Source organism: Lithobates pipiens, unplaced genomic scaffold (genome assembly GCF_037356315.1).
Source record: "Lithobates pipiens isolate NorthernLeopardFrog02 unplaced genomic scaffold, aLitPip1_a1.2 Scaffold_16, whole genome shotgun sequence".
Lineage (NCBI taxonomy): Eukaryota > Metazoa > Chordata > Amphibia > Anura > Ranidae > Lithobates > Lithobates pipiens.
The window spans coordinates 392972410-393081836 of record NW_027507748.1 but is presented as its reverse complement, the minus strand read 5'-3'; the positions used below and the strand labels follow the sequence as shown (position 1 = coordinate 393081836).

Below are 109427 nucleotides of genomic sequence, written 5' to 3'. Positions count from 1 at the left end.
CATTTAGATATAACCAGCGAAACCCCATGACGTCAATAGACGTAGTGCGGGTCTCAAGTGGTTAAAATGTAAAAATAGAAAAATCAACCCCTTTCCCCTATACATTTTTTACACTTTTTATACATATTTTCTATATTGATATCTCATTTGCGGTTTTTAATTTCCATATCATTCAGGGTTTATGTCATCTGCATGTGTCTGTTTTGACACACACATATACATCAAATTAGCGATTATGCTATCTGATGCCGCGTACACACATATCAGACTATCCGGTGGACTTAGTCTGGCGGACAAACCTGGCCAGCCGGGTAGCGTGCTCGGATAAGGGTCTGATATGGACTTTCGGAGTAGGGATTCCCCTTCAAGTCCATACCAGGTGACGGGACCAGCGACGCCTTCTTCACTGGTCATGGCTACCTGGAGCCGCACACAAAATGAGTGGACTTTTCTCTGGGCGGGAAAAGTCTGTTCATTTCAAAAGTATGGTGGACTAGCACACACGGCCGGATTGTCCGCCGAAATGCGAGTCCGGCGGACAGATTGATGTGCAAAACTACAATCTTAGCCCGCCAGACTTTTGGGTAAAAAAAAGTCCACCGGAGCCCACACACGGGCGGATTTTCCACCGGAATGTTTGATCGTGTGTACGCGGCTTTAGTTGCAGTTTTTGATATAATATACAGCACTATATCTATTGAACATATTTAATGTTGTTTATGGTTATAGTGCTCTATACACTTTGCACCACAAAATTTATTTTTATAGTTCACTATTTGCCTATTATTTGTTTTGTTCCCTTTCTTGTATGTAATGGTAGCTATATGTCCCATTATATAACACTCTATGATATCCTTTTGTAGTGTTTTTGCCATTATGGCATCCTGTTTGTGTCCACACACTGATGGATTTGGTTCCGCTGGCTTGTAAGTGGTGCATGGAGACACCGGCAGTGACCATGCCCACATCATTGCAGCGGTCTGTGCACGCTGAACGCTGTCTGTCATCACGTGGACTGATGACGTCAGGAGTCACGTGATCTACATCGAGGAAGTCAGGTCAGAGAGCAACCAATAGGTTTATTGAAAAAGTCATAAAAAATGACATAAAAAACAGCAAGTGATCACAAGGTAAAAACAGACATAAAATATGATACCATGGTTACAGGGATTAACACATGCCGCTGACCCCAAATGATCTATACAGCGGCATGTGTTTGTATTGATAACAATGCCGCCGATCAAGTAACGGCAGTTTATGGTGATTTGAGTGATGAGTATCCAGTCCCCAAATGAGAGGAGCTAGGAGTGTCATCACTTATTACTGGCATTTAACATTATATCTCTGGACCAGCTGAAGGATGGATGATCTATCCCATCACTCTCCCCGGATGATCCTCACTCTGATGGATGATGCATAGTCCAGTTCTCAGGTACTATATGAGAACTGGACATTAGGTTTTTGAGTACATTTATTTTGTCCATTATAAATTAATTATTATATATATTCTTGTATTTTGATAATACTTGGTACATATCCCTACTAATGTCTTACGTTGTAATATATTTTGAGATAATAAGCTATAGGGGATGATTATAAACACCTTAGTGTGTGTTCAATATATGTTGACACCACACATACCTTGACCTTAGTTCTGGCCCTGCCCTTTATAGGTGGACCTGATATTTATTAGTTTATATATTGAGCAGCAATTTGGAGGGTCATTTTTATGATTTACCATATCCTGGATATCTTTTAAATGTGAGTGCTTGACCTCTTAGACTTTGGAGACACACTTTCCATATCAGGAGTTCCAGCTGACCGCGGAGACTTGAGATGATACAGTGATGACCCACCACCAGGACCTAAATGCACAACATCTGATTGAGACCAGTCAGGATTCCAACCGTTTATGACACACTGTCATATGACAGGTGTGTCCAACCTTTCTGGTAAGAGTATACAACCTTTTTAGGAATTGTTGTAACTACAGACAAGCTGTTACTCCTGGTTTGATTTATGTGGTCATCCATATTGTTGCTGGGAAGATCTTCATTGAAACTTTACCATCTAACATATGTGGATTATACATTGGGACACTTCTTTTGTTTTCCCCAGTATATATCAGGATTTATGTATCTTCGTCATTTAAAATACTCAGTGTGATGTTGAATCCAAATTGTAATTTTATTTACATTTGTTCATCTTTCACATGGGCACATTTTATATGTGTGCTTGATCCAATTCAAAATCCTACACAGGATCTACAACCTGCCCCAGTGCCTCCACCACATATACCCAGCCTTGTCGGCCAGCTGCAGGAGATGCTCTAGTACACCTGCAGGCTTCACATGTATATTCTGGGATTGCCCATGGATTCAGGACTATTGGTGGGAGGTAACTCAATTTATTCAAAGTTTAACCACTATTCCCATTCCCCTGACAATTATGGTCTGCCTCCTTGGCCTAGTGGAACAACTGTCATTTGCCAAAGCAACACGCACCCCCATAGGTATCCTTTTTTACGTGAGAAAACCATAGTACTAAAGTGGAAGTCAAGCACTCTCTCCACCCTGTCCTCATGGAAGCAATTATTTAACACGATGATACCCCTCTATAATGCAAAGTACCTGTCTCGAGGATGCCCCAAAAAAATATGACAAAGTTTGGCATTTGGGGACAGACTCGGAAACCACAACAGATGATCAGCCCTCTGGGAATCAACCCAGATAGATTTCCTCCGTCTCTACCTGGCTCTGCTAAGAGCTGAGGTCCAGACCCCAGATAGTCAGAGGCGTTAGCCTAGAAATCAAAACAACCACACTTATTCTCAAATGTCCCTATAGCGTCAAGGGCCAATAACTAAAAGCGAGAGAAGGTCCCCCAAGAAACAGTATCTCATATCAAGATCCTAACATGTTACCTGAGCAGTGAATGTGTAGTTTTTTTAGAAACTGTTAGTCGTGCTATGTTATGCACATGGCTATGTGTACCGTTTGGCCATGGTATACCCCAATGGCCCTGTTTTGTACTGCAAAGAAAAAAAATTCAATAAAGAGAAGTTAAAAAAAAAAAGCGATAACACGGTGGGGAACCTGATGCTTGTGGTCAGCAGGCACGATCGCTGCCGGCCAATGCGCTCGTGTGCAAGAGAGCAGGAACAGGGATTTGTGTGTATAAGCACACAAATGCCTGTTCTGACAACAGATGTCCAGTTCAATTTTCAGCTTTCAGTGCTGATGCACTTTGAATGACAATTGCACGGTCATAAAACACTGTACCCTAATGAAAATTTTATTATTTTTTTTCCCACAAATAGAGCTTTCTTTTGGTGGTATTTGATCACCTGTGCGGTTTTTATTTTTTGTTAAAAAAAAATGTAAAAAGAACGAATTAAACAAAAAAAATAAAAAATTTTTATATTTTGTTATAAAATTTATCAAACAGGCAATTTTTCTCCTTCATTGATGTACGCTGATGGGTGGCAATAATGAACACTGATAGGTTACATTGATAGGTGGCACTGATTGGCACCACTGGTGGGCATTGATAGGTGGCACTGGTAAGCACTGTCAGGGGGTACTGGTGGGCACAGATGAGGAAGAATTGCCTCTTCCTCTTCGGAACCAATTTCCCTTGCACATAAGCAGGTGATCAGCTTTTTTTTCTCCTCACACTGTCAGCGTGAAGAGAAGAAGAAGAAGAAAAAAAAAAAAAAAAAAAAAAAAGATTACTGAGCTTTTGTTTACATCATGTGATCAGCTGTTCAAGTGGTAAGGGGCCGGGAATGGCCCCTTACTCGGATCTGTGATCACCCAAGTCTCAGTGACTCGTGATCACAGGGGGTTCGCGGGAGCATGCAAAGGGGAGGCCATCCTATTCAGGTCCCCGCTGTGGCCGTCGTTTGGCTATAGTATGGACACCAAATGGTTAAGCTGCAATTTTGGCCACTAGCGGGGCGCTTTTAACCTCAAAGGAGGAGTTAAAAGCTCCCATGGTACGGTGCTTTCGAATCACTTTACAGGTGCTGCTCATTCATTTCAATGGCAGGGCATTTTGGGAGTGCTAAATACAGAGCTCCCCAACCGCCCCAAAGATGCTGCTTGCAGGACTTTTCCTAACATCCTGCAAGTGCACCGCCGAGTGTGAAAAGTCACACTGAAATGAATGGGAGGCAGTTTTCAGATGCTATTTCTAGCGCTAAAACGCCTGAAAACTGCCTCAGTGTGAAAGCTCAGAGCGAACCTGAGAACTGGACAATCAGCTGTCTTTTATCACACAGTTCAGTGTAGAGTTGGCTGGGGACAGCTGCAGTTCAGATAGGTGCTGCAACCACCTAGCTATGTGCATTAGTTTTTTTTAGCATCCTGCACTTTTCTTTCAAAATGGATTGTTTACCTGAAAAATGGATTGGATGCAGCTGCTTTTATTTTACCTCTGCTGTGGTAATAGATTACAAAACATACCTGGTGGTTGCACCATTAATACAGAATGTAGTGTAATTCTATTACCCAGTTACAATATTAGGGTTTAACCCTCTAACCAAAATTAAAAACACCTTTTGGACCTTCCTTTTTTTCCTGGTGATCCCTCCAGTAATAGAATACAGTGTAGACTGCACAGGACATCATCAGTGTGAATTCCTGGCAGAAGCAACAGGGTATGCTTTTTAATATTAGTAGTGGGCTGTAGGGTGAAAGATTTGTCATCTAACAGATGATGGAAATTTCTAATTGGAGGATAGTAGTAAAGCCCCACCTATTCTTGTATCTAATGTTTTAATGAGCTGAAATGAATGTAAAATTTAATATTGTAATGAATGTAATATTGTGAAATAATTTAATTCATGAGCAAACACCAGTACAAAACTGAAATGCATAAAACACAATGAACTATTCATTTACAGACAATAGTTTATATTTTACCACACCCTTTTAAACACCTGATTTTTTTTCCCCCCCTGTATCTCCAATAGGCAGGTTTTAAAAAAAAAAAAAATCTGACTCCATGGAAAATGTCTATTTCGATGCACAGTAGTCATATGCAGCTTTTAATATACATTATACAGTTGCATCACAGAGCTCCTGACATCCATGCTAGCAAAGTAGGCTGTGTTTGAGACTGCAACAATGCAGAATAGGGAAGTCACTTTTTTCATTTTTTTTTTTAAATATATATATAAAAAAAAAAAAGTGAAGTACTAGTCCACTTTTATGTTTTGCTGTATGGTGTAGCAAGAGCTAAAATATTGTTTGATATGTGTAATGAAAAGCAAGCTAGGAACTTTCCAGCTGCAGTTGTCTTCTTCCTTCAAATAAAAGAATACTAACTGCCATAGCAGAATTTAAACTTTCTATGCCAGGTACAACTGGAATATACAGCCTCCTTCCTCCCGAATTCTTAGCCAATAGCAGTGACTCTATGCTAAGTCCATGTGTCTCCCCTCCAATCACAAGTGCACTTGGGCCCCTAGCCCACGGTTCATGGTATTGTTGTATAGGTACTCTGGGAATATCTTGCATTTCTTCATCCTCCTCATCACTGGAGGAGTAATAATCCTCTCCTTCAACGTAACCGATTCTTCTAGGATCATTGGAGATCCAACCGTAGTCAATGGCTTTCCCAGATGTAAACTCAGCCTCATGAGGAACAGCCTTCCAATAGTTATCACCAACAAACACTTTGGTATTCTCAGAGAGGTAGTTACTAACGGTGTCCCACTCTAAGTTGTTTATAATTGGCAAGCGAAAGTGAGCTCCCATACCTGCTCGGATTACTTTAGGTTCCCACGCATCCACACAACCTACAAAATGGAATAGGAGATAATTTCAGATACACTTATGTCATTACATACCAAGAAAAATAGGTTCACTTACTGAAGGTGCCTGTCTGTTCTGGACTCAATACTTTGGAGTTAGGCAAGTGACACCTTTGTATTGTCATAACAGCTTAGCAACTAACCTTTTGCAAAAAGAGTTCAACCATGGCAGCCACCTATGAATGTTCTCAGTAAAAGTTCCCTTTATGCATTTAAGGCAACATCTTGTAATGGGTGAGGCATATGTACTGGTAGTACACTATATGCAGACATGGACACATTTATTGGTACCCCAAAAAAAAAAAAAAAAAAAAAAAAAAAAAGACACAAATTTTCCCCTAAATAACTTAAAATCTGTACAAAGTAGTAAGTATCCATTATTGTTTAATCTATATTTAACAGATATCACTATTTTCTTTTGATTTAAACTAATATTTTAATCCCTTCTCGTCTAAGGGTAAAACAAATGTTAAGGCCTAGGCACAATTTTGCAACTTTGACATGTCTTTAGTAAATATGTACATATCACACCTATTTTGTGTATCCAGGTGGCTTATACCTTATTTTTCCAGGACAAAATGGGCTTTCTTTTGGTGGTAAATGGTAATGGATAGCTCCTGATTTCTTTTTCTTTTTATCAAAAGGAAAACTGGCCCAGAAAAAAAAAAAAAAAGAATAAAAAAAAAAAGAAGAATTATAATTATATATATATATATATATATATATATATATATATATATATATATATATATATATATATATATATATATATATATATTTTTTTTTTTTTTGGATGATCACAAGCGATAATCACATACATGTATGTATGCATGTAAGAGGGAGTAAACAAAGGGACGGGCTTAGTGTGACTGATCACTGTTATAGTCAATCTGAGGCTATCACAGCGATCAGGGGACCAGAACTGGGCTTCCTGGGTCCCGATCATTAGTACGAAACCCGGGGCTTTCGGCGAGAGCCCGGTCTCTGTATTGGGAGCGCGGTGTGCAGTGCGCTCCCAGCACAAAGAGATACTCATATATACGGCCCCACGGAAAAAGACCCACATCTGCGAGGCTGCATATATGTGTACAGTAGTAATGAAGCATCATTTCAATGAGATGTAAAAAGGTACCAACAAATGCATCCATATTTGTAGCCATTTGTTTCACCTGGCCTGTAAAGACCTCATTCTGAACAGCAACAGAACCACAGGTGGTATTGTGGCATTCTGGGAAACTCTAGAACAGGTGAATTATTGTATCACTTAATGACTAATCAGCCACCCTACTGTATATTATCACAATGACCATGCCAAAGCCTAAATCTGTTTGCCAAGGAGAGTGAGCACAGCAAGCAATTGCAAATTAAATGGCATGCATACACAACCAGGAGCAAAGAAAAATCACTGCGTAATTAGAAAGTCTGTATATGTTTAACTGCATTGACAGTTTTAAAAATTAACCTATTACATTCACCTCTCTAGTATGATTCAATTTAAACACAGGTTAAAAAAAACTTTATTTAAAAAAAAACAGAAAGAGGTGTACATTGCTCTATATTATGATAACCATATATAGTGGCTATAAAAAGTCTACACACCCCTGTTAAAACGTCAGGTTTCTGTGATGCAAAGAAATGAGAGATAAATAATTTCAGACCTTTTCCCACCTTTAATGTGATCTATAAACTGTACAAATCTGTTGAAAAACAAACTGTGGGGAACATGACTGGATGTGAACGAGGCAGGTCGCGTTTCCCCCGGCGCTCCACATCTCACTTGCTAATCCATCCATCCATTTTAGGAGCTATCCTGTCCGCTTTCCGGTACCAGCGGTACCAGATCATAATGCCACACTCCTGGAAATGAGAAAGGAGACATCCAAGTCTGGGCACCAGGCGCAGAGGTGTCGGTGCCAGACCTGCTCCACACATGGCCTGGAATTAGGCTACACCCCCGCCATCTTGTCTTCTCACCCAGAAAAGAGCGACAAGAAGCAGGCCAGGAGGATGGCACACGCAGCTGCAGCACAGGACCCTAGCTATGGTGATTCCCCGACTGCCTCTCTTGAGCAGGAAAATGCTCAAGATCACCAGAGCCATCCTGGAGGCGATCAATGCAAGCAAGGCAGCAGTGATGGTGAGCATCGACGGATTAGACGCCGAGTGCATATTGATCTGGCATGATCTGGATAAAATCCAGGGCAGGCTCACAGTAGCTGAGGACAGGATTTCAGAGGTGGAAGATGCCTCCCATTCCCAAAGCAATAAACTATCCGAGCTACATGATATGAAGAAAATGCTGATGATGCAGAGGACAGGCAGAGAAGGAATAATGTGGTTTAGTGGTTGAACTTCACTATGAGAAGTGCCTTTTTGTGCTTTCCCCTTTATGGTCAGCCTTTTTGGAGCCATTCCAGATTAAGCTCTGTGGAGGTCTGTACCCCGGATAGCCAATTCACCGTTCCCAAATTGGAGATCGAGGAGAGTGATGATTAACCCTGAGGAGACACATCATCTGGCCGGGAATTCGTCTTTTTGGGCCATTAGAGCCCTTCTGAGCCTTTATGACACATTGCTATATGGTATGTGTGTCCATCCTTTCCGGTAAGAGTACCTACGTCTTTCAGTGAACATCCTGTAGACGATTATAAGATCTGCTGCAGTCTGGACTGCCGGAATATCTGAACCACATGAGTTCAACTGATATCAGTGGACATTTTATATAATCAGTACTATTGGGACTCTGGTCACTGTTATTTATTGATTTCACCCATTTGTCGTTTGTTATTTTACATAAGTATACCCGAGCACTGATGTCACAGGACCCGCTGAGCTCTGGGTTGCAAAATTCACAACACAAGATTTTGGCGGTCATTAGTGGATATTTCTATGATTAATTCTATAGAAATCTATGTTACTGAATTTTTTTTAAATATTTTTAAATTTTTTTGGTTTCACATACACTAATTGCTACATATAGGTGTATTTAGCGCTGTACTTTGTTATATTTAACCTCTACTCTGCCAGTGACATTTATACAGTAATCAGTGCATTTTTATTGTACTGATCCCTGTATAATTGTCAATGGTCCCAAAAATTAGTCAAAAGTGTCCAATTTGTCTGCCGCAATATTGCAGTGCCAATAAAAGTTGCAGATTGCTGCCATTACTAGTAAAAAAAAAATAATAATAATAATAATAATAATAATAATAATAATAATAATAAAAATGCCAAAAATCTATCCCCTATTTTGTAGACCCTATAACTTTTGTGCAAACCAAAAATATGTAGAAGAATACATATCGGCCTTAACTTTTTTAATTAAAAAATGTGGGATATTTATTATCGCAAAAAGTGTTTTTTTTTTATAAAATTGTCGCTCTTCTTTTTGTTTATATAGTGGAAAAAATAAAACCCACAGAGGCGATCAAATACCACAAAAATAAATCTCTATTTGTGGGAAGAAAAGGACGTCAATTTTGTCTGGGTACAGCGTTGCACGGCCGCGCAATTGTCAGAACTACACAATGGCGTATCGCAAAAAAAGGCCTGTTCATTGAGCAGCCAAATCTTGCAGGGGGGGTTGGCACATGATTGGACAGGACATGTCATATCTATACGTCATATGGTTCTTGATTATAGGTTATTGGCGCTACCTCCAACCAATTAGTTTCATTAACACTCTTTGCTTCCTCAAACCTTTTACGTCTATCACCTTAACGTGTCCCCAGGGGCTGCGTGAATTAAACCCGTGTTCCGTATTTTGTCTCAGCAACACCCCATTTATCCAACACCTCAAACTCAAGCCAAAAAGTGATTACACACCACTTTGTATCCCCTCTACTAAGTGAGCTAATGCCACTTATTTTGCATATAGTTTCATTAATATTTAAGAAATTCGGATCAAAAGATATAGATATAAATACGAGAATAAAAAATGATTAATAAAACCTCTACCGTAAAAAAACCTAACCACAAGCAGAAACAAAAAAACAGAAAAAAACCCAGAAAAAAAAAACTTAGTGTTACACAGTGCAAAAACCCTTTCTAATTGGGAAAAAAACTGCCTCCAATTTTCATACAAATTATTTGTGCTAATTATTAGATACACCAGATCTCCCTACATTGGTAAATGTGAAAGGAGGAAGCGAGAGATTTCCTCATACATTGGTATCCAAAATAAAAACAATAAACAAAATTCAAAGAGACAAAAAATGTGAAAAGTCCAATTACATCCAGTGATATATACACCAATCCAAAGGCATGTGAAAATGTGAAAGGGTCATTTGAGACCAGTATATATAAGAAATAAACAGTATATATATCATAAAAATATTTCAGTCCACGGTGAGTCTTCTATAACAGTATCAATGTGCAATTGCGCCTCTTCAGAATACAGGAAAGGTGACTTTCGTGAGAGTGCCTGCGCTTTATTAGTGACTTTCGTGCTTGTTCCCCCTCAAGGATCCCCACTCACCAGATCCATTCACCCCCTAGGGGGTTACACGCCTATAATCTGTATCCTATTTATCCGAAGATTCCACCATCCAGTTGTGTCTTCAACGGGTCCTTCTCAAGGTCTTTTAAAGAGATGCAGATAAGTCCTTATATCCACTAGTGATTCCTCAAATAAAAGAAAATTCCCTCATGGTGTAGTATTTTTGATTATAATTGGGGAAGAGGGGAGAACAGTCTGATATTCTTCTTTAAAGCAGGTATTTTTAGTTATGTAGAAATAGTAGGAGGCTAGTATCCACTTAAAAATACTTTATTACAAAAAAACTTTATACAACACTCTATGCAAGAAAAGGGTTTTTTTATGCAAGATGCAGTCTAACAAACCATGCATCAGCATACACCGTGTATAAATTATGTTATACGGCTCACAAAAATGTAACAACCCTTTTCAGCAAAAAAAGAAGAAACAATATATCTTTAAAATATAAAAAGTAAAAAGAAAAAATGCAAGCCAAAAAATAAATATAAAGCACTGATTCAGGAGTGCAAAAAATATTTATGTACCAAAAATCCACAAGTTATAAAAATAAAAAATAAAGGTAAAAGTCAGAATCACCTACAGCCCTTTCCATATGTTTGCAGAGTAACTGCACTTAGTCCCAAAAAAGCCCTATTTCCCCAGTGTTACAGTCCCCTTGCTAAAGTGGGGTTAAATGGTGGTCTCCTCAGGGGGCCGTTTGCCAGGCTTAATTAGGTTAAGAATGGGGCTACGTAGGTGAAAAAACCAACATAAAAAGAAAAGACCATTAATGTTTAAAAGAATTGAAAAGTTATTGGGCTTGTTTCCACTATCTTCAGCCCAAGTACTCAACTAGCCGGTCCGCCGCAGAACAATTCCCCTGAACGCGCGGCGTGCGTTCCAGCGGGTCTGGCGCACCGGAAGTGACGTGTGTGCGTAATGACGCTGTACGCGTTTCGTCAGAGACGTCCTCGGCAGCGAAGGACGTCTCTGACGAAACGCGTACAGCGTCATTACGCACACACGTCACTTGTTCTGCGGCGGACCGGCTAGTTGAGTACTTGGGCTGAAGATAGTGGAAACAAGCCCAATAACTTTTCAATTCTTTTAAACATTAATGGTCTTTTCTTTTTATGTTGGTTTTTTCACCTACGTAGCCCCATTCTTAACCTAATTAAGCCTGGCAAACGGCCCCCTGAGGAGACCACCATTTAACCCCACTTTAGCAAGGGGACTGTAACACTGGGGGAATAGGGCTTTTTTGGGACTAAGTGCAGTTACTCTGCAAACATATGGAAAGGGCTGTAGGTGATTCTGACTTTTACCTTTATTTTTTATTTTTATAACTTGTGGATTTTTGGTACATAAATATTTTTTGCACTCCTGAATCAGTGCTTTATATTTATTTTTTGGCTTGCATTTTTTCTTTTTACTTTTTATATTTTAAAGATATATTGTTTCTTCTTTTTTTGCTGAAAAGGGTTGTTACATTTTTGTGAGCCGTATAACATAATTTATACACGGTGTATGCTGATGCATGGTTTGTTAGACTGCATCTTGCATAAAAAAACCCTTTTCTTGCATAGAGTGTTGTATAAAGTTTTTTTGTAATAAAGTATTTTTAAGTGGATACTAGCCTCCTACTATTTCTACATAACTAAAAATACCTGCTTTAAAGAAGAATATCAGACTGTTCTCCCCTCTTCCCCAATTATAATCAAAAATACTACACCATGAGGGAATTTTCTTTTATTTGAGGAATCACTAGTGGATATAAGGACTTATCTGCATCTCTTTAAAAGACCTTGAGAAGGACCCGTTGAAGACACAACTGGATGGTGGAATCTTCGGATAAATAGGATACAGATTATAGGCGTGTAACCCCCTAGGGGGTGAATGGATCTGGTGAGTGGGGATCCTTGAGGGGGAACAAGCACGAAAGTCACTAATAAAGCGCAGGCACTCTCACGAAAGTCACCTTTCCTGTATTCTGAAGAGGCGCAATTGCACATTGATACTGTTATAGAAGACTCACTGTGGACTGAAATATTTTTATGATATATATACTGTTTATTTCTTATATATACTGGTCTCATTTGACCCTTTCACATTTTCACATGCCTTTGGATTGGTGTATATATCACTGGATGTAATTGGACTTTTCACATTTTTTGTCTCTTTGAATTTTGTTTATTGTTTTTATTTTGGATACCAATGTATGAGGAAATCTCTCGCTTCCTCCTTTCACATTTACCAATGTAGGGAGATCTGGTGTATCTAATAATTAGCACAAATAATTTGTATGAAAATTGGAGGCAGTTTTTTTCCCAATTAGAAAGGGTTTTTGCACTGTGTAACACTAAGTTTTTTTCTGGGTTTTTTTCTGTTTTTTTGTTTCTGCTTGTGGTTAGGTTTTTTTACGGTAGAGGTTTTATTAATCATTTTTTATTTTCGTATTTATATCTATATCTTTTGATCCGAATTTCTTAAATATTAATGAAACTATATGCAAAATAAGTGGCATTAGCTCACTTAGTAGAGGTGATACAAAGTGGTGTGTAATCACTTTTTGGCTTGAGTTTGAGGTGTTGGATAAATGGGGTGTTGCTGAGACAAAATACGGAACACGGGTTTAATTCACGCAGCCCCTGGGGACACGTTAAGGTGATAGACGTAAAAGGTTTGAGGAAGCAAAGAGTGTTAATGAAACTAATTGGTTGGAGGTAGCGCCAATAATCTATAATCAAGAACCATTCCATTAATGCAGGTTGTTTAGTGCAGCCTTTGCATATTAGGGTGGCAGCAACCTCATAAAACGAAGAGAACTTCTATTAAACCTTTTAAACTAATAGAATAAAAATTAGACAGAAGAATTGTAACCAATAAAAAATCATAAAATACAAGGTTACAGGTATAAATTAACACCTATACATACTCCTGCTGATCAAGACCCATCCCATAAGCGCGGCTTCACTTGTATAATTATATCTATACGTCATATGCCAGATATCCAGTCTCATGCCCCTTTTTCTATAACATTCAGTATTTGCTCTGTAATGCTCCTTACCCTCTTAAGTGGAGCTTTCTGGAACTCACAAGAACATTTAATTGATCTGTCGAGCACCTTCGGCTGAACTTCCAAGCACTTTTTTTTTGTTGTTCATGTTTGGGACTAAAGCTGCATACGGACCTTGTTTTTGATTTCTTCTTTTTTCCCCTTTTTGGTTCTGGTATAATGGCGGGGAGGGGGTATGGGGGTTGCTTCAGTTCCCAGCTCTCACAGGTATTTTGGCACCAATTAAGCGTGGCGGTGCCCACTTGATTCAGTTCACACTGTTGCATTGTCTTTGCTTGGGCTTTCAGGCCCAGCTATACAGTATTTAAGATCTATTGTCATGGCTAACCCAATTAAAATAGTATCTTGGATTGTATGGGGGCAAAATAGCAAATTCAAACAGGCCACAATGTTCCAATATCTTAAGCAATCTAGGTCGCATATCTTCCTACAGGAGACATACCTGGATGGTAACAGGATACTTGCGTTGCGTAGGCCCTGGATACAAAGGGCTTTTCATGCTACATTTTCCACTATTGCTAAAGGAAGTATCTATTCTTATCAGCAAGGCTGTTCCCTGCACTATCCACCAAGTGTTCTCTGATCGGGGGGGGGGGGGAGATTTGTGGCCGTGGTCTTGTTTTTTTGCCATTATAAGCTGTTACTGGTGAAGATTTACTTACCACCCCTATTTAATGTTCAACTACTGTATGACCCATTTGTTAAGTTGGCTCCTCATGCCCATCTCCCATTGCTGCTGATGGGGGACTTCAATGCTACTCTGGATGCATTGGACTCCTCCAATCCGGGTAGGATAGGGTCTGTGGAGCTCCTATCCTGGGCCTTGGTCACTGGGCTGAACTTTGGCGTTATAAAAACCACACGAATAGATGCTTCTCGCATCCGTCACAGTCACATCGCTCCTCGGCCAGGATAGACTTGGCTTTTGGCATCCCAGCTCTGCTGCCATTTATGCAAGGGATTTAATACTTGGCTGGGGGCAAATTTTATCATAATCCACTTTCTCTCTCCTTGACCTTCCCCACAGGGAAAGGCTCAAGAGGCTGGAAACGTTCTCCTGGTTGGTTGCAGAATGATCAGGTATTTTAGATTCAATTACCGCATACTGGATAGCTAATGATGAGTCGGTGGACCCTCTGATAGTGTAGGATGCAATAAAGATGGTGCGGGTGGAGCAGAATGCTGAGATTCTTTCACTACAAGAAAGGGAAAAGGAATGTGTGGAGGGCAACGCGGATAACCCTTCAGACTCCTCCTATTCCGCCTTGTTAAGAGGCAAGGCATCTGCTCTCCTTACATTTCAATAACTTGGCACACACGGAGGCTAGTCATAGAGCCAAGTCTCTATTTTCGGAGGATGATCAAAATGGTACACGGTTATCTATGCTGGTAGTTGACTATAGCAAGATTGTAAATATTCCTGTCACCAAATGTAGGAATGGAGACCTAGCTAATGATCCTTCTGTTATTATGGCTGACATTAGGGATTTCTTTATCCGCTTTATACGCACCCATCCCAAACTATGATCAAACAGCCCTGGATACGCTCTTGGAGGGTCTTGTTCTCCCCAGTTTGTCAGATTCAGATCGACTGGCTCTGGACACCAAGATTATAACCAAGGAGGTAGGTTCAGCAATTTTTGCCTTTCCACCTTACAAGACCCCCGGGCCCAACGGGTTTCCTGCTGATTTTTACAAATCTTATGTGGATCAGTTAGCCCCTAGACTTACTAAATTTTTGGAGTACTGCTTGCAACAGCAAAGGCTGCCTGAATCGATGCTTGATGCCTATATGATTCTATTATTGAAACCAGGTAAGGACCCCCTTGAATGAAAAATCTTGTCTTCTGTAAGTAGATCTCGCTTCTCTATGGTAGTCCTAGGATGGCGATTCAGTTGCACATCAACACTTCACCTTTCTTTTCAGTGGGTAGGGTCACTAGGCAGGGTTGCCCTCTATCACCCTTCCTATTTGCTCTTATGATGGAACCACTGGCGGTCGCCTTGAAATCATCAGGGGAGGTTAAGGTAATCTGAGCGTGAACCATTGATAAGGGCCTGGCACTTTATGCAGATGACTTGTTGCCGTTTCTAAAAGACCCAGGAGACTAGCTGACAGCGGCACTGCTTATTATGAATAACTGTTTGAAGGTTAACTGGAATAAGTCATCCATCGTGCCACTAGACGCAGGTGCTAGAGAGGTAGCGGATGCAGACTTGCCATTGCGGTGGGTTTCGGCAATCACATATTTAGGATTCAAAGTCATGGCAAACGTCGCTGATTAAATGCCCCTTAACCTGACATCCTTACTGACCTCCTTTAAACAGAAAGTTCAGGCGTGGCAAAAACTTCCCTTATTATTAATAGGGAGGATTAATCTACTAGAGATAAAAAATATAAAATAATCAGGAGAATTTTTAAGAAACGCATTCATATGGACTCCTAAATCATTCTTTATAAAGTTGAATGGCATCACCAGCTCATTTTTATGGTCCCCTAAGCCATCCAGGATAGGACTGAAGGTACTACAGGAGCCCTGTAGTCAGGGAGGGTCGGCATTGCCGGATTGGAGGAAATAATATATAGCAAGCCAAATGGTGTTTGCTCACCGCTGGCTGGTTTCCAATGATGGGGATTCGGCCCAAAATGCCATCATTTAAAGTGCCTCAGATTAACCCCAAATAAAGTTCAGCTGTTCTAGTAGGTCTTTCCTGACATTTTCATAGTTGCACCCTACAGCAAACCCCATGGGCCTCAGAGAGCTTCCAAAAGCATCAGAGGAATCTCATTGTTAAAAGTTATCAGTCAAGAGAAGGGTACATAAGTGTTTCCAAGACATTAGATATACCATGGAACACAGTGAAGACAGTCATCATCAAGTAAAGAAAATATGGCACAATAGTGACATTACCAAAAACTGAACATCCCTTCAAAATTGATGAAAAGACGAGAAGAAAACAGGTCAGGGAGGCTGCCAAGATGCCTACAGCAACATTAAAGGAGCTGCAGGAATATCTGGCCAGTACTGGCTATGTAGTACATGGGACGACATTCTCCCGTATTCTTCATATGTCTGGGCTATGGGGTAGAGTGGCAAGACAGAAGCCTTTTCTTACCAAGAAAAACATTCAAGCTCGGCTAAATTTTGCAAAAACACATCTGAAGTCTCCCAAAAGAATGTGGGAAAATGTGTTATGGTGTGATGAAACCAAGGCTGAACTTTTCAAAAGATATGTTTGGCTCAAAAACAACACTGCGCATCACCAAAAGAACACCATACCCACAGTGAAGCATGGTGGTGGCAACATCATGCTTTGAGGCAGTTTTTCTTCAGCTGGAACAGAGGCCTTAGTCAAGGTAGAGGGAATTATGAACAGTTCCAAATACCAGTCAATATTAGCACAAAACCTTCAGGCTTCTGCTAGAAAGCCGAGCATGAAGAGGAACTTCATCTTTCAGCATGACAGCGACCCAAAGTATACATCCAAATCAACAAAGGAATTGCTTCACTAGAAGATTAAAGTTTTGGAAAGGCCCAGCCAGAGCCCGACCTGAATTCGATTGAAAACCTGTGGGGTGATCCGAGGGGGCTATGCACAAGAGATGGCCTCACAATCTGACAAATTTGGAGTGTTTTTTGCAAAGAAGAGTGGGCAAATATTGCCAAGTCAAGATGTGCCATGCTGATAGATTACCCAAAAAGACTGAGTGCTGTAATAAAATCAAAATGGTGCTTCAACAAAGTATTTGTTTAAGGGTGTGTGCACACTTATGCAACCATATTTTATTTACTTCCCTGCACCTAAAAGATTTCAGTTTGTTGTTCAACTGAGTTCTACTGTTTACAGGTCACATTAAAAAGGTGGAAAAAGTTCTGAAATTATTTATCTCCGTCTCATTCTTTTTCATCACAGAAACCTGACATTTTTACAGGGGTGCGTAGACTTTTTATATCCATTGTAGCTTTTATTGCGGAGTACTCTAAATTTTTAAAAAGCTTAAATAGAATGGGAGGAAGCTCTGAAATGCTGTAAGACAGTTTCCCCAAAACTGTCGGACAGGCTGACTCAAATTTACATACTCCATCAAGCGTACCTTACCCCCCTCAGGGTTGCCAGGTACAGAGGCTCCCAGTCCTCCTTGTGCCAAATGTGCGGAAGGGAGACAGGAACATTCATTCACTTACTGTGGTCATGCCCCAAAGTACAGGGACTATGGACACAGATTGTAAGATTCCTCCATGACGAAATGGGCTCTCCAGCCACGCTGGACCCAAAAATGTGCCTTTTAGGACTCTTGCCAGACTCGACCGACAGGTACATGAAGACATTTCTGCACGAGACGTTATTCACAGCGCGAAAGACAATAGCTCGGAAATGGATGAGGACTTGTCCCCCGAGCATTGCAGAATGGAAAGCAGAAATAAACAACACCCTCCCCTACAAAAAATTTATATACACCAATAGGGGTTGTCCTGAGAAATACTACAAAATTTGGGACAGGTGGCTGCAGGAGTCTAGCACTTGTTCATAGCCGGTCTATGCACAATACATAGTAATGTAAAATGACAAGTAGATCCTCCGGCCTCTGGGTAGTGAAGTAGCCCAAACCACTGACACAAGGTACCTTTTGGCTTTAGTTATTTCATGCATAAAACGTGATGTGACATTGACGATTTGAGATGGTTATACAATTGTTATCTGAGGAGCTGTATGATCTGTAGCATTTTTGTAACTGTAATCTGTAACATGTATGCACTGTGAATCGAAATAAACCTGGTTGATTTAACAAAAAAAAAGCTTAAATAAATATAGTACAGTTTAATCACTTGCCCTCCCGAAGGTTTACCCCCCTCCCCCCCTTCATGACCAGCCATTTTTTGTGATACGGCACTGCGTTATTTTGACAGACAATTGCACGGTCGGGCGACGCTGTACCCAAATAAAAAGTCTCCCCCCCCCCACACACACACATAGAGCTTTCTTTTGGTTGTATTTGATCACCTCTGCGGTTTTTATTTTTTGCGCTATAGACAAAAAAAAAGGAGACAATTTTGAAAAAAAAAAAAAAAAAAGCACAACTATTTTTCACTTTTTGTTATAAAACATATCCAATAAAATACAATTAAAAAAAAAATTTTTCTCATCAACTTAGGCCAGTATATATTTTACTACGTTTTTCGTAAAAAGAAATCCCAATAAGTGTATATTGATTGGCTTGTTCAAAAGTTATAGTGTCTACAAAACTATGGGATATTTTTATTACTTAATAGTAATGGTCAGCGACTTAGGGTCTGCGACATTACAGAGGACACATAGGATAACAAGTGACACCAATACAGTGATAAAAATATGCACAGTCACTGTACTGACACTGGCAGGGAAGGGGTTAACATTAGGGGCGATCAAAGAGTTAAATGTGTTCCTAGGGAGTGCTTTCTAACTGTGTAGGGAATACTTTAACAGTGGGAAGATACAGGATCTCTGTCTTCCCTACTAACAGAACGGTGATCTGTCTTGTTTACATGGGCAGACTGCCGTTCTGCCACTGTCAGGAATGAACGGCGGGTCCCGGCGGACATCGGGTCCATTGGCTTCTGCTGTGCTTAATTGCAGGTCAACTGTGGTGTACGTGCGCACCGCAGACCTAGAAGTGCAAAATCACGTACCTGTTTGTTCAGGAGTAACTTGTATGCCTCAGTGACCATTTTCTCAAAAATGTACTTGGATTTCCATTTACTCCTACATTGCGAATTGATTGAGCTGTTGCACAAAACATGTTGCCCATTTCTTTACCACTCTTAAGCCTATGTAGGCTATACTATACATTAAAGTGGTTGTAAACCCTTTACAACCACTTTTTACGACAGCTAAGCCTATAATAAGGCTTACCTGTAGATATCTCCTAAACCTAGGTTTAGGAGATGACCTCTGTATCAGCATGTGGCGACATCATGGACACATGCGCACTGAAGCAACGGCTCCTTCATGCCATTGCTTCAGCTGAAGCGCCATTACCGACGGCTCCCGTGGGCGTGCCAGGAAGTGATGTCATCGTGGCTCCGGACAATCACATCGCCTGAGCTTGCGATACCCAGAAGTAACTCTGGGAGTAATTTCGCCAGGCAGAACAGTGTGTCGGGACCGTAGCGGGGGCTTCGATCTAAGGCGAGTATTTCATAATGAGCTAGTATGCTATGTATACTAGCTCATTATGTCTTTGTCTTACAGTTTGTTTTTTTTTGGGGGGGGGGGGGGGGTGGTTTGGGTTTACAACCACTTTAAAATGTGTGCAGATCAGCACATTGAAACAGGGTGTTCCCATCAGATTCCATCTTGGTACACCCCGCGCTCGGCCACACAGTATGAAGTCGCCAAGCAGACATCTTTTTACACCCACTGAAGTCTTGCATTTCACACTTATTTTTACCAGTAAACTGAGCTTATATTGTGAAATACAGTATTTAGAACTCTGTGACACTGTTTTGATGTTGAATTTTAAAAGCAGTGGCAAGCCTGCTGATCTCACACATTTGCTAATCTGACAAGACCGCTGCTTTTAAAATTCAACATCAAAACAGTGTCCCGGACTTCTAAATAATGCATTTCACGATATAAGCTCAGTTTACTGGTAAAAATAAGTGTGAAATGCAAGACTTTGGTGGGTGTAAAAAAGATGTCCACTTGGCGACTTCAGACTGAAGCCTTACTGCAGCTGAGTGCAGGGTGTACCAAGATGGCTGTGACAGAACGTCACTTCCGTTACAAGATTTGACGGGTCGCCTAATCTGATCCAACTGGGGCAAAAAATGCAAAGCAGCTAACGAAAATCCCTGTACTACACAGGAAGTCATGTGAATTCATTAATTGTCATATCTTCTGCTTTACCTTTTGTGAGCAAAACTTTATTACAGCCAGCCCCTGCTGCAGATCTCAGTATAGTACCCAGGTTTCCAGGGTCGCGGATATTGTCACATATGAGTGAAAGCGGTAATGTGTTCTTCAGCTGTGTTTCAGGAAATTTCATCTTTACGTGATCAGGTTTTCTAAAAATGCCTAGGGATAACAAAATTCCATATGTTAACTGTAATCCTACAGAAATCTTGTGAATATTAGGGGCTTTAACAGTTTTCTACAATATTAAAATGGAAGTGGAAACCTCATTAAATTAGTGCCCAATGCCTATATATATATTTTTTTAATGGAGAGTTGAAAACTTTGTTTCTTTATCATTCATTGCAGGAGAGAGGAATTCTTAGGTTATTCAGTTATACTGCCTCCTACAGGTGGTTTTGGACATTGGCAAACAGAAAAAAAGTTTCAGCCTGGTATAACCCCTTTTGTAACATCCAGCATGTTTTTGTTTTTTTACTAGTGTGTAAAGAAAATGACACATTTTCTTTGCTCTGAGAAAAGTTAAATCTTTTGTTTGTCTTCCTTCAGCCCAGAGTCCTCTACAAGCTGCTAGCTAGTCTCCACATGCAACTGGATCGGCTGTACCTAAACCCCACTGGACTGGACAATTACAAGGCTAGTCTGGAATGTGAGCTTCAGGCACTACCCTCTGTATTGTGGTGCTTTCCAGACCTGGGAGTACTGCATTAGTTGCAGAGCGCTTTCCAGGTCCACAGCCATGGTACAACCCTAAGTGTAACTCTGTCACTTAAGACTTTTTTTGTGAGTAGGTCGAGCACTGGCAGCTACTTTTTTACCAAGGTTATCGAGAGCCATTTGAAACCCCCCATTTCCATCAGTTTACTGTGAAAGAGGTGTGGAGTCACATGCCTGTTCTTTTATCCACCATTTAAACGTTAGCATCTTCCCGCAGATACTCCTCAATGGAAGGGTCATATGGTTTTATCAACTCATCCCTGATACCCACCTACAATGGCCTGGTCAGCTCGGGCCATCTGAAACTAGCCTGCACCAGCATCTGGTTTGTATTTAGCACCTAGCTATGCACCCTGAGCTACACTGTCCCTGCCTTGCAGTGCAACATATCAGATCGTAAACACATGGGAAACAGTCCTGCTTCCCCGTTTCCAGCTCATGATCTACTATTGAGTACAATGCTAGCTGAAAGTGCATGCACTGAAGGGCCCAACACTGACAAACTGGATATGTGCCATCTGCTTGAAGCTATGCCATCTTTGGGTGTGGCCCCTCCTCAACTCTACTCCAAGAATATCTCCCCACACTTATGCAGGATGTTATGGGCCAAATTGCAACTATGATTGCAAACTGACTGCAGATTACCTCAGCCAGCAGAACATGGACCTGGGAAAATGGTTCCAACACCTGGAGGCATTTCAACACCTGTGTCACAGGTGGGTGGAGGAAACACTGGATGTGTACCTCCTGGCCTCGAGGTTCAACAACTGGCCAGGTTTGTCTCCAGGTACAGGGATTCCTTTACAGAAGCAGTGAATGCTCTGGCGCCTCCATGGGATGTGTATAGCTCGATTATGCCTTTCCTCTACTGAAACCTCTTCATGTGCTGTGTAGGATTGAGAAGGAGAGCATTCTGGCTATTGTTAGAAATCTGTACTAGTCCAGATGGATGTGGTAATCGAACCTTGTCAGACTCCTGGCAGATGCTCTGTGGACTGTTCCAAATCATCCAGACCTACAGGGGCTGGTTTATTGCCCTGCTTTCATTCCAGGAAATACTAACCTGTGGAATGGATCTTGGCCTTTCTGCAAATGGGCTTGGATAAACATCTGGCTTTTTCCAATATCAGCACTTGAGAGCTGGTTTCAAAGACTGCTAGTTTCCTATTCTTTGATTAAGACTTTTGTACAGGGTGTCTCTCATGTGGTTCCTTCTTTACGTTCCCTGGTGATTTGAATCTGGTTCTTTTGGCTCATCAAAAACCACCTATTAGGGACATCAGCTAGGAGAGTATCTGAGCTGGTGGCCTTATCCTGTAACAATGCCTTTTTGGTCCCTTACACAAAGACAAGGTGTTGAGGCCCAGACCTTATTTCTTAAAGTATTTTCAGCTTTTCGCCTCAACGAGGACATCATTCCTCCATCCAGGCTACACCCAGAAGGATTCTTGCCTTACTGTATTAAGGTAAAAAGCCTTTAGAACCACTAACACCACACATCTGGCCTACAAAGGCTGATCCCACGCTATAAAGTGGTTCACCAGTGCTCCTCCCTCCCATTCCAGCTCCCACCTTTACCCAAAAATGCACCTTCGCCCAAGTAGAAAAAAATTCTTGCACTGACCCCGCTTCCATCCATAAGTCTGGATCCAATTCATAAGAATGATATCTCCTTCCACTGTATGGATGAAGTTTGTGCTGTTTGTATCTACCTCACAGCTGCTGTCTCCATTACAAAGACTGGCTTTCCCTTTGTCATTTTCCTGATAGTCTCCATGAAGGAGAATGAATATCCCAAGCCGCACATCAAAGCAAGCCAGTTCGTAATGGTTCATGGCAACCTCAGCCTGGGCTCCTGCCAGGCCACGGCTGCCACACACCATTACGAGCGGGTTTGCTACTTTGATATGCGGTTTAGGATAACCATATTCCTACACATTGACATTTCTAGCCGAAACGCTCACCATTTCTAGCCAGCGCTCACAATAATGTATCAAGACCATGGGTGAGCTCAGGCGTGTTCACAGCCTGCATGTGCAGAGCCCACCAGGAAGTCAGCACTGCACAGTGCCAATTACAGGCAGTGAGACATTTCTCGATCTCTGCAGCCGCTGAGGGGGAAAAAAAACAAAACAGAATCTTTGTCTTACCATAAAATCCATTAATTGTAGTTCATGGAGGAAACGTCCCACCCCTCTGCATTAATGAACATGCTCTTGGTACTGCATTTCCACAGAACCAAGTCACGCTGGGAGCAGGCTAAGGATAAAGCAGGCTGACACAGTTTTTTTTTTGTTTGCCAGTGCCCAAATCCCCCTGTAGGCAGCAGTATAACCCAACAGTGTATTTATTCCTGTGTCTCCTAATAAACTACAAGAAATGGATTGGATGTCAAGTACATAAATATAATTTTGATTATTATTTCTGTGTGGGACTCCTTTGGGAAAAACACTTTGAGGTTCTTACCCATATCCACTCTATTGAAAATGTGAAGGGAAATCTGCCGATAAAAGCACACAGATGGCAACCTGACAGTAGTTCCAGACCTTCTCTGCTCTTTTCAAAACATTTTGACTGTAGCTGAGCTTTAAAAGTACAACTAAAGGCAAAACTTTTTTTAATTTTGGATAGAGTGGAGAGGAACCCCTGTCGGGTAGCACTGCTGTCTGTGCCCCCATTAGGGAGGTTCAGCATCTCTACGTGTCCTGATTACCATTGTCATTGAGAGTAAAAGTTAAAAAAAAATTCCAAATTTTGGGCTGTCGCCAGAAAAATAATAGAGGGGAAATCTTCCGATAGGGACATAGCCTTTCCCTTAATAAGGTTTCACTTAATTTACAGGGATTTCTTCTCACTTCCTGTTTTGGCATTGGGACAGGAAGTGAAGGGAAGTCTCCAGATCGCAAAAAAAATAAAAATAAAATTGACAGGATTTATAAATCTCCCTTACCCTTTCCAATATGGGAAAAAATGTTTTGCCTACAGTTCCAATTCAACTTACCACTTATGTATCTGCATAGTCACAATTCTGTATGTCCACCTTGAATGATCTGGTACTGCATCCTTCAACACAACTATTTCCTTCTAATTGGGGACCAGACAATGAGTGGTGTTGGTTTTGGCTCTTGTTCCAGACCATACCACTTGAATAAGATCTGGTCATACAGTACACATTTTAAAAGAACTGCTTTCTGTTGAGACCTTGGCCAGTACCAAATAGTGACTGCTGTGCTGCAACCGTGAGAATGTAGATTATATATATATATATATATATATATATATATATATATATATATATATATATATATATATATATATATATATAATTTCAGATGATCTTTGACACATAGCTATTCCACAGGCCTCAGTGATGCTCTAAGCTGCTCAGACAGTATGTAAAAGTAGATATGACATTAGTTTTTACCACAGACATACAGATATAACATGGGACTTTGAGATTAACTGTCCATCTTCACTTACCCATGATTCCTTGGGGAGTAACAACATCAGACCACAAACTGATGTCTTCAAATTTCACTTTGACAAGGTTTGCTTTCTGGAGTTCATGGGAAGGGAACATTTTTAACTGATCAACTCTGCTAAAGAATAATGTATGTAGAATGGCTCCAGACTCCAAAGCATCCAGCAACAGCCTCTGGCCTTCCAGTAACACCTGTCCATGACGATCCCGAAAAGATTTGGATTTTGCAATTGAAACGACTTTGCTATATATTAAAAATGAAAAATGCCCAAATTAGATAAATAGAAAAAGATCTGGTAATTACATGTGCCATTTCTAAAATAAATTATCTACATTAGTATACCAAAAGACAGCATGTGTCCGTTCTAAATCAAATGTTTTACCTGCATTGGTGGCTCATATGACTCATATGACACATGCACCAGTTCTAAAACAGTTCTAAAATCAGCTACACTAGTAGATTGCAGTGCACATGCACTGATTCGAAGGCCACTTTCACACTGGGGCGGTGGGTGCGTTAGCGGAAAGCGCTGCTATTTTTAGTGGCCCTTTACACTAAATTTTGCGGCGCTATTCGGCCGCTAGTGGGGCTTATACCCCCGCTAGCGGCCGAAAAAGGGTTAACACCACACGCAGCCACACAGGCTTTGATACGATACAGCATTGGTACGTATATGACTTCATGGCTGTTGTAATGTATATGTGTTCGCATTTTATGTCCTGGTATATATTCTTAAATTGTTTTTTGTTCTGTTTTAGAGTGTCTCCAAACTTATGGTCTTCTCTACGGCCCTGAAGAAGGTATACATTTCGAGATTCCCGAAACGCGTTGGTCTTTATCAGAAACAACCTCCATGACTTTTATTAGCTCTTTATGAGCTTGGTATAATGACCTGTATCATGTATTATGTATTTCTATGGTGATGTTTGCACCAATATGTTTTTAATACTTTAATAAACTTATTTCAATGTTTTAAATACTACATACTTATTATAGTTTGCCCATAAATTCCCAAAGCACTGGAGGGTACTTCTTGCTCTATACATTAATCAAGGGATGTTGGCAACATACTCTGGAGACCCAGTTTTCTTTTCCAGGGCACCGACGATCACATATCACATATATTTATTACATATCTAGATGTCTCTGTCAGTGTGAGGCAGGGAGCACCGATTACCGTAATCTCTAAGTTTACATGCGACCGGCTGTGATTGGACACAGCCAATCACTTGGTTATAAAGCCACGATCGTGGCTCTTTACAGAGATCGGGGTCGTGAGAGCAGAAGTGCTGGGATGCCATCACCTGCCATCATTTGACATTAACCACTTCAGGACCGCCGTATTGCCAATGTACGTCAACACAATGGCACAGGCAGGCACAATCACGTACATCTACGTGATTGCCTTCCAGCGGGTGGGGGGTCCGATCGGACCCCCTCCCGCTGGTTACGGCGGTCCGGTTCGCTCCAGGAGCGCTCCGTGATGAGGGGATGGCCGTTGGTTTTCGGCCACCCCCTCTGGATCGCTTCTGGCCAATGAGAAGCTTCCTCCCCTGTGTATTGTTTACACAGGAAGGAGGAAGTGATGTCATTCTCCTCGGGGCGGTCTTTTTGACCGGACTACGAGGAGAAGACTAATAGTAAGTGTGCACCAACACTACACTGACATGTAGGTACACACAGGCACACAAACCCCCCCCCCCCCGCCCCCCCTCCCCCCCCAGTCACAGTGTCACTGATTGCATTGATCATTTCTTTACTGATCAATGCATTCAGTGTCAGTTGTGACAGTAAAAACTGTCAGGACAGTTAGTGTTAGGTCCAGGGTAGCCCCCTATCACCCCCCAATAAAGATTTAACCCCCTGATTGCCCCTAGAGTTAACCCTTTCACCCCCTTTTGCCAGTGTCACTAAGCGATCATTTTTCTGATCGCTGCATGTGTCGCTAGGTAGCTAGTTATTTTTTTAGGTTCACCGCCAGGTTTTTATATCGCTAGGTACCCCCATATACTACCCAATAATGGTTTTAACCCCCTGATTGCCGCTAGTTAACCCTTTCACCCCCTTTTGCCAGTGTCACTAAGCGATCGTTTTTCTGATCGCTGCATTAGTGTCGCTACAGTCGCTAGGTAGCTAGTTATTTTTTTAGGTTCACCGCCAGGTTTTTATAGCGCTAGGTACCCCGATATACTACCCAATAATGGTTTTAACCCCCTGATTTCCGCTAGTTAACCCTTTCACCCCCTTTTGCCAGTGTCACTAAGCGATAATTTTTCTGAACGCTGCATCAGTGTCGCTAGGTAGCTAGTTATTTTTTTAGGTTCACCGCCAGGTTTTTATAGCGCTAGGTACCCCGATATACTACCCAATAATGGTTTTAACCCCCTGATTGCTGCTAGTTAACCCTTTCACCCCCTTTCACCAGCGATCACAGTATAAGTGTCACTGGTGACGCTGGTTAGCCAGTTAGTTATTTAGGTTCCCCGTCAGGTTTTTATATAGCGCCAGGGACCCCCATATACTACCTAATAAAAATTTGAACCCCCTGATTGCCCCTAGTTAACCCTTTCACCACTGATCACCGTATAAGTGTTACGGGTGACTCTGGTTAGTTTGTTTTTTATAGCATCAGGGCACCCACCATTTATTACCCAATAAAGGTTTAACCCCCTGATCACCCGGCGGGTGATATCAATTAGGTTTTAGGGTCAGGGTCTGCGTCGCCCCAGGCAGCGCTAGGTTAGTGCCAGTACCGCTAACACCCACACGCAAAGCATACACCTCCCGTAGTGGTATAGAATCTGAACAGATCAATATCTGATCTGATCAGATCTATACTAGCGTCCCCAGCAGTTTAGGGTTCCAAAAAAACGCATTGTTAGCGGGATCAGCCCAAATACCTGCTAGCACCTGCGTTTTGCCCCTCTGCCCAGCCCACCCAAGTGCAGTATCGATCGATCACTGTCACTTACAAAACACTAAACACATAACTGCAGCGATCGCAGAGCCAGGCCTGATCCCTGCCATCGCTAACAGGTTTTTTGGTAGCATTTTATATTCAAATCCGGAAGGCAGTGCTTGGTTTTCGGGGTCCCGTACGTGGCTAGGCTCCCAAAAAGTCCCCCACATGTGGTATCCCCGTACTCGGGAGAAGCAGCAGAATTTATTTTGGGGTGTAATTTGACTTCTGCCCATAGCATGTGTGAGCAATATATCATTTAGTGACAACTTTGTGCAAAATAAAAAAAAAGTTTGTAATATTCCCGCAACTTGTGGCAAAATATAAAATATTCCATGGACTCAACATGCCTCTCAGTAAATAGCTTGGGGTGTCTACTTTCCAAAATGGGGTCATTTGGGGGGGTTTTGTGCTATTTTGGCATTTTATGGCCTTCGAAACTGTGATAGGTAGTGAGGAGTTAAATCAAAAATTTGCACCCTTAGAAATCCTGAAGGTGGTGATTGGTTTTCGGGGTGCCGTGCGCGACTAGACTCCCAAAAAGTCCCACACATGTGGTATCCCCATACTCAGGAGAAGTAGCGGAATATATTTTGGGGTGCAATTCCACATATAACCATGGCATGTGTGAGCAATATATCATTTAGTGACAACTTTTTGTAAAAATTTTTTTTTTTTTTTTTTTTTGTCATTATTCAATCCCTTAGGACAAAAAAAATAAATATTCAATGGGCTCAACATACCCATCAGCAATTTCCTTGGGGTGTCTACTTTCCAAAATGGGGTCATTTGGGGGGGATTTGTACTGCCCTGCCATTTTAGCACCTCAAGAAATGAGATCGGCAGTCATAAATTAAAAGCTGTGTAAATTCCAGAAAATGTACTCTAGTTTGTAGACGCTATAACTTTTGCGCAAACCAAAAAATATACGCTTATTGACATTTTTTTTACTAAAGACATGTGGCTGAATAAATTTTGCCCTCAATGTATGACTAAAATTTAGTTTATTCGATTTTTCTTATAACAAAAAGAAGAAAATATCTTTTTTTTTCAAAATTTTCGCTCTTTTTCCATTTATATCGCAAAAAAAAAAAAAAAAAAAATCGCAGAGGCAATCAAATACCATCAAAAGAAAGCTCTATTTGTGGGAAGAAAAGGACGCAAATTTCATTTGGGTGCAATATTGCATGACCGCGCAATTACCAGTTAAAACAGCGCAGTGCGAAATTGCAAAAAGACCTCTGGTCCTTAAGGTGTTTATTGGTCCGGAGCTGAAGTGGTTAATTCGTTAAAAAGTGTCAGTTAGAGGGATGAGACAAATTTCTGATGGGTTCTTACAGCGATCAGCTTTTATTCATGTCCGTAAAACTTAATCCTAAAAAGGAAATAACTGTTGCTGTAATTGCTTATAAAGTATTAGCTGACGCAAATTAGAGTTACACTTACTGGTAACGTCTTTTCCAGTAGTCTTTCAGGACAGCCACTATGAGATATAGTCTCCTCCTCTTCCTCTGGAAACACTGCGCCAGCCCATAAATTCTCACTTCCCCTGCCGGACCTCAGTTTATATCGAGATTACCTCCGGCCAGCTGGGGAGACACAAGAACACATTAATAACACATTGTCAAATACCATTATCCTGCTGCGTTCTGGTCTTTTATAAGACTCCCCCCAATTTTCGGGTGGGTAACTAGGGCTGTCCTGAAAGACTACTGGAAAAGACGTTACCGGTAAGCGTAACTCTAATTTTCCCTAATCGTCTTTCAGGACAGCCACTATCAGAGGATAAACGAGCACTTACCAGTTAGGGTGGGACTACAGCTTGCAAAATCTTTCGCCCAAAGGCCTGCTCACCTGCCGACACCAGGTCCACTCTGTAGTGTTTTACGAAAGTGGAATAGCTGGACCATGTTGCTGCCCTGCAAATCTGTTCTGGCGTTGCTCCCGCTCTTTCTGCCTGGGAGGCTGCCATAGCTCTTGTAGAGCGTGCTTTAATACCCACTGGGATTTCTTGCCCTGCAACTGAATAAGCCTACTCAATGGCTACTCTGAGCCATCTAGCGATAGTGCATCGGGACGCCTTACATCCTTTTCTGGCCCCGGAAAACAAAACAAATAAGGAGTCTGACCTTCTAAATGCCTTGGTCAGCTCTAAATAGTGTAGGATACATCTCCTAACATCCAAATAATGAAATTTCAATTCCTTCTCACCTGAGGGATTGGGACAAAATGAGGGTAAAACGATTTCCTGGCTTCTATGAAAGCCGGATGCCACTTTCAGCAAAAAGGCCGGATCGGTCCTTAAAACTATCCGGTCCGGGAAAATAACGCAAAAGGGAGACCTGACTGATAAGGCCTCAATCACACTGACCCTCCTGGCAGTTGTTACCGCTACCAGAAAAATGGTCTTCAAAGTAATCTCTCTTAGTAAACACTCTAAAGGCTCAAAGGGGGGTCCCGTTAAGCTTTGTAAAACTAAGGATAAATCCCATCTGGGAAAGGGCAGACCCTGGACCGGTCTCTGTCTAGTCAGGGCCCTAAAGAATCTGACTACCCACGGGTTGGCAGCCAGATGCTGTTCTAAATAAACACTGAGGGCTGGCATTTGACCCCTAAGAGTACTAATGGATAAGCCTTTATCTGCCCCACACTGCAAAAATTCCAACACTGCAGAGGAGCTCCGTACTGGGAAAGAGCTTCCTACGCACCATTTATTGAAACGTAACCAGACCTTTTCATAGATCTGGCGTGTTTCCTTTTTCCTACTGTCAAGGAGGGTAGAAACTAGCCTCTCTGAAAACCCCTTAGCTTTTAATATACCCTCCTCAGTAGCCAGGCCGCTAACTTCCACTGGCGTACTCGTGGACAGAGGACTGGCCCGAGAGAGGAGATCGTCCCAAGGGGGCAAGAATAAGGGAGGTTCCACAGCCAACTGTTTCAGTATTGAGAACTCTCTTGGGCCAATGCCGTGTCACCAGAATCAGAGATGTGCTTTCCATTTGAAACTCAGAACTGCTGGCAACAATGCTGGAGGGGGGGAAGGCATAGCATGTTCTGAAGTGCCAATCCTGGTCGCCCTCCCTCAGCCTCTTTCGGCTGAGAAAGTCTGCTATCATGTTTTTTTCTCCTCTCAGGAAAACTGCTGAGAGTGAAAGAGATAGGTCTTGGCCCAGCTCAGGATCTCTGTTGCTAAAGACAACAGGGCTCCGCTTCTTGTGCCACCCTGCCTGTTTAAGTAGGCCACTGCGGAGTTGTCCGACCGCACCCGAATGTGGTGGCCCAGGAGCTCTTTTTTGAAAAACCTGAGGGCTAGTCCCACAGCCCTTAGTTCTTTCCAGTTGGACGACCGAGACAGCTCGTCGTCTTCCCAAGTGCCCTGAGGTAGAAAGGAACCCAAAGGTGCCCCCCCCAACCTTTGCCACTTGCATCTGTGGTAGCTACCCGAGAAACTGGGATGAGCCACAGACGTCCTTGCAACAGGTGTGTCACTTTTCTCCACCACCAGAGGGATCTCTTTACTTGGAGTGGAACATGTACTAGGGTGTCTAGAGCCTCTTGACTGTGGTCCCACACCCCTAGGACGAAAGTTTGTAGGGGACGAAAGTGTAGTCCCGCCCACTGCACTGCTGGGAGGGTAGATGAAAGTAGACCCAATACTGACATCAGAAACCTTATGGAAAACAGCTGGTTGCTCTGAAGAGAGGCCACCGCTCTGTACAGCTTTTGCACCTTCGCTCTTGACAGAAAAACTCTCAACAGTGTTGAGTCCAACAGGAATCCTAAATAGGAGATTTGTTGCGAGGAGGATCAGGCTGGACTTCTCCAAGTTTAGTAGCCAGCCCAGGTCTGTAAGGACCCTTTTGGTTAGGTCGAGATCCTTGACTAACTGTATTGGGGACGCTGAAAATAAGAGCAGGTCATCCAGGTAGGCTATTATGGATATCCCCTGGAGCCGAAGAAAGGCCGTGGCTTCTGCCAGGACCTTGGTAAAAATGTGGGGTGAAGAGGATAGCCCGAATGGCAGGGCCTGAAACTGAAGGTGTACTGTTTCTCCCCCTAGATCTATGGCAAGGCGTAGAAACTTCTGCGAGGCCTCTGCTATAGGGATGTGTAAATACGCATCCCTTATGTCCAAAGATACCATGAAACAGTTGCGGGGTAGTAGAGCCCTTACTGAAAAGATTGACTCCATGCGGAATCTTTTGTATGCCACTGACCTGTTCAGGGGCTTTAAAATCAGAATTAATCTGAATTTTCCTGAAGGTTTTTTTACTACAAAGACATGAGAATAAAACCCCCTTCCCTCTTCCTCTTTTGGGACTCTGAGAATAACGTCCCGATTCTCTAATTCCCTCAGTGCTTCCAGCAAGGCCTCGGCTGCCATGCACCTGGGTAGATGCGTGACAAGGAATCTTTGTGGGGGCGGTCTTGAGAATTCCAGGAGGTACCCCCTTCTTATCACCCCTAAAATAATTTGATTGGGGGATATTGCCTCCCACTGTGGGAGAAAGGCCCCCAGTCTTCCTCCCACTGTAACTGGAATGTCACTGAGTTTTACGGGGCTGGTCCGGAGGGCAAAAAATCGCCCCTCCTCTGCCCCTGCCTTTTTGGGGCCAGGATTTCTCTTTTTCCCCTCTGGTTTTGGGGTTTCCCTGCGCCCTTGCGGACGAAACCCCTTTTTTGTTTTTACGGGGGTTTTCCGCTTAAGAGGAAAGGATTTTTTCCTGTCCGCTGTGCAGTCTCGAACAGTTTCTAGCCCTGGGCCAAAAAGGAGGTCCCCGTCAAAGATATCCCACACAGTTTTACCTTGGAGGCACTATCCCCTGGCCAAGTCTTTAGCCAGAGGGCCCTCCTGGCCGAATTGGCTAGAGCCACTGTTCTGCCCGACATGCGGACAGACTCATCAGAGGCGTCTGCTATGTAAGCGACAACTCGCAGCATAGTAGGGAAGGAAGACAGAATGGTTTCCTTATCTGTGCCTGCCTCAATAGGTTGTTGGATCTGTGAGAGCCTTTGCTCTAAATTGCGAGCCACTACTGTAACTGCCATTTCAGACTTTAAATTGCCAATAGCGGAGTCCCCCGTTTTTTTAAGCAGAGTCAATCCTTTTGTCCATGACATCTGCCAAGGCCCCCATGTCTTCAAAACGCCAGATCCACGTGTCTGGAGACCTGGGAGAAGGCAGCATCTAATTTGAGACTTTAATTCCAAATGCATGCCGGGTCCTCTGAAAATGGGAATCTTCTTTTAAGGGATCTAGAAAAGAAGGGCTCTCTCTCATCCTGCCACTCCTTTTTAACTGTTTCCATCAGTACCTCGTGTACTGGAAACACCCTTCTCTTTTGTTCCCCTATACCCAAGTACATTTGGTCATGAAGGGTCAGGGGTTTCTTATCCGCATGGATACCAAGGGTTGTATAAATAGCTTTTAAGAGGTCGTCTACCTCCTCAAGGGAGAATTTATATCTGGAGGTTTTCCTGGACCCCCCTGTCCTGGTCCTCCCCCTCTGAACCCTCCTGGGAATCGGAAGAGGAACTGTCTGGAAGTCCCTTTCCTGTCCCTGAAGGGCCTGCAACCTGTCGTAGCATGTTGAACCGGAGCAGAACTTTGTGCTAGAGGTGGGGTTGTATCCTGGGGAGCTGGACCCGTGGGATGCTGAAACTTTTCAAACAGGGATCTAAATGAAGAGAAGGTGGACGAGAGCTCTTTGACTGAAGCTGCTAGTCCTGACTCCTGTTCAGATTCCCTTTCCTTAACAAGGGAGTCTATACAGTCTCTGCACAACACCTTTGTCCAAGATTCCCCTAAAATGTCCCTACAGGAGGCACACTTCTTTTTAGAGCTATGCGTGGACTTATTTTTTTCTGTAGCTTTCTGAAATATAAGTAAAAAAGGAAAAAACAGAAAGAGAAAAAAGTAATTACAAAGATCAGGATACAACCCTGGGAGTGCACTAGACCCCACTTTAAATGCAGGGATCTGAGCCTCCCCCCCCCCGGCCACCCTGAGGGTCTGCCCCCCCCCTAGATAGAGAGTACCCCTCCCCAGGGTGCTCTTACCTTAGGAATGCTGGAGGTAGTGTCTGTTGGTTGAGCATCAGCTTCCGACATGACTGCAGGTGGCTGCTTACTACCGAGTCTCACGCTGCCTGTGCGTGTTCCCGACTCGTCTCCAGCTTGTGCCCGGCCCTCCTATCAGCTCCAGGACCCGGAACTGGAAGTCGATCGTATTCGAGGTCAAGCCTTCGTTTCCGCCAGATACGACGTCACTCGTCGTTCGGCCTGCTCGGTACCAAGAAAAAAAAAAAAAAAAAGGAGGTCTGTACAGGGAAATCCGAACGGCTTGCCAGCTGCGTCCCTGTAGACGCGATAGGAGTCCCCCACGCCCTGAAGCCGCGCTCGACTAGGAAGGGGTGGCAATACCTGGTGAGGTAAGTAAGCCGAACGTCAATTCGAATGGCTCGAACCCACTTTCTCCTCATGAAGCCCCTGCTTACTCTAATAGGGTTCTTGACGAAAAAATGGCCACAGCCTCCCTGACTGACCGGCCTGGTCCCTGCACAGTGTCTTCCCGCCGGAGGAAACACTAATAACTGAGGTCCGGCAGGGGAAGTGAGAATTTATGGGCTGGCGCAGTGTTTCCAGAGGAAGAGGAGGAGACTATCTCTCATAGTGGCTGTCCTGAAAGACGATTAGGGAAATTTCATTTGGGTACAGTGTTGCATGACTGAGTAATTGTCATTCAAATTGTGAGAGCACAGAAAGCTGAAAAATGCTGTGGTCAAGTGGTTAATACTGCTTTAAGTTTAAACCATTTATGTTTAACCACTTAACCGGGCCATAGCCGAATGACGGCTACAGGGCGGTTGTTTAACTCTGAGAGGCCGTCATATGACGTCCTCCCAGAATTCCGCTCTTGCGCGCCCCCTGGGGCGTGCACTCGAGAGCATCCGTGACCGCCGGCATCACGGATCACGATCGCTCCGTCAAATCGATCACTTGTAAACAAACCGGCCTCATGTTATGACGGTTCTCCTTCCACTCTCTGTACCGATCGGTACAGCAGAGGGGGAAGAGATCAGTGTCAGCAGCGCTGTGGGCTGGATCTGCAGTGCCTACAGTGCTGCTCACTGAAAATTAACCCCTCAATACCCTGCCAATACTCTGCAATAGACTGCCAATACCCTGCCAATACTCTGCAATACCCTGCCAATACTCTGCAATACCCTGCCAATACTCTGCAATACCCTGCCAATACTCTGCAATACCCTGCCAATACTCTGCAATACCCTGCCATTTTTAAAAAAAAAATTATTTCAGGCTTTCCAGCCTAGAGGTGAGATGTGGGGTCTTATTGACCCCATATCTCACTGTAAAGAGGACCTTTCATGCCATATTCCTATTACAAGGGATGTTTACATTCCTTGTAATAGGAATAAAAGTGATCAAAAAATTTATTTTTGGGGAAAAAAAAATATGTCAAACTCAAATAAAGTAAAATGAACAATAAAAAAAAAAATAAAAATGTAAAGCGCCCCGGTCCCCATGTGCTCGCATGCAGAAGCAAACACATACGTAAGTCCCGCCCACATATGAAAATGGTGTTCAAACCACACATGTGAGGTATCGCTGCGAGAGCAATCATTTTGGCCCTAGACCTCCTCTGTAATTCAAAACATGTAATCGGGAAAAAAAAAAATTAAAGCGTCGTCTATGGGGATTTTTAAGTAGCGACGTTTGGCGCCATTCCACGAGCATGTGCAATTTTGAAGAGCGACATGTTGTTAGGTATCTATTTACTCGGCGTAACTTCATCTTTCACATTATGCAAAAGCATTGGGCTAACTTTACAGTTTTTTTTTTAAGCACAAAACTTTTCTTTCCAAAAAAAAAAAAAAATTGCTGCGCAAATACCGTGCGTGATAAAAAGTTGCAACGACCACCATTGTATTCTCTAGGTTCTTTGCTAAAAAAACATATATAATGTTTTGGGATTCGATGTAATTTTCTAGCAAATAAACAATGATTTTTACATGTAGGAGAGAAATGTCAGAATTGGCCTGGGCGCTCCAGAACGCCTGATGGTGCTCCCTGCATGTTGGGCCTCTGTATGTGGCCACGCTGTGTAAAAGTCTCACACATGTGGTATCGCCATACTCGGGAGTAATAGCAGAATGTGTTTTGGGGTGTAATTTGTGGTATGCATACGCTGTGTGTGAGAAATAACCTGATAATATGACAATTTTGTGAAAAAAAATAAAAAATCTTGATTTCGCTAAAAATTGTAGGAAAAAATAACTTAAAAAAACTCATCATGCCTCTTACTAAATACCTGGAATGTCTTCTTTCCAAAAAGGGGTCATTTGGGGGGTATTTGTACTTTTCTGGCATGTTAGTGTCTCAAGAAATGAGATAGGCCGTCAGTACTTCAGGTGTGATCAATTTTCAGATATTGGCACCATAGCTTGTGGACTCTATAACTTTCACAAAGACCAAATAATATCCACCAATTTGTACTTATTTTTACCAAAGATATGTAGTAGTATAAATTTTGGCCAAAAATAAACGGTGATTAAATACCACCAAAAGAAAGCTCTATTTGTGTGAAAAAAAGGACAAAAATTTCACATGGGTACAGTGTTGCATGACTGAGTAATTGTCATTCAAAATGTGAGAGCACAGAAAGCTGAAAATTGGTCTGGTTATTAAGGGTGTTTAAATGCCCAGTGGTCAAGTGGTTAACCACTTGAGACCCGCGCTATAGCCGAATGAGGGCTACAGCGCGGATCTCCTTTTCCGGGACTACGTCTATTGACGTAGTTCCGTGCACGAGCGGCCTGAGCGCTCTGTGATCGGCGAGTCTATGAGACTCGCCTGATCACCGATCAGAGCAAGGGGTCGATCCCGACCCCTTATCACGTGATCAGCTGTCAGCCAATGACAGCTGATCATGTGATATAACGGTAATCGGCTATTATTCCTCCTCGCACTGACAGCGCGAGGAGAAAAAAAAAAAAAAAGAGCCGATCACCGGCGGCCGTGATCGGGACATCAGTCCCGATCACGGCCAGCCCTGCCAGTGCCCACCTGCCCCCTCATCAATAAAGATGATTAAAAAATAAGTGCCCCCCGTCAGTGCCACCCAGCAATGCCCACAGTGCCACCAAGCAGTGCCCACAATCTGCCTCAACAAAGGTGCTGCACCCCAGTGCCACATATCCGTGCCCATCAGTGTCATCTACCAGTGCCCAGCAGTGCCGCCCATCAGTGCCCAGCAGTGCCACCTATCAGTGCCCATCAGTCCCATCTATCAGTGGTACCTATCAGTCCCCTCGCTTCCAACTCTGAGTGGGGTCTTCATTTCAGGGCATAGGTGAATTTGTTTAAGATTGACAGGTATTGTTTTATATTTATCATTGGTTGAACTTTTTGAGACAGGAGGGCTTTGGTGGGGATCTAGGAAGTGTTTTCTCAACATGACCAGCTCCATTAACTCTTGTTATATATTTTTTCTACAGCAAATTCTCTTACTTGTTTTTACAAATAAAATATTTCTCCTTCCATCAACCATTGGCTCCCCTGAAGAAGCCTAATAGTAGGCGAAACATGTCGGGAATTTAACATCTGAACCGCCAAGAATTTGGTTATTTAAATTAAATGATGGACGTTGTACATTGTTTGTATGAAAATTAATATCTGTTGTTTTCTAATTTTGTATTCATTGACCTTATTTGGGCCATTTTTAGCATATTCAATAAAATATCCCTTTTAAATAAATTCTATGTTCCTCACTAATATCAGCACCGCAACAGTCCCATTTACCCCTTTCCGTTCCTTTTTAATGATTTTTATTTTATTTTTTGCATTTTTTTTGTTTGTTTAGCAAAAAATAAAACTCCCAGCTGTAATTAAATACCACCAAAAGAAAGCTCTATTTGTGGGAAAAAAATGATAAAAATTTCATTTGGGTACAGTGTTGTATGCCCGCGCAATTGTCATTCAAAGTGCATCAGCGCTGAAAGCTGAAAATTGGTCTGGGACTGAGGGGGGTTTAAGTGCCCAGTAAGCAAGTGGTTAATGCCAGAGTCAGTTTAAAACATGCATGACTCTTTTCTACATAATTTTATCACATAACAGACATAACTGCATAGACATTTGTTCTGTCAGAATGCTAGAAAAAAATCAATGTTAATCAAATGATCAGAAAGTGCTTGCTATCAAAAGCAGTCTCTGTTCAGGCAGCAGCAGTTGCCTGACTACAGTGGTGCTGCTGAGCACACTGGAGATTCCCCCACCTATGCTATTAGCGTGGATTCAGGGAATCAAGAGATTTTTTCTGTTGCTTGTGGGCTAAATGGCCAAAAGTTGAACCATCTATGCAGATACTCTCATGTATTCTATTGTATATACAAAAATGTGTGAATGGAGCAAAGTTCACAAATCACTCTGTGCACACTACAATCAGCCTGACCTAGGGGTGATCAGATTATGACTGCAGGAATGGCAGCCCTCACATTGGCATGGGCAGCTAGAACCTGTAGAAGATCTGATTAGGGGTCGCCAGAGCTGGCCATAGATAGATTATTGGCCAGTTCAGCTGGCCAAGACTCGATCCATCTATGGGCACGCTGGTTGTACTGAAGTCTATCCATTGATCGACTTCAGTATAACCGTCCTGTCTGGGTTTTTTTTTGCCTGATCACTGCTGGCGGCTATGATCATTCTGCTGGCGGCTATCATTCTGCTTATGGGGAAGGCTCTCAGTTGGCAGAACACAATAGCACTGCAGGGGGGGGATTCCCCCATCAACACTGATCGTGATGATGGGGGAATCAGGCTTTTCTGCAACCAATGGTGGAAGGAAAGAAGATTGCATAATCTATGGGCTGCTTTAGAGAGACAAGGGGTTTTTGAATTACCCAAGCTGGTTATCTCCACTGCGGGCTCTCTCATATTTCAGCTCCACTGGAAGGGCTTGTTCAGGTACATCCTGATCATCTGTGCTGTCCTTCTTCTGGCTACTGTCCTGCTGTGCCAGTGTCACCTTCTCCTGTAGCTGGTCCTTCTGTGCCAGGGGCCTCCTCTCCTGTGGTTTCTTCTGGGCCAGGGCCTCCCTCTCCTGTAACCGGTCCTTTTGTGCCAGGGTCCTCTTCTCCTGTGGATGCCTCTGGTCCTTCTTTGTTGGGGTTCCCCACTCCTGTGGATGCCTCTGATCTTTCTGATATAGGGTTCCCCTGTCCTGTGGATACCTCTGGCCCTTCTGAGTTGGGGTTCCCCACTCCTGTGGATGCCTCTGGTCTTTCTGAGTAGGGGTTCCCCTGTCCTGTGGATACCTCTGGCCCTTCTGAGTTGGGGTTCCCCACTCCTGTGGATGCCTCTGGTCTTTCTGAGTAGGGGTTCCCCTGTCCTGGGGATACCTCTGGTCCTTCTGAGTTGGGGTTCCCCACTCCTGTGGATGGCTCTGGTCTTTCTGGGTAGGGGTTCCCCTGTCCTGGGGATACCTCTGGTCCTTCTGAGTTGGGGTTCCCCACTCCCGTGGATGCCTCTGGTCCTTCTGAGTTGGGGATCCCCTGTCCTGTAGCTGCTCCTTGCGAGGCCTCGGCTCTTTGCCCGGGGGAATGACCCTTACCGGACTCCTCCTCAGGGCCCGCACATCCCGCCTCACCTGTATATTCCCGGATACCTGAACTAAGTTCAGCCGGCTACAGCGCAGCATGCTTCTCACGAGCGCCGCCATCATTGCCCCCTACTGACCTGTCGCACCAAGTGACGTCAAACGAAGCACAGGGGGCCGCCATGTTGTGGTTGGCAGAGCGGGCTTTACACACATTATGGTTTTAGTTCACGCATGGTCTGGCGTCCACCTCCAACTCCATGGTGACAAGCCGTGTCGTCATCAAAAGGCGCAGGCTGTCAGAGTGTGCCTGTGGTGGCAGGAAAGATGGGAGGTAGGAGAGCTCTGCACTATGTCCTGAAGATCGGGGACAGGGGCCAGACGGCTCGCTTCTTCCGAGACGTCCTGGGGATGAAGGTGAGGGGATGATGGGCTGTGTCTTGTATACCTCCTCTAGGGTGCTATACATGTCCTGACAAAGCTTGTCCTTATGAGGTGGAGATCAGTTTGAAGGTAATAGGGCTCTGTCTATGTGGGAGAGATGAAGCAGGGGTTTGCAATACATTTCAGGTCTTGTGCCAATTCCAAAACTCTGCAATGTTTTCGTTGTCAGTACCAATGCACCCAACAAATTGTGGCACAGTGGTGTAGTGGTTAGCACTCTCACCTAGCAGTAAGAAGGATCACTGGTTCTAATCCCAACCAGGACTCTACCTGCCTGGAGTTTGCATGTTCTCCCTGTGCCTGCGTGGGTTTCCTCCGGGTACTCCGGTTTTCTCCCACAATCCAAAGACATGCAGGTAGGTTAATTGGCTTCTGTCCAAAATTGGCCCTAGTATATAAATGGGGACCTTAGATTGTGGGCTACTTGACAGTAGGGACCGATGTATGCAATGTACAGGGATAGGGACAAATGTAGACACTCACTCAGGTTGAACTGGATGGACTGGTGTCTTTATTCAACCTTACTAACTATGAAACTACTATGAAATTCACGTAGTCCTTATATTTGATGCCTATACTATATGTAGCTATTGATGTGACAAATGAATAAAGAAGTACAGCCATATCGGTTATAATGAAAGTGGAGGTGAATAAGACTTCTTCTAGGTTGGAGGAAACTGTTGATTGTGTCTGACATTAAATTGTAAAACAAATGGCAAGGTGATGGATATCTATTTGTGGCCTGCGGTTTATAAACAACACTGGAGAATGAATGCTGACCATACACTGTGATGCACCCCCTTTTACCCAGCCTGGGTGCCTCCGCCACGATACAGCTTTCTCCACTCTGGAACCAGGTATTCTAGCTGAAAATTGTACCCAATAGCTAGATGACACTAGCTGCAAACTGGAACTCTTTATTGAATACCACACACAGTCTGATAGGAGCTTGATCACATTATCCTAAACAAAGCAGACTTTAAACTGTAATATCAGTACATCTAATGAGCAGCTAACATAAACATCCCACAATGGTTCAGTAATTAGGATGAGCTCCGGCGTGTTCGCACAGCCCACGTGCAGAGCTCAGGAAATGTCTCACTGCCTGTGATTAGCGCAGCGCAGTGCCGACTTCCTGGTGGGCGCTGCACATGGGCTGTGCGAACACACCAGTGCCCATCCTTATTCAGTAACTAGGTAAAGTGGACTAATCACATCTCCAAGAGGGTTCGCAGAAAGACCGAAACAATAGGTGACTCAATTAACAATGGGAATTCACACCTAGGAGTGAAACACCTCCCAAAGACTAGACCCAGCCCTCAAAAACCAGTGCCAATAGTCATTAGACCAGAGGCTACCATGCAGTCCCCTCCAAAAGCCCCAATCCCGGTTGGGTCTGTCACATACACAACACACAATTTTGCACTTGCCTACTCACATTTTGCGAGTGAAAAATGAGGGCTGGCGAGCCTGGACTACCTTGGTGGATGGGGGGTGAGCACTGCCGGTTGAATGGGAGCCGTTCTCTCTCAGGCAGGGAAGGAGAGGCAGATTTGAGCTTGCCGTTCATCAGAGAGCGGGGATTGCCCACTGTAATAGCTTTCATTTGAATTGCTGGGTTATCGGTGCCACTCACCATCGCATACAGCCTTGCCTCCTTGCCCGGTGCTGCTCACATCACACAGTCCCGCCTCCTCGCCCGGCGCATTTGATAGACAGAACACCAGTCCGGGAGGTGGGGCTGTGTGATGTGAGTAGCGCTGGGCAAGGAGGCGCGGCTGTACGTGACGGTAAGCGGCACCAGGGACCCAGCAATTCAAATGAAAGCTGTTACAGTGGGCAATCCCCATTATCTGAATATCAACTCTTCCTTCGCATGGGTGAGGCTGTACTGACGGGCACAGACGAGGCTATGCTCATGGGAACTGATAAAGTTGTTAATATTTATTTTTGTAACTTAATTCTGCATACAACATTTAAGTGTCATTTCATGAGATAATTTAATGAGGGCATGTTTAGGATAAGGGTTGGGTTGGGAAACTGGTGGCAAGTAACTCTTATGGCCTGGTTAATAGCTCAGGTCTTGAAATTTTGAGCCCTGACATTCACATTTTTAGTTTCTTTTGATCAGCTAGTCAGAGGGATTCCCCCAACCACACTTTTGAGGTGGCTGGTAGAATCCGCACGCAGCATTATTGTGTTCTGACAGTGGGGGCTCCTCCCACTGTTAGACCCCATACACACCATTCGATTTTCTGTGGATTTTTGTCTTCAGATTTACCAAAACCCTGTAGTACAAGGGCCTGGCTGATTGCATACACATTGAAACTCTTAAGGTTTGACCTTATATTATATGTTTTTGGTAAACCTGAAGACAAAAATCTGCAGAAAATCTAATAGTGTGTATGGGGTCTTAGAATACACAGCCGATTGGCCGCATGCACTGAAAATTACATTTTTCCAACAATCCTGTTCGAGAGGCGCTGATCACTAGGTTGACTCCTCTCAAGCAGGAACAGCCGTAGGTGGATCAAAATTCAGTCTGTTCAGCAGAGACCATCCATCAATGGACAGCTTAAAGCGGAACTACACTCCTCTCGGCTATAGCAATGCGGCATCCCAGAGCTCTTTGCCCAGCTGCTGATATCTTTGGGCAGCCAGCTTCCAGGTCTCGATCTCTGTATGCTTTCATTAGCTGGGCAAGGATGACTTCACTACCTCGCATGCGCAGGAGTTCAGTCAGATTTGGCATTGCCAAATTTTTACAGTGAGCTGCACATGTGTGGCTTGCTGTACAAGGGCAGACAGGCAGGAAGATAACTTTAATGCAGAAGAGACAAAGCATGTATTTTCTTGATTAAAATTCCTGCCTGTTTGCCCTTTTTTTTTATTTTAACCCTAAAGTTCCACTTTAAAGCACCAGCGTCCAGTGCGCCTGGTAAATGTCTGTGATGAAGCTGGCATTGGATAGACAAAAAGACAGACCTGATCAGAGTGGCGCGGTGTCTTAATTGCAATGATCACAAATGTAAACACAGCTCATCCTTCACCCTCTGCTGCTGATCCTTTTATTCTTCCACAGTTATACAGCCTTGTCCTGGAAGTCAAAGTACTCCCAATGACTACCAGTAAAAGTTGGGGTACACCAACCACCACTGAGCACAGCACATTGGCTACCGTTGTTAGAAAACACCACTATTCTCCAGTGTTATGGGACACTCACCACTGATTACCAAGCACATAAGTACCATAAGGGGGCACTAAACGCAGACCACTGAAATCCACAAGCCATTCCACATTACTTAGTCTTTACCCCTGCACTCTCAGGCTTTTTAGGGCCTATAGAAATGCAATACATAATTTTTATTTATTTTTTTCAGTCTGTCTATAGACCAAGATCTGGCACTATGTTTATGTATTGTTCTTTTAATGGAGTGTGGTAATGCCCTCTCTGACATACAATGTTGATATCGCAGGAGGGATTACTATCCTCCAAAAGATTCAGTGTGAGATCGAGTACAGTGTCACGTGGGGGTGGGGGGGAGGCTGGGGGGCAACTGCAAGAAACAGTAAAATTCCTGGACAGGAAATTGGGCGGGGGAGTAAGAAGATGACAGCACTGGATCCACTAGACTTTTTAGTATGGTATCATACTGTAGTACAAGAACTCCACCAAAGGTAAGGGGGTGGGGGGAGAAAGTATATTTGCTTGGGAGGGTGAAATTCCTAAAGAACTGATACTTGATACATTTCCAACTTATTCAAATATCTTCCCTACCTGTAAAACTTGGGTAGAGAAATTCACAGGAGAGATACCTGTGACAGTTCTGTCAGACTTGTGTCATATAAACCTTACCATAAAGTACGTGAATCTGTCCCAAGTGCCGCCAATTGTCGCACTACCACAAGACAGATTTCTAATAATTATCTACAAGACTCTTTATGAATTCCAGGGTATATGTGCATGATAGGAGTTTCAGTTCCAAAGGCTGCTAAGGCTGATCTACAATTACTTATCATATTAGAGACTGCAGTGTTGTATAACAAGGAAGCTGGCCTAATTCCAGTGTGCCAACCACACCCAGACTCGGTCAGAAGGCTGATCATAACTCATTGGTGAGCTAATTCTCTATTCTGTGTTTGTCACTGAACTTGTGTTGCACACATTTGGGTGGTGCGGTTTCCTCAACTAATGCTTGTACCATTAGTAGATTCATTGTAAATAAAAAGAATCCACACGTGACTTAAAGCGGTGTTCCGGCAAAATGTTTTTTTTTTTTTAAGTCAGCAGCTACAAATACTGCAGCTGCTGGCTTAAAATATGGATACTTACCTGTCCAGGGCCCCCGTGATGTCGGCACCTGAAGCTAATTTGTCCCTCGGGTGGAGGGGCCGCCATCTTCGTTAAGGTAATTATAAAGTGAAGCCTTGAGGCTGCACAGCCTGGTTCCCTCCTGCGCATGCGCAAGTCGTGCTGTGCGATCCCACTGGTCCCTGCTGTCTTATGGGACCTGTGTGTCTCCCAGAAGACAGTGGGGGGGGGGAGGGGGCTGGAAGAGGCGCTGGACACGGCGTAGATATCCGTGGATACTGTGGCTATTTTTTTCCCAGAAGTGGGAGCAAATACCTGGATTAGACAGGTATCTGCCCCCCCGAAATGTGACAAATGTGACACCGAAAAGCAAAAGTTCAATTTTTGGGTGGAACTCTGCTTTAAAGCAGGTCTATAGACAATATTTTAAAAGTATTTGAGAGAATAGGAACCCTTTTTGTTATGACTAATAAAAAAAAAAAAAAAAAAGTATTGGGACACCTGCCTTTACACCCACATGGTATCCCAGTCTTAGTTCATAGGGTTCAATACTGAGTTAGCCCACTCTTTGCAGCTATTACAGCTTCAACTCTTCTGGCAAGGCTGTCCACAAAGTTTTGGAGTGTGTCTATGGGAATGTTTGACCATTCTTCCAGAAGCGCATTTGTGAGGTTAGGCACTGATGTTGGATGAGAAGGCCTGGCTTGCAGTCTAATTCATCTCCTAAGGTGTTCTTTTGGGGTGAGGTTGGGACTCTGTGCAGGCCAGTCAAGTATCTCCACCCTAAACCCGCTCGTCCGTATCTTTATGGACCTTGCTTTGTGCAGTCATATTGGAACAGGAAGGGACCAACCCCAAACTGTTCCCACAAAGTTGGGAGCATGAAATTGACCAAAATGTCTTGGCATGCTGATGCCTTAAGAGTTTTCTGTGTAGGAACTTGACTGGCCTGCACGCAGTCCTGACCTCCACCTGATAGAACACCTTTGGGATGAATTAGAGTGGAGACTATGAGCCAGGCCCTTCTTTCCAACGTCAGTGCCTAAACTCTCAAATACGCTTCTGGAAGAATGGTAAAACGTTCCCATAGACGCACTTCTAAACCTTGTAGACAGCCTTCCCAGAAGAGTTGAAGCTGTTATAGCTGCAAAGGGTGGGCCAACTCAATATTGAACCCTGCTTACTAAGACTGGGATGCCGTTAAAGTTCATGTGGGTGTAAAGGCAGGCATCCCAATACTTTTGGTGTGTATCTATCTCCATCTCCCTCACATTTTTGTAGATATCTTTCTTTTCATGTGACGACACTGAAGAAATGACACTGCTACAATGTAAAGTACAGCAATGTAAAGTGAGTGTACAGCTTGTATAACAGTATTTGCTGTTCCCTCAAAATACCTCAACACACAGCCAATAATGTCTAAACCACTGGCAACAAAAGTGAGTTTACCCCTAAGTGAAAATGTCTCTAAATTGGGCTCAATTAGCCATACACCCCTCCCCCCCCGTATCATGCCATGTGACTCGTTAGTGTTACAAGGTCTCAGATGTGAATGGGTAGCAGGTGTGTTAAATTTGGTGTTATCGCTTTCCCTCTCTCATACTGGTCACTAGAAGTTCAACATAGCCCCTTCATGGCAAAGAACTCCTCATGAGGATCTGGGGAAACAAAAGAATTGTTGCTCTACATAAAGACCCTGAAACGGAGCTGCAGCACAGTGGCCAAGACCATACAGCGGTGTAACAGGACAGGTTCCACTCAGAACAGGCCTTGCCATGGTCAACCAAAGAAGATGAGTGCACATGCCCAGCGTCATATCTAGAGGTTGTCTTTCGGAAATTGTGGTATGAGTGCTGCCAGCATTCCTGCAAAGGTTGAAGGGGTGGGGGTCAGCCTGTTATTTCCAAGACCATACGCCACACACTGCATCAAATTGGTCTGCATGGCTGTCATCCCAGAAGGAAGTCTCTTCTAAAGATGATGCACAAGAAAGTCCACAAACGGTTTGCTAAAGACAAGGAGACTAAGAACATATATTACTGGTGAGACCAAGATAAACTTATTTGGTTCAGATGTTGTCAAGCGTGTGTGGAGGCAACCAGATGAGCTGTACAAAGACAAGTGTGTCTACCTACAGCCAAGCATGGTGGTGTGATTGTCATGGTCTGGGCCTGCATTGGTGCTGCTGGCACTGGGGAGCTACAGTTTATTGAGGGAACCATGAATGCCAATATGTACTGTGACATACTTAAGCAGAGCATGATCCCCTCCCTTCGGAGACTGTGCCGCAGAGCAGTATTCCAACATAACGACCCCAACACACACCTCCAAGACTACTGCTGCCTTGCTAAAGAAGCTGAGGGTAAAGGTGATGGACTGGCCAAGCATGTCTCCAGACCTAAACCCGATTGAGCATCTGGGGCATCCTCAAGCGGAAGGTAGAGGAGCGCAAGGTCTCTAACATCCACCAGCTCTGTGATGTCATTATGGAGGAGTTGAAGAGGACTCTAGTGGCAACCTGTGATTGTTTTGTTGAACTCCATGTCCAAGAGGGTTAAGGCAGTGCTGGAAATCAATGGTGGCCACGCAAAATATTGACACTTTGTGCCCAATTTGGACATTTTCCCTTAGGGGTGTGCTCACTTTTGTTGACAGCGATTTAGACATTTAATAGTTGTGTGTTGAGTTATTTTGAGGGGACAGCAATATTACATTGTTATACAAGCTGTACACTCACTACTTTACATTGTAGCAAAGTGTAATTTCTTCAGTGTTGTCACATGAAAATATATAATAAAAAATTTACAAAAATGTGAGGGGTGTACATTTGTGTGATTATATATAAATGAGAGGTTTTCTGTCCCTGCCCTACTCTAACTAGAGCAGTTGTGGACAGAGATGCACTCTTTTTAAAGGCATAGTTGCAAATGTTTTCATACAACTTTTACCCAGGATTCACACATTTTCCCAATTGAATTAATTTAGAATATGTAAACCAGGGATGCACCAATACCATTTTTTATATATTATATTTCCTTTTTTTTTTTTTTTTTTTTTGTGATACCTACTGCAACTTTCTTGTTTATGCTTCAGCTGTCAGCAATGGTACAAAGCATTGAAAACCTACACTAGACCTACTGGTAACGGTATTTCTACAAACCTTCCAGCACTGCACACCTGAGGGATGAGGGCTCCTCTCTACAGGAAACGCAATCAATTGACAACTTTTTATAAGTCCCTGTCCTTCCCCCTTGATTCCCAGTTTGTAATAAAGTATTCCCGGACCAGTTTACAAGGAGAATCATGCCACATAGGTACTAGGCCACCTAGTGTTCAGCTAATTTTCCCTCCACATAGGATGGGAAATAGGCCTGCCGTCCTGGAAGGTTTGTAGAAATACCATTACCGGTAAGTCTTTATGTAGGTTTTCACCTATCGCCTTCCAGGACGGCACACCTGAGATGATAATCAAGTAAACACAGGCCTACTTCAGAGTGGGACCACTGCCTGTAGGACCTTCTGGCCCGAAGGTCAAGTCTTGCTGTGACAACACTTCCATGCGGTAGGGCTTCAGGAACGTATCCTGACTGGACCAGGTGGCCACGCTGTGGATTTGTTCCCAGGAGGCCCCTCCTTTTTCAGCCAAGGAAGTTGCTAGTGACCTGGTTGAATGGGTCTTCACCTTTTGCTGGTGCTGGGACTCCAGAACACTCATAAGCTAGGGAGATGGTTCCCTTGATCCATCTTGAGACTGAGGCTTTAGAAGGTGATTGGATCTCCTAAACTCTTTTTTGTTCTGTGTAAATGGGTAAGGCGACAGCTTCTTACGTCAAAGAAATTACATGTATTTTCTTTTTCCTTTATCACAAGAAGACAGCAATGTTTTATATCTTGTGTTTTATGAAATAGGGATGCTACCTTTTTGGTAGATACAAATGGTCTGGCCTGAGGGTGACTCTATCTGGCTGTATCAATGGGAAGGCCCTTGTAGATCTCCAACCCTTCTGGCTGTGGTATTTGCTAACAGAAATTATATTTTTAAGGTTAGAAACTTAAAAGGAACCTCCCTCTATAAGTTCAAATGGGTGTTTAGATAATACCTTTGAATACCCTTGTCAAGTCACATGGTAGTAAACTGCCTTTTGGAGACGAGAAAAATTCTTTCCCTGGGCAGCAAGAATCGTTTAATGTGGTCTTCATTTGCCAGTCTTCTATCAAGATAGACTGAGAGGGCTGCTATCTGTACCCGAAGGGTGCTGACCACTAGGCCCCTGTCTACTCCGGTTATCCTGGACTTTCTCCAGGACGGAACAGTGGTTGGGGTCATCTGTTTTTCTTTGCCCCAGGAACAGAAAGTTTTCCAAATTTTTGAGTACCTTTTTTTTTTTTTTTTTTGTCACTGGTTTTCTGCTCAGAAGGAGGGTACTTATCACTCCTGAGCAGCCCTTACGTTTTAGGATCTGGCGCTCCCTAGCCAGGCCATCAGCTGGAAAAATTCCAGCCTTGGGTATAGTACTGGCTCCTGCCTGAGAAGATTCAGCCTGTTCAGGAGCTTCATTGGCTCACTGCCACTGCCATGGAACTTAAGCTTGCGAACCAAGCTCTCCTTGGCCACCAGGGTGCTATCAGGAGGAGCTGGCCTAGGGACTGGCTGAACCTCCTGAAGAACCTGCGGAATCAGTGCTAGGGGTAGGAAGGCGTATGCCAACCTGCACCCCCAGGTCTGAGTCAGGGCATCTAAGCCTTCTGACTCCCTCTCTTGGGAAATGGAGAAATCTCTCTTTACCGTCCTGTTCTGCTGGTTGGCAAACAAATCTATTTCTGGATTTCCGAAGCGCTGCACCAGGGTTTGAAATACCTTGGGGTTCAGTTCCCATTCCCCCTGCCTTATTGGCTGACGGTTGAGGAAGTCCACCTCGGTGTTGCTTTTTCTCTTTATGCAGACAGCTGATATGGAGACAACTTCCCCTCGGCCCAGTCCAGGATCTCCTTGGCTAATTCTAGAAGGGGTCTGGACCTGGTGCCCCCCTGGTGACTCAAGTAGGCTACAAAAGTGGCATTGTTGGAGCTTACCTGAGCCTCCTTGCTCATGATGCTTTCTTGAAAGGCTTTCAGGGCCTCCCCCACCACTTTGAGCTCCCTGTAGTTGGATGACATTCGACCCAGTGAGCCATTTCATTGAGCTTGGGCTTTCTCCACTTCCCAGGCCTTAATCCAGACAGCTCTTCTAGCTAGACTCAACTGCGGCATCTGCAAGGTATGCAACAGCTTTTCCTATCACTGATAGGGGGGTCAAGGATGTAGTGGATAAACTCGCTATACGCTTTTGCTTTTCTCTCAGTATAATGCATCTTACCTATCACTCTTTCCCGCATACCCCCAAGTAAACAGACATGACCAAAGCTTACGTCCTCATCTCAGTACCATTGCACGACTGCCTCCACCGAGCACCGCACTTTGCTTTTGTTGTCGATGAATAAAAAAACCATGACAAACAGGAAGTCTTGGCCCATATAGCCAATCGCCTCCTCCATGGGAAATGACCTCACAGGATATAAATGTCAAATCCTTCCAACAGGATCAGTTTATACAATAACCAATGAATAAGGACTAGGGGGGTAAGGTGATTGGTGAGGCCCAGCCTGTCCTGGCTGGCCCAGTAATTCTCAGACCCCTTAGCAGCCAGGGCCTCTCACCCAATTCCCCCCCCATCTTTCCAAGGGGGGTTTCTACTCACTGGGCCCTGACCTGGATCTGCCTGCAGTTGTTGTCACCATCCCTTCCTCCTGTTCCATGAGGAGGTTGCCTCAGTCCTGGGCTGCTGGTACTGCTTGTGGGGCTAGTACAGCGAGCCATCCGCCGCCTTGCTCTGTCTCTCTGCGCTGCTCTCCATGCTGTTCTTCTGGCGTTTTTAGCACTTCCAGGTCGCACTGTTCCTCCAGTGCCACCCATTTCCTGTGAGGCGGCCATGTACCAGAGTGAAAGAAACGGGGGGGGGGGGGGGGGTGCAGGCACCTCTCTAAGTGTAGTATTTAAAACGGTATCATTTATTGCAGAAGATTAAAAATCCTTAAGATGTTAGTGGGAGTCATGCTTGTCATAAGTATGTAGTTCTAGCAGTTCTACTGTGTCCGACAGTCTCATCGCACGATCCAGGTAGCTGGGAAAGGTTCTGATGTGATTTTGTGCTGAATAGCTGTACTTTCAGGAAAAGGAAACCAGAAAGTAGTCAGCTCCAAGCTGTCCAGTTTTAACTGGAAGAGGAAATAACATACCAGCAGGGGACGGGAGGAAGGAGTCAGGACTATCTCTGTAGAATGAGAGGCTACGCACTCACAGCTCCTTCTACTGGCTCAGAGCGCGTAGCCTTTCATTCTACAGAGACAGTCCTGACCCTTTCCTCCCGCCCCCTGCTGGTGACATTTCCTCTTCTGGTTCAAGCTGGATAGCATGAAGCTGACTACTTCCTGGTTTTCCAGAATGTACAGCTATTCAGCAAGTTCCGTTGGAGGACCCCAGAAGTTGAGGATCGGGACCACTCTGTGCAAATAGAACTGCTGAGTAATGAAGGCTTACAACCCCCTTTAACCTAGAACTTGACAAGAACTGTGAACCTTAAGCAACATTTATTCTTGGACAGCAGTAATATCATCATACGTGCCATAAGACAACATTTTTGACATCTGAAAACAATTAAAATGTGTCAACATATAAAATATGTCCCTTCACTCCATTGCCTGAAATATGCAGCTGTCGGAGGTGTTGTGTAAAAACTGTGGGAGAGGGAACAGGTAGAGGTGTTTATTATTAGGCTGCTTATGAGCTAGCCTTTTTAAGCAATCTATGTAACTTGTGATTTACTTGAACTGTAAAATACTAAAAAATATCAATTTCTTTTCAGGTTCTAAGGCATGAAGAATTTGAAGAAGGATGCAAAGCTACTTGTAATGGGTACAACATGCTTACAGCACACCCCCTTCATAATATAAAGCATAAGATGAACCACAGAAAGGAAAGAAATGTCATGGAAGATCATTGTATTAATCAATAGTTACATTGGGAGTCGTAATAAATCATCTAAATTCAAAGCATATGGTAGTAGACTATTAGGTATTGCCTGAAGTTGTGATCTTGTGCAATAACTGTATAGCAACCAGATTTAATATGAGAAAGGAGCATTTATAGCTAAACTGCCTTCTTAAGAAAATCCAGCTGAGATCCTAAGCCCCGTTCACACATGAGCGATACTGCAGCATCAAATTTTATTTTTTTTGCAGATTTTTGTGCTGAGTCTTTGGAGCAGCGTTGTTGTTGTTGTTGTATAGGATTTATATAGCACCAACAGTTTACGCAGCACAGGGTAGACCGTACAAATACAATACACTAGGAATCAGATGGCCCTGCTCCTTTGGAGCTTACAATCTCAGAGGGAAGGTCAAGAGATACAAGGGTTAATAACTGCGGGGGATGTGGTGATTGTTCATTTTGAATGGGCCTCCCTCTGCTCCAAAAACATGCCAAAGAACCTCATGCACTGAATTTTGGCACTGAGCCAGGTGTGGTGTGTGTGTGTGTGTGTGTTTTGTCACATCACAATTGCTCCACAGGTGGGGTGCCATTAAGAAATAATGGCACTGAAAGCACGTTGCTCATTTTTATTGCGATTTTGGCATCGCAAGCACAATTGCGAAATTTGTCCCATGTTTCCAATGCTCTCAGGTGTGACCAGGCCTTACACATCCTGAGCTGTACAAAAACTCCAACATGCTTATGTGATTTCCTTCATCTGTCCCCGGAGGCGGCTTTGAGTCTCCTTAGACAGACAGAATCATTCAAGTGCGGATGACTTAATTGGATGAACATGCATGCATGTTGAAGACTCAAAGTGGTTGTAAACCTTGGACGTGAAATATGATCAAAGTATATCCCTCTGTAGTGTATACTTGTCTCAAATAAAAGCACAGAGTGTTATTTCAGTCTACTGCTTTGTTCCTCTGCTATCAGTATGAGTCACTTCTGACAAATATTCCTGACTCCAAGAGAAAAAAGGTGACAGGGGAGGAAGCTTCAGCACACAGCCTCTGCTCTGTGAAGGGGGGGGGGGGGGGGTCTCTTCCCTCCCAATCAGCTCTCAGCTCTCCTCTGCAGTGTGTAACTTCAGCTCACCACCTCCTTTTTTCTGAACTCTCAGACAAGCTTATGCATTTAGCACTTTGAACGACTGTAGAGGAGAGAAGACTGCAGTTAGATAGGAGGATATGTTTAATCTCTGTGAATACCTTAGGGTAATCCCTTCGCTGGGTGTATCTAAGGGTTTACAACCAGTTTAAGCAAATCTCAGTAGGCGCCAAACATTTTTACTACAATATACTGTATATTGACAAGACTCACAGCCAAATTGAAATCTGGTTGCTATGCTTTTTGTAGTACTTTATCAAATAAAATGTATCCTGTGCTTCTGCCCATGCTTGTCATGAGAGAAATACAAGAGCAGTCTTTGCTGACCTCCTGGAAATATAAGTTGTATATGGTTCAAGTTGCAGATTAGGAAAATCTCAGAAAAGTCATAGGTCCTCATCTGCATGCTTGTTTTGGGTAATCAGATTAATGTATTAAAACGAGAGGGGCAGCACAGTGGTGTAGTGGTTAGCACTCTCACCTAGCAGTAAGAAGGGTCGCTGGTTCAAATCCCAACCACGACACTACCTGCCTGGAGTATGCATGTTCTCCCTGTGCCTGCGTGGGTTTCCTCCGGGTACTCCGGTTTCCTCCCACAAACACAAAGAAATGCAGGTAGGTTAATTGGCTTCTGTCCAAAATTGGCCCTAGTATATAAATGGGACCTTGGATCGTGGGCTCCTTGAGGGTAGGGACCAATGTGAGTGTGCAATGTACAGGGATAAAGACAATTGTAGACACTCCAAATTTCCAAATTAGAGGTCAGCAGTGATTGATAACATAGCTCAGGCCTAACTGTAGAATGCTATCAGTTATGTGGGCTTTTTAGATACTATTTGAAGGTATTCTGCAATGCAGCCAAGATTGATTGACATGTATGTATTTTCCAGCCCATATGATGGCAAATGGAGCAAAACCATGATCGGATATGGTTCTGAGGACAACCACTTTGTTGTTGAACTGACTTACAATTATGGAATTGGGGAGTATTGTCTCGGCAATGACTTCTTGGTATGATATAAGTTGTTTTATTCATTATAAAAACAATCTAGCAATTAAGAATGGCTCAGAATGGTTGTTTGTTTTTTCAAAGCATATCCTTGGTCAAAGTTTAGTCATATATTTCATTTCTAATTTTGTTTCTAGTCTAATCACATTCATCTAAAAATCTTTAAGGTTGCACAATTAGGCCTCTTTCACACTGACGTCCCGTTCAGGCCCGCCTGTCAGTTTTTCAGGCGGACCTGAACGGGTGCTCCATAGAGGTCTATGGAGCGTCGGATGTCAGCGGTGACATGTCCGCTGACATCCGACCCGCTCCGATCCGCAAAAGTGTAACGGAGGAAAAAGCTATTTTTCCATCCGTTTGCAGATCGGATCGGGTGACGACGGGCACTGCGGTCCGTCGTCATCCGATCTCCCATAGGGGAGAGCGGCGCTGTGACAGGTCCGTCCCTGCACAGTGTGCAGAGACGGACCTGTCATCTCCCTGCTCAGCGGAGATCGACGGAGTGATCCCCGCTGAGCAAACGGACATCCACGGGGCGGATCAGAACTGATCCGCCCCGTGTGAAAGGACCCTTACTGTTAAGAATCCCACACATTTACTTCCTTGAATTCTGTGACACTTATTTGCTATGTCCTATGAGTAGGCGATGCTGTGTCACACATTTTGAATCTGTATGTGTATACGCCTGCCTTGTAAACAAACAAAGTGCTGAGAGGAGTAGATTCAGGAATTACTAATAGTAGAGAGAACACACTACAGCATAGAGCATGCAGGTAGCAGGGTACTATGGGATATGTAGTCCTTAGACTTTAAAAATAAAGCCGAGAAGAAGCTGCAAAGCATGCAAGGGAATCCAGGAAGTCAGTAGACCGGCAGCAATCACAACACGAAAGAAGACTTTTCACGCAGGCTTACATTGGATTTGTTGAAATGAACTATTTGTATTACAATGCTGATGTTATAAAATTAAAGTTCATGCTGTGACTAGAGAAATGCTATAAAGGTTTTTAATATTTAGTTGTTGTTTTTTTTTGGGGGGGGGAGTTGAAATGCATCTAAACCCAAGAACAAAAATGAAACGGCATAGCATTCCCGTCTCCTAGATGTGGTGAATGCACCAGTTCCCCTTTTTTCAAGTTAAATACGTTATCTGCAAGTAGAGAAAAGTTCATCCTGCCAGAATTCTAATGTCCTTCTAATGTATAACTTTCTGTGCCCTGAGATTTCTCAAACAACTTTATTTGCTTCCATAGCTATCTTATGTGAGCTACACAACCCTTTCTCCCTATGTAGTGGAACTGAGGAAACGCCATATATTACGTTTGTCCTTGGGTTTAGATACAGTTTTTATTTTTCAATTAGAACGGTGTTTTAGTGCACACTAAAGAGCTGTATCTTAATGCAGTGCCATTGATAATATTATTGTACATTGATTCCAAAAATAGGCTTTTTTTATTAATTTTATTTGCGCATTAAATATCAAACTCAAGGGCACTAAAGTGTAATTTTTCTCTTTTAAGTTTCTCTCTTCAGAGGAAACCTCTACAAATGTTTTTCGTTTATAATATAGAATGGTAGAGGTGTGTGTGTGTTGTGTGTGTTGTGTGTGTTGTGTGTGTGTGTGTTTTTTAACTATGTGTTTATCTTTATTTGCTAAATGTAATTAAATAATTATTATTGTGTTTTTTTTACTATTATGTGCATCAACAGGGGCTTACTGTACAGTCTAGCCAGGCTGTGGCCAATGCAAAACAACTAAACTGGCCACTGTCTGAAGTGACTCCTGGAATCTTTGAAACCGCGGCTCCAGGGGGATATAAGTTTTATTTGGAAGACAAAGCTCAACCTAGCACAGGTAATACATGTTTTAATCTTTCAATCACTTGTGTAATATATGTTCAGAAATACATGTATCAGTCTCTGTTAACAGGTCTAAATGGACAAATGCTGTATACTTTTTACATCAGTCTAAGACACTTCTGACATCGTTCAGAATTCATTGTGATTGCATTTTGTATTGTATATGGGGAGGGAAGCAGTTCTGAGGCAAACAAAAGGAAAACAAGCCTTTAACCCATTAATAATCATGCCTAAACCCAATTTTTCAACTTTGACATGTGGTGATATGTACGGTTTTACAAACATATCTACTTTATGCATCCAGGTGGATTATTTTTTCAGGACAAATTTTGCCTTTTGTTATGGTAAATGGTAATTGATATTTGGTGTGCTGTGTGTGTTTTTTTTTATTATTTATTTTTTTATTTATTTTGTTTTATTATCTACGGAAACTGGCCCAGAATGGTTTAAAAAAAATAAAAAAAATAAAAATAAAGATATAGGCGGAAGATTGTTGGCTTCCTCGTTCAAACCCCCCCCAAGACAGTAACCATGTCCTCCTGCCGTGTGTGTGTGTGTACATCTCTTTTAAATGTAAGACCCCTTTCACACTGAGGCACTTTTTCAGGCGCTTTTACACAAAAAAAAGCGCCTGAAAACCTATTTCTATTCAAATCAATTAATGCTTTCACACTGGGGCAGTGGGCTGGCAGGGTGCTAAAAATACACCCCTCTCCATTGAAATTAATGGAAAGCTCTTCAAGTACTCAAATGTTTTACTGGCAGTTTAGAAGCGCCTCAGTGTGAAAGGGGCCTAACTGTATATTTCTTAGGCCACTTTCACACTGAGGCGCTTCTAAACTGCCAGTAAAAACACTGAGCGCTTTTGAAGCGCTTTCCATTCATTTCAATGGAGAGGGGAGTTTTTCACAGCCCTGCCAGTGCACTGCCCCAGTGTGAAAGCGTTCATTGATTTTTAATGGAAATAAGTTTTCGTGAGCGTAAAAGCGCCTGAAAAGTGCCTCAGTGTGAAAGTGGTCTTAGTACTACCAAACCCTACCACCAAAGAACAACCCAAAATATGCACTGCCTTGCACCCCCCCCCCCCTTGCCATTTTTCATGTTTTGTTACCTCACAGCTTGGGATTATAACGTGGATTGCTTGAGGATTTGTATCATTTAATTTACAGAACATGCCCACAACTTTGAAGATGGGGTTTTTTTTTTTTTTTTTTTGTCGTGTTTTTTTTTTTTTTTTTTTTTTATTGTGAAGCACTCAACAAATAGGACAGAAAAAGTCAATGTACATAGCTATTCACCCCCCTAAAGTCAATACTTTTGTAGAGCCACCTTTTGCAGATATCACAGGTCCAAGTCCCTTTGGATAAGTCTCTATGAGCTTGCCACATCTTACCACTGGGATTTTTGCCCATTCCTCCTTGCAAAGCTGCTCCAGCTCCTTCAAGTTGGATGGTTTGCGCTTGTGAACAGCAATCTTTAAGTCTGACCACAGATTTTTTTTTTTTTTTTTTTTATTGGATTGAGGTCTGGGCTTTGACTAGGCCATTCCAACACATTTACACGTTTCCCCTTAAACCACTCAAGTGTTGCTTTAGCAGATTGTTTGGGGTCATTGTCCTGCTGGAAGGTGAACCTCCATTCTAGCCTCAAATCACACACAGAGTGGTACAGGTTTTACTCAAGAATATCCCTGTATTTAGCACCATCCATCTTTCCCTCAACTCTGACCAGTTTCTCAGTCCTGACTGCTGAAAAACATCCCCACAGCATGATGCTACCACCACCATGTTTCACTGATGGTGTTCTTTGGGTGATGTGTTGGGTTTGTGCCAGACATAGCATTTTCTTTGATGGCCAAAAAGTTAAATTTTATCTGCAAGGACAGAGAAAGATACAAGGCATCTGTCTTGTCCATTCACAAAGCAAGAAAACACAGGGGCAGGCTTCAAAGTGACTGATCACAGTGATCAGGTGACCCGGAATTGGACATTCTGGGTCCCGATTGTTAGAACAGGGCCTGGGGTGCTCGGTGAGACCCGGTATCTGTGCTGGGACCGCACCATTTGGCGCACTCCCAGCACAATGGGAGATGCGCAAATATGCAACCCCCACAGAAAAAAGCCGGTCCAGTGGAGTTGCATGTTTAAAACGTTACCCCTTGGGGCATCAAGTGAATGTAGCACTAGATCCGATTCTAATCCATCCAGCCACTGCAGGGCTGTGTCATACATGGCACCAGTCCCGACAGCACTGGATCATTCCTTCATAAAAAGGTCACTCAACACTGGTGTTATGTGATCCACTTGTGAAGCTGTGTATGTTGACAAGCAGACACAAATGGGTCATGCAGCACTGCAGGTTGTGTGATCTTTTGCTATTCTGAATAAACAAACAGCATTTTTTTTTTTCAGAAGAGTAAAAGACTCAGCTTGGAGAGGGGAGCCGCCTGAGTGCTGCTTGTACCTCCTACAACAGAAATGCCCATAAATTAGGCTTGAGAATGTGGCGGAGCTTCAACCAGAAAAAGGGGGGCTTTAAATCTGAAATAGGGCCACAATCAGAGCAGCACCAAGTTCTATTTGCACTTGGCCCCGTGAGGGATTAAATAAAAGTTAAGCATTTTCTGCAGCAAGTTAGCCTGATATAAGTAAGGACTTGCAAGTAAACATGTGAGCTAATGCTTTTTTGTCCTTCATGTCTTGTAAAGTTCAGATTGGGAGTCTGCCATTTTGTCCTTTTTTGTTGCTGGTGTGTGCAACTCTGCACATTCATTAAAGCCCCATACACACTATCAGATTTTCTACTGATTTTTGTCTTCAGATTTACCAAAACCATGTAGTGCAAGGGCCTGCCTGATTGCATACACATTGAAACTCCTAAGGTTTGACCTCATATTATATGGTTTTGGTAAATCTGAAGGAAAAAATCATCAGAAAATCCGATGGTGTGTATGGGGCTTAAGAGTTCCACATTTCTTCTATATAGTAGGTCATTTCTGCTACAGTGTGTAGGTACTGCATGCACAGTTGTGCAACATGTGTGGGTTACCAGAAGCAAATGTGTATCTGATAGCCAAAAATACAGGGTAGACTTTTTAATACACTTTCTCAGGCCTATGTTGATTCAATTAATGACTGCATAAGCATTAGGAAATGTGAGCCCAATTTTTAAGTGGGAAAATTAAGAACTACGACATTACAGACGAGGTGTTGGTTTTTTTTTTTTCTTTTCTTTTTTTTTTTGATAATTGTAAAATTCCCTTGTAGAGGAGGCATGGAAACAGAGAATGGGGGAGCGTGAGATCAAAGCAAAGGAGAAACTGTCAAAGCACCAGCAGCAAAAAGGATTAATTAAAACAAGCAGTGTAGGAAGCTAAGTATGGAGGGGGAGATGAAGGCAGCAGGAACAGAAATGGAAAAATGTGCAGTCCTTAGCTCATTGTTCCTCCAATAAGACATCTGCCAGTTGGAGTCTAAAAAAACAGGACCGTTTGACCTGTAGGGTCTGGCAGTATTGCCATAATATAGCTCTTTCTCTGTACGTGTCCTCACCAAAATAACGTCCACCAGCCAGAGTGTCAGCACAGACTGATCCTTGGTATTGTGTCTGTGAAGCTTCTCTAAAGCTCATCACACATTGTACAATCTCGTCTAGATCTAGATCCAGCAATTTTGTAGAGCAAGAGTCTGCTTGATTGGATAGATTAGGTAGGCCCTCATATTACATAATTTTGGTATATTTAAAGTTCATTGTACAAACAATGTTTATAGTGAGCCTAAGGCTGGCCACAGTTGGATAATTATTTTTTTCTGATCAGCCAGGAGGCTAATCGAAAACTGATAAACGTATTCCCCCATTCGCACAAGCAAGGTGGATGGAGGAATCCTCCCTGCAGTGCTATTGTATTCTGACAGCAGGGACTCTCCACTGTCAGAATACACTGATTAGCAGTTTCAGCTGGCTTATCAAGAGGTTTTCCAGCAAGCCCATTTGACAGAAGAGTAATTGTTAGAACCTCTTCTGTCCAGTGGGGGCAGCCACACATAAATTGAAATTAGTCCAGTCCCTTTTGAACCGTCCTATTCTTGGCCAGTTTTTGTCCCTTTCCTGTTCATTCTGTCTGTTATGTCCATCACGGTATGTACCTTTCTTCCTGCATGGTGGTGAGTGCCCCCCTTATGGATTATCTGAATTTAAGTGTCCGCCATTCCGATTTGGCTTTGGCTGAATGTTCTGGGGAGGGCAGTATGTCATGTTTTCTTAAGTACTGTATGTACTCTCTGGGGAGTGTCTTCTAGAGCAGCAGAGGATGTGTGATGATCTTGTTCTTAGTAATATATAGAATAAGATATGGGGGGGGTTGTGCATTACAACCAGTCAGCTTATATTTTTAATTTCTTAGCTAAAAATAGAAGCTGATTGACATTCACAGCTGTTCAAAATTCTGCCTACTCCAGTTTTGATCATTTTTGCCTCTTTATCCCCACAAAAATGATTTACATATGATTCGTAAATTGAACAAATGCAAAAAAATAGTTTGATCACCATTGAGGTATCCTTATGAAATGAACACTGGAGTAGTATGACCCTACAGAAGAGATCTAACAAATTGTAACGTCTGAAAAACATTCATCAAACCACAATGGCAGAAAAAACAGACGTAAGCATTCTGGGAAAATACTGCAAGGAAAACAACATCTATTACACAATCCGAGTAGAGTATTTTTACGTAACTCGATGTCTATCCTACAGATCCTGTTCAGAAAGTCACTCTTGCTGTATCCAATTTAAAGAAGTCAACTGCTTACTGGCATAATCTGCTGGGCCTGAAGATATATCATGAGGATGAAAGCAGAAAGAGTGTATTGCTGGGTTATGGTGACAACCAGGTAATATCTGCTTTCAAACTATTGTTTAATGCCATAAGAGAGAAGTTGCTGCCCTATTACCAACAGTAGGCCTATAATGGCAACCACCAGTGTCAGTGGAAAATGCTACTGACACGATACGAAAGTGGCACTAGAAATTTTGACAGTGTGCATGTGTCTTATGGGTAGAAGAGACAGTGTGTGTTTTAGTTTTTTGGGGCAGGGGGTAAAGGAACTAGTTCATTAATATGAAAAAGTCTAACTAGACACCTTAAAAGAAATTTATTGTAACCCTAGCTTTTTTTTTTTTTTTTTGTAGCTATAATCCCCCATTCACAGTGGTGTGACTTGTTTGTTATGCAATGTAACCGTTTAAAATCGCAAGGCAAGTGGCACCCTATTTGTGCCTATGGAACCGTTCAAATCAGTGCAACTTTGACTTGCACTGATTTGAAAAGTTCCTGCACTATTTTTGACATTTTCCTGTGCGATGTGCATAGGCATCTGTGCATGAAGTTGCACAGATGTGGGCAAACCACACATGAAATTGTACTGAGCAGTGGCTTTGAAATCGTGCTGAAGTATCGCCGCATTCAGTGTGAATGGGGGCTAAGTGTAAAAGCGAGTAAGTTCCTGTAAATGATGATCTCCATTTTGTATTAATCCCATGTCATAGAAAAAGTTAAGAGCCCTTCCTGTTTCCTGTCAGCAGAACTGAAGGGTTCTTTCACCCATTTAGCATTACACCCTCGGTGTGTGTGCTACATCTCCTGCATCTCTTCTCAGTTTTGCACTCCCCCCTTCCTTTGCTGTCCTTTGCAAAAGTGCACCTCTTGTCAGGAATCCCAGGGAGTTTTTTACACATTCAGCATTACACCAGGGCTCTTGCAAGAGTGCTCGCTCTGCTTTTATCATTAAAACACATTGAAAGTTTGCACAGGTGAAGAATACACAGAACGAGCAAACAGACTGCAAATATTGTCAGAGAAAAGATGTATAAAAAAAATGGGCACATACCATCAGTACCTCATTTTGTTGTGATAAGTGGTGTTAGAAAAACACTTTTCTGTGTATAGTTGTAAGCTCCTTGATGGCAGGGACTGATGTGAATGTATAATATATATGTAAAGAGCTGCGTAAATTTACGGTGCTATATAATATCCTTAACCACTTGCTTACTGTGCACTTAAACCCCCCTCAGTCCCAGACCAATTTTCAGCTTTCAGCGCTGATGCACTTTGAATGACAATTGCGCGGTCATACAACACTGTACCCAAATGAAATTTTTATCATTTTTTTCCCACAAATAGAGCTTTCTTTTGGTGGTATTTAGTTACAGCTCGGAGTTTTATTTTTTGCTAAACAAACAAAAAAAGATGCAAAAAAATAAAAATAAAAAATCATGTTTTAATAGTTTGTTATACAGTTTTGCAAACGGGTCATTTTTCTCCTTCATTGAAGTGCGCTGATTAGGCGGCACTGATGGCTGCATTGGTGGGCACTGATGGGCTGCATTGGTGGGCACTGATGGGCTGCATTGGTGGGCACTGATGGGCTGCATTGGTGGGCACTGATGGGCTGCATTGGTGGGCACTGATGGGCTGCATTGGTGGGCACTGATGGGCTGCATTGGTGGGCACTGATGGGCTGCATTGGTGGGCACTGATGGGCTGCATTGGTGGGCACTGATGGGCTGCATTGGTGGGCACTGATGGGCTGCATTGGTGGGCACTGATGGGCTGCATTGGTGGGCACTGATGGGCTGCATTGGTGGGCACTGATGGGCTGCATTGGTGGGCACTGATAGGCTGCACTGGTGGGCACTGATAGGCATAGTTAAGGCGGCACTAATAGGCACAGATAAGGCGGCACCGATCGGCACAGATAAGGCGGCACTGATGGGCAAAGATGGGCACAGATAAGATGGCATGGATGGGTGGCACGGATAAGTGGCACGGATGGGCACTGATAGGTACCACTGATAGATGGGACTGATGGGCACTGATAGGTGGCTCTGATAGGTGGCACTGCTGGGCACTGATGGGCGGCACTGCTGGGCACTGATGGGCGGCACTGGGGTGCAGCACCTTTGCGGCAGATTGTGGGCACTGTGGGTGGCACTGTTGGTGGCACTGCTGGATGGCACTGTGGGTGGCATTGTGGGTGGCACTGTGGGTGGCGCTGGGGGCACTATGGGCACTGCTGGGTGGCACTGATGGGGGGCACTTTCATTCAGGATGGCACTGCGGTGGGCAGGTGGGCACTGGCAGGGGGCAGGTGGTCAGCTGTATTGCTGGCCGTGATCGGGACTGATGTCCCGATCACGGCCGCCGGTGATCGGCTTTTTTTTTCTCTCCTCGCGCTGTCAGCGCGAGGAGGAATAATAGCCGATTACCGGCTCCGTTCTGTCACATGATCAGCTGTCATTGGCTGACAGCTGATCACGTGATAAGGGGTCGGGATCGACCCCTTACACGGATCGGTGATCAGGCGAGTCTCATGGACTCGCCGATCACAGAGCGCGCCGCGCGCGCCCCTCAGGGGGCGCGCAGGCCGCTCGTAACCAGGACGACGTCAATAGACGTAGTCCTGGAAATGTAGGTCCGCGCTAATGCCGTCATTTGGCAATAGCGCGGATCTCAAGTGGTTAATAAATAAATAAATACTACTCCCATGATAAATTTCCTTTGCAGTTGTGTAAAGGCAAAACTTCTTTTTTTTTTTGGCTAGCGTTCAGAGGGGTTAGAATGCTTGTCGGGGTTTTTTTTTTTTTTTTTTTTTTTTTTTTTTATATTATTGTGGTCTGTACCCCCATTAAGAAGATTTGCCCTCCTCTATTTGTCCTGTTTACCATTATCATTGAAAGTGAAAATAAACAAAAATCACAAATTTTTGGTTTGACACCAAAATTTTAATGGAGGGGAAATCTTCCACATTGGGATTCCTTCACTTTTGGGGAATTTCCTCTCACTTCCTGTTTTGGATGTAGTACAGGAAATGAAGGGAAATCTCCCCAATTGGACACAGATGGCAAAAAAAAAAAAAAAAAAAATGATTGGGGTCATAACCCTCCCTTACTCTATCCAAAACAAAAAAAGTTTGGCCTTTAGTTTTGCTTTAAGCAGGGAGGATAAATGAGGCAAGGCCATACACACAAATCCCTCCGTCTGTTAATCTGCAAATTAAAAGATGTATTAACCACTTAAGGACCGCCGCATGCCAATGTACGTCATCACAATGGCATGTACAGGCACAAGCACGTACATGTACGTGCTTACCTTCCAGCGGGTGGGGGATCCGATCAGACCCCCTCCCGCTGGATGTGGTGGTCCGTTTCGCTTCAGGAGCGACCCGGGATGAGGGGATGGCTGTTGGTTTCTGGCCATCCCCTCTCGATCGCTCCTGGCGAATGAGAAGCTTCCTCCCGCTGTGTATAGTAAACACAGGCAGGGAGGAAGTGATGTCATTCTCCTCGGGGCGGTCTTTTTGACCGGACTACGAGGAGAAGACTGAAAGTAAGTGTGCACCAACACTACACTGACATGTAGGCACACATAGGCACACAACCCCCCCCTCCCCCCCGATCACCCTCCCAGTCACAGTGTCACTGATTGCAGTGATCATTTATTTACTGATCACTGCATTCAGTGTCAGTTGTAAAAGTAAAAAGTGTCAGGGCAGTTAGTGTTAGGTCCAGGGTAGCCCCCTACCCCCCCAATAAAGGTTTAACCCCCTGATTGCCCTTAGAGTTGACCCTTTCACCCCCTTTTGCCAGTGTCACTAAGCGATTGTTTTTCTGATCGCTGCATTAGTGTCACTGGTGCCGCTAAGTAGCTAGTTATTAGGTTCACCGCCAGGTTTTTATAGCGCTAGGTACCCCGATATACTACCCAATAATGGTTTTAACCCTCTGATTGCCCCTAGTTAACCCTTTAACCAGCGATCACCGTATAAGTGTCACTGGTGACGCTGGTTAGCCAGTTAGTTATTTAGGTTCCCCGTCAGGTTTTTATATAGCGCCAGGGACCCCCATATACTACCTAATAAAAATTTGAACCCCCTGATTGCCCCTAGTTAACCCTTTCACCACTGATCACCGTATAAGTGTTACGGGTGACTCTGGTTAGTTTGCTTTTTATAGCATCAGGGCACCCACCATTTATTACCCAATAAAGGTTTAACCCCCTGATCACCCGGCGGGTGATATCAATTAGGTTTTAGGGTCAGGGTCTGCGTTGCCCCAGGCAGCGCTAGGTTAGTGCCAGTACCGCTAACACCCACGCGCAAAGCATAAACTTCCCGTAGTGGTATAGAATCTGAACAGATCAATATCTGATCTGATCAGATCTATACTAGCGTCCCCAGCAGTTTAGGGTTCCAAAAAAACGCATTGTTAGCAGGATCAGCCCAGATACCTGCTAGCACCTGCATTTTGCCCCTCCGCCCAGCCCACCCAAGTGCAGTATCGATCGATCACTGTCCCTTACAAAACACTAAACACATAACTACAGCGATTGCAGAGTCAGGCCTGATGCCTGTGATCGCTAACAGTTTTTTTGGTAGCGTTTTATATTTAAATCCGGAAGGCAGTGCTTGGTTTTCGGGGTCCCGTACGTGGCTAGATTCCCAAAAAGTCCCCCACATGTGGTATTCCCTGTACTCGGGAGAAGCAGCAGAATTTTATTTTGGGGTGTAATTTGACTTATTCCCATAGCATGTGTGAGCAATATATCATTTAGTGACAATTTTTTATTTTTTTTGCACAAAGTTGTAATATTCCTGCAACTTGTGGCAAAATATAAAATATTTCATGGACTCAACATGCCTCTCAGTAAATAGCTTGGGGTGTCTACTTTCCAAAATGGGGTCATTGGGGGGGGGGGTTTGTGCTATTTTGGCCTTTTATGGCCTTCGAAACTGTGATAGGTAGTGAGGAGTGAAATCAAAAATTTGCACCCTTAGAAACCCTGAAGGCAGTGATTAGTTTTCGGGGTGCCGTACGCAGCTAGACTCCCAAAAAGTCCCACATATGTGGTATCCCCGTACTCGGGAGAAGCAGCAGAATATATTTTGGGGTGCAATTCCACATATAACTATGGCATGTGTGAGCAATATATCATTTAGTGACAACGTTTTGTAAACTTTTTTTTTTTTTTTTTTTGTGTCATTCAATCACTTGGGACAAAAAAAATATATTCAATGGGCTCAACATGCCCCTCAGCAATTTCCTTGGGGTGTCTACTTTCCAAAATGGGGTCATTTGGGGGGGGGGGGGGGGGTTTGTACTGCCCTGCCATTTTAGCACCTCCAAGAAATGAGATAGGCAGTCATAAATTAAAAGCTGTGTAAATTCCAGAAAATCTACTCTAGCTTGTAGACACTATAACTTTTGCGCAAACCAATAAATATATGCTTATTGACATTTTTTTTTACTAAAGACATGTGGCTGAATAAATTTTGCCCTAAATGTATGACTAAAATTGAGTTTATTCGCTTTTTCCTATAACAAAAAGTAGAAAATATATTTTTTTTCTCAAAATTTTCGGTCTTTTTCCATTTATATCGCAAAAAATAAAAATCGCAGAGGCAATCAAATACCCTAAAAAAGAAAGCTCTATTTGTGGGAAGAAAAGGACGCAAATTTAGTTTTGGGTATGTGTCACTTTCCTGACACAGGAGCCAGCGATGTCACCGCTGTCCCCTTTAGTCCGGCGCATCCATCTTCTCGTGGGTCTCGCTGCTCTGCTGCTGTCATTCGGCGAAGCTGCGATGACGTCACTCCCGCGCATGCACACGGGAGCTGCCACGTGCGGCATAGCGCCGTTGACGGGTGCCGTGCTCAGTGTGCCGCTGTCTATGGCGCATGCACCATACAGCGGTGCCTGTCTTTTGGCAAATATCTACTAAACCGTGTAGGTTTAGGAGATATTTCTTGGACCTACAGGTAAGCCTTAATCTAGGCTTACCTGTAGGTCAAAGTGTGTTGTAAGGGTTTACAACCACTTTCAAGCCTGGTGCACACTAGTATTTTGTTTTTTTTGTTCAATGCAGTGGGCTAAATGGGGAAAAGTAACCTAAGAGCTCAGGATGAGCCGCTGTACGAACAATCTCCACGCTGAGCTATTGTGTTCTGACAGGGGGACGGAGAACACACTGGTCAGCACTCTCAGCCATTGGCTAAGAGTACTAATCAGGTGCCAATTGGCAGACCTTTTTCGGTCATGCCCATTCGACCAGCTTCTGTCGGTCCGGCAGCTGTAGACACGGACCGAATGTCTGCTGGTTTCTATTGAACTGGCTGATGCCGCCCAATGGTATTCTAATATTCGGCCTGTGTGTATGGCCCTTTAGGGAAACAGGGAAAAAATAAATTAAAAAACTCAGAATATATGCTCTTTAGAAATTCATTAGTTTCTTTGTTGGTGCATTCCAATAAATGTTTAATAATTTGCCAGGCAAGTCTACAATCGTATATATCGCATGTATTCATGTAAACCTACTTAATAAATATATCTGAAAAGGTATAGGTACTAAAAAAAGGTGAGAGCTTGTTTAAAACTCAGCTATAAGAATGTTTTCAAATTCTAAAATATATAAAGGCCATTTATTGTCATTCCCACGAGAATATCTTGAAATTCTTCTTTGCTTTGTATCATCCGTACTTCAATATGTCTACTTTTTATTTCTGGTATCACATAATTTGTCTTATATTCTGTACATGTAATTTATTTTAACATAAAATAACATTTTTGAACGAGAAAAAGGTGAGAGCTGGGAACACAAACAGGCAAGCCTCAAAAACACTTAGGTGTCCGTTTATGAAACTGAACAGTGGTGATCCCTAGGATCATGATTGATCTCCATCCATTAATGGTTTATGAAACCGAGATAATCGGGGGAAGACACTGAGAAGCTGTCATTGACACAAATAGCCAGTTTATGAAGGTACGATCTCTGCACTTCATTTCACTGGTGATCTGAGTCAGAATTCACCCTTCCTGATTCACCAGCTCAGACGTGGAGAATCCCGGGGGGAAGGAGGATGATTTTTTGACTTCCTCGTTCAGACCCCCCAAGACAGTAACCGTGTGTGTGTGTGTGTGTGTGTGTGTGTGTGTATGTATGTATATATATGTATATATGTATATGTATGTGTGTAGGGGGACAAATATTCTGTTAACTAGGTGGGTGGTCTCTTCCAGGAATGTTGTGTACTGAGCAGTGATAATTTATAACTGCTTAATAAACTGCTTAATAAACAGGCATCTCTGTGTTCCATTGAATTTCTGGTACTGTAATCTCGTTAAGACACTTTTGGGCTAAAAATAGCGCCTGTAAAGCGCCTGAAAAATACCTCCCCTGCAGTCCCTGTGTGAAAGCTGCACTGGCAGGATGTTTAAAAAAAAAAAAAACTGCAAGCAGCAGTTACACCGCTCCTGCCCATTGAAATTAATGGGCACTGCTGCTAAAGTGCTTTGGCGCTACACAGGCGCATTTAACCCTTTATGCGGACGAATAGCACCGCTAAAACTACGCAGCCTTAGGCCGCGTACACACGGGCGGACTGTTCGCCCAACTAAGTTCGTCAGACAATCCGACAAACAGTCCGTTCAAAATTTGCATGAACGGACTTGACCACACACGATGAGCAGACAGTCCGCTGAAAGCGTGCGCGATGACGTGAACGGCACGTACGACGGGACGAGAAATTCGACGTCCAAACACTGCAATGCAACCTTCGCCGTGTAAATCCTTTCTGAGCATGCGCCAAACTTAGTCTGTCGAACTAGCCTACACACGAGCGGACTGTCCGCTGAAACCAAGTTTGGACGGACTGTCTTACGGAAATTCCGTAAGACTTTGTTCGTCAGACTGTCCGCTGAAACAGTCCGCTGAAGCCCACACACGAGCGGGTTGTCCGCTGAAACACTGTTCAGCGGACTAAGTTGGGCGAACAGTCCGCCCGTGTGTACGCGGCCTTAGTCTCACGAGATTGCAGTATCGGGCTATTCTCCATTGTTTGGAGTATTTGTAGATCGCTTCACTCTTCCAAAGGAGAAGCGATCTACACTGCTTCATAAAATGGCATCCTGAGGAGAACGATCACTGTGAATGCAGGAAAATGGAGCTGTGAGAATTGTTTTCACTGCTTCATAAACGGACACCTTGCTTTGCTTGTGTTTTGGTCTTTGAAATAAACTGGCATTGCACATTTGCTTTTTAGTATATCTTTAACTTGACCTTTTTTATGCTACAAGGAAAGAGGTTTATGAATACACCTTTTTAAGTGATTTCCTCAAAGAAGAAGAAAGGAAATGGAACTTTACGTGAGGCATGTCATTGTGTATAGAATAATACATCTATCTGTACTGATTTAACATCTCAATCTCATACGGTCATCATATTCAAAAAATATAACCATGTAATCATAAAAGATTTACTCAGCAAATGTATATAAACATATTTAACAAAGGTAATCAATGGACATAATTCTGTTATCAGCACAAAATGAATAAAAATATAATTCATATAAAACATGTAGGTTATAGTGCATGTACAAATGGTAAACATTAATATTAATGCATAATTTGGGCAAGCATGTCTCGGCACTCCTTTTTGAAAACTCAGCGCGTTTCATGGAGTTATAGCCAATCATCAGGATTAAAATGCATGGTAAATGCTGAAAACAAGATAAATATCCATTAGTATATAACGGGGCTCGACAAACCCCGGGCGCCAGGTCGCATTTGCGACTAGAATTAGCTACCTGGGGCGGCACAGGCGGGGGGGGGGGTATCCTGTCTCCGTGCACCCCTCTGGCGTGGTGGCTTTGAGGCCTTCTGCGGTCCTATGCTTCCTTCTGAAATCCGGCGCCCTCTTGTGGTGGCCGTTGGTATGACAACCAGAAATGCTAATGGAGCTTCCCCTGCCTGTTTTCACTGCCTGCCTTTCTCCTTCCCTTTACTTAGAACCTCTAAACATTATATATATTTTTTTTATTCTAACACCCTAGAGAATAAAATGGCGGTCGTTGCAATACTGTCTGTCGCACCGTATTTGCGCAGCGGACTTACAAGCACACTTTTTTGTGAATTTTTTTTTTATTTATTTAAAAAATAAGACAACAGTAAAGTTAGCCTAATTTTTTATTTTTTATTTTATATTGTGAAAGATAATGTTACACCGAGTAAATTGATACCCAACATGTCACGCTTCAAAATTGCATCCGCTCGTGGAATGACGACAAACTTTTACCCTTTAAAATCTCCATAGGCAATGTTTAAAAAAATTCTACAGGTTGCATGTTTTGAGTTACAGAGGAGGTCTAGGGCTAGGGTGGTGTTCAAACCTCACATGCATGGTTTGAACACCGTTTTCATATGCTACTCATGTATGCGTTCGCTTCTGCACGCAAGCTTGGCGGGATGGGGCGCGTTTTAAAATGTATTTTTCTTCTTATTTATTTTAACTTTTATTTTTAATTTTTTCACTGTTCTTTTAAAAAAAAAAAATAGTCACTTTTATTCCTATTACAAGGAATATAAAAATCCCTTGTAATAGAAAAAAGCATGACAGGTCAACTCATATTTGCACTAAAATGCAATTTAAAAAAAAATTGTCATTTGGAAAAAAAAAAAAAATAAAAAAAAATGTCTCTCTAAGAGCTATGGGCAATGACTTGGAGACAGGTGGGGGGGGGGGGGGGGTCCATCTTCCCCCTCACTTGTTTCCATGTCAGGCCAGGGACAGGTCCAGATCGCCGTTACCGAACTGGCTCCTAACTTTTTTTAGCTGGCTCCTAGATTCCAAGCAAATTTGTCAAGCCCTGGTATATAATGCCCTCTGAAGAGGAAAAATGTAATGGGCAAGCTAATTTTAAGTTACTTGCGCATACAGCTCACAGGCTTTACCTAGCTTCTATGAAGTCATTGGGCGGTGGCCGTGGTTGAGGCGGATTACCCCCCCCCAAAGAAAGTAGTAAAAAGGGGACCACTGCCCTATTACATCATAGAAGCTAGGTACAGCCTGTGAGCTGCATGCATAAGTAACTTAAAATGAGCTTGCCCTTTACATTTTTCCCCTCTTCAGAGGGCATTATATACTAATGGATATTTATCTGGTTTTCAGCATTTACCGTGCATTTTACTCCTGATGATTGACTATGACACCATGAAACGTGTTGAGTTTTCAAAAAAGAGTGCTGACACGTGCTCGCCCAAATTCTGCATTTAAATATTAATGTTTACCATTTATACATGTACTATGTAAATATACCTACATGTTTTATATTTTGTATGAATTATATTTTTATTCATTCTGTGCTTATTACATCAATTATGTCCATTGATTACCTTTTACATTGTTATATTTTTTGAATATGATTGATATTGTTAAATTATTTTATTTATTTTTCTACAGTCACGGATGACCATATGGGATTGAGATGTTACATCAGTACAGATAGATGTAGTATTCTATACACAATGACATGCCTCATGTAAAGTCCCCTTTCCTTTCTTCTTCTTTGTGCAACGTATAGGGATGGCCACATATTCCTCAGTGATGTCCTCCGTTGGTGAACTCATAATTTTTTTCAAGTAATATCAGTCACAACATAAGAGCTGTGAGCAGATCTTGTGAATTGTCTGCTGCTAGTTTTATTCCAGATTCATCAGTTTTATAAATCTGTATGCTAATGTGCTCTGTTGGCTGGTAACAAGAACGTTTCTCATACTGGTTTGGATTTACAGTGCAAGCTGGAGTTGCGGGATGTTGGAGGACCGGTGGATCATGGCACAGCATTTGGCAGAATTGCATTTGCTTGCCCAAAAGATGAGGTAGGTGTTAATTGCACCCATCTGCCTATATTCTGCTTTGTAACTGACTAAACTCAATGGCCAGCATGTTGGGTTTATTATTCAAGGGACTGAAACAATGTATAGCATACATACAATACATAATTTTTTTTTTTTTCTAAGTTTAACCATTTTTGGATATTGAACATAAGAGCTGTCTTAAAAAACTTCAACAAAGTTTCTGGGCCTTATCTCCTACGTCCTACTCTTGCTCCTTTCACTTTTGTTACTGGCAATTAGGCTGGCCATACATGGTCTGAATCTGAATCTCGGCTCGTCCAACAAAAACCATCCAAGATTCAAATCGGTAATGGACAGGCTGAGTATACCAATACGATTATTGCTAGGGTCTTCTCCCGTGGTTGCAGGAAAAAAAATGAATGGCCTGCCTTACTGTTTGTCATAATGACATCTGGGGTTTGCTTTCTGTTACAGAGCAGGAGCAGCCGTGAAAATGCAGGTACCTGCATATATTGATAGGTAGCAAGTGTCATTGTCAAAATATAAGTTTATTTATTTTTATAAAAAGTAAGGAAAAAAATAAAAATTAAATCCTATTTTAACCCCATATTAACCCTAATCAGCCCTAATGTTTTTTTCACTTTTTTTTTTTTTTTTTTCCCCCATGGTATGTACCAGAAAACTCATTACAGTGTCATTTTAAACAGGACAAATGATAAAATAAATACATACTTTTCTTTTACTGTAAAACTTTTTTCTTTAACTTATTTTTTTATTTTTTTTTCCCCTTTTTTATTTTTTCTCTGTAGACTACATTTTTAAAAGTAAAATTAATTATTTCAATACAATATTGCCAAAAGGATGCCTAGTTGGTGTTTCCTCAAAAATACGTTTATTTGTTATCCTAAGTAATACAGCTGCACGATTAATCATTAAAGAATCAAGATCGTGATTCAACTCTCCTCAAAAATTTTAAAACGGCATTTCCCAATTCTAGGTAACAAGTGCACAGAGTTGTCTGCTCACTTCTGGCATAAATGTATCCCCTATTTTGTAGACTCTATAATATTTGTGCAAACCAATCAATATACACTTATTGCAAATTTTATTTTATTTTTTTCCAAAAATATGTACAAGACTACATATTGGCCGAAACTGATGAAGAAATATGTTTTTTGGATATTCTAGCAAAAGGTAAAAAAAAAATTTAAAAATTTACATCTCTGCAGAGGTATCAAATGCCAACAAAAGAAAGCTCTATTTGTGGAAAAAAAAAAACAATTTTGTTTGGGTGCGGCTTGCGCGAATTATCAGTTAAAGCGACGCAGTGCCATATCACAAAAATAGCCTGGTCATTAAGGGGGAAAATCCTTCCGGTCCTTAAGTGGTTGATGAATTAAAAACAAAAAAAAAAAAAGTAAAGTTAGCCCAATTTTTTCGTATAATGTGAAAAATGTTACACCTAGAGAATTGAGAGAATCGTGATCTTGTTCTAAGCAAAAAAATCGTAATTCTAATTTTAGCCAGAATTGTGCAGCTCTATTAAGTAATGACCGTTATCACTGAATAAACAAGCCCATAGTGGAAATGTAAAAAATGTTCTGGTCCATAAGGGGTATACAAGTGCAAGAGCTGATCTAGGTAAATTTACATCTTGGCAGCTAGCCCCATCACTATCATGTCAACTTGGTGACTGGTTTTTCTTTGTAATAACAGCTTGCAGGCATTGAGGAAATCATGAAAAAAGAGAATCATAAGATACTGACACCTCTAGTAAGCCTGGACACTCCAGGGAAAGCTACAGTCCAAGTGGTCATTTTGGCGGATCCGGTAAGTAGTGGTGTGAGAACTTTTTTTTTTTTTTTTTTTTTTTTTTTTAAATGAGAACCTGTTAAAATCTGTAAATACAGCCATATGACATGTAAGATTAAGATATGCCGATAATGGGCTTGATTTACTAAAGGCAAAGCCACTCTGCACTGCAAGTACACTTGGAAGTACAATCGCTGCAGATCTGAGGGGAAGATCTGAAATGAGTGGAAGCTTTGCTGATTTTATCATCCAATCATGTGCTGTTTTTTATTTTCCTTGCATGTCCCCCTCAGATCTACAGCGACTGCACTTCCAGGTGCACTTGCAGTGCAGAGTGGATTTGCCTTTAGTAAATATCCCCCAGTATTCATTAGCTCATGCTGATTGGCAGTACAGCTCATGCAGTGCAGGGGAACTTTCCATTGTATCATTGGACCTGAGGTTTTTTTTTTTTTTTTTTCCTGGTTCAAACGTACTGAGGAGGAGCAACCACACCATAAATGCAAATCTTTGTTTCTGCAACCGGCCTTAATCGGTACAAACCTTTTACTTTTTCCCCAATATTATTTATTTATTTATTTTTAAGCTTTGTGATTTCTATATCTACAGAGGATAGCCAGAAGACCTGGTAGCACACTTCATGAATTTTTTGATTGCTTAAATAATTGGCAGCATATTCCAGGTTTATTTAGCCTCGTCTCAGTCTACGATTGAACCGTGGATTGCAACATCCTCCAATGCATAAATAAGAAGATGACCTTTATGTTGGCATGTAAACAAACCACTAGTGCTAGCTGAGCAAAAAACTTTTTTTACAGCGCAAAAGTAGATCGTTGTTGACATAATTATACAAAGGATTCTTTATTATAAGATATATATAGTACTGTGCAAAATTTTGGGGCACTTGTAAAAAAAAAAAAAAAAAAATCTTTAAAGATGCTTTAAATGTATTTTAATTATCAATTAAAGTGGTTGTAAACCCTTACAACACACTTTGACCTACAGGTAAGCCTAGATTAAGGCTTACCCGTGAGTAAGGAGATATTTGCCAAAAGACAGGCACAGCTGTCTATGGTGCATGCGCCGTAGACAGCGGCGCGCAGGTGCACGTGAGTGGCGGCTCCCGTGCACATGCGCGGGGGTGACGTCATCGCGGCTTCACCAAATGACAGCGCCGGAGCAGTGAGACCCACCGAGAAGATGGATGCGCCGGACTACAGGGGACAGCGGTGACTTCGCTGGCTCCTGTGTCAGGTAAGTGACACATAATGGACTACTATGTGATGCATAGTAGTCCATTATGCTTTACCTTTGCAGGGAATGAAAGAGGAAGTAAACCCATCAGGGTTTACTTCCTCTTTAACAACTTACAACATGCATAATCAAAAAAACAAAAAAAACAAAAAAAAAGATTTGGTGTCTACCCTTTTATTTTTTTATTTTTTCCAAATATTTTATTTTAGCCACAAAAGGCGGGTACAGGACACGCATATCTTACATATTGTACATTCGGGTGAGTGCGTTATACCCGTATTATTATAACAACCGAGGAGTAAACCTCAGCAACCACTTCCTGAGTCGCCTTTAACCATTTTCCATTTTCTAAATTGTGAAATAGATAGCAAGAAAGAGAAGATGGCTAAGATTAGGTATAGAGATTAAAAAAGGAGAGGTGGGAGGAGGGAGAAGGGGGTCCTGGGTAGCCAATGGGTAAATAGACAGCTAGTGTCCCTTTATTATATTTAAGTATGTCTATCTAAATTAAGTAGGGTCAAACCTAGGGATGTTACTTTTGTACTTATAAAACACTATCCTCATCTAGTGTCAATATCACATGGCAGAACATTTGGTAATATTAGTCACATCAGGCATCAAACAATACAATAACCATTTCTAAGTCGCATAGAGGGGGAGAAAGTATATCGCTACCGTGATGTATATGTTAATTAAGACATTATTAGGAGAAAAGTCACACCGTATACAATAAAAGCTTTCATTAAACCATGAGGCTAAGTGTGCCATTTTCTTAGGTCACAGACGGGGCGGTGTACAGCATTGCCGGCTCGAGGTGGCAGTGTATGCTGATTTTTAGCAGCCTGCAGCTCACTGGTATGGCAGAAACTGTGAATGTTTGAGCCGAAGACTGTCCAGTACTGTTTCTATACTGAGTTGGAGGCTTTACGGGGAGTCATTCACATCTGTGTGTAGTCTTCTGCGAGTGTCTATGCAGTTACACTCTTGATCGTCATATATTTTCACGGATTGTGGTTCAGTAGTAAAGTGTAGCTCAAGCAGTTAAGGCTCTAAGGCCTTCTCAGCTCATAAAATTCCTGACTGTTCTCATCTGGTGCTGTACCTGTCCTGGATGGCATCTGCTGTTCATTTATGCATCTTATGTCCCAGGGGAGAATCTGCCTCTCCGGGACTGTGTATAGAGAAGGGGGCCAACCCGACAGTGTTTCAGGTAAGCTGCTTCTGTATTACCTCTGGGTTTAGCTTTTGTCCGTGGGGGTAGGCGTCACACGTGGTGGGCCCCCCGACCTGCCATCCAAAGCGGGTGTGAGTGGGGGGGGGGGGGGGGAGGCGTCACAAAAAAAAACACAGTAAGGGATTACCTGTACTGGTCTCTTCAAATAGTAGTAGAGAGATGGTTCATGTCCGCAATGTAAAGAGCAAGGCCCGGGTGTCTTCACTCAGGATCCCTAGAAGGGTGTCCCCACCTCCCAGCTTCCTGTAGTGTTCAGGATTCCCGGTGGGGGGGGGCTCTGGAGTGATGTCTTGAACGCTGTGGTCTAGGTTGGGCAGATTGTCATGACGTTGATACTTGTCCCGCTCGTCTTGCTGTTTTGGGGTAAAAACATCAGTCAATTTTGTACCGGGACCGGTTCTGCTCCCATAAACTGAAAGAGAGCAGACAGGTCACTCGCTGTATGTAGGGTAAAGGAGTTATGGCCTTTGCAGAATGTGGCCAAGAGGAGGAATCCCCATCTGTATGTAACGTTTGATTGGCGTGCAAGCTCCAGTACTGGGCGCAACATAGCGCGGCGTTGCAGTGTGGCTCTTGATAAATCCAGAAGGATCTTGATAGAGGCTCCATAAAACAGCTATGCAAGGGGCCTTCGATCCCCTGCATAGCTGGACACTGGGACAGGTAAGTGTTTGATTATTAAGTCAGCAGCTGCAGTATTTGTACCTGCTGACTTTTTAATTATTATTATTTTATTTTTTTTGCTTTAGTGGAAAATCTGCTTTAAGCTGAGAATCGTGAGAATGTATTTTTATTCTAAGCAAAAGAAATCCTGATTCTCATATTTTTTTTCCCACAGAATCCTGTGTGTGTGTGTGTGTGTGTGTGTGTGTGTGTGTGTGTGTGTGTGTGTGTAATATAAATATATTTACAGTATTCTTTTCATGTGACAACACTGAACAAATAACACTTTGCTACAATGTAATGTAGTAATTGTACATCTTGTATAACAGTGTAAATTTGCTGTCCCCTCAAAATAACTCAACACACGGCCATTAATGTCTAAATCGCTGGCAACTAAAGTGAGTACACCCCTAAGTGGAAAAAAAAAGCAAACGAAAAACTCCAACTTTTTTAATACAAACATTGCTAAAAGTGCATTAGCTTCGTGAGAAGCTTTACTGAGAATAATCCTCATGCTGTCTTCCCCTCGTAGCACTTTCTCTACCATATATCTAATGTTTGGATCTAATCACATAATGTTTCAATTCTGTTGTATGATGATCCCCAGCCAGGAATCTGATAACAAAATTCAACAATAGGACCTACGAATCTGCAATAAGTCTTTCTGTGGTTGCATGTGCTGCCTTGATCTCAGATATTCTGGGCAAATAAATATGATATCCTTTCCTACTTAATAAAAATAATGCCCAAGCTCTAACGACGGACAGACCATAAAACCACAGTTGAATTTGATTTGTTGACATATAAGCTGCGCTCTGCACTCAGATTAATTTTCTCAGCTTTGTAGAGAAATAAGGCAGGAGTCTTTGTAGCACTCATTTTCTAGAAGTCGTTAAAGAAAATGCATATAAAGGAGGCTGCCATTGTTGACCTCTCTCTCTCAGAAAATGCAAGCAGCCTGGTTGTCATGCTGCTCCAAAAGCTTCATTAATTTAGCATTCACTGACCTAAAAAAAAGTATGCCGATCAGCCATACTTTGTGTTTACTCTGACTTTTTAATCCAGGCAACTAGCATTTTTAAAGCAGGTCAGCAATGACGGCCCCTGTATTTTCCTCCAGTACAGGTTCCCTTTAAAAAGGAAGACCATTTAAATTAATTCTGTGGATGAACTGCTCTGATTTCCCAGAACCAGTTTTCAAATTCTGTGCATATTCTGGATCTTTGCCATATATATTTTTCTGTTAAATCAGTTTAGTGTTTTTTTTTTTTTCCAGGCCAGGAAGTATTCCTTTTTTTTATTGGATTACATAACAAAGTCCCCATGTCTCAGATCATAAGGAAAGCAAAATGATTCTTCCTCTTTAATCACGCAGTAAACATTTTATAGCCAGATGCTGAATATGAGTCGTATTATACAAATAAGCTCAGGGACGGTGTTCTTTGTACAAGCCCTCCAGAAAATTGTTTCCATCTTTCCACTTCTAATGGCTTTGGCTTTTTATTCTCCATTTTCATCAATTGAAACTGATAAGAGCTCATTACTGCAGAATAAACCACAGCAAACATATCTGGATTTAAGTAGGAGAAATGCCATAACCTACGTTCTCTTTGTTTATTACTTAGTAATCTCATAAAGCTCTACTTTACTAAGGAGTTTAGAAGAATATATTTCATGTTGGAGAATGAAAAATGTGAACTGTTTTCTACCTTTTTGTGTAATAACTTTCATGTGGTGAAGCTGTTGCGCTTAAAAAAAAAAAAGACGAAAGTGGTTGTTTGAAGACTATTGGCTAGTGTGAACAGAAGTGCACCCGAAGTATTATGGTTCCGGAATAAATCTAGTACCGACATATTCCATACATATCGTTCCAGTCGGGGATGACAGTATAGTGTCCCTACCACACTCCTATACACACTAGGGACAATGATTGGGTGGAAAGCCAATTAGGCTGCCACTTGTTTTTTGGATTATGGGAACAAATCCAAGCATACAGGAAAGCAGATAATGTCCTGGGTGGGAATAGAGCATGTTAACCACCTAGCTGCCATGTGGCGCTTAACATAATCCGTAAGTTCTATTTTGCAGGTAACTTCAAACTGTCCTCCAAATCCTGCTTTTACAGGGAAAGTGTAACCAAAACATTTTTGAGGTTTTGGAAAGTGTAGGGAAGGATTAGAAATGTTGTCAAGGTTTTTTAATTGCGGTCTATGGGCTAGGCTTGGTCGAGTTGTCCTATTTGTTCTAGTGACCGTTGTCACCAAGATGGAAAGTAATGAGGAATCGCACATTTTACACCTGTCACCAGAACAAGGGGTGAGGGGAAATCTTCCAATGGTGAAACCTGTTGCATTAAAACTGTTTAACCGCTTCAGTACCGGGCACTTTTACCCCTTTCCTGCCCAGGCCAATTTTCAGCTTTTAACACTCTTGCAGTTTGACAATTGAGCAGTCATGCAACCTGTGTGAAAGTGTTTTTTTTAATTTTTTTTTTGTTTGTTTGTTTTGTTTTTCTTTGTTTCTGCTACAAAACTTTGAAAATAATCTTTCTTCATAAATTTAGGCCAAAATTAATGTCAGTAATAATAATCAGTATTATTTAGTCTGTAGGAAAGCTGGAGTCCACAAACTATGGTGTGTGAGTGTGTCTATAGAGAACTATATATGATCTCTGAAAATTAATCAGTCCTGAGGGCCTGTCTCTTTTTTATTTATTTATTGAGGCCCGAACTTGCCAGGGCAGTTAAAATACCCCCCCCCCCCACCAGATTACCCCTTTTTGGAAAGTAGACTATCCAAGGTATTAAGTAAGAGGCATGGCGAGTTTTTTGGAAGTTTTTAATTTTTTGGCACAATTTAATTTTACTGGTATAAGCAACCATTTTTACTGAGTAAAATTGATTAATTCAGTGTGTTTTGTTGTGGTTAGCTGTGGTTGGCCACAGCTAATCACATGGTACATATCACCTGGCCTTGTCTGTCTGTACCATGTGATGACTGTGACAGCTAGCAACACAGTTGTACACCATGGATGGCATGAAAGGAAGCCATCCATTGTTTACAATTATCATGTGATCTGCTGTGATTGGTCATAGCGATCACATGGCATCGGCAGCGTGCCGGTACACTAATCCAGTCATCAGCTGACAGATCGCACGACCCCGTGCCTGGCCGTCATTTTTACTCTAGTCTGGTCACAAACTGGTTAAAAGGGAGGTTTTGGCTGCACAAATGTTAAACAAACCTTTTCATAGATAATTTGAGAAGTCCGGTATTTTCAATAGGGATCTGTTACTTTTCTCCAGTCTTAGCAGCATTTCCAAAAAATAAGTCTGATGTTGTGCAGCTCTTCCTTTACTAACAAGACTGCAGGACCTCCATCAGGATATAGTGATATATGGGGATTTTCTTCATTTTTATTTTTATTTTTTTATCACACATGATTAACCACTTCAGTTCCGGACCAATAAATACCTTAAGGACCAGAGGTCTTTTTGCAATTTCGCACTGCGCTGCTTTAACTGGTAATTGCGCGGTCATGCAATATTGCACCCAAACGAAATTTGCGTCCTTTTCTTCCCACAAATAGAGCTTTCTTTTGATGGTATTTGATTGCCTCTGCGATTTTTTTTTTTTGCGATATAAATGGAAAAAGAGCGAAAATTTTGAAAAAAAAAAGATATTTTCTTCTTTTTGTTATAAGAAAAATCGAATAAACTAAATTTTAGTCATACATTGAGGGCAAAATTTATTCAGCCACATGTCTTTAGTAAAAAAAATGTCAATAAGCATATATTTTTTGGTTTGCGCAAAAGTTATAGCGTCTACAAACTAGAGTACATTTTCTGGAATTTACACAGCTTTTAATTTATGACTGCCGATCTCATTTCTTGAGGTGCTAAAATGGCAGGGCAGTACAAATCCCCCCCAAATGACCCCATTTTGGAAAGTAGACACCCCAAGGAAATTTGCTGATGGGTATGTTGAGCCCATTGAATATTTATTTTTTTTGTCCTAAGGGATTGAATAATGACAAAAAAAAAAAAAAATTTTACAAAAAGTTGTCACTAAATGATATATTGCTCACACATGCCATGGTTATATGTGGAATTGCACCCCAAAATATATTCCGCTACTTCTCCCGAGTATGGGGATACCACATGTGTGGGACTTTTTGGGAGTCTAGTCGCGCACGGCACCCCGAAAACCAATCACCACCTTCAAGATTTCTAAGGGTGCAAATTTTTGATTTAACTCCTCACTACCTATCACAGTTTCGAAGGCCATAAAATGCCAAAATAGCACAAAACCCCCCAAAATGACCCCATTTTGGAAAGTAGACACCCCAAGCTATTTACTGAGAGGCATGTTGAGTCCATGGAATATTTTATATTTTGCCACAAGTTGCGGGAATATTACAAACTTTTTTTTTTTGCACCAAGTTGTCACTAAATGATATATTGCTCACACATGCTATGGGCAGAAGTCAAATGACACCCCAAAATAAATTCTGCTGCTTCTCCCGAGTACGGGGATACCACATGTGGGGGACTTTTTGGGAGCCTAGCCACGTACGGGACCCCGAAAACCAAGCACTGCCTTCCGGATTTGAATATAAAATGCTACCAAAAAACCTGTTAGCGATGGCAGGGATCAGGCCTGACTCTGCGATCGCTGCAGTTATGTGTTTAGTGTTTTGTAAGTGACAGTGATCGATCGATACTGCACTTGGGTGGGCTGGGCAGAGGGGCAAAACGCAGGTGCCAGCAGGTATTTGGGCTGATCCCGCTAACAATGCGTTTTTTTTTGGAACCCTAAACTGCTGGGGACGCTAGTATAGATCTGATCAGATCAGATATTGATCTGTTCAGATTCTATACCACTACGGGAGGTGTATGCTTTGCGTGTGGGTGTTAGCGGTACTGGCACTAACCTAGCGCTGCCTGGGGCGACGCAGACCCTGACCCTAAAACCTAATTGATATCACCCGCCGGGTGATCAGGGGGTTAAACCTTTATTGGGTAATAAATAGTGGGTGCCCTGATGCTATAAAAAACAAACTAACCAGAGTCACCCGTAACACTTATACGGTGATCAGTGGTGAAAGGGTTAACTAGGAGCAATCAGGGGGTTCAAATTTTTATTAGGTAGTATATGGGGGTCCCTGGCGCTATATAAAAACCTGACGGGGAACCTAAATAACTAACTGGCTAACCAGCGTCACCAGTGACACTTATACTGTGATCGCTGGTGAAAGGGTTAACTAGCAGCAATCAGGGGGTTAAAACCATTATTGGGTAGTATATCGGGGTACCTAGCGCTATAAAAACCTGGCGGTGAACCTAAAAAAATAACTAGCTACCTAGCGACACTAGCGACACTGATGCAGCGTTCAGAAAAATTATCGCTTAGTGACACTGGCAAAAGGGGGTGAAAGGGTTAACTAGCGGAAATCAGGGGGTTAAAACCATTATTGGGTAGTATATCGGGGTACCTAGCGCTATAAAAACCTGGCGGTGAACCTAAAAAAATAACTAGCTACCTAGCGACTGTAGCGACACTAATGCAGCGATCAGAAAAACGATCGCTTAGTGACACTGGCAAAAGGGGGTGAAAGGGTTAACTAGCGGCAATCAGGGGGTTAAACCCATTATTGGGTAGTATATCGGGGTACCTAGCGATATAAAAACCTGGCGGTGAACCTAAAAAAATAACTAGCTACCTAGCGACACATGCAGCGATCAGAAAAATGATCGCTTAGTGACACTGGCAAAAGGGGGTGAAAGGGTTAACTCTAGGGGCAATCAGGGGGTTAAATCTTTATTGGGGGGTGATAGGGGGCTACCCTGGACCTAACACTAACTGTCCTGACAGTTTTTACTGTCACAACTGACACTGAATGCATTGATCAGTAAAGAAATGATCAATGCAATCAGTGACACTGTGACTGGGGGGGGAGGGGGGGCGGGGGGGATCGGGGGGGGTTTGTGTGCCTGTGTGTACCTACATGTCAGTGTAGTGTTGGTGCACACTTACTTTTACTCTTCTCCTCGTAGTCCGGTCAAAAAGACCGCCCCGAGGAGAATGACATCACTTCCTCCTTCCTGTGTAAACAATACACAGGGGAGGAAGCTTCTCATTGGCCAGGAGCGATCCAGAAGGGGTGGCCGAAAACCAACGGCCATCCCCTCATCACGGAGCGCTCCTGGACCGAATCGGACCGCCGTAACCAGCGGGAGGGGGTCCGATCGGACCCCCCACCCGCTGGAAGGCAATCACGTAGATGTACGTGATTGTGCCTGCCTGTGCCTTTGTGCTGACGTACATTGGCAATACGGCGGTCCTCAAGTGGTTAATACAACTGTCACTGAAAATGCACAATCTTTAAAATTGAATTCAGTTGAAAAAAAAAGTGTAAATCTTGTGTAAACATTTGTAAATAGTACAGAGAGTGCATGTACAAGCTACAAGTTTTTCCACTTTTCCAGGTCACAAAACAGGCTTCCCTAATGGATGTTTTACCCTCTCCCCTCCCTGTGAAATTTCAAAAAACCTTTTAGATTTCCTATTACTTTCTGTACCAGAGACATTGGTCACAAGAACCAGTAGTGTTGGTAAATCTTTCCTGCAGAAGTACAACAGGAACCTGACAAAAGCCCCTAACCCTTCGTATCAAAATGTTAAAAGTTTGAGCTTTAGATACATTTTAAGGTAACACTAAAGTTTGTGTTTATTATTTTAATTGAAAAAAAAAAAAATACACGTGTTATACTTGCCCAAAACCATCTCACAACATGGCCTGAACCTCTTCTTCTAGGGTGCCCCACCGGCAATCTTGGTTCCTCCTCTTCATGTGCCTCTATAGCAAGCCGCTTGCTATGGTGGCATACAGTGTGTACTCGCTCCTGAGGTTTTTGTGGAAAAAAACATGTAATTTTTTGAAGTCTTGGGCATGCGCAGATGTTAAAACCAGTCTATTCTAGGTCTTTAGGAGATAGAGTTTCTCAGAATAAGATTAGCCAGTAAAAACATTGCTATTTTGCACACTTGCTAGCATATTTTGTCTTGACCGGGGTTCTCTTAAGTTTTTCTAAAATTAATGTAACTGAAAAAAATGTACCAATTACTTTTATATTTTTTTTATCATTTATTTTTCAGGATGGTCATGAGATTTGCTTTGTTGGAGATGAAGCATTCCGTGAACTTTCCCAGACTGACCCAAAGGGAGATCAACTTCTGAATGATGTATGTAATTTTCCACATCTCAGTTTTTTAAATAACAAAGCTTGGCAATTTTAGCAACATTTTGTGTTTTTCAAAAAAATCATAAAAAAAATGTAAAAATATTACTTTGGAGGAGAGGGAGCTACTTGCCCCATCCCATAAAGGGAAAAGGCACTGCATGACCGATATTGTGATAAAGAGTCATGCTGATCCGGTAAGTAGTTTGTGTTAAAGGTGGTGGCAAATGAGTGATTTGTCTTCACAGAAGAGTCTGATTGGAATACAAGTAGAAGAACAGAGCACTATATGATGGACCCCTAATGACTATTAATAGGTGCACAATATATTGGATGCATATTTTGATTTATATATGTGTTTGTGAGCGCTCCTGCTGCCTGCACCCCTGATCTATTTAAAGAGAACTTGTTGCCGGAAAAATCTTCTGAATCTGACTCGGCCTTTCTCAACCTTTTTTGACGTGAAGCTTGAGCAAAATCCTGTTGCTAGAACTGCTCAGGTAACATGTTGGGTGAAGAATCAATATGCACCTTGTCCCTTTAACTACAACTTGTTGCAGTACAGTGTGACAAAACAAAAATTGTATGCTAGCCATTTTATTGTAATTTAGTGGGTAATTTCAGTGTTCACATGTTTTATAAGTTCATAAGAGGATTATTCACATTCCCATGGGGAAATTCTGTTCAGAAAATCCTCATTTGACACAGTCTTATTGAATTTCTAATGTTTCCTTTTATAAATTAATTCTTTTCATAAAATTGAATTATGTGTATATCCGTACAGCTTTCATAGATTCCAACAGTAGCAAGAGTAGTCACAAGATCAATTGTGTAGCTGCATAGCGGTTAACCAGTAGACGTCGACTAGACATGGATATTAAATTCGAGCAGTCAAACGATCAGCCTCACGCCTTGCACTTATTTTCCATGCAAATGATTGATTATAATAATCATATCCTTTATACATATAGCTTGATATTGGCTTTCCTTTGTAGGAACAGCTTGAGCTGTAAGGCTGGATTCACACTTGTACGACAAACGCTCCGACATTGGGAGCTAATGTCGCATAACGTGTGAAAATCAATATTTCCCTATGAGAGACATCTTAAAGGGGTTGTAATTCTTCTTTCTTCTTCCACGTTGGAGAAACACTTTCCTTGGTGGACACCCGTGCGGGCGAACTCCGCATTATTGGTTTGATTGAGAGCAGCAGCGGGAGCCAATAGCTTTGCTGCTATCAATCTATCCAATCGGGACATGAGATACCAGCTAGAGCTCGTTCAGGTAAGTAAAACTGGACGGGGGGAGGGGGCTGCAGAAGGTTTTTCACCTTAATGCATAGAATGCGTTAACGTGAAAAACCATGAGAGTTTACAACCCCTTTAACTGGTCCAAAACAAGTCGGTCTGACTTTGAAAATTCTGCCTGCACTACTTTGGTCCGATTTTGATCCTACTTCAGCCCATTGAATATCACTGAAGTTGGATCAAAGTCGGATTGTGGTCTTATTATATGACTTTTGCATGACTTGTGCTCTGGTGTTCTTGAAGTGGAACATGGATTTTAAGGGGAACCCCCACATCAAAAAACCAGAGTGGGGTCCCCACCAAAATCCATACCAAACCCTTATCTGAGCAAGCAGCCCGGCAGGTCGGGAATGGGGGTGGGGACAAGCGAGCATACCAGGCCGCATGCCCTCAACATGGGGGGGTGGGTGCTTTGGGGTGAATGGCCCTGTGCCCCCCACCCCAAAGAATCTTGTCCCCATGTTGATGAGGGCCTCTTCCCGACAACCCTGGCCGTTGGTTGTCTGGGTCTACGTGCAGGGGGGGCTTATTCGAATCTGGAAGCCCCCTTTAACAAGGGGACCCCAGATCTTGGCCCCCACCCTCTGTGAATGAGTATGGGGTACATTGTTCCCCTACCCATTTGCCTAAAAAAATAAAATAAAAATAAATACATAAAAAATGTCAAAAATAACACACAGTACACAGGTTTTTAACGTAATTTATTAAGACCAGTGTCACTTCCGATTAATTTTTTTTTTTTTCTCCCCTCTCCGGCTCTTCTCCGCTGATGTCTTCTAGCCCTCTCCACTTCTTCTGCCTCTGTCCGCTGTCTTCTGCCTCTTCTGGGTCTTCTCCCTCTCCCGATTTTTGACTGGACGCTCTCTCCCACTCTAATTCTGGGTGCACGGTGGGCCACTAATTAGTGTACCCCATACTCATTCACATAGGGTGGGGGGCTGCGATCTGGGGTCTGCCTTGTTAAAGGGGGCTTCCAAGTTCCAACAGGCCCCCCCCCCACTCGCCCGCAGAACCCGACAACCTACGGTTGTCAGGGAAGAGGCTCTTGTCCTCATCAGCATGGGGACAAGGTGCTTTGGGGTGGGGGGCGCAGGGCTCCCCCTTCTCCAAAGCACCCACCCCCCATGTTGAGGGCATGTGTCCTGGTAAAGTTCAGGAGGGGGGGTGGGGGGGCGCTCCACCCCCCTTTCCTGAGCTGCATGGCTGCGTGCTCAGATAATGGTCTGGTATGGATTCGGGGAGGGGCTCCACGCTGGTTTTTCGGTGTGGGGGTTCACCTTAAAATTCATGGCAGATGAAAGGGCCTGGTATGCTCTTGGAGGGTGAACTCGTGCCATATAATTTTTTATTTGATGTGGAGTTCCCCCTAAAGATTCATACAAGACAAAGTACCTGCATTGTCGGGATCAAAGTAGGATCCCCATTCATTGACGTTGGACAGCTGCTGGACTTCAAGTTGCAGGGCAAAGTCGCATTCACAGTCATACAACTATCCTGTCGTTCCACTGTGAACCCAGCCTAAAACCTTTATTTAGGTGTTACTACATTGGACTGTAAAAGTGATTTTTTTATTTATTTATTTATTTATCTTTTACCAAAGTAAGGCTGGCCATAGACTGAGCGAGTTCTTTCATTGCAGGAAATAAATTCACTTGATTCCCCATCAATGACAATAATAGCCGCTAGCAATAACATCAGCTATAATAATTGCATGTAAAATTCAGCAGGCTGGTTGTACCCAAGTTGATCGATCGACCAACTTGGGTACCCTCAGCCTGCCCATACAAGGTTTGAATCTCGACCGCTCCCTGCTTAACCAGCCGATATTCGAACCATCTATGGCCACCCTAACTTCCTCACTGTTTTCTATACCAGTCTAATATGGGGAGTGCTGACTCGCTTAATGATGCCTTAAATTTCTTGGGACTCCTTTGTACACATTCTCAATACTATAAATGGAATAAATAACATGAGACTTCCTTTCATTGCACAATACTCAGAGGGCAGTATACATAACTAATTTGTATGTATATTTACAGGCCATGGCTGCAGACAAGAGTGAAGAATGGTTTGCAAAGCACAAAAAACAGAAACCATCCGCATAGATAAAACTGACATGCCTATGTGTCTCATAGAAATTCCTATGCTGTACATGTTCATGATTGCTTTCAAAATAAAATCGGAGACCTAATTAAGTTTGTCAAATACTGTCATTGTGTCTTATTTCTGCTCTGCTATGTTCTACTACATGCCTTCTAATTGATCTGCAGATATTGTTAGTGTAATAAATATCTTGTCCTAGATTGCTATGAACATTGTCTTTTTTTTTTTTTTTTTTTTTACTAGAGTATATGCCTATAACCTCATGTACCAATAGTATGGGTGGTGGGTAGGTAATTTGATTCTCTGATTTCAACAGTAGTGAAGGTTGACAGCTCTGGAGCCAGCACATTCAAATACAATGCCACGATGGCAGCTCTGATATTTCTGGTTATTCCCCTTGTAACTTTGTTGTGTACAGTATGTGAAGTTGATTTGTGTACTACCCAGGTCCCTAATTCTCTCCCTATCTGTAAGATCTGACTGCAAGTTGCCAGCTAGGATATAAATTAGGAAACCATACTGCCTTTAGAGTGGATTCACACCAGTGCTGCTGTTTGGCCACAGCCCATTTGTATATGTGGTTTACCCAGGGGTTTAAAATATGGCACAACAATGACATTATCAAGAACTGGACGTCCCTCTGAAAAGATGAGAAGAAAACTGGTCAGGAAAGCTGCCAAGAGGCCTAAAGCAACAATAAAGCAGCTGCAGGAATATCTGGCAAGTACTGGTCATAAGGTACATGCGACAACAATCTCCCGTATTTTTCATGTCTGGGCTATGGGGTAGAGAGACAAGACCGAATCCTTTTCTTACCAAGAAAAATACCCAAGCCCGATTTTATTTATTTATTTATTTTATTTTTTTTATTTTTTTTTGCAATGGGAAAATGTGTTTATGGTCTGATGAAACAAAGATTGAACTTTTTGGCCATAATTCCAAAAGATACGTTTGGCGCAAAAACAACACTGCACATCACTAAAAAAAACACCATACCCACAGTGAAGCATGGTGGTGGCAGCATCATGCTTTGGGGCTGATTTTCTTCAGCTGGAACAAGGGCCTTAGTCAAGGTAGAGGGAATCATGAACAGTTCCAAATACTAGTCGATATTGGCACAAAACCTTCAGGCTTCTGCTAGAAAGCTGAACATGAAGAGGAACTTCATCTTTCAGCATGACAACGACCCAAAGCATACATCGAAATCAACAAAGGAATGGCTTCACCGGAAGAAGATTAAAGTTTTGGAATGGCCCAGCCAGAGCCCAGACCTCAATCGCTTTTGAAAATCTGTGGGGTGATCTGAAGAGGGCTGTGCACAGGAGATGCCCTCGCAATCTGACAGATTTGTAGTGTTTTTGCAAAGAAGAGTGGGCAAACGTTGCCAAAACAAGATGTACCATGCTGTGATGGACTCCTACCCAAAAACACTGAGTGCTGTAATAAAATAAAAATGGTGCTTCAACAAAGATATTGGGTTAAGGGTGTGCACACTTATGCACCCATATTTTTTTACATCACAGAAACCTGACATTTTAACATTGGTGTGTTGTAGACTTTTTTTTTTTTTTATATATATATATATATATATATATATGTATGTGTGAGAGAGAATATTACCAAAAGTATTGCTTTTACACTAACAGGAACTTGCATTGGCCCAACCTTTGCAGCTATAACAGCTTTGACTCTTCTGGGAAGGCTGTCCACAAGGTTTAGGAGTGTGTCTATGGGAATGTTTGACCATTCTTCCAGAAGTGCATTTGTGAAGTCAGGCACTGATGTTGGACAAGAAGGCCTGGTTTGCAGTCTCGGCTCTAATTCATCCCAAAGATGTTCTATCTGGTTGAGCTCCACCTCAAACAAACTCATCCATGTCTTTATGGGCCTTGCTTTTTCACTGTGCTGCAGTCAAACTGTTCCCACATGTCTTGGTATGCAGATGCCTTATGAGTTCCCTTCACTGGAACTAAGAGACCAAGCCCAACCAAAAAAAAACAATCCCGCATCATAATCTCCCCTCCACCAAATTATATAAATATGGAATATGTACTTTAACCACTTAACAACTGCCCCATAGCCCAATAACGGCTACAGGGCGGTTGCTTAACTCTGAGAGGCCGTTTATATAACGTGCTCTCGCGCGCCCCCCTGGGGCATGCACTCGAGAGCATCCGTGACCGCCGGGTACACAGATCACGGTAAAGGGCCGCTCATCGCGGCTGTTTACCACGCGATCGCTCCGTCAAACGGAGTGATCAATTGTAAACAAACCGGCGTCATGTTATGACGCCGGTTCCTCCCTCCCCTCTCTGTACCGATCGGTACAGCGGAGGGGGAAGAGATCTGTGTCAGCAGCGCTGTGGGCTGCATCTGCAGTGCCCACAGTGCTGCTCACCGAAAATTAACCCCTCAATTCCCTGCCAATACTCTGCAATGCCCACCAATACTCTGCCATAAATTGCCATACCCAGCCATACTCGGAGATGCCCTGCAATACCCAGCCATACTCGGATATGCCCTGCAATACCCAGCCATACTCAGTGATACCCTGCAATACCCAGCCATAGCCAGTGATACCCTGCAATACCCAGACAGCCGTCATATGATGTCCTAGACTTTGTGCGAGGATAACTGAATGATGGGTGTAGCTACAGGCATCATTCAGATATCAGCTTTTTCAGCCGGCAATTCCCTACACCATAAGAACAATCATAGCGGCTGTTCCGCTGCTTGATCGTTCTTACAGGAGGCGAGAGGGGACGTCCCGTCCTCCCCTCCCGCCGTCTTCCAGTGATTCTACCGACTCGCCAATACGTTCAAAGCCAGAATCCAGATACCCTGCAACACTCTGCAATGCTCTGCAACCCCCGCCGATACCCTGCAACACTCTGCAATGCTCTGCAACACCCGCCAATACCCTGCAACACTCTGCAATGCTCTGCAACACCCGCCAATACCCTGCAATGCTCTGCAACGCAGTACTCTGCAACACCATGCTCTGAGATACCCAGCCATAGTCGGTGATACCCTGCAATACCCAGCCATAGACATCTCCCGCCGCCCTCCGCCGCTTCTACCGAATCGCTAATACGATCAAAGCCAGAATCTTTTTTTTTTTCAGGCTTCCCAGCTTAGAGGTGAGATGTGGGGTCTTATTGACCCCATATCTCACTGTAAAGAGGACCTGTCATGCCATATTCCTATTACAAGGGATGTTTACATTCCTTGTAATAGGAATAAAAGTGATCAAAAAATGTATTTTTTGGGAAAAAAATGTCAAACTAAAATAAAGTAAAATGAACAATAAAAAAAAAAAATGTAAAGCGCCCCTGTCCCCATGTGCTTGCATGCAGAAGCGAACGCATATGTAAGTCCCGCTCACATTTGAAAACGGTGTTCAAACCACACATGCGAGGTATCGCGAACGTTCAAGCGAGAGCAATAATTATAGCCCTAAACCTGTGATCAATTTTCAGATATTGGCACCAAAGCTTGTGGACTCTATAACTTTCACAAAGACCAAATAATATCCACCAATTTGTACTTATTTTTATTTATTTTTACCAAAGATATGCAGTAGTATAAATTTTGGCCAAGATTTTATGAAGAAAAATTACTAATCTGCTAAATTTTATAACAGAAACAAAGAAAAATTCATTTTTTTTTTTTTTTTACAGAATTTTTTTTTTTTTTTTTTTTTTTTCTTTTATAGCACAAAAAAAAAAAAAAACCCAGCGGTGATTAACCACTTGACCACTGGGCACTTAAACACCCTTAATAACCAGACCAATTTTCAGCTTTCGGTGCTCTCGCATTTTGAATGACAATTACTCAGTCATGCAACACTGGACCTATATGAAATTTTTGTCCTTTTTTTCACACAAATAGAGCTTTCTTTTGGTGGTATTTAATCACCGCTGGGTTTTTTTTTTTTTGTGCTATAAAAGAAAAAATACCGAAAATTCTGTAAAAAAACGAATTTTTCTTTGTTTCTGTTAGAAAATTTAGCAGATTAGTAATTTTTTCTTCATAAATTTTGGCCAAAATTTATACTACTACATATCTTTGGTAAAAATAAGTACAAATTGGTGGATATTATTTGGTCTTTGTGAAAGTTATAGAGTCCACAAGCTATGGTGCCAATATCTGAAAATTGATCACACCTGAAGGACTGACGGCCTATTTCAATTCTTGAGACCCTAACATGCCAGAAAAGTACAAATACCCCCCAAATGACCCCTTTTTGGAAAGAAAACATTCCAAGGTATTTAGTAAGAGGCATGATGAGTTTTTTGAAGTTGTCATTTTTTCCCACAATTCTTTGCAAAATCAAGATTCTTTTTACTTTTTTTTTTTTTTCACAAAATTGTCATATTATCAGGTTATTTCTCACACACAGCATATGCATACCACAAATTACACCCCAAAACACATTCTTCTATTACTCCCGAGTATGGTGATACCACATGTGTGAGACTTTTACACAGCGTGGCCACATACAGAGGCCCAACATGCATGGAGCGCCATCAGGTGTTCTGGAGCACCCAGGACAATTCTGACATTTCTCTCCTACATGTAAAAATCATAATTTATTTGCTAGAAAATTACATAGAACTCCAAAACATTATATATGTTTTTTTAGCAAACACCCTGGAGAATACAATGGTGGTCTTTGCAACTTTTTATCTCGCACGGTATTTGCGCAGTAATTTTTCGAATGCTTTTTTTTGGAAAAAAAACTGTTTTGTGCTTAAAAAAAAAAAAAACACAGTAAAGTTAGCCCAATTTTTGCATAATGTGAAAGATGAAGTTACGCTGAGTAAATAGATACCTAATATGTCACTCTTCAAAATTGCACACGCTCGTGGAATGGCGGCAAACGTCGCTACTTAAAAATCCCCATAGGCGACGATTTACATTTTTTTTACTGGTTATATGTTTTGAGTTACAGAGGAGGTCTAGGGCTAGAATTATTTCTCTCGCTCTAACGTTCGCAGCGATACCTCACATGTGTGGTTTGAACACCGTTTTCATATGTGGGCGGGACTTACGCATGCGTTCGCTTCTGCATGCGAGCACATGGGGACAGGGGCGCTTTAAAAAAAACATTTTTTTTTATTGTTCATTTTACTTTATTTATTTTAGTTTGACATTTTTTTCCCCAAAAATAATTTTTTTGATCACTTTTATTCCTATTACAAGGAATGTAAACATCCCTTGTAATAGGAATATGGCATGACAGGTCCTCTTTACAGTGAGATGTGGGGTCAATAAGACCCACATCTCACCTCTAAGCTGGGAAGCCTGAAAAAAAAAAAGATTCTGGCTTTGATCGTATTAGCGATTCGGTAGAAGCGGCGGAGGGCGGCGGGAGATGTCTATGGCTGGGTATTGCAGGGTATCACCGACTATGGCTGGGTATCTCAGAGCATGGTGTTGCAGAGTACTGCGTTGCAGAGCATTGCAGGGTATTGGCGGGTGTTGCAGAGCATTGCAGAGTGTTGCAGGGTATTGGCGGGTGTTGCAGAGCATTGCAGAGTGTTGCAGGGTATCGGCGGGGGTTGCAGAGCATTGCAGAGTGTTGCAGGGTATCGGCGGGGGTTGCAGAGCATTGCAGAGTGTTGCAGGGTATTGGCGGGTGTTGCAGAGTGTTGCAGGGTATTGCAGAGTGTTGCAGGGCATTGCGGAGTGTTGCAGGGCATTGCAGAGTGTTGCAGGGCATTGCGGCGTGTTGCAGGGCATTGCGGAGTGTTGCAGGGCATTGCGGAGTGTTGCAGGGCAATGCGGAGTGTTGCAGGGCAATGCAGAGTGTTGCAGGGCAATGCAGAGTGTTGCAGGGCATTGCAGAGTGTTGCAGGGCATTGCAGAGTGTTGCAGGGCATTGCAGAGTGTTGCAGGGCATTGCAGAGTATTTGCAGGGAATTGCAGAGTAATGCAGAGTATTTGCAGGGAATTGCAGAGTAATGCAGAGTATTTGCAGGGAATTGCAGAGTAATGCAGAGTATTTGCAGGGAATTGCAGAGTAATGCAGAGTATTTGCAGGGAATTGCAGAGTAATGCAGAGTATTTGCAGGGAATTGCAGAGTATTTGCAGGGAATTGCAGAGTAATGCAGAGTATTTGCAGGGAATTGCAGAGTAATGCAGAGTATTTGCAGGGAATTGAGGGGTTAATTTTCGGTGAGCAGCGATGTGGGCACTGCAGATGCAGCCCACATCGCTGCTGACACGATCTCTTCCCCCTCCGCTGTACCGATCGGTACAGAGAGGGGGAGGGAGGAACCGGCGTCATAACATGACGCCGGCTTGTTTACAAGTGATCACTCCGTCATTTGACGGAGCGATCACGTGGTAAACGGCCGCGATGAGCGGCCGTTTACCGTGATTCGTGATGCGCCGGGTCCACTGGACCCAGCGGTCACGGATGCTCTCGTGTGCGCGCCCCAGGGGGCGCGCGAGAGCAGAATTCTGGGAGGCCGTTAATTAACGGCCTCTTAGAGTTGAACAACCGCCCTGATGCCGTTAATCGGCAATGGGCGGTTGTTAAGTGGTTAAATACCACCAAAAAGCTCTATTTGTGTGAAAAAAAAAGAACAAAAATGTCATATGGGTACAGTGTTGCATGACTGAGTAATTGTCATTCAAAACGTGATTTGAAAGTTGGTCTGGTTATTAAGGGTGTTTAAGTGCCCAGTGGTTAATGGGTAAAACCCCTTGCAGTTTTATTTATTTGTTATGTTTTCTGTGTACCATTGGGGAAATTTCCCTTCAATTCCTGTCCCTGAGACAAAAGAGGAAGTTAGTGGAAATTTCCCACATTAGTTGTTCCCAGAAGAAGTGTTCCCGTTAGAGCAAGGATATGCAATTAGCGGACCTCCAGGTGCTGCAAAACTACAAGTCCCATCATGCCTCTGCCTCTGGGTGTCATTCTTGTTTGTGTCAGAGTCTTGCCATGCCTCATGGGACTTGTAGTTCTGCCACAGCTGGAGGTCCGCTAATTGAATATCCCTGCATTAGAGGATTTCCCCTCACCTGTTGTCCTTTCACACTGAGGAGGTTTTCAGGTGTTTTGGCGCTAAAAATAGCACCTGTAAAGTGCCTGAAAACCGCCTCCCATTAATTTCAGTGTGACTTTTCACACTGGGGCGATGCGCTTGTGGGACGTTGGGAAAAGTCCCCCCAAGCAGCATCTTTGGGGTGGTTTTGTAAGCGCTGTATTTAGCACTCGCAAAACGCTCGCCCCTGAATTTAATGGGCAGTGCTACCAAAGCGATTCAGAAACGCCCCACAACACAGGCGCTTTTAACCCATTCTTTGGGGCTAAAACGAGTGGTGCTTTAGCGCGAACATGGCCATGGGCCCCAGTGTGAAGGGTGTCTAAAGTTTTGAATTTCCCCTCGCATTCTGTTTCAGTGACTATGGTCACTAGTACAAATAGCGGGGTGAATCTCCCCTTGACAGAGGGTCTTTTTTTTCTTTCCTCCCCTAGATCTACACATAAAGAGCATATCTATCATGACACTGTGGGCAGGGAAAAATGCATCAGTGTGTGGTTTGGTGGACATGTAGGCTGAGGCCACTCCTTATCGTTTATTTACCTGAGGTGGTTGGGAGTAATGGCGATTCTTTCCGCTTTACATTTACTAGCCCTGTGGATTGGTATCAGAACAAGCCCTGCAACCCATACTCAGGGGGGAGCCAAAAGCAATATTACAGGTCACAGACCCCCTCTATTTATCCGATTCAGTGAGCTCTCTCATTTGATTGTGATGCTGGCAATTTGGGAGGCCATTGCAGAATTGTATACATTTTTGTTTCTGATAGATCGAACAAATATCTGCATTCCATAGAACAGATTGTAATACATTGGATTATTTCTAATTGTTCATATTTTCAATTAATACCGTATATGTTGCGCATAGTTCCATATTTACACCTGGCGAGCGCTTATGTAAGCACTTATGCAGGTTTTGTTTTTCTCTCTTTAGTCATTTCTGTGTATGTATGTATGTATGTATGTATGTATGTATGTATGTATGTGTATATATATATATGTATATGTGTATATATATATATATATATATATATATAATGTGTGTGTGTGTGTGTGTGTGTGTGTGTGTGTGTGTGTGTGTGTGTGTTTTTTTTATTTTTTATACACATGTGTTTGAGAACAGGCATGTAAGCTCCTGGGTGGAAGGAGAGGAGGATGACTACAAATGAGAACAATTGTTCAGGTGTAAAAATGCTTGTCACGGTTAATGGAAGTAGACGTGAATAGCCTGCATTGAAAAGAATGGGATTCCTATTGCTGAGTGTTGTCAATTGTTGACTTGGGTGCAAAAACCCTCAAGTGTGACTAGGGACCTTAATCAGTAAAGAAATGCTTGTTTGTGATGACTCTTACCTAGATCGATCACAAATCAAAATGTCCAGTTTTATATAGGTGCTTCTGCAACTTCCTCCATAGTATCCACGTCATCCCCAGATGATAACCATAGTGTATATATATTTTTTGTTGCAGAAAAATAAGAGCATTTGACCTTTTAAGACTTGACTTTGTTGACTAATCTGCAGTGAAGGAGAAAGGATTGCAGGTCCGAGTGGTATTGTAATTGATACTATCCCTGCTTCAGGAATTATGATTTAAGACTGCTGGCACGACATAAAAATTCCAGTCAATATTTGTTTAGTAAGGCACTGTTCTCTGTAAAGAAACAGGTCATCGTGTGTAGAAGCGGAAGGGACTACCTTTCACTAAACTGAAAAACAACTTTTATTAAAAATGTAGAATTGAGCTAGCAACACAATGGGGTTGCTTTAAAGGCAAATAGTCTGTGCACTTTGCAAATTGCCGTTGCACTCTGCAATTACAGTTGCTCCAGAGCTTAGCAATTGAGGTAAAGCTTCCCTTCGCACAGAAAACCCAATCATGGTGCAAGTAAATTTTTTGTAAAATACAAAATATGTAATAAAAAAATGCAATTTTGCTTGCACATGATTGGATGAAGGAAGTCTGCAGAGCTTCTGCTCATTTACTAAGCTCTGGAGCAACTGCCCTTGCAGAGTGCAACCGCACAATCTATTCGCCTTTAGTAAATCAAGCCCGATGTTTCATAATAAAAAGCAGCAAAGTTTATGGTAAAAATTGTTATTCTGTTTTTTTTTAATTTAATATTTTTATTATAAGTCTCACATAAGCTGTAAGGTTTGATCAAAGGTGCTCTCAATTTTTTTTATATATATATTTTTTTTATATTTATTCAGAGGTGTATGATTTTATCAACAAGGTCAAATTTAGTTCTCTGCGGCCATGTAAATGTCTTGCTGCCCTCTTGAGATGACATTTAACCACTTCAGCCCCGGAAGAATTGACCCCCTTCCTGACCAGAGCACTTTCTGCGATTCGGCACTGTGTTGCTTTAACTGACAATTGTGCAGTCGTGTGATGTGGCTCCCAAACAAAATTGATGTCCTTTTTTTTTTCTCCACAAATAGAGCTGTCTTTTGGTGGTATTGGATCACTCCTGCGGTTTGAATTTTTTGCGCTATAAGCAAAAAAAAAGTGCCAATTTTGGAAAAAAATGCATTATTTTTTACATCTTGCTATAATAAATATCCCCCAAAAATATATAAAACAAAACTTTTTTTCCTCAGTTTAGGCCGGTACGTATTCTACATATTGCGATTTTTTTATTTTTTTACCAAAAATAAGTTATTGATTGGTTTGGACAAAAGATATAGCATTTACAAAATAAGAGATAGTTTTATGGCATTTTTATTAGTAATTATTTTTTTTTTAAACTAGCAATGGCAGCGATCAGCGATTTATACAGCTATACAAATGCACTGATTCCTGTGTAAATGACACTGGCAGTGATGGGGTTAATCACTAGGTGGCAGTGTAGGGGTTAAGTGTGTCCTGGGGCATGTTTCTAACTGTGGGGGGCGTGGCCACGTGTGACATGTCACTGATCTCTGCTCCCGATCACAGGGAGCAGAGATTAGTGACACTGTCACTAGGCAGAACAGGGAAATGCTTGTTTACATTAGCATCTCCCCTTTCTTCCTCTCTGTGAGACGAGCGCTGGTATCCCTGCGGCGATCGAGTCCGTGGGACCAGTGATCTGACTCACGGAGCTTGCCATGGGCGCTGGCCGCCTCTTAAAGGGCAACGTACAGATACCTTAGTTTGCCTGCACGAGCCTTCTGCCAACGTATATAGGCATGAGGCGGTCAGCAAGCAGTTAATGATCATGTTTACCTCTTGTGTTTCCTTTCTCTTAATTCCAAACCACCAAAGAGCAAAACAGTGCGAAGAGGCAAGGTTTTCAGTAAGTAATACATAAAAACATACTTGGAATATTGCTATGGGTAACACTATAAGCAGATATACGTCTTTGCCTAATTAAAGTATATCCAAACCCAATAAATAACATTATATAATGCAGTTTAACAGTCCTTGGATGTGGAGGCTGCATTTGTTTTCTTTATCGGATCATTGCTGTAGAATACCTGTGGATCTTGACAGAAATCTTATGTATGTAACTTCCTTCTCTTATCAGCCTTCGAAAATCTGAAATAACTAATAACTTACTTAATAAATTATAGGTATTGGAATTTCCTTTCAAATTTGACTGTTGGTGAACATAACGAATGTAAAATGTATCCAAAGTTACTAATTATCCAAAATAACAAATGCCGTATCTAAACTAATGGAAAGCAACAAATGAATAATAAATAATAATAATGTATTATTATTAATTTGTTCCGTTACATTTGTTTAGATGCGGAATTCGTTATTATGCATAATTCACATTGGGCCAACCTCCTGTTTGAGGATGCCCCACATATGCTCAGTAGGGTTTAGGTCTGGAGACGTACTTGGCCAGTCCATCCCCTTTACCCTCAGCTTCTTTAGCAAGGCAGTGGTTGCCTTGGAGGTGTGTTTGGGGTCGCCCTGCAGCCCAGTCTCCAAAGGGAGGGGATCATGCTCCGCTTCAGTATGTCACAGTAGATGTTGGGACTCTTAATTCCCTTAATGAACTGTAGCTCCCCAGTTCCAGCAGCACTGGTGCAGCCCCAGACCATGACACTCCCACCACTATGCTTGAATGTAGACAAGACACACTTGTCTTGGTACTCCTCACCTGCTTGCATCCCTCTGTCAGAACACAATAAAACAGCAGGGAAGATATATGTACTAACATTGGATTGTTAGTACAGCAACTCTGACTGTAGTTGTCAGTTTTGTTTTGGAATTTAAATGAAAATAAAATCATAGGCAGTTCCTTAAGGGCTCATACATGATCAGAAAATTGTATGAAAAGTACTGCTTTTAAAGCAATTATACGATAATCTGATCGTTTACAGAGCTTTCGAGAGCTGATCATGTGAGCTCATGCAAAATTATTGATGGGACAAGCATGAAAATCTTTCTCGTATGATACCAGATTGTACGATTTTTCATTCAATCAGTACAGTTGTCATCTGAAAATAAAATACAAGTACATTAATCAGTACAGTTGTCATCCAAAAATACAATACTTCACTCCTGAATTTTCATTCAGCCATACAAGAATTTTCATAAGTTTAGAAACCTCTTTTATTTTCGATATGAGACTAGCATGCAAAAAAAAAACACGGTTGATCATTCGTTTTATAATCTCATCGTCTGTACCAGGCATTAGACCAAATTCTTGGTTAGGTTTCCAGGACTTGGAATGGCACTTGAAAATCGGGCACAGTTGCATGCTTTTGAGGACATAATGAGGGCTTGTGCTTTTTAATGCACATTCTTGCACAATAGTAATGTGTTATACATTCTTTTAGAGAGGCATTCAATCAATTTCTTTCAGCATGGTACAGAATGCACCTGTGGCATGTTACTTTGTAAAAAAAAAAAGTCACTGTGACTGAGCCCTAAAGGAATGAATATAGTTGAACATGATTAATTATATACATTTCTCCCTGTACCACTGGGTGGCAGCATATTCCAATATCACGTTGTCTCATATACTGTACAATACATAGCTACAAGTACATTGTTTCTATATATAGTGTTACAATTTTAAAGAATAAAACCTCAATTTTTTGTCAGCAACCTTAAGTCCAGTACACATTGGCCGACTGGGTGACATTGGATGATTTTATTGAATTGGCCCGTTTGTATGGCAGCCATTCCGACAGAAGCCGACTGGCTCCTGATCCCAATGGCTGAGAGCACTGACCGGAGTGTTCTGGTGATGGTGTTTCTGGTAGTACGAAAAAGGATGAGTGGTGTGTGGTTTTAGATCTACTATAAACCATATATATATATATATATATATATATATAATTACATTGTTTAGGTTTGTCCTCACATATATATAGTTTTGGTTAGATTGTATAGTGTAGGCCAGCTTAAGAGAGAATCTTGGTCCTGGATAATTCCTGACAAAGATGGTTCCATCCTTCTGGAGAGAAAAGCAGATTAAGCTATTGTCAGGTGAAGTACTGTGATCTCTGTGAAAGGTAATACATACAGTATATAGAAGTGTTACACTCGCACAGCACTTGCCATTCATGCACTTCATAGGAATGACGTATCTGATGCTATGTCCACTGGAGAAATTAATTTTCCACCATTCCAAACCCTCCTTCCCACCACAGTTTCAAAAGCACACCCACCATTGTCTCCTACCAATATTGTATACCGATGTCACATATCCCAGGAAGCTTCTCCACGGCACCAGAGGAATCATCATTCATTTTGAACTGCATCATTAGGGTTGCAAGATCCGGGAAGAGAAAGAGCCAAGGCTGGTGGCTCAGGGTGGGATTTGCAGCAGAAGAACAATGGGTAACAAGGAACCACTAGACTTGTAACCTTTTCCTGGGCTAAAGGTAAATGGCATGTTGTGTTGAAGTCTATGAAAGATCTAGCTATAAATTTCTCTTATTTGCTCCATGTCTTTCTGTTAAATATACCATGGGTAGAATTTTATTATATAGATAAGAATCTTTACCCACTATATATCTATAGGTCCCCTTTTAAAATGAACACATTTTGCTGCTTTTCAGCCTGAAACGAGGACAGACAAGTTTTTGTTTTACCCAGCTGTGTTTACTAGTGCAAATTATAACATCCAAGTGAAAGATATAACACCAACATGTTAGAAAAAAAAGCAGAATCACTGAGTTGGAAAAGGGTTCACCCCCCCCATGTCAGTGTTTTGTTTTAATTACAGCCTTTAGTCTGTTGGGATATGTCTCTACTAACTTTGCATATCTAGACTTTGCAATATTTGCCCACTTTTCTTTGCAGAACTGCTCAAGTTTAGCTAAATTTGAAAGTGACCTTATGTGCGCTGCAGTCCTAAAGTCATTCCACAAATTTTTCAGTGGGGTTTAAAGTGGATGTAAACCCTCACATATACCCAGTAAAGTGAACAGCCTCAGATGATACACAGAGATGGAACAAATCTCCCTACATAAGTTTTACATGTATATCTGCTGTCTTCAGCTTTATAAAGTTCAGATTGGGTTTAGAGATTTTCTCTTCCTGGTTAGTACTTCAGTGAAGCCTGGGCATATAGCCAAGAGAGCTGATTGGAGGAAAGGCACACATGCCCTCTCCTCATAGGTAGAGACTTTCAGTTCTGTTGTTGAATCATTCAGCACTCTGCTAATCTATTTACAGCATCCTCCCCAACACAAAACCCAGGCTACTTTTATCTCCTGTGTGAAGAACTTGTCAGGAATTATCAGGCTGATAACTGAACAGGGCAGGAGGAAGCTGGGGACATAGTGCTTTGAAGAGAGATAACAAAACACTGCAGATATATGTGCCCAGCTCAAATTTCATGAATTGGGTTTACACCCACTTTAAGCCTGGGCTCTGACTAAGCCATGTAAGGACATTCACCTTTTTTTCCTTCAACCACTTTGTGGTCATTTTTGCTGTGTGCTTTGGATCACTGTCATGTTGGAAGGTAAACCTTCTTCCCATTGACAACTTTGTCACAGGGCAGCAGATTTTCCTCAAGAATGTGACAGAATTTTGCCCCTTCCATTTTCCTTCTATCCTGACAAGTGCTCCAGTCCCTGCTGCAGAGAAACCCCCTATAACAGGATTTTTGTAGAAATGTATTTATGTAGAAATGGTATTCTTTGGATGGTGAGTTGTATTGGATTTCCACGAGACATAGTTTGGTGTTGAGGCTTAATAATTACATTTTTGTCTCATCTGACCACCTTAAACCCACCTTGAAGATTCTGAGGCCACATGAAAAAAGGTTTTATGGTCAGATGAGACTAATATTGAATTATCTGGCCTATACACCAAACTACATGTTTGGCGGAAATCCAATACATAAGGATCACCATCCAAATAACACCATTCCTACAGTAAACCATGGAGGTGGTAATATCCTGTTTATGGAGGTGTTTCTCTGCAGAACTTGCCAGGATAGAAGAAAAATGGATGGGCCAAAGTTCTTGAGTAAAATCTGCCCTGTGCCAGAAAGTTGTCAATGTGAAGAAGCTTTACCTTCCAACATGACAATGACCCAAACCACAAAGCAAAATGATCTTAAAGTGATTGAAGGAGAAAAAGCTAAATGTCCTTGCATGGCATAGTCAGAACCCAAACTTGACATTGAAAAAGCTATGGAATGGCTTGAAGACAGCAGTCCACAAACGGTCACCATCAAATGTAACTGAACTTGAGCAATTCTCGAAAGAAGAGTGGGCAGTTAGAATCACCTCCCAGGGAACACATTCAACTCCTAGATCGCCCCCTAGTGTTAACCCCTTCACTGCCAGTGACATTTTTACAGCAATCAATGCTTTTTTATAGCACTGATCGCTGTATTAATGCCAATGGTCCCAAAAATGTGTCAAAATTGTCCAATGTGTCTGCCATAATGTCGCAGTCACAATAAAAATTGCAAAACGCCATCATTACTAATAAAAAAAAATAATAATAAAAATCCTATAAATCTATCCCCTATTTTGTAGACGCAATAACTTTTGCACAAACCAATCAATATACACTTATTGCGATTTTTTTTTTTTTTTACCAAAAATATGTAGAAGAATACATATTGGCCTAAACTGAGAAAATATTTGCTTTTTAAAAAAAAATAAAAAATGGGGATATTTATTATAGCAAAAAGTAAAAAATATTGTGTTGCGCAAAAAATAAAAACCGCAGAGGTGATCAAATACCACCAAAAGAAAGCTCTATTTGTGGGGAAAAAAAAGGACATCAATTTTGTTTTGGTGTAATGTCGCATGACCAGTCAGTTAAAGCGACGCAGTGCCGAATCGCAAAAAGTGCTCTGGTCAGGAAGGGGGTAAATTCTTCCGGGGGTGAAGTGGCTAGGACACACTTAACCCCTTCATTGTCCCCTAGTGTTTAACCCCTTCCCTGCCAGTGTCATTAATCAGTGCATTTTTATAGCACTAATTGCTGTATAAATGACAATGGTCCCAAAATGGTGTCAAGTGTCCGATGTGTCCACCATAATGTCGCAGTCACGGTAAAAATCGCAGATTGCCACCATAACTAATAAAAAAATAAATTATAATAAAAATGCCATAAATCTATCCCCTATTTTGTAGACGCTATAACTTTTGCGCAAACAAATCAATATACGCTTATTGCAATTTTTTTTACCAAAAATATGTAGAAAAATACATATTGGCCTAACCTGAGAAAGAAATTTTTTTTTATATATATTTTTTTGGGGATATTTATTATAGCAAATGGTAAAAAATATTTCTTTTTTTTTTTTTTCAAAATTGACGCTATTTTTTGGTTTATATTGCAAAAAATAAAAACCGCAGAGGTGATCAAATACCACCAAAAGAAAGCGCTATTTGTGGGGAAAAAAGGACATCAATTTTGTTTGGGTGCAACGTCGGGCAATTGTCAGTTAAAGCGACACAGTGTTGTATTGGGACTGAAGTGGTTAAGAGACAACTGCTGTCCCAAAGGGCCCACAGAAGGGACTCTCTATCTTATCAGCACATTTAGCTGCCCAAGAATAGGGACTGCACCTGGGAGAGACTTGAACCCAGCTGCAAGCTGCCGACTGCAGAGGCAAGGGACGTTCGACCACCATACACTGACTGTGAGAAAAAAAAAAGAAGGAGAATGCTGGGAGTGCACTGATCCTTTACTTTTATAATATTCACTGGTCCTGAGGACAGAGCTTGTCACAGGTATGCTGCCGTGGAGGCACCAGGAAAATGTTTTGCCTTTGGACCCCTTTCACACCAGGGTGTTTTGCAGGCGCTATAGCGTTAGAAATAGCACCTGCAATCCACCTTAAAAAAGCTGCACCATTGTCTGTAGTGTGAAAGCCCAAAATATAGTAGCCCGAAATGCGCCGCTAAAAATAGTGTTGTTTAAACGCCGACGCTATGGGCGGTGTGGTGTGAAATGGGTCTTAGAACCACTTGAAGACACACCCACTCTTTCATTCCACCTATCACCATCCTGGGTTTACTTAGCTCCCAACTTTCCCTGATTCAGAGCAAAGTCCCTCTGTCCTCATTTTTCTCTCATCTATATAATTCACCGCTCCCAACTGTCCCTTTCGAGGGACTGTCTCTGATATGATATGTACCTCTGTCCTTCATTCCTCCTCATTTGTCCCTCATTTTGGTCTGATCTATATAGTTGTATATAATATTTACTTTCTATCTATCAAAAAGTGTTTCCCAGCGGTAAACCTTTCATCTGATCTTCTAAATTGCTGCATTTGTAAATTCCAAAAGCCAATATAAAGGAATAGAAGTGGTAAAAAAAAAAAACACTTGCGGGTTTTGGAATTTTTTTTGTGTGTATAATACGCCCTTATGGGGACATGGCAGGGGGTGTGTACTATGTCTACATACTTTTCCCATCTAAAAAGGTTGGGAGGTATGTGTTTATACTTTGCTATGTGTATACACTATCCAGGAGACGGAAGACACACCCACCCTCCCTATCCACATATCACTATCCTGGCTTTCTAACTTTTCTCTGTGTATACGCAGTACAAGTCTAAAGACACACCCACCCTTCTAATCCACCAATCACTAATCTCCTAAGCGTCGAGGCGCCTCCGGATGACATCACTAACTTTTATTTCCGTATTAATGTCTCCGTTTCAGGGGCCATTTTTCAGTGGATTTACATAGCTCGGGAATAGCTCGGGCTTCAAGAAAATGTCCCCTATAGAAGGGTAGGGTTGTGTGAAGTGCACATTTCATTAAGAATTTCTCCTCGCCGTTAGACGAGTGTGTGCTCCTTGTGACAGGCTGCTGTCTTCACCCTACGTGTTCTCCTCTGTCCTGTATGTGTGATACAATGGAAGTGTTATGTCTCCTCTGAATAATACCTGAGGACTGTCACATGTGGCTCTAGACATAATTCCAGCTGTACCTACCTGCCGGGGACAGTCTATAACACCTGTAAGTAGCACCCTGTGTAGCTTCTATGTCCTGTGGACGTTGATATCGATTGACAATGTGTGTGTATGGTTCTATAAGTAAGTGGCCCCAGGATAGAAAGCAGGATGAAGTGCAGTGTCGATGGAAGACGCAGATTCACATTTTATTTGCAGTGGTACACTTAGTATTAAAGCACACCTGTCACTTCATGTTCACATGGAGGACAGTGTAATTACTATCATTCCATACACCTCAAGTATGTTTGGACACAAGTCTGAACCCACCTGAGCTATCCCGCCAGGAGGCTGTCAAAGCGGACAGCCAATCATAGGCGGGTGAAGCATGCCCTGCAGCCACACATATACAAGGGGCGTGTATGCCTTCATCCGCCTATGATTGGCTGTGTGCAGTAACAGCCTCATGGCGGGATGGCTCAGACTCAGGTGTCCAAACATACTTGAGCTGATCCCTCCCTGCCCCTGTAGTGCCTGTATCATTGGGCATATGTCAGTGGGTAATGCAGCATTCTTTTATAGGATAAGTTCACCTTTTGTAAAAAAAAAAAAAATATATATATATATATATATAATAATGAATGCACGTCTTTTTGCAGGTAAAAAAAAGTTGCATTTGTTGTGTGTGTGTTTTTTTTTTTTTGTTTTCCATTGCTGCCTTTAAAGGAGAAGTATACTCAAAGCTTGTTTGGCTGTACTTCTGTGGATCACAGGACAGGAGTGCACGTTTGTTCTGCACTCCTCTGACCTGTTTTCAGAAAACAGCGGTCCGAATCCCACTGTTGGCTAACATCACAGAGCTGGCTCGGGCAATATCGCGAATGTCAATGAAGTCAAGATCCTCCCACGTGCCAGGACCGCCACCCATGACAGTCACCAGCTCTCTGTTTAGGGTGCTCTGAGAGCCGAGCAATCAGCAGTGCTTGATCCCTTGGCTCTCTGTGTTAGAGCTGTTGGGGGACAGATGCTGCACCCACCTAGGTAAGTATAAATGTGCAAAAATAAAAGTCCATACTTCTTTTTTAAAGCATTGCACCTAGGATCAGCAGATTGCAGGTGCAATACATGAATCCTTCAAACACTCAGTAAGCTGTCTGCCTGTAGCTCCAATAAGACAGTTACTGAATTGCAGGAAGATAAATGAACTATGAGGACGTTCACCAAATGGTTGTAAACCCTCACATTTATGCTGCGCTATCCAAATGTACTCATATGATAACCGTACTAAATAATATTACAGCCTGCAGTTAAAAAATGGTGGTAAGGTATTATATTCCTATATAAAAAAAAAATCTAGTGAATATAATCATGCAATCTTATGTGATTATAAGTTGCAATCATGAACAATAAAAATTGCAATCCTATGCGATCCAGTGGCAACCTGTCTAGCATACACACCTCTATATACACTTGTAGCATTCATATGCAGTAGAGAAATTTGCAACCCTGTGCGATGATTGTCACTGCAATTATCTCAGTATTCCAATCTGTAATTTACATAAATCTATATAAAGTGCATCAATAATGAAATAAAGTGAACCGTGTTTAAAGCACTCTTGTGCCATGCATCAATCTGCTTCCATAAAATTGCAGCGTATAGTCCACTCATAACTACTCCATTCTTCTGGTACTCATCGCAGATGATAAAACAGTAAACTGCTCGTGTCCACTCTTGTGCTCCCCCTTTGGTGTAGGCGCTCACCTTAGAGCATGTGACTTTGCACGTAAGCTCGGTCAAAACATGCTTTTAAACCACCTCTGGGTTTATGGTCAGCATTTAGATCCTTGGATGGCCGCTTGCAGCAATATTCATATGGAAAAAAAGTAACTGGATAGTGTGTTACCATTTAAAATGACAATTTTCCCTATATTAGGGTACTCACATTTAATAGGCGCTATGAGCGCACCACTCTGTATCAAGCCAAACAAATATAAAGGCGCTGTGCTGATGTGTCTGCTCCCACTCTGAGATCACGCCACTGTCTCACAAACCGTACTGTCCCCTCACCAATATGTGTCGATACTGTGAAATGTCGTATCTTCCTCAGGGGGAATTCCAGTCAGTGCTATGTCATGTGCGGCTTGTTGACATCTGTGCGATTATCATGCACATGAAATTGCCAAAAATAGTGCAGGAAACTTTTTCAAATCAGTGCAAGTTAGAGTTGCACCAATTTGAATAGTTCCATAGGCACAAATAGGAATGCGATTTGTCATGCGATTTTTAAACTGTCCATTTACATGACAAGCTGCATTGGTGTGAGCGAGGGCTTAGTAAATCCACCCCAGAGTGATTGAATCTTCATAATAAGTTGTTATATTTGCGCTAGGGTTTTTTTAAAATTGCCTTGTTAAAGGACATCATGCCTTAAACAGGGTACTTGGAAGCTGTATTTGTGTATATGAAAGCAGTTCTAATGGTAATATAAATATGTAATGTCATTTTTGCTAGGTTAACACTTAAATGATGCTGTGAATTAGAGAAAAGTCACCAAACTATGGATTTTGGTAAGTTTTTTTTTCCTTTTCTGTTGCCTTTTTATGTAGTTTAAAGCTGACAAGACAATTCATTGTACATTCTTCTTTAAAATGATCAAAACTAGGTAATGCAATGGCCTATCTGAACAATCCATTTCTTTTGTAGACAGTCAGGAAATCTATTTTTTTATTTTATTTTTTTAAATCTATCATCAGATTGTAACATGTAACAAAACTAGCTAAACTTGCCATTTAAATATACTATATATACAGTGCTCAGCATAAATAAGTACACCCCATATGAAAAGTAAGATTTTTTTTTTTTTTTCAAATTCTTTATTTGCAAAATAACAATACAGTAGCTGTAAACATACTTGGTTACAAAGGGCAGAACTTGTTGTATTTACAATGTCCGTGCATCTCGACTTCCAGAGCATATGAAAATTAAAACATTTTACGTCCCTGGGTCAAGACTACTGTGTTCCCATTCTGGGATAACAGTCTCGTGAGCATGAAGCTCCTTATGTCCCTTGTGTTGGTACTTTTGGTTCATTAGCAAGTATGGGGTGATATTTGATGTCGACTCATGAGTCAACGTTCCTTTAATGGGATAGATAGAGAAAGAAATGTGAGGGTAAAGTAAGCTAAAGAGGGGAAAAGAGGTAGGGAAGGGGTAGACTCCAGCAGGGAGGGTAGGCCCAGGGGGTGAGAAGAAGGATGGGGAGTAGGGGGGATTCGCCCAACCCTCCAGCCCCTCATCTGTGTCACCACACCCGATTAGGGGTCCCTGAGCCCTCCCATTTATGTTGTCAACCTCGCATATTCCTCTGAGTAATAGAATTCCAGCCAATAGTACCATTTTTTGAGGAACTGCTCCCTGAGGCCCCTGTCTGTGGCCATAAGGTCTTCCATAGTCTGCATTTCCGCTACTCGATTAGAAAAGTAAGATTTTAATCGATATCTCCATGAACACAAGAACCATTCCAAAATTTTGACAAATCCGAGTTTTATAGAACATTGGTTTAGCTCATTACATGAAAGTAAGGGTAATAATATGACTTGGATTACAAAATCTTCAGTTTTACGTAGACTAGTTGATGCAAAAATGAATACACCCCAGAACAAAAACTACTCCATCTAGTATTTTGTATGACCTTCATGATTTGTAAGGACAGCACCAAATCTTCTAGGCATGGAATGAACAAATTGGTGACATATTACAACATCTATCTTTTTCAATTCTTCAAGAACAACCTCTTTTATATCCTGGATGCTGGATGGAGAATGATGCTCAACTTGCCTCTTCAGAATTCCCCATAGGTTTTTTGGGTTCAGATCAGCAGACATACTTGCCCACGGAATCACTTTCACCCTGTTCTTCTTCAGAAATGCAACAGTACCCTAGATGTGCGTTTTGGATCATTGTCATGTTGGAAAAGTGCACGACGACCAAGGGCATGGAGTGATGGTAGCATTGTCTCTCTCAATAAAGAGCAGTACACCTGTGAATTCATGATACCATCAATGAAATGCAGCACTCATGCAGCCACACAGAAAGACACTGCCACCTCCATGTTTCACTGTAGGCACCATTCATTTTTCTTTATACTCCTCACCTTTGCAACGCCATACAGTTTTGAAGCCATCCACTCCAAAAACATTTATCTTGGCCTCATTACTCCAGAGTACGGAGTCCCAGTAGTCTTCATTTTCAGCATAGGCCCTGGTAAATTCTAGGCAGACTTTTTTTTTTGTGCATGGTCTTTAGGAGAGGCTTCCTTCGTGGACGACACCCATGCATATGTCATTCCTCTGCAGTGTACATCATATTGTGTCACTGGAAACAACTCACCCGTATTTGAATTCTTTTTAATTAGGATTTTGTTAGAAATTAGTCTAAAAATTAGCATGAATTTGAAAAATACCTTTTTGTGTGTGCCAATTAACAGTTCTTAGTTGCAATGAATGCCCCACATTTGTAGTATAGTGTCCCATAGAAAATGTTGATTCTGACAGATCCGTTGGTGTGTACTCATTTATGTTGAGCGCAGTGTGTATGTGTGTATATAATATAAATATATAATAAATTATAAACACATACGTACATCCTATATAGGAGCCTTCCCTGCGAAATGATTTGAATTCCTGTGTGCACACAGTCATGTCAGAAACTCAACAATGGTAGACAGCTAAGGTGAACAAATCCAGCTGCATTTACTTAAAGCAGTAGTAAACCCGCACATTTTTTATTCTATTTTTTTAAACCTGCAAAGCAAAAGGCATAATGAGCTAGTATGCACCGCATACTAGCTCATTATGAAATACTTACCTTAGAACGAGGCCCCGACATCTGGCCCGATCCACGCCGAGGGAGCTGACATGCTCCCTCAGCGTTTCTTCCGGGTATGGCGGCTCCGGCGCTGTGAGTGGCCGGAGCCACGATATCGTCACTCCTGCGCATGCGCGCGGGAGATTTCAGTCCGGCCGCTCGGCTGCTGCTGGATTTTGACGGCGAGAAACCCCTTGTGCGCATGCGCCGCTGCAGTCAGCGGCGCATACCGAGGGGAATATCTCCTAAACCGTACAGGTTTAGGAGATATTTTTTTTACCTACAGGTAAGCCTTATTATAGGCTTCCCTGTAGGTAAAAGTAAAAAATGTGGGTATACAACCACTTTAAGGAATATAGCATGGTTACATCCCTGCCTGTAGGTTGATGGGAAAATTCAGGTACAGCAACAGACTGATTGTAATTTCTCTGCTCTGTCCTCATCCCAGTAAGTTTCTTGTCAGAACATGGGAATGCAACACACTTAATTGGTCCCAAGCGCTGTCTTCCCTCTATCGGACTGGTTCTGTACAGGGGATAAGAAGGGGTTGTTATCGGGTCAATTGCGGTACTTTGACAAGATGAGCTTGAAAATACATTCCATCCTAACCTTAGTAAATTTTAAGATTCTTCATTGCAGTGGGGCTGGACCTGCACTGCTATAGTTAAAGGGTAAATCCACTTTCGTGGGAGAAAAAAATTGCAAATAAAGAAAAAATAATATCGTGTATAAAATTGCAATGTGAGTCATATTGTAATTGAATGTTATTAAAAATGACCTTTCCTTTTCAATCTGCAACCGCTGTAATTTTCTGTTAATGCAATATATCTACCTGAAGTTGTTCTGTACACAGAGTGTGTACTGGACACACCCCAGAAACATAATTTCCTGCTTGTGTGATTGGCTCACTGATTTTCCCAGAAGTCTGCCTAAAATACAAGTCAGGTTTCTGGCATTTCTGCAACAAAAATTTCATTTTTGGTGAGATACTTCCAATAGGAACACGTGTTAAGGGATGCAGGCCCAGCGGATTTCCTCATTG

At 42.3% G+C, this 109427-nt stretch overlaps 3 protein-coding genes and 1 long non-coding RNA gene across 5 annotated transcripts in view; 3 read left to right on the top strand and 1 right to left on the bottom strand.

Moving 5' to 3' along the window:
* Positions 1-1785: 1785 nt before the first annotated feature.
* On the top strand, positions 1786-25441 carry LOC143983055 (uncharacterized). Its single transcript, XR_013274555.1, has 2 exons — positions 1786-1952; positions 25223-25441. It is a non-coding gene; the product is annotated as an uncharacterized LOC143983055 (long non-coding RNA).
* On the bottom strand, positions 4819-39203 carry MRM3 (mitochondrial rRNA methyltransferase 3). The gene is made up of 4 exons (XM_077482295.1): positions 38343-39203; positions 24463-24707; positions 20260-20427; positions 4819-5803 (listed from the first exon to the last, which is right to left on the bottom strand). Exons 1-4 carry the CDS (start codon positions 39161-39163, stop codon positions 5277-5279), a joined length of 1761 nt encoding a protein of 586 aa, XP_077338421.1. The 5' UTR covers positions 39164-39203; the 3' UTR covers positions 4819-5276.
* A 90-nt stretch (positions 39204-39293) lies between these two features.
* On the top strand, positions 39294-86241 carry GLOD4 (glyoxalase domain containing 4). Of its 2 annotated transcripts, none has more exons than XM_077482297.1 (9): positions 39294-39454; positions 50695-50744; positions 52862-52982; positions 54691-54835; positions 59593-59729; positions 70460-70546; positions 72242-72355; positions 82647-82733; positions 86076-86241. In XM_077482297.1, exons 1-9 carry the CDS (start codon positions 39365-39367, stop codon positions 86139-86141), a joined length of 897 nt encoding a protein of 298 aa, XP_077338423.1. In that variant the 5' UTR covers positions 39294-39364; the 3' UTR covers positions 86142-86241. The 2 variants fall into 2 exon arrangements, with proteins under 2 accessions (XP_077338423.1, XP_077338422.1); XM_077482296.1 differs by having other exon boundaries at positions 39296-39371.
* A 17087-nt stretch (positions 86242-103328) lies between these two features.
* Positions 103329-109427, top strand: part of GEMIN4 (gem nuclear organelle associated protein 4) — a 20728-nt gene continuing 14629 nt past the window's right edge. The window contains exons 1-2 of the mRNA XM_077482294.1: positions 103329-103585; positions 106031-106086. Of these exons, the coding sequence (XP_077338420.1) occupies positions 106077-106086 (10 nt within the window). The 5' untranslated portion in view covers positions 103329-103585; positions 106031-106076. The remainder of the gene's footprint in view (positions 103586-106030; positions 106087-109427) is intronic.

Excerpts from the sequence above, each read along its gene's own strand:
- GLOD4 (XM_077482297.1), top strand. The coding sequence starts at position 39,365 with ATGGGAGGTAGGAGAGCTCTGCACTATGTCCTGAAGATCGGGGACAGG. Across the intron at positions 52,983-54,690 it reads GTCTCGGCAATGACTTCTTG|GGGCTTACTGTACAGTCTAG; the intron begins GTATGATATAAG and ends GTGCATCAACAG. Across the intron at positions 70,547-72,241 it reads TTGCTTGCCCAAAAGATGAG|CTTGCAGGCATTGAGGAAAT; the intron begins GTAGGTGTTAAT and ends TTGTAATAACAG.
- MRM3 (XM_077482295.1), bottom strand. The coding sequence starts at position 39,163 with ATGATGGCGGCGCTCGTGAGAAGCATGCTGCGCTGTAGCCGGCTGAAC. Across the intron at positions 24,708-38,342 it reads AGTGGAGATAACCAGCTTGG|CAAAGTCGTTTCAATTGCAA; the intron begins GTAATTCAAAAA and ends TTTAATATATAG. Across the intron at positions 5,804-20,259 it reads TAAAGTTTTGCTCACAAAAG|GTTGTGTGGATGCGTGGGAA; the intron begins GTAAAGCAGAAG and ends TCCATTTTGTAG.